We start from the raw sequence: 108,709 nt of genomic DNA, 5'->3' as shown, positions 1-108,709 counted from the left end.
GTAACTATAGTGACATGTAGTGACCCAAAATGAACTATAGAACCGTACTTTAAACAAAGAGGGTGGCAAGACGGTAAGAAATAAATTCATACACAGCCTGGATGGATGGATGGATGGATCCATCATGTTAGAGAAAGACAGACAGAAACAATCAGATGGACAAAACCATAAGAAAAACATGAAGAGCAGTGAAACTTGGACAGTCACTTTCCATAGATAGTCCACAGACACAGTAGGTGAGGGACAGAGGTGAGAGGGGTGAGGAGGAGCAGATGTAAGTTTTAGTTTTGCCCCTGCTTCATTTTGGTATTCCATCCTGACCACATCAGGCCTTTTATGACCGTTGAGACTAGGCTGACCAACCGGCTGTGGCAGAGCAGGTCACATGGAGCAGTGGCCTTAACAGGGAGGTTATAAAGTGAGGTGATACTCTGTCGGCTCACTTCTGCTCTTCTACCCTTCCTCACAAACTACGCTGCACCAACAAAACTAAAGCCGCCAACAGCTGCAGACCAGACCAGCCTTGCACAGTGAGTACACAGCCCTGGGGATGCAGAGTTTCTATGTGGTTCAGAAAATTCTGTAAATTATAAATTTAAATCTCGCTAAAGACTTCATTACCCAGGAATCTCAGTAAGCTTTGCTAGGGAGAAAACTCCATCCAGAGATGTGAACTTTAGAGCAAAAAAACTGCATCACAGCTACTTTGATGATTCAAAAGTCATTCAGAGTCCAAAGCTACATATTACATACTAAAGTACTTTTAGTACTGGTATAATGTACTATTGTAGCATAACATACTAAAGTACATTGAGCATTCATGACTAAAAATAATTGGTTAAGTTAAAATTGTGAAGTGATTTAGTCAACCTTTTATGAAGGGTTCACCCAGAGAGAGTGGAAAACTGGAAAACTCATCTGCTTCATCAGTCAACACTGGAAAAAACAACTCCCACATCTGAGCTCATCAGATTTAATTTAATCCTAATTAGTGCTCAGAAGTATGTGAGAGCCAGTCACCTTCAACCTGTAAGAAAAGCTACAGAAAGACAAATACTGAAATCTCAATTAACCAAAACACGGATGTTTATTTATTTTTTTATTTTATTTATGTTTATTGTTCTGATGTAGGGTTAATTAAGAAGATGATTGACAAGCAGGTGGAAATGGCATTTTTGCATCTTTTTGTATTATTGTATGCAAATGGTCAATTGTCCTAATAACAAAAGTAAATAATGTGACTGACCCAAGAGACTAATATCCTGAATTCGCTCTAGGATTTTAGCAGACTAATGTCTTTGTTGTGGTGCTCTGTCAGACTACTGTGATTTGTTTCTCCACTCTATTAAATTATTATTTTTTGGATGTTTTGTCTGAACCTGAAAATGAAAGGTCTTTTTTCCCAAGTGAGTCATGAAGAGCAAGATCTGTGGTCTGACAATAGCTGAGAGACAACTGTTATATTTACAGTCAGGATTTGTCCTGGCAGCGTCTTTGTGGCTGCAGCAGAGTATCAGCTCAGGCATGGAAAGACAATAATACAGGGAGAGGCCTGAGCATTGCAGATGAATCCTCTTGAGCTGATGTGGCAGCTGTTAGCCCTCTATGAAATCCTGAGCAATGTGAAGTACTGTAGGCCAAGCACAGTGTAAAAACGGCTGCCATGCATCATAGTTTAGGTAAGGACGGTCTTTGGGTTTGATTTACACGGCTAAATAAAGATTTACAGTGTGGTAAAGGAGATAAAAGATTGTTGTGCGTGTGGAGAAAAAAATGTGGATTCATCCGCTGCTGAAAATAGTCCCCGGACATAGAGTTGAGAGCCACATACAGAAAGTACACTACTGTCAGCTGATAATCAGACTGATTCACTGTTCACAATTTAACATTTTCATGTTTTTTGTTGAGGTTATTTTAATCTAATCAGTCAGTAGTGACTGACACGTCCATCTCAGACATATTTTCAGTAGACAGAGGTTGTTTCAGACATTGACAGGAGGAATGAGTTTAACATTTGATAATTCAATAATAGGATGATTTTAATGTTATTTTCTTAACCGAACAAGGGAGAATGGACATTTCTTTAGATGAACAAAATAATCAACAGAGCAAATGATGATGAAAATAATCACTAAGGACATTAGGAAACTGACCTTGAATGCACAATGCTGTACAATACACTCTAATTGAACATCTGTCTCTATGTGTGCAGATGTCTCGGTTCCTGGATTTGGCAGAGTTTGGAGAAGCTGCTCGTTTCCTTCGCCTCACCAACCTGGAGCACCTGGCCGCAAAGGCTCAGGCCTTTGATGGTACAGTCATTCATTTATCAACAATCAGTGTCTATACAGCACATACTGCTGCAATCTGTATTAGTGTTGTTTAAATGAACATTAGGATTGTCTGCTATACCTGTATCTATTTATGTGTACACTAATATATAAAAAAGTTTGTTTGTCCTCAGGAACGAAGCGTGTTTGGATGCCTGATGAAGTTGAGGCGTACATTGAGGTGGAGGTCAGAGAGCTGAATGGAGACAAAACCACTGTTGAGACCAAGGACGGACGGGTGGGTTGGTTAGTTCATTTGTGGTTTAATTACTCAGACTGTTTGTGATATTATTTATTATTTAGCCAGTCAGTATTTTGGTTGCTACGTACAATAGGCAAATAGGTTTAATTTGGGTGTAACAACATATCTACCATCGCCGACTTGTCATGTAGACGCCAAAATCCTTATTTGCAGAAATTTATGCCTTTTATATACAGTTCTGACCATACTGGAATTTGGAGTAACAGTAAGTTTCCTCTGTATGACTTTCATCAAGAAGTCATTGGAGTTAAACAGAGCCACAGTGGAAGCGACACTGGGATAATAAGCTGAAATGAGCAAATATATTGAACAGTAGTCCATGTTTCATTTATACCACATGCATTATAAGGGGGAACCCTCCATGTTTTATGTGTCTCAGTTTCTGATAGTAAAAGAAGATGAGCTCCAGCCCATGAACCCCCCTAAGTTTGACATGCTAGAGGACATGGCCATGTTGACTCACCTCAATGAGGCTTCTGTCCTCTTCAATCTGAAGAGGAGGTACAGCATGTGGATGATCTATGTTAGTATCTAACACACACAGACTGAATTTATCATGTTTCTTTTCTGACTGTAAAAACAATGAAATCTTTGTGCAAAATAAGAATGGAAACCTTCCTTACAGATTCCAAACAGCTCTTTTTCACTCTGTTCACAAATGTTTATCCATTTTTTTGTCTTTCCCACCTTTTTCCTCCTTCCCTGTGTTTAACGTCTAATGCTGTGTCTCTGAGGCAGACCTACTCGGGTCTCTTCTGCGTGACAGTAAACCCGTACAAATGGCTGCCAGTCTACTCTGCTCGGGTGGTAACAGCCTATAAAGGGAGGCGACGTACAGAAACGCCGCCCCACATCTACGCCATCGCTGACAACGCCTACACTGACCTCCTGCAGAGTGAGTCACCTTTAACCTCTGAACTCTGACTTTAGCCCTGTAGGTCATTCTGACCTCAGTGGGTCAGATAAGCTGTAGATATAATTATACAGACTTTTGTTAGCTCTGGACCAACATGAGAGATGTAGAAATACTCTCTTCTAGATCTTTGCAAGAAAACAACAAAAAAAAGTCAAACTAGCCCTTTAAATAGTCACTTTTTTGTTCTTACAAAGCACTAATGGGATAAACTGCCCAAATCTAGGTGTGCAGGGACTGTAGACTCATAAAGACCTTAATTGTAACATCTGCCGAGGAAGCTTCTACAGGCTCTCAGTAGTTTTATAAATGAGAGATTTTAGTTTCTAAGTTTCTGGTTATTTTGTCCTTATGGGTGTAGACTGGAAAAATGGAAATTTGATCCATTCAAATAAGATCTACAACACATACGTACACAGAGTGAAGGCCTGAAGATTTTCTGAATTCACTGTTTGATCATGCTCATCATAACTTCATTTTCCACCACAGATCGCGAGAACCAGTCAATGCTCATCACGTGAGTCAGAACCTCAGCTGCTTTGACATTACAGGCTGTGCATTGTACATAATCAAAACTACTAATGCAAATATGAATCTAAATAGCAAGAAATGTCCTTCCCACTGAAAATCCTTCTGTGTGTGTTAATTCGCCCTGTCAGTGGAGAGTCCGGTGCTGGCAAAACAGTCAACACCAAGAGGGTGATACAGTACTTCGCCACCATCACTGCTCTGGGAGACAATGTGAAAAAAGGGGTAAGGACTCTCAGCATCTCATTTCTCTTCAGTCCAATCAGTTGATACAACTATAAGCTTCACTGTACTGTGGGAATATTGGGACTGTATTGAGCAGCTGAGTGCAGTCTGTGACCTGCCTGTCTGTCTGTGTATTCAGGGATCACTAGAGGATCAGATTATTGAAGCTAATCCAGCCATGGAGGCATTCGGCAATGCCAAAACTATCCGCAACGACAACTCCTCCCGCTTTGTGAGTTCAATAAAGGTGGTGCCAAGGAGAAAAGAATTTATATTATGGTACGTGTAGTAATGAGCACTGGTTTGTACATTATAGGGAAAGTTCATCAGAATTCACTTTGGACCAACAGGGAAGCTGGCGTCTGCCGACATCAACATCTGTGAGTTCATTACAATTTTTTTCATTTCTAGTTTTACTTGAAGAATATTTAAGATGATTTTTATGTCAAAGAAGCACACTTCAAGATACATGTAACGCTATTAACTGGTACTGAAAATAGATTTTTTTTTTTTTATTTTCGGAAAATTAATTATATTTTACTGATTTTTATCAGATCTCCTTGAAAAATCCAGAGTTGTGTTCCAGCAGCCAGGAGAGAGAAGCTACCACATCTACTACCAGATCCTGTCCAATTATAAACCAGAACTACAAGGTAACGTCTCCCACACCACACACACACACACACACACACACACACACACAAGGATGAAAAAACTGCAAGACCTGAGGCACAGACCACACAATCAGAGTTGACCTGGACTGGTCTGAGATGGTCTAGATATGGAGAAAAAAAACTCACAGATTGAAGCGGTCTTTTAAAGAATCTAGACCAAGAATCAGAAGCCAACTTCAGCGTTGTAAACTACACACCCAAACTACAATAAAAGCAAACTGAGGGAAATTCAAAATGCCCTCAAAACCTCAACAGACTGTCTCTGCTGACAGGATCTGTGTGGACAACAGCAACAACACTTCATTTTCATTTAGCAAACAAACAATGCCAACTATAACTGGCCAGCCACGAGCCATAAGTGGCTCTTACTACTCAGTAAGTTAGGTAGCTGAATAAACCCAGAAAGCCAGAGCAGGAGATTTAATCACAGAATCACAGAAACTGCAGGAAAAGGGATGGACTCACGTTTTTTTTTTTTTTTCTGGTGAGCTAAGGGTATCCCCTTGCCTTCCAGCCAAAGAGAACTGGGATATGGTCCCTATGACCCTAAATAGGAATAAGCAGGTATAGATAATGGATGGATGGAAAAAGGAGAATAAAAAAAATTATTGTACAATAAATATGAGGTTATTATTATAATGAATCAATGTTGTAGCAGAATTTTGAGGTTGTAGCTAGTTGTGTGAAACCATTTTAAAGTTTTGTATGTACGGCTGTTATTACCATAATGGGTTCATTTTCTCAATTCATTAAAAAAAAAAAGATCAGGTGTGTCCAGCCAATCAGACACTGGATTGGCAGGGATAGTTGGAAAACAAGCAGGGCAGGGGCTTTCGTGGACCAGGATTGGTTACCCATGACAAATGCTGTCACAATTACCCAGAGACCACTTTATATAAATGTCACAATGCTTATATTGTCCAGCTAACAATCCAAACCTCTAAATAATAAAATATGAATTCATATTTTATTATTTTTTGTATTTTTGTATTGTATATTGTATTGTATTTTTTGTATTGTATTATAGTTTGTATCGTAAACACATCAAAATATCTGCCAATTGACTGATTTATATAGTATACTATATATATATATATATAGAACAATAAAGAAATGCACTTTTATGCTGTTAAATCTTTGACTGCTGTCCCGTGTTACAGACATGCTGTTAGTGACCACCAACCCCTACGACTACCACTTCTGCTGTCAGGGTGTGACAACAGTGGATGGCGTCAATGATGGAGAGGAGCTGAAGCTCACTGATGTAAGAAACACACTTTCATCCCCAAAAACCACACTCACTCAAATAACCACACTCAAATAACCTGTGACATCTGTTTGGATGTAGCATGCCATGGACACACTGGGCTTCACTCCAGAGGAGAAGTACGGCTGCTATAAGATTGTCGGTGCCGTTATGCACTTTGGTAACATGAAGTTCAAGAAGAAACAGAGAGAGGAGCAGGCCGAGGCCGATGGCACCGAGAGTGAGGCACACTCATATACAACGTCACTTATTACCACATTTTTGCATTGCCTGCATGCATCTAAAAAACTGCTGAATGGATGGCATCAGTAAAACATATTAAGCCTATATTGTGTTCATGTCGATGTATATATTGTGTGTTGAGGTGTGGACAAAGCCGCCTACCTGATGGGCATCAGTGCTGCTGATCTTCTGAAAGGCCTGCTGAACCCCCGTGTCAAAGTTGGAAATGAGTTCATAGTTAAAGGGCAGACTGTAGAGCAGGTAACTTGTCAATCAAGATCCCCATTATATCTATGCCCATTTTTTTTTTTTTTTTGCTTCCATCAAACTGTCATTTAGTTCGACCATTTACCAGCCATTTGTGCGTTTGTGTGTGTAGGTTTACTTTGCAGCAGCAGCTCTGGCTAAAGCCACCTACGACCGCATGTTTAAGTGGTTGGTGAGTCGCATCAACTTATCCTTATACACTGCCCTGCCTCGGCAGCACTTCATCGGAGTCCTCGACATCGCCGGTTTCGAGATCTTTGAGGTAAACAAGACAGAAAGCCAGAGACATCTAGTAATGATCCAAAGCTTCCACTCTGTCCTAAACTCCACCATCTACTAAACCCACTACACTACATGTAAATCGGACTGGAAGTTTCCATCTGCTTCATGAATATGGAAGATTTCTCCAGAACTAAGTTGGTAGTTAGCTGTTGTGACCACCCCAGCAATGATTACCCTTGCCCAGCAGTTTTGTAAATATTGGTTAGCATTGAACTTATGTGACCATTCCAGGGATTAACATTATCTTGGGTTAGTTAGCTCTGAGTTTGTCTTGGTAAGCAATTGTGAGCCTGCAGGGAGGTGTGGTTGCTTGGATTTATGACCCCCTATTTCAGAAGTTTTGGCGACTACATAGATGTCGTTTGTTTCCCTCTTTCTACAGTTCAATAACTTTGAGCAGCTGTGTATCAATTTCACCAACGAGAAGCTGCAGCAGTATTTCAACCACCACATGTTCATCCTGGAACAGGAGGAATACAAGACAGAGGGGATAGAGTGGACCTTCATAGACTTCGGATTGGATTTACAGGCCTGCATAGACCTCATAGAGAAGGTGTTTTACTAATGGATGTATGGACAAATATCTGTTTGGACAAAGATTGACCACAGATCATGTTTAAGTATGGCCTTGCTCTCCAGGAAAAATGCATTAGAAATACAACAACTAAATCAATGTTTGTGTGTGCAGCCGATGGGTATTCTGTCCATCATGGAGGAGGAGTGTATGTTTCCTAAGGCCACGGACCACAGCTTTAAAACCAAACTTTACGACAACCATCTGGGGAAGTCGCCCAACTTCCAGCGGCCACGGCTTGACAAGAAGCGCAAATATGAGACGCACTTTGAGCTGGTTCACTATGCTGGAGTGGTGGGTATCAGCTCTTATTGCTTCTTTTCAAACAGTTGGAGCACCCACTGGCAATGGCTGATTTCTATTACAGTCTGTGTAAAGTTCAACCTGAAGCTGGTGTGTCCAAAATGATGTACAATGATCACTGTGTTTGCTGGTCTTTAGGTGCCCTACAACATCACGGGCTGGCTGGATAAGAACAGAGACCCTCTGAATGAGACGGTGGTGGCTCTGTTCCAGAAATCCTCCAACAAACTGATGGCTGGACTGTTTGAGAACTACATCAGCTCTGAGATGGGTAACGAGACAAAGTGTAAAAAAGACTCAAAGCTGGAGCACGTGGGAACTATAAGGATGGAATGTATTGACAGTGTGTCTGTGATGAACTGTGTGTTTCAGCCAGTGACCCAAAGGCTGAAACCAAACACAGGAAGAAGAAAGCAGCTTCTTTCCAGACAGTTTCACAGTTACACAAGGTGAGTCCATCTGTTGTTGTGCAGCCATCAGCTCATAAATCACAACCTGACAGTGACTGTAGATTTTCAACGAAGCCCAGTAACTGAATCATCCAGGAAACCAAAGTCTAGTTCACAGTTTGGTTTAACTTCACACTGCCATCGCTGTTCAGGGCAGGGCACAGGTTGATCTGGGGAGCAACAACCATGTCGGCTGTCTGTGATAAGCTGAGACATTTTGTGCTTGAGACATCATCACATTAAATCTTATAGAATGTCTTCATCCCTGGTTTGTTTTTGTATTTTACATGTAGGAGAATCTGAACAAACTGATGGCTAACCTCCGCAGCACTCAGCCTCACTTCGTCCGCTGCATCATCCCCAACGAGACCAAGAGTCCAGGTAAACCATGAAACATCAGTGTTTACTGAGTAACTGGATCTGGAGCTGCAGTGGTGCCTCTGAGAGGTAGTAGGCAGTTATCAAGTTGTCAGTTATTCATTGTAGCACAAATAATCAATTCATCCATTCATGGTTATATCAGTAACTTTAGTCACCTGGCATCCACAGAGTCACACCTCTAACTGATCATCAGATTGAGTTAATGGATTTGTTTATATCAACTAAAGATGTCTGTAGGTTGAATCTGAAAATATTCTTCATTCATTTGAAGATGTTTCGTGTGATTTCCAGGTGTGATGGATCCCTTCCTGGTCCTCCACCAGCTGAGGTGCAACGGAGTCCTTGAGGGAATCAGGATTTGCAGGAAGGGCTTCCCAAACCGCATCCTGTATGCTGAGTTCAAACAGCGGTGAGTTCTGAACCTAACACAAAACGCAGACTTGTGCTTTTTCAAGGTTCTGGTCTGGGTGAGATTCCAAATCCCTGATGTTCTGACCTTCTGCAGCTCTTCAGCTATTCACATGTGTTTATCTTTCTCAGCTATCGCATCTTAAATCCTTCTGCGATTCCAGAAGACTCGTTTGTGGACAGCAGGAAGGCTGTGGAGAAACTGCTGAGCTCCCTGGACATAGACCACACCCAGTACAAGTTTGGGCACACCAAGGTATGGTACACTGTGACAACACTACTATGCCGATTGAGTTACGTTCCAAAGGATGACGCGATGGTTGTCCTCTCCTCTCAGGTGTTCTTTAAAGCGGGTCTGTTGGGTCAGTTGGAGGACATGAGGGACGACCGCCTGTCTCAGATCCTCACCACAGTCCAGGCCATGTGCAGAGGGAAGCTGATGAGGGTGGAACGACAGAAGCGCACGATAGAGAGGTCAAAATTAGAATGACCTGATGAATGAATAACAGCTGCAATAAAAACAGCAACTGGAGGGATAACCTCCACTTTATTTGCTTAGTGGCACTGACCTGAATTGTGTTTTTTTTTTAAAAAAATAATCTCAAATTTTCTTCTAACAGGGATGCTGCACTAGTGATGCAGTTCAACATCAGAGCGTTCTTCTCTGTGAGGACTTGGCCGTGGATGATGCTGTTCTATAAGCTTCGTCCTCTGCTCAGGAGTGCCCAGGTCGAGAAAGAACTGGCTGCTCTGAAAGAAGATTTCGCCAAATTAAAAGAGGCCTTTGACAGGTCTATTCCACTGCTGCTCTGTGTTCATTTAAAATATGAACGAAGCTTTTAGATCACAGTTGAATGAAATGAACATGACTGACATGCAGACAAATTTGTCGTATTGTTTCATGCTTTGTTGTTGTTTTTTTGGGGTCAGGTCAGAGGTAAAGCGCCAGGACGCAGAGAAGCGACAGGTGGTTTTGGTTCAGGAGAAAAACGACCTGGCGCTGCAGCTCCAAGCTGTAAGTTGCTCTAAAAGTTAAAGGGACAATGCCACATTTTGGGAAAGCTTCAAAACCTTTTTCTGCATAAATATTTTAGAGATATTACTTACAAATACAAATCTCCACAGTAGCAAATGTAATTTTGTTTCCTTATTTCTTGTTCTGACATGCAGTGTTTGATGACTGGCTGAGTTTGACAGAATTTATTTTGTACAATTCCAAAAATGGTAGAAAATGTTGTGCCCTATATTTAGCAATGCTTGTATACTGAGAACTCAATCTTTCTCTTCTAAACCAACTTTCCTCCTATTGTATCATTGTGATCTAAAGAATGGGGTCATACAGTTTTTGTACTTACAAACCAGGAGCAGGACAACCTGACAGATGCTGAGGATCGCTGCAACCAGCTGATTCAGTCCAAGATCTCTCTGGAGTCAAAGCTGAAGGAGACGCAGGAGCGTCTGGAGGATGAGGAGGAGGTGAGCGCCTCACTGTCATCCAAGAAACGTCAACTTGAGGACGAGGTGGTGTCGCTGAAGAGAGACGTGGATGACCTGGAGATAACCCTAGCTAAAGTGGAGAAAGAAAGACATGGAGTGGAGAACAAGGTGTGTGAATAAACAACTGTAAGCCTCTGCTGGGCTCCTTTGCTGTTGAAGGACATAATTTTGGGTTTTTATTTCTCTTTGTGTCCAGGTGAAGAACTTGTCCCAGGAGATGTGTGTTCTGGACGAATCCATAGTGTCTCTGGGCAGAGAGAAAGCAGCCCTGCAGGAAGCTCACCAGCAGGTTCTGAATGACCTTCAGGCTCAGGAGGACAAGGTCAACATGCTGGCCAAGGCAAAGGCTCGACTCGAACAGCAAGTGGACAGTGTAAGGAAAGACGTCTGTTTGCCTTCTCTTTCTACTTCTTCTGACCGTCTGTTTCCCACAGACTCCAATAGGAGAAGCTGCTCTAAAATCCTCTAAAATATTCATAGAACACCTTAGAATCCCCTATGAAACATCTAAAGACCCCTAGAAACCCCTAAATGAACCATCGAGAGGACGTCCAGAACGTCATTAATGACCACTAGAACCTCCTAAGGTAAAATTACATAAACGACACAAGAACCTCCTCATTCCACGCAAGAACGAAGTAAACAACTCCTAGAAATGAACCCCAACCACATAAAGTACCCCATGATCCCCATGACGATTTGAGTGAATACAAGAACTAACTATATGATTCCTAAAATGTCCTAGAACCAGGACACTAAAAATTCCCCTAGAGCCTTTAGAATTTTCCCAAATCACTGGAAGAACTTTGTAAGATTGACAGAACCAGCTTTATAGTATTCAAATCGTATATATAAAAATAAAACCAGAATGTGTTCCACATGTCTCCAATACAGCTTCCGTGCTCTTTAGGATAGATTTGTAGAAACTCTCCTGGTTTCGACCACCATTCCTCAAAATGACATTTCCTTATTTAGTATATTAATGATCACAAGAACTGACCTCTCTCGTCAGTGATACCTTAGACATTGGAGCAGCAGCAGAAGACCACCTACAAGCTCAATTAGAACATCTCTAGGATCGATAAGCAGGCTGGCAGGTCAGGAAAGGTTGAGGTATTCCTTGGTGAGTTGGCTCTAACAGTCCACCACCCACCTCCTGCAGGTGGAAGGTTCTCTAGAGCAAGAGAAGAAGGTGCGGATGGAGCTGGAACGAACCAAACGGAAGCTGGAGGGGGATCTAAAACTGTCCATGGACTCTGTGAGGGACCTGGAAGGTCAGAAGGAAGACCTGGAGGACAGACTGAAAAAGTAGGAAATCATCTGGGGCTGTGGTTTTAAATTCTATTAAATAAGGAGGAACAAGCTAAGGTGTTTAATTAAGTATCATTTCTCCTGCTCTGTTTTGATTGTATTTCTCTCCACACGCCCCTAAAGAAAAGACTTTGAGTTGGGTCAGTTTCAGTCTAAAATGGAGGATGAGCAGAATTTGGTTGCTCATCTTCAGAAGAAGATCAAGGAGCTTCAGGTTAGTCAGAGTAGAACGTCTTTAGCTACCTGATCTCTGCAACTGCTGCTGCTGCCACAGAAGCATGTTGTGATTGTTCCCTCAGACTCGTATTGAGGAGCTGGAGGAGACACTGGAGGCGGAGCGGGTGTGGCGCTCCAAAGCTGAACGTCAGAGAAACGACATCGCCAGAGAGCTGGAGGACCTGGGAGAGAAACTGGAGGAGGCCGGAGGAGCCTCAGCTGCTCAGATCGCTCTCAACAGGTCATCATTACAGCCGCTCTTCTTCATACATCTGTTTTAACAAAAAAAACTGTTCACTCAGCTTTGAGCAGCTACGGAAGCAGGTATTGGTCTAAGGGGCTGGTGGAGACCAAACCAGGGCTTCTTGTCACCAGGTCCGCACAAACACCACAAACACCACTACAGTCAAATAATCATGTTGCTGTCTCTGCTGGTTACTACCACAACGACAGGTACAGTTTCATATGACGATCAAACATATGTTTCATTTTGATCCAAGTACCCGAAACAAGCAATGCTGCATTCTCTGACCTTTAAGACTTTCAGAAATGGTTTTGATTGAGTTACCATTGGTTAACAAGTTGGCCAAGAATTTATTGAAAGGGTGAGTTTGTGAAATTTACTTATATGGGAAACCACTAAGTGTGTTGGACCAGTGGGTCAACTTCTCTCTGATTGACTAAGGCCAGTTAAGGTCCTGTATGCTGATAATGAGATTCACCTCACATGCACAAGGTTCTGGGACTGAAGATTTCCTTTCTGCAAGAATCATTTCTGCAGTTACATGAGCTGTGCACCATGTGACCACTAACTTCATGTCCAACAGGAAGCGGGAGGCAGACTTCCTGAAGCTACGGCGGGAGCTGGAGGAGGCGGGGCTTCACCACGAGGCAACAGCCGCCACTCTGAGGAAGAAGCACTCAGACACGGTGGCGGAGCTCAGTGAGCAGATGGACACCCTGCAGAGAACCAAACAGAAACTGGAGAAGGAGAAGGCTGAGTTCAGGCTGGAGGCCGACGACCTGGCTGCTAATGTGGAGCAGCTGTCCAGGGCCAAGGTGAAAGTCAAACACCTATAAGTTGAGTTGGATGTGGAGGAACAGTGGAGCAGTGATGTCACACTGTCTTCTCCCAGCAGCAGGTTGTGGGTATGAACCCCAGTGAACCCTGGTCCTTTTTGTGTGGAATCTGCATGTTGTCCCTGTATCTATGTGGGTTTTCTCCTCCCACAGTCCAAACACATGCAGGTTAGGTTGGTTGGTGACTCTAAATTGCCCGTAGGTGCCCTTTTTCCAGGATAACTAAAGAGACTAAGTCACTGAATGTTGATTGCATCAGGTAGTGTTACTGTATGTGTTTGTGTGTGTGTGTGTGTGTGTGTGTGTGCACAGGGAGCTGTGGAGAAGATGTGCAGGGTTTATGAAGACCAGCTGAATGAGACCAGGAGCAGAGCAGACGAGCTGCAGAGACAATTGAACGAAGCCTCTGCTCAGAAAGCACGAGCACTCTCAGAGTCCGGTACCACCCCCCCACACACACACACGCACACAAACTTTACAATTTGTCAGGACTCAGGGAATTATTATAAAGTTTGGACCAAAAAAATGCACCCACTCTGGTACTTAGGTTCAACTCAAAACTTTATTTACTGGGTTAGGAGAAACAGAAACCAAAACATAGGACTAAGAGGGGAAAGGTCTAGGCAGGGAAACTCAAGGACAAGAAACATGAACAGGACGCAAGGAAACAAGGTCTACGTAAAAACATGAACAAGGACACGAGAGCACAAGGCCGGAGGAATCTGGGTCACACACACCTGGGGAGACGCACCAGATCACACAGACACTTGAACAAGAAAACGAGGAGTCAGGGCATGAAGGTCTGGGCCACACACACCTTGGGAGACGCACCAGACCACACAGACACTTAAACATGAGAACGAGGAGTTGGGGCATGAAGGTCTGGGTCACACACACACCTTGGGAGACGCACCAGACCACACAGACACTTAAACATGAGAACGAGGAGTTGGGGCATGAAGGTCTGGGTCACACACACACCTTGGGAGACGCACCAGACCACAAGAGAACAAAACACGACTAGGGAGTTATAACATGAGGTAGTCTGGGTCACACACCACTGGGGAGACGCACCAGACTACAAGGAAACATGAACGAGGGGACAGGGAGTCAGGGCATGAGGTAGACTGGGTCACACACACGTACAAAGAGGGAGACGCACCAGCCTACACAGAGAACAGAAACATAGACAAGGACAACAGGGCAAGAGAACACAGAACAAGAGACAAGACAGTGACACAAGAACAGGAAACATGGGGGAGAGGACAGGGAACAAAATAAAGAAGGCAGAATACTTAACTTAAAGCTGAGGGTACCAAAGTAACCCGGAATCCAAAACTCCAAAAGAAAACAAGTGAATCAAATAGGGTCAATAGATACCTTGACAGGGACTCTAGACAAAGCGTAACAGAACAGACAACCCGGCAACTAAACAAAGAGCAACCAGGGTATAAAAGGACCGGGCAAAAAAACAAGAAACAGGTGAAAACAATCAACCAAATTAGATTAACATAAAGGAAACAGAAATAATCAAAAACCAGTTCCTGTCAGGATCCTTCAAAATAAAATAACAGGAAGTCCAGAGAAACGGATCCTGACACAATTCATGTAAACTTTGTTGATAAATAGTATTAACTGACAGGAAAAAGTCCAGAACCTTGAGTAACACCTCCTAGCCTTCATTAGAATGTGGAGTATGGCCACAACATCACAAGTTTAATAGGGACATATTATTATATTATGAGAAAAAATACAGGAGGCTCAGCTTACCCTCTGGGATCCTCACTTCATCTGTGTCATTCTTCTAGCTGAGTACAGCCGCCGTTTGGAGGAACGAGACACCATGATTGGTCAGCTGCAGCGTACCAAGGCAGGAGTTTTCCAGAACGCTGAGGACCTAAAAAAGCAGCTGGAGGAGGAGAGCAAAGTAACAGTGACCCCACCTGTCAATGCACCACTCCCTGAATGGAGAGCATCACATATAGGGAATAAAGAGACTGGTTGTCTATGTGTCTGTTGTTTCAGGCTCGTGTGGCACTGGCTCACGCCGTGCAGGCGTCCCGTCACGACTGCAGTCTGCTTAGGGTACAGCTGGAGGAGGAGCAGGAGGCCAAGGCTGAACTGCAGAGGGCATTGTCAAAAGCCAACACCCAGGTGGTCGAGTGGAGAGCAAAGTATGAAACAGACGCTGTGATGAGAATAGAAGAGCTGGAGGAGGCCAAGTAAGAAAATAATGCTGTCAGCAATAGTACTGCAGTCATACTGAAGCTCTTTACACACTAGGATCCAAAATGCCAAAAATGACACACAAACCTGGAACTTCTTGTTAAAAATGCCAATGTAAAAATTTTCAACCTCTCTCGTGTCTGTTTGTAGGAAGAAGTTAGTGGTTAAACTGCAGACAACCGAAGAAGCTGCAGAGGTGTCTCAGTCCAAATGTTCCTCACTGGAGAAAACTAAACAGCGTCTGGAGACAGAGATCGAAGACCTGGTAGTTGAACTGGAGAGATCCAACGCTGCTGTTCTGGCTCTGGACAAGAGGCAACGCAACTTCGACAAGGTCAGTGAACAACACCAGCTAAGACCCTTCATAGTCCTGAGGAACAGTGCTGGTTTGTGAACATCTCTGAATTCCTTCTCCATGTGTGACGCAGTTATTAAGTGACTGGAAGCTGAAGTTTGAGGAGAGTCAGATGGAGCTGGAGGCGTCGCAGAAAGAGTCTCGCAGTCTGAGCACTGAGCTCTTTAAACTGAAGAACTGCTACGAAGAAGCTCTGAATCATCTGGAGACAATTAAACGAGAAAACGGGAACCTGCAAGGTGCGTGCAGTTTGATGCAGTTTAAATTAAATTAATCAAGAATTTTGCTAATTTGCTGCAGACATTAGTGTGCCTGTCTAACTGGATGAATCGCTACAGTAGTAAACTAGCTGTAGTTGCAGGTTCAGTACAGACTGACTGGTCCTATATCACAGTTGGGGCTAACATTAGCAGTTCTGTCCTGCATTGTACTGGATTTGGGAAAGTCTGTATTTGGGTTGAAGAATAAAGTGGCTGTGTTTGACCCTAGACGAGATCTTGGACCTGACAGATCAGATCGGTCAGGGAGGGAAAACCATCTATGAGCTGGAGAGAATGAAGAAGATCCTCGATGTGGAGAAGAGTGATATCAGAGCAGCGCTGGAGGAAGCAGAGGTAACTGATTTATCTCTAGTAGATATCTATTTAGTCTCTACCAAAAAAAAAAAAACTATTTATAAGCTGAGTCAACACTCTGTCACCAGGGCACTCTGGAGCACGAGGAGAGTAAGACGTTGAGATTTCAGATGGAACTGCAGCAGATAAGGACTGAGATAGACCGCAAGATTGCAGAAAAGGAAGAAGAGATCGATAACCTCAGGTACCGAATATATGAAATATTAGAGTAAGGAGTGAAAAACATTCAATCTATAGTAGCTGAAGGATGCCAACCAATCACAGGCACATGCATAACGCATGTATTCAAGTAGTAAGACCAGTGTTGTGCACTAGGCGGAACCACCAGCGCTCCCTGGAGACCATGCAGACCAATTTAGAGGCAGAGGTTCGTAGTCGCAGTGAGGCAGTTCGTCTGAAGAAGAAGATGGAGTGTGACCTAAACGAGATGGAGATTCAGCTGGGACACGCCAACAAACAGGCAGCCGAGAGCCAGAGGATCATCAGACACCTGCAGACACAGGTAAGCCCGTCAGCCCCAAACCAAAGTGTCGGTCAACAGGTCATGATAATTTCGGGACCTAAAGTTTATAAAATACCTTTGATTTCATCCCAAAGCCAATGATGGAGGAATAGCATAATGGATCAACTTCTCACAGATACTTGATAAAGAAATTGATAGATTTCATGACTTTGTTCCTTGTATTCGGTGCGCACAGGTGTGTGTCCCAGCCTCCACAACAACAAATCATAAAGGTGTGCGAGGTTCAGATGTTGTTAGTTGTGCAGTGTTGAAAACAGATCCCACTCTGTGTCTCAGGTTAAAGAGCTGCAGGTGGAGCTGGATGATAAACTGCAGTTGACCAATCAGCTTAAAGAACAGGTCGTGTTGCTGGAGCGCCGCTGTTCTCTGATGACGGCTGAGGAGGAGGAGCTGCGTGGGATCCTGGAACAGACCGACCGCACCCGCAAAATGGCCGAACACGAGCTGGTGGAGGTCATGGAGAGAGTGAACCTGCTCACAACACAGGTACAGTGATCAGACAGGAGGACGAAAAGTCACTTCCAAAAAAAATGTTTTCACCCTCTAACCTCTATCAGCATCACAATCACACGCTGAGTGATTCATTGATTTATTGACAGACAGATCAGGTTATTAACATACTGGTGGTTGATCAGTTGATCGAGTGATTGATAGACTCAATAACTACCTATCTGAATAATCCACTGATTTACCTATTTGCATTTGGAAGGGTTGATGGAGTGATGAATGAATAAACTGATTGTTTTTGATCGATTTAATACCTGACTGATTTCCTGTCTGTAGAATGCAGGTCTCATGAACCAGAAGAAGAAGCTGGAGGCCGATCTGTCTCTGCTGACAGGAGAAGTGGACGAGGCGATTCAGGAGAGCCGCAGTGCTGAGGAGAAAGCCAAGAAGGCGATCACAGACGTGAGTCCTGACCTCTGAGCCTGTCCAGATCAAAACTAACCCTGAGCTCCAGTTGCTGTTGTATCACTGTATGACTCCATCTCTGTTCAGACCACTAAGCTGCTGTAATGTTCACTGAAACCTGCGGATGTGTGTGTTTGTCCAGGCGGCTCTGATGGCGGAGGAGCTGAAGAAGGAGCAGGACAGCAGCAGCATGTTGGAACGAATCAAGAAGAACATGGAGTCTACGGTGAAAGGTACGAACACAATACAAGCTGATGCCCCCATTAAACACATGCTGATGAAAGAGTTCACCTGCTCATCCTGGAGGTTTGCGGGTTGATGTTAACAGTGTCGGTGTGTCTCTGACAGACCTGCAGGTCAAACTGGATGAGACGGAGCAGATGGCGCTGAAGGGAGGAAAGAAACAGCTGCACAAACTGGAGACAAGAGTGAGTGAAAAGTCCTCCACAGTGTCCCTGTTTTTCTGTTTCTCGATGTGCTTTAGTCAAGATTGTCTTAGGGGTAAAATGGGCCTATTAGTGCTTTTCCATAAACCCGAGTTGATACGACAGGTGTGTGTGTGCAGGTGAGGGAACTGCAGATGGAGCTGGTAGAGGAACAGAAGAAGAGCGAGGATTATCAGAAAGGGCTCCGACGCTACGAGAAAAGAGTCAAGGAACTGACGCACCAGGTTTGCTCAGTTCAAATCATCCAGCTACTGCTTCTTTTCCGTGTTGTGGTTCCACTGGTTTTGTATTGTGTACTCTCTCTTCCTGCAGTCAGAAGAGGACAGGAAGACTCTGCTAAGGATGCAAGAGCTGATCGATAAGCTTCAGGCCAAAGTAAAGAGCTACAAGAGACAAGCTGAGAATGCGGTGAGACGGTTATATAATCACATTAAAGGTGCATGAACTACAATTTTCCACCCAGTGTGGTACCTGCAGGTAACCAGGGCCAGGTCGTGGTGTCTCTCAGCTATACTACCCCCCTCCATCACTCTGCTACCTACAACCCTTCTGTTATTCCAGCTTCTCTACCCTGTGTTGGAAAAGTCCGCTCCGTAAATGAGCCCCGCCTCCCACCTAGCAAAGGTTAGAAGAAACGTTTTTCCAAAGGCCAGTAGTCATTTCCAACAGCCAGCCATGGAGGAGCTCTCTGCAGCTAAAAGTGGCCAAGAGGTGGCGTTCTTTAGCACAGAGAGAGGGGGACAAAGAAAGAGCAAAAACCAGGGTTAACATGGTTTTGGCTTTTTCACATGGAGAGTGTTCAAAGCAGCCAAAGGACTCACATTGGATTCACGTGACCTTCTTCCTTCTGGATGTGTCGGCATCTAAAGCTAACCTGTTGGTTTTGGTAGCATTTGCCACCTAGCCTGGTCATGATAGGACCTTTGGATTGAATGAATCTGACTTGGTCACAGTTTGAATTTGTTGTTGAAATGCAGCTGTTGTTTCTCTGTTGGGCCATCAGGAGGAGCAGGTGAGCTGTAGTACGGTGCGTTTCAGAAAAATCCAACATGAGCTGGATGACGCAGAGGAGAGAGCAGATATTGCTGAGACAACTGTTAACAAGATGCGGATTCGAACCCGTGAACAGATGAGCAAGGTCACCATGGTGAGTCACACAGGATTTCTGTTTTATATTTATCCACAAATAGTAAACATTTAATCTAATCGGCTGTTTATGTTTTCCTGCAGATCACTGAATGAAGGTTTGTTGCCTCTTTAAACACCAATGTGTGTTTCTGATGTTTGTGTGACCTTTCTGATGTTTGGCTGCTGTGTGCTTTTATTCGATGTGTTTGTGCTGTATAGTCCAGGATCAGGGGACGATACATGAATCTGCATTGTCTGTACGTTGTGAACTAATTTGTACAGGAAGTGTCAAGGGCAAGTATGTGGGAGAGCTGGAGTCTTATAGGTTTGTTGCACTGAGCGGCCTAAGCAACCACAGTAAATGTGTCACAAACATGTCGGTCTCCACGTGCACCCTTTAAAGCAAGGGTGTCAAACAGTCCTCAAGGGCCACCATCCTGCTTATTTTCCAATGCTCCCTGCCCTAAGCAGCTTCTGATTGGCTGAACCCATGTGACCTGGGCAATCAGCAGTGGAGAGTTAGAAAACAAGCAGGACAGTGGCCCCTGAGGACTAGAGTTTGACACCTGTGTCTTAAAGTCAAATTTTGCCACAGCACAGGTTTTAACACTTTTACAGACACAATTAGCAGCAAGCTGGTGAAGAAAGTAAAACATCTAGAGCAGGGGTCACCAACCCCGGTCCTAGGGGGCACCTTTTCTGCTGGTTTTCCAACTATCCCTGCCCTACCCACTACTGATTACCTGGATTAGGTGTGTTCAGCCAATCAGAAACTGGAACGGCAGGGATAGTCAGAAAACCAGCAGGACAGGTGCCCTCGAAGACCTCTAGGATCAGGTGACCCCTGATCTAGAGGCTAAAGTGATAGATATTTCTTATCAGAAGTTGGTGGATATGCGGAAATTGGACTTAGGTTCAGGTTCACAATCAGGGGGACACAAACAATACTCAAGTGTCATGCTGCTCTATGTCTCTCTAATGTTGAAATAAGCAGCTGATTGCTAAAAGTTTGGACATCAATACATCAAGACAGTTTCCTTTTCTGCTCCCTCCTTGTTCAAATCATGTTCACCTTCAGTTTATATTCAGACTAATTTTGAGCTGAATATTGATCTGTGGATTTTACTGTAGTATCATTTTGATTGAAATTTTCAGTGTAGTAAAAAAAAAAAAACCTAAAATACTGAAGTCAATTGTTTCTTTAGTGCCATCGTCTACAGCACAAAACACCTCAGCTTGTGACACAAACTTAAAGGGTACGTGTATTTCCAATTTAGCTGGGATGCAGAGATTTAACATCTCCCTGAAGTTGTACAAAAAGGCAACATCAGCACTCATCCACAACATTAACACATTCACAGTGTTTTAAATCACGTTTGTTCACTACAATACTTTTTTTTTTTTATGGTTACTGCCTCAGATCATTGGTGAATAGAGATCTGTCCTAATTAGCTAGTGGCTAACAGTTAATAATACTGGTCGCAGGATCTAGCGAGACGTAATGTCTATTTAAAATATTAGTCTGTACCTTAAACCAATATGGTAAAAGCTCAAGTGTTGAACAATAACAATAACAGATTTACAGGAAAAAGCTGAATTTCGGCATTCAACACTTTATTCACAAGCTAAACCAATCACTGTATCCACATGTCAGTGGGTGACTGTACAGGTGTGTTAGATCAGTATCACATGTCACGTCGCACCATGAACCCTCCACTGGTCCATTCGTCCCTCAATCAAAGTGCTCAGCAGTTCAGTCCTTCAGTGTGTGTGCATTTGTGTGTGTGTGTGTGTCTGAGTCCGTCCAGTCTCAGCTGGTCCACAACGGTCCGATTTTTGAAAACACTCCTAAACATTTACAAATACATTCAAACACAACCAAGAGGGTTTTCCTAAATAGTTGTTAGACAGCAAATAGCACCGCAGGGCAAATACACTTGGGGTTAAAAACTATAAACAGCAGATGATTGTTCGTCTGAAGAAATGACCCTCAAACACTTTTACAGTGTTAGAAAAAAACAAGTATTTGCGTTGCAGGTTTTAAAATGTGGTGTGTTTTTCCTGGTTTAGCTTATTGGTTCCTGCCGTAGACCTCCATTTTTTTTTATCCACAGTCACACGGTTCTCACCACTTTTCAGACACAGATCAATAAGCTAAACCAGATTCCCACACTCAACTGAGTAAATCACATTCATTGTCTCTGGATGGGATTTGTGGAAATTTAAAAAAGAAAATAGAAAATCATTGATCATATTCTTTAACCAAAGTCTAACAACAGGCGTGTCAAGTCAGAAAACCTTCATCTGAATGACTTTTTACACTATTGGGAAATGTCAGACCAGAAAATGCTCCCACACAATTCAGAACAGAAGCCGTACAAAAACCAACAAAACATGGTCAGAACAAAGTACACACACAGTAAGAAACTAACCACTGCCTGTGTAGATGTGATGAGGAACAGGAGGTGTCAGGGGGACAACCAAACATATTGGTTTCGTCCCTTTTTGTTTCATAATTTCTGCCCAGCAATGACTTAATTCCCTCAGAAGACTACTGTCTTTAAATCCTACATAATGCTCTCCTTAATTCACTATGAACCCCTTTGGTTTTGATATACTTCAGGTTTACATGTTGTTATTTTCAAGTCTAGGGAGGAAAAAGGTGAAAGGAAGTCATGTGTAAACACAGTGAAAGTGTGTTTAGCAGTGTAGGAGTATCTATGGGACAGTAACACCAACAGGTAGTAGTTCTTTTTCTTTCTTTTTTCTTTTTTTTTTAAAACGTCCTGCTCAGAGTCAGCCTAAATATTGTACCACCAAATTCAACATTGAATCCAATACAACAGGGTTGTGTTTTTCTACAGCTGTAGTTGACATTTTTATATGTTACATCTTCTAATTTTCAACTCTGGACATTTCTCAGCTTTTGATTTGGGTGAAGATTAAAATGGATGACAGGGCTGAACTCATAGAAAATAACAAAAACAGCTGAGAGGAGGAAACAGCTGAGAAGAAGGTGATTGGTCAGTTATGGCTGATGGCTAACACAATTTTAAAAAATGTTTAAAGAATGTGATGATAGAAGTTCTGAACCTGATGGTTTTGTTCTGGGTGATAATTTTATGTGAAAACATTTCTTTTTTTAATGGCTGAGATTACATCATGTAGTCCTCTTTTCATTGGCTCACATTAAATGACTTCAAACTTCCATGTTCGTGCATCTTTTGTTTTTTTTTTTTTCATGTTTGTTCTCTTGGATTTTTACTCCCAAATGTTCTTGTCGTTCTCTTAAGGGCTACCGTATTGCATTATGGCTGTAGTCAGTCAACAGGTTAGTACAACTGCAGCTCAGTTGTAAGTCAGTCACCGCGGTAACAATGCTCAAGTTAGTGGAAGAAAAAAAAAAAGACATCACATTTACATCAGCAGTGATGTCACAGTGTTTGCTTTTGCCTCAGTCTGAGTTTAGTAACAACAAAAATGTGGAACTGGTCCTTTACTTTCAACACATGTTTACTTGAACATGGAAAAGAGATATGGCTGCTGGGAGGTCACCTGAGGAGGAGGACAGAGAAGAGAGGAGACAGTTTGGAGTTTTTGTTCTATATTTGGTCTTTTCCTCCCCATTTACAGATGCATGTCTTGGATATGGATATAAAAATAAACCTAAGAAACATTTTTCAGCTTTGTAGAAAAAATAATGAAACAAACAGAGACAAAAAAACTGGTCTGGTTCTCTGCAAATGTTTGTCCTAAGGGAACACAGCTGATTCATCAATGGATCTGTGAAATGCTGGTACATGATGCATCTCATCAGTTACAGATAAACAAGAATCCCGACTGCAAAGGAGCATAACTCCAAAACTTCGGTTTAAATAAATTAATACACTATTCTGTTAGATTTCACCAGAGACAAAAATACAGTGATGGGCGATGACATCATCCTGTTGTCTACAGTTGTTTTCAATCTTGGACCTTTTTGCCCTCAGTAAAGCCTGTCAGGCTGATGGACAGAGCCGTGCTCAAAAGATACTCTCATACTGTCACTTGTAACATCGGCTGATTAACAGACGGAAAGCAGATTGTTAATAATACATCTCTGCTGACAGGACAAGGCCAGACATGCAGAGATAAAGGTGGTAGTCGCAGTGAACTGAACCCATGAACTTACGCATCGCTGACGTCTGAATGATTAAAACATTTTTAATGTGTGTATGATGGTCTGACTCCTTGTCATTAAGAGCTTTGCCAAAATTGTTACTTGATGTTTTTCATAATCTTTCTCTAGAATTCACAGCTTCATTCAAAAACAAGCGCAGTTTTTACACAGCGAAAAACAATAATAAAATGTTAGTGGAGAAAATCAGACATTGTATTTATACTGCACATCCTAAAAATATGAAGTTGTAGCTTTGTTGTAGGAAGTCTAAGGAAGTCAGATAACAAGTCGGTTCTGACTGTAATTTACAGCATCATTACATTTTTGGCATCACTCAGATTCAGTTGTGGGCCAGACAACAAGCCTGGAAGGCTGAACTTAGGGCAAAATTATCCACAAATGTGTTTCTGTTGTGGATTCAATGAGGTCACAACAATCAGTTTCCCTGTCTACCTCTGTGTCCTCCTCCTCCTCCTCATCACCTTCATCCTTCTCCTCACTTCTCCTCTGAGGAGGAGAACTCAGGAGGAGGAGTAGCTGATGATGAGGCGTGTTGAGTGTTGTGTCCCAGCATCTCCCTGAGCAGCAGGGTAGGCGGGCTTAGAGATGTCGCAGAGATGGCAGAAGCTGACTGGCTGACCAGCAAGATGGGGGCGTGGTTGCCAATTGATGCCGCCATGTTGACGACCACGTCCCATTCCTTCAGACTGCTGTGGGGGAGGGGGGGGTCAGGTGCCCACTCCAAACAATCAGGAGTCTTAGCCCTTCCAGCCATCCCAGATCGGACCCCTGACACACAAACACACAATGAAAGAATAAAACTTTATTTGCATCAGTGTAAATTCCCAACAAAAACTAAACTAAAACTACAAAAACAATCTTTGAAAATGAGAACTATGACGAAACAGACAACAGAAGAATGGACATGAAGTACCAACTGTCTTAACACAAAGTCTTATGTTCTCATGTTCTCCTGCTCTCATACTGGACCCAGTCACCAGGGTCTCAGTCTGAATGGGACTGAGCCTGCAACAATAGCAACTGTACACAACAAAGATGGAGACGGCTGTAACCATGGCAACTGTACACAGAAAAGATGGAGACGGCTGTAACCATGGCAACTGTACACATCAAAGATGGAGACGGCAGTAACCATGGCAACTGTACACAGCAAAGATGGAGACGGCTGTAACCATGGCAACTGTACATAGCAAAGATGGAGACGGCTGTAACCATGGCAACTGTACACAGCAAAGATGGAGATAGCTGTAACCATGGTTACTGTGCACAATAAAGACTGTCAGCTGGAGCCTCACAATGCTTAGAATATATATATAAATATTAAAAATGCAAAACACTAACAGGACTAAAATGTCAACCTAATAAATATCTTTAAATATATTTTGCTGACAAAATTAACTGGATTAAAACTAACAAAAATAACTAAAGCAGAAAAAAAAATCTATATAAGACCAATGAATATGAAATGTAATATATATATAAAATGATATAAACTGCAGTCTGAATAGTAACAGACCAATTAACAATGTTTCTATGTTGCTGTTCACCTGATGTTGAGGAGATACTGGCTGAATTTGAGGGTGAACTGATCCTTTAATATTTTTCATTATTTAAACCCAGACAGGCCCTGTGATGGACTGGTGACCTGTCCAGGGTTTACCCCTGCCTTTCACGCAAAGACAGCTGGGATAGGCTCCAGCAGATCCCTGTGACCCTAATTAGGAATAAGTGGGTACAGATAATGGATGGATGGATGGATGAATAAATCCAAACATAACACAATTCTAATTCTACTGTATGTTAGACACAGACAGACACTAAAGCAGCAAGCGGCATGCAGGGCACATGTTCACAAAGGAGGATGAGGAGGAGCACTCACAGGGTTCGAGATGATGAAGGTTTCTTGACTCTCGGCCACTTCCTCCTCTCAAACATCCTGATGCAACAAATACACACCGCGTTACACACACGTGCTCTGAGCTCCATCACCAGCAGCCCTCAGCTCCTTCAGGAAATCATGCAGCAGCATCCAGAGCAGGAAAAACCAAGTGTGCATGTGTAGGTGTATGGCTTTGTTTCTGAGGACCAGCTTTATAACATGGTAGTGAGGCCATTTTGACCATTGCTCACACATTCAAAGGCACTGCTGTACTCGCTGTTTACCAATGAAACCACGACACCACTAGAGGACCTTACAATATGGTTGATGTTGATCACAGCAGAGAAAACAGCAACAGTGACTTTGAAGATCAAGGACCAGTGTTGTGGTGTAAGAAAAGACATTGAAATTATGTTTAATTTGCAGGTGCGAATGTGTATGTTATGCATACAGATGTGACTTTGATGCATTAAGCACAGGCTATAAAAGATAAACTGGATGTGCAGCATTTTAATACTGACGGTCTGTAAGTATATCTGCGGCTTTAGGGTTCAGGTTAAAACCAGGTTTAGGTTAGGGTCAGGGTCAAAAAGTTAGTTGTGCCACTGAAGGTTAAGGGAAGAGGCTGGGGATGCATTATGTTAACAGGCAGCATGTATATATGTATATGATAGCTGTGTATGTGTGTATGTGAGCGTTTATACCTGTAGTCATCGAAGCTGTCATGTTCCCGCCCTCCTGTTGAAGAGACAGTCTGATTGGTTAGCAAGCAGAGGCCACATGTGATAAGTCCTTTGAAATTCATTGGTCCACCTCATCTGACAGATTTACCATCAACTAGTGACTCCTGGAAAATACCTGTTCAATTTTACAGCTTTACAAATTGACGAGGGTCACCTGAACGCATCATTAAACAAGATCCCATTGTTCAAGAGATTTGAAGACAGTATGGCTGAGGACTGAGATGTCCTTGTTGAGTAAACTGTCCAGCCCAAAGCTAGCGTTAGCTGACTAAGAAGTAAATGTGTCAGTCCAGTAGAACACACCTGCTAATGTGACACAAACCACTCCAATTCCTCCCAAATTCAAATCAGATTAATTCCAAAGGTCCAATCATGACCAAGCTAGGTGGCTAATGCTACCAAAACCAGCAGGTTAGCTCTAGATGCTAACATAGTTAGCTGCTGTTCAGAATGACCACCAATCTGAAATTCTCAAAATGACAAAAAGAACACGTGTTTTTCAAATCAGACATTAACATGCTGACCTATGGAAGCCCGTTTCCGCCACTTGGATGAAAAATAAACCGAACAAAAATACTAAAAATACTTTCTCAATATAGTAACTCAAAATAATGAAAACTCGCGGGATCAAACGTGACTTCGTTACGCACGCCTTTTCATTGTAGTAACGTTATCTCATCCACTCGTGTTATTGGCACGATTCAACAAGCATGTCCGCAATGCGCCTTTTGGCGCTAGTTTTGATTTGATATGCTACCATGTCTGTGAGGCTTAAAGGTACACGACATCCGGTTGGTGACGTTTTCCGGGATGCTCGCTCTCACTGGCTACTGAGGGCAACCAGGCATGATTGATATTTATGATAGAGGCTCAGAACCGATCAGGACGATCAGGAGCAGTAAATATTGAGAATGTATCTTGTTATTAAGTTACTAAGTCAGTATATTGAGAAAGTATGTTGTTATTGAGATACTAAATCAGAATATTGAGAAAATACCTCATTATTTTGAGTTAGGGGGTCGTTTTATTTTTCATCCCAGTGGCAGAAACGTGCTTCCATACTATGGCTGACTTGTGCAGGAAATGAAGGTGTCTGAATATTTGTTGAAACAGCTGTAAAATTGCAAATCAATAAGTTTTCTCTGGAAAAGCAGAGGCTAAACCGGTTTTAGGTGTTCAGACTGCCACTGTGCGTCTGTGTGTGTGCGTCATACCCAGCTCCACTGAGCGTGTGCGAGGATTACACTGCTTATGTCCCCTGCAGCCTCTGAGCTCCATCAGCTGAACGTGAAGCTGGTTGAGAACCGTCCGATCTAAAGAGCTGACGGCATTTATCAGCTGGAGACAGAAAGTTTGTTTTGTATTCAGCTGTATTCGGTTTTATCTACAGTCTGCAGAGCTAACACCATGTCTACAACAGATACAGGAAAGATCTAATGTAAAACACATCTGTGTCTGAACTGTTCAGTTGTGTTGTTGAAAGTCTTCAGGAAACAAATGGAAGTCAATGTAATGTACCCTGAGGTGATGGAAACCAGACTCTGTGTGTCAATGTGTACCTGGTATGGGTCTGTGTTGAGGTCAAAGTACTCCAGGAAGCCGGTGGCAAACTCACAAAACAGGAAGTTGTGAGTCTCGTTGATCGTTCTCATACACCAATATGTGTTGTTGTTGGCACTGGTGCAGGCGCAAAATGGACCCACTGCAAAACACACGCACACACACACACACACACACACACACACTAAATATTTATCTTTCACAGCATGTTAAATATAAATATGAAGTTTTGCCATGTAGATCAGTGTGTGTGAGTGTGTGTGTGTCGTACATGTCCAGTAGGGTGCACTCTGCCAATGCTGGTTGTCGTGTGTGAAGCAGGTGAGACCGGGCATCGAACATGTGTCGTTGTTCTTGATCCTCTTGATCATCTTCCTCATCTTCTTCCTCCTCTTCTGCTCCTTCAGAAGCCACGCCTTTTTGTCCCGAGCCCCAACTTTCCTGTAAACACACACACAAATATAAAACAATTCCAATGGAAATAAATCTGCAAAGACCTGTTTTTTTTTTTTTTTTTTAAGTAGTTAGATCAGGATACACGTGTGTAGAGTGGAGTGTGACCCAGAGCTTGCCTTGTTAATAAATCTTAAAGTTTTGCCTTCCCTACTGTGTTTTTAATAGTTTTTGGACAACAATGGAGGCCTATGGCACAGACCAATAAGCTAAACCAGGTTCTGACTTCACACACATTATGCTGAGTACACCACATTCATTGGTGCTAAGTAACACAAACACACACAATCACAGGGATTATCCTTTACACACAGTATTTAAGTAAGTAAATAGTTATTGTCATACATCACTACCTGTGTCACAGTCTCACCTGAATGGGTGCAGGCTGCCTCCTCTGTACCTCAGTTTATTCTTCAGTTTAGACTTAAACCTAAAGAAAACACAGAAAACCAGATGTCAGACCAACCATGAAAATCCTTCTGCTTTCAGGTGCCACACCGTCTTACTTACAGGTATTTGTTACAGTCGCACTCAAGGGGGCGGGCCTTCTTCAGGTGACCTCTGACCTCTCTCAGGTTCTTTATCTTCGTCTGCAGTGTCTCAATCTGAGAAGAAGAGAAAAAGTTCAGCCACAGGTAAAGCAGAGGAGCTCAGCTGGTCACTCTGTGGTACCTCATGGTCTATGTGCAGCTTGTGGTCCTTCCAAGCCTGCAGAGACTGATACACCCCAGTGTCACACTTCACCGTGGCATTGGACAGAATGGAGCATCTGCAGGAAGACAGTTCAGTTACACTTAAGCTTCACTTTCACTTACACAGACACGACTTTTAGTTTCAAATGATGGGGCAGAATTGTCTCCTTTTCTTGAATGACAAGATTTTCTAAGGTTTATGTTTAGTCACACAGCTGGTGGTTTCAGCAAATTGAGTAGTCACAGCCTCTTTCCATCTGTACTGTCCTTTAGACGTGATTCAGCTGCTGTTGTGGACAAGATTAAACTCCAACAAACTGGAGTTGTCAACTGCTGCAAATATTTAGGTGCATGGCTAGGTGTTTAGGTGTCATGGTAGAAAACCTGTGAGCACCTAGCCTGAGACTCAGTTCTCCTTCCTAAGGTTTGTACGTAAATGTAGAGTCAATCACCACTAAGCTTGGTTTTTATTGATCTGAGATATGAGGATTTTTTTAGCCAGTGGAATGGACTGAAAACTTCTGAAAAAAAAAAAGAAGCAAACCAAAAAAAAAATCTGAGCAGTGTGGCTGATTTATGTAATCTGGGTAGATTTGTATTGGTGAATGATATTAGACCAGTGTGAATGTCTCATCGTTATTAGAAAAATAAAACAGAGACGTCTTCAGTCAGAAACCTTTATATTTTTATATTTATACAGTCTGGGAGGCAGAATCATTTTGTAAGCATTGTTTAACTATGGAAACAGGCAGATGGAGGGACACACCTGGGCTGGAAGTAATATTAAAACATTTTGAGCTATAGTTCAGTTTTATATCAGGATTTGCACCAGGAAAAAAAATAAACAGATTTTAAGGTTCATCTTAAATATAAAATCATACTAGTATTGTTGTCAATATTTACAAAAGATGAGGTGTTTTAGTTTGAAAATCCACTTTTTTATTAAGCCTCCTGTATCGTAAATATGTTTTTGTCATTGCTAACAAATCCAACAACTGGAAAATCAGTTGTAAACTGACCATGCATCAGGGGGCTTCCCTGTAGCAACATGGCGGCTGGATCATGTGTTTATATCTGTGCACACCAACATGACTCACCTGTGTGTGACCTTGATGGAGTTGGGCGGGGCCACGGCATTTGAAACACCTCCCATCCCGCTGAATTCGTCTTCAGACTGGTCGGTTACCCTGGTAACCACCAGGCTGTGGTTACCGAGGTAACTGTCCTCCATGGATACAGAGCGGCTAAAGCGGTTTCTGGAGTAACTCTTCAGAGCTTTGAAGTCTAAAACACACACAGGAAGAAAAAAACATTTTTTTTAATTAATTTTGATGATTTTTTTCATCATTTAAAGTTTCTCATGTTGTTCATGCGAAACTTTATCCTGAACATGGAACATGGAAACCTGCGTGTCAAAATATTTACACTGTCCTCATCATGCAGGTGATGCAGTTCTGACCTCAGACGCTGGAGGTCAGCATCACACAGAAAGCCAGGGGAGCCAAGCGAGGGCTCCTGCAGAAAAACAGCTTTGCACCATGGATTTAGTTTTCAAACAGGGCTGATACTGCATGTGCACAACCTTCAGACTGGTCGTGAACTTTGATTAACTAATCTAAAAAATTCTTGTTGTTGTGTGTGTGTGTTGATGAAATTACATAAATACATATAAATGTATGTAAACCATTTGCACTGATAACCATCCTGTTTTTTTTTTGGCCTTTCTGAATCAGAAGATCTGGGATCAATCTACAAATGACACATGTCTATTGAAGGTCTGTACTATACATTTTATGAGTCAGGTGGAATCTACAGCTCCTGGAAATCCCTGCATTCAAAAATGCTGCACTCAAGAGCACCCTGGAGTGTTTATAGAGATACTAAACGTAAACGGGTCTACAGAGCAACAAAGTACTGCCCTTCAAACATAAACTGAATCCAGACACCAGTGATCAAAACACTCTGAAGACTGTTGGATATATTTTAACTTTCTCCTTTTAATATCTCCCTTGGACCTCCTGGAAAACAGTATTTAATGAAATAAGACGTGGTTAGCCTGGCTGATAGGACACTAAGGTTTTTTTTTTTTTTTAATGTACCCATTTCAATTCTCTGTGTGTGTTCTACTGTGATGGTCTGGTCATCCACTGTGTACCCCTGCCTTTTTGTGAGCAACGTCAACCTGGATCCACCGAACCAAGCTTGTGAAATCCACTCACTCTTCTTGGAGAAGAAAGGTTTCTTGTTGAATGGCTTCATCACGGAGGGCTGCAGGTTCACAGGCTGGAGGTCGTGTAGGTCGCAGTCACAGGCGTCTGAGCTGCGATGATACAGTTGGGACTTGATGCTGATTGGACGCTGACGACCAACCGCGCCCCTCTGGAAATTCTTAGCTCCTCCCCCTTCATTCTTGCATTTGTAGAGTCGTAGTTTCCCTGTGGCGTCCTCCACACACTGCCACTTCTACACACACACACACACACACACACACACACACAGGGTGTAAAGATGAACAGACATTTTTAAACAACTGTGACATTTTTATCGAACTGTCCATTCAGTAAAATATGCAGATGCTGTACTTGCTTTTTGACATATGTAATGGTCTTGTTTTGCTTTTTTTTGACTGAATTTGTGAAGGAAAGTAAAAGCAGACACCCGAGCTGCAGATTGACACGACTGCAGTCAAGTTCAGCCTGTGTTCACATGGCTGATCTTGATTGTGTGTGAATAGGCACACATACATTTTTGATTTTGACTTTCTGATGGTTTTTTTAATGTTTTTTTTTTCCTTTTTCAAAAAGGAAAGTTAAACCTTTGGCAAAAATCTGATGGATTTCTGTCATCCATCCATGAGCAATACAGCATATCCTATAGATAAACTGGTCTGAAAGGGTTTTGATAATCAAATGCCTTCACTCCACATTGTGCTGTCCGATCAGGAAAAAACTGTTATTCAAGTCTGAGTCACATACATCATTAAACTGGGTTATGAAATATGATGTATTCTGCGGCTTGAGGGGAACGATCAGGGGATTCTGCTGATCCCCCAAACGGAAACATCCAATAAAAGAACAGTAAATCTTAGTATGGTACTAAAATCTTATTACATGAGGAGGAAGTTGTGGTGGAAAGTGCTGAGGCAGCAAATTGTGCTGATACAAGCAGAGCATCAGTCAGTGTGAGCAGTGTTAACATCTGTTCTGTTCAGGTAGATCAATATTTTATTGACGTATAAATGTGTCAATAGTATACATTTCAATAGTAATCAATGTAAATCAGGACCCGGTCTAGAACCTGCAGGAGTCCAAAGACTTTAGCTGAAGCTTTTCTGCTGCTGTTACCAGGAGAATAATATTGTTCAGCACAACCTGCTGTGCTGCATTTACTTTTTAATGGACGATAACAACAACAACACCATTGCACCTCCGGGCCACTGTACAAACAAGCATAAAAACCATCAATATTTCCTGAATAAACAAGTGATTCTGCCCGCCCCTCTCAAACTGGCTGCATGACGGACAGCCTCAGTCACAGTTAAGGTCATCAACAGGAAGTGAATGGGATACATCTGAGAGCAGCATCCACAGGAATGAGCATTTACTTATCAGCCCCTCACCCATTAAAAAAAAAACAAAACAAAACTACAGATCCCCTGATGGTCAGCTTTCTGTTTTTCTGCTCATCACGTGTACGTTAAATCAAACACACACAAACCCTCTTTGCCCTGAGCACTGGCTGCTTTGTCACCGTGCAGCTGTGCTGGAACTGAGCGTGCTTCTCCCGCTGCACTTAGTTCCCTGGAAGTTATTAAAGAATGACAAATGCCTGAATTGTTAATTACACACACACACACGGTTTCCAACGGGCTGTTTATCAGAGCAACCCAGCAGCCGCACACTGTTGCTAAGAGACTAATCAGCTGGCTGAAGGGATTTTCGACAAGTGTAATTAACCTCAAACAAGCACGGACACACAAGCACGCAGCTCTCCAAATGTTTTAGAGAAGTTTCTGTTGTGCGGCTTCATCTTGATTCCCTTCACGTCTGCTGTCTTTGTGTCTGCGGCGCTCAGTCCATTGTGTTCTCTTCTTTCTAGTCATTATGCTATTGTTGTATCTGCCTGCTTTGTGCAGATCACATCTGGTTTTCATCGCTTTGACAAAAGTCTCTTACTGTTCTGCCCTGTTTCTTTCAAGTCTCTGTTTGTTTATTATAGTAGCCATCGCAGTTTTCCTGCATTCGTTCCAGAAAACAAAAGTCTGGGAGGGAACATCTCTGCTACACTTAGTCATTTTTAACATGTGAAAACACTGGGAGGCTTCATGTTTTAATGTTTTTTATTAAAAAATATAGCAGAGCAGACAGGATAAGGGGTAAAATATGGGGCTGGGAGTAAAGTAATGCACTTGAGAGGAGTAAGATGAGGAGGTTATGGGTCTGGGCATAATGGAATCAGGGTAAAGTTTCAGGACCAGGAGAAATGTGATAAAATCAGGACTAAATAAAAGGTTCAGGAGCAAAGTAACAGCACTGGTAATGAAGTATTGGAATTAAGAGCAATGGGGCAGAGAGTACTAAAGTACTAAAATCAGGAGTAAAGTAATGGGACTTGGAATAAAGTGATGGGATCATGAGTGAAGTTAATAGAATCAGGAGGAGCAGGACTGGGAATAAAGTGACTGAGATTGAGTAACTGGATCGAGAGTAAACTAGTGACACTGGTACTAAAACAGTAGGAGTAGTAAAGTAATACATTCAGGAGTAATGTGATATGACCAGGACTGAGAGTACAGGATCGGGGGCTCTTTAATGAAACTGTCATCACATTAGGAGTAAACTATTAGGTCTGGGACATTGACTGTTTGTGTTTCTGTACCTGTCCAGTCTGCTGACAGGGCGTCTGGTACTCGGTTCTCTGACAGAGGTCTCTCACTCGTTGGTGTTTGGGCAGGAAGTTCTCCTCCTGTGACACTTCTTTGCCCTCGACACGCTGGTGCAGCAGCTTCCTGTACACAGACCAAACAGTAATCGTAAATGTGGATCTGATCTGATTGAAAGCTGAACTGGAGAACGTGACCCCTGAAACTAACATGACGAGATCCTCCAGAGACACGACATCTCATCTCACACTGCTGGAACTACAGAAACACCCAGTCCACTCTGGTCATGTCACAGAGTGGAGCATTTTTCCTCACAGATGATCTTTGGCTGAGTACAGACACGGGTAGCAGAAAAGCTTTAGCCTTATAAGAGCTGCAGCTTTAGTTTGGCTGAAATTGATCCATTCAAAGATGGAAACACAGCAGAGATCAGTCGACTCTTTCATCTTTCCCGGCCTCTAAAAGTTGGTGTCCAGGTTAGCAACTATTGAACTAACACTATTTCACATAATAATCATTTTGATGTATTTATCCTTGTCATATTAACTTTAACAGAGTTACAGTAGATGATAGCAGATGGCAGTTATATTACACGCTCATTTTACATTTTGTTAAACCTAATGAGTCTAATATGATCATCGGATTCATGAAGTTGGATTAGGCTGCATTAGTTTTAGCTACCTAATAAGCTGACAACTAGGACACTATAATATTACAAATTGTGCCATTATAGACGGTTGTAATATGTGTTGCACTACAGCAGCAGCACTCAGTAAGAAGTGATTTGATGTATTTACCCTCTCTCCACCAGAAATGAGTCTCTCCACACCTTCGGCTTCTTGTTGACTTGAAACCTGAAGAAGAAGAAAACAGCAGCTATTTATTATTTTTCCACAACAAAACACCTCCCTCACCTCCACCCAGCATCCTGCCCCCCTCTTTATTATTACTTTTTTTACCTCTCTCTTCTTAACACCAATCTCAGGATTGCAACAGGAAAAGGAGCAGCTGAGCGAACTGACTCCATCTGGTTCCTATTGTGGGATGTCTGGAACTTTAACTTTCAGGGATAATATTTAGATTTTCCCGCCGCAGCTAAAAGAACAACAGTCACCACAGCCGAAACAACTGCAGGCATTTTTTTCCAATCATGCCTATTGTTTATTTTTTCATTGATCTGCAGAAAAAATGAGCGCACCCACGCTTTACACAACAAGGGTCGGAACAAAGCAGTGACAGATGGTTGCCAGCAGTTGGCTAATTCACTTACTTATACTTAAATAAACAGTTTTTTTCTTTAGTCATACAAAATGATTCATAATGATTACTCTGCCATGATTAGATACATAGATAGATTCATTACTTGGACTTGGGAAACTTTGGAAAATGCTGGTCACAATTTTGTAGAGCCCAAACTCTAATTTCTTATTCAAAAGGCCAGAGATATTGAGTTGATGTCTATTTTCTCCAGAACAAAGGCATCACTCTACGTAATAGAGGTTGTTATAAATATCAGTATGGAATCCATTATGAGGACACTTCAGTCAACAATCCATCCTCCTGTGTTTCTGAATGGAGACTACAGAACCAGTTCTGGGTTTTACACTTTTAATGACGAGTGAGTGGCTGTTTTACAAAAAAAGCTTTAATTTGCAGCTGAAACCCATTTTGAAGTTTAAGTTATTTAAAGCTGCGGTCCAGGGTGAAAAGTCATTCATCAGAGTTTTGGAGTGTTGTTTATTCTCTTCTGACCTCTTGTCCTTCACCTGTGGCTTTATTGAAACTCTGATCGTTATAAATATTAATAGGAAATTTGCATCCATTCAGGCGGAGCAGATGGTTTTTTGTGTTTAATGAGGTGGTCACAGCTGAGAGATGCCTCTCTGCAGAGGAAACACTCACATCTTTTACTGGAGTAAAACCACAAAAACACTCCAGCACAAGCACCTTTAATGAGTCCGTTTCATACGGACCTGCTCAGAATGAAACCAGGGTTCCTGCAGAGTTCACCAATATACTATTTACTGTTTGGTTCATGTTTATATTTGTTTTTAGAATGGAAGCGTATTCTTATTACCTGTTGGCAGGTTTATCAGTGTCCAGTAGAGTCAGTATTGACTTTCCATCCATGTCTGGTGGTGTGTCGAGGCCGGCGATGTCCAGGATGGTCGGAGCGAGATCGATGTTTAGGACCATGTGAGGGTTTCTAGAAAACACATGAAAGAAAAAAAAACAAAAAACTGTATGACTACAGTTCTGCTGGCTGTTTGTCTCTAACCCTTGAAACTAAAAATACCAGCGCACATATGAAGAAAAACATATGTGATAATTATTAATCAGTGACGTGCTGAAAATCAAATGAACCAACAGTAACAGCAGTAAATGTCTGGTTATGAAAACACATTCTGAGAGCAGCAGTTTTGCAAGAGATTTATATTGATATTTAATGTGAAAACCATTGTGCTGAATATTTAAGAACTCCTGATCACCCCGTGGAACAGCTCTGACTGTGTTAATCTACTTTAACACACAGTCACACTCTCTGACAAAAAGTGTGCCAGAGTTTTCTGAGATTTGATTTAGTTTTAAAGCTGCTTTAAACCGACATTTGGCCACTAGGGGGCAGAAAACGCTGACGCAGGCCTGACACATTCCAGGCCTGAGTGTCCTGCTCTTTCCATTACATTTTGCTGTGTATTTTCCTTCCCATTCACTGCCCTCTGTCCTCCATGTTGGTTTGTCCCACACGGAATGATGACAACAGGCAATAGGTACAGAGGAGGGAGACGTTAAAACAACCACATGGATTCTGAGAACACCTGGTTTGGTCTGTTCACACTGTGGGAACATTAGCTGTGATGTGGATGCAGCCATGTTTTCAGCTTACAAAGCAGTAAAATCAAACAATCACTGTTTGTGTCTAAATATCTTTTGTCGGTCAGCTGCTCTCTGATTGTGTCTCTAAATGAAGCAAGGTGGATTACAGCTGTAACTGAGGGGATTTAACTTTGTGCGTACATGCTGCCTTGCTCCACATTGGGTCCTCTGATGTAGAACGGGACTCTGATGTCAAACTCGTACGGCATGGATTTACCTGCAGACACACACACACACACATGCAAACATGAATCTTCATTTTTTTTTATTTTTATCTAAAACTGCCTAGAAGAAAATGACTTTATTTACAGGCTGTTAACTCTTTACAATCAGACTTAGGTTTAGAAGCTGATGCCAGTTTGCTTTCTGTTAGTGAGTCTGATGTAAATGAAATGAAACTAAATACTGATCGATCAGCATTTTGGCTCACGCTTCCTTCTGACAGCCAAGATGAAATCTTACACCCTCGGTTAACACCCATAAATTCTCATCACGTTTGGGAGGATTTTAATTAAAACATCAATTTGATCTTTATCTGCCAGGATCAGAAACATTGAGGTCATTTAAGATTCTTTATCACACAGTGACAGAGATTTGTCTTCAACCCAAACATCACAAACACAAAAAGACAACAACAAACCTATAAACATGTTATAGTAAAACAATCAGGTAAATATATAAAAAAAAACAATTCTTTTGGTTTGTGATTAGTTCAGTGCAGTAATTTATGTAGTAGTTTATGTTGCGGACATCATGTTTCTGAGGGCGTAGGTATTATGGTACATTTACTCAAGTGTTGTTCTTAAGTACAAATCTGAGTATTTGCATTTATGACACTTTATACTTCTACTCCAATATATTCCAGAGGCAGATATTGCACTTTTTACTGCACTCAATGTGTCCGGTCTTATTAGTTCACTTTTAGTTTCAACGTTTCTCACCTTTAACGAGGCCGAACTGTCCGATGTGGTAGCCGTGATCAGACGTGTAGATGATGTAGGTGTTTTCCAGCTCGCCCGTCTCCACCAGCATGTTGTAGAGCTGAGACGCACAGGTGGATAGAACAAACCTCACTGCTTAAGTTAACTTCCACACTTTTATCATGTGCTTCTAAGTGTGTGTGTGTGTGTTTGTGTGTGTGTGTGTGTTTTCTACCTTCTCCATGCTGTCATCCACAGACAGAAGCGTCTGCAGCCGTTTCCTCTGCAGCATGTTGGTGAACTCCATGTGGATGGGCCTCATGGGGCCGGTGTAACGCATGATCCAGTGCTTGTCTGGGTTGGGAGCGTAGTTGTAACTGGGAGTACTGGGGAGATAAAGACACAGAGAGAAGGTGTTAATGTGGAGAGAAGGAAGTGGAATATGTTTAAAAATGTCATCTGCATTTTCAGTCCGAACTGTGCAGCTTGGCATCGCTGTGTGAGGAGTTCAGGAAGAAAAGCTTCAGCACAAACATGTAAAAAGCACCAAGTAAAGGACGAGAGGAAAAGTAGCTGCTGTGAGTCCTGATCTGAACCCAGATGAACGTCTCCATCAAACCCAAGAGGAGTGAGCAGGTCTCATTAAAGGAAGGAGACGGTTATTTATTTATTTATTTTTTGTCCTTCCCTGTTGCTGTTAGTTTCTGGATGGAATTTGTGTTAAATAACAAACACACAGAATCACCCGCCTTATCTTTTAATGCTCCCAGTATTTTTCTCTCTGCCAATTTCATCTGTTTTATTATTTAAAATAATAAGTTCCATAAAAAAATCCAAAGTGTCTGATCTATTAAATATAAAGCAGAAAACAGTGGATGTGATGAGTTTCAACTTATTTCAGAGAAAAACATAATTTTTTTCTCTTTCAGTGGAAGGTACCAACACTTGGACGTGTGCGGCTCAGTACAACAGCATGTATGTGGAGTAATGGCAGCAGATGCTCCTGTTCATTAATTACACACACACTCGTCAGACACACTCTCCTCCCGCTGTGTTAGCAGCTGAGGCTGTTCCTACAGCGGGCTGCGTGGATAATGAATGATTCCCATCAGCCACCTCATCTAGCCCTCTCCCCTCCTCTCCGCTCAGCAGCTGCATAATTAAATTTCTGCGTTGGGACAGAAATAACCATAAACATCGCTCTGAGCTCGACTCCACAGCTCTGCTTCCTCCTGACTGGGCAGCTGGAAACGTCTGCTTCTCTCAGAGCAAACATCAGACGGGAAAGCTTTAGTCGGAGTGACAGCTAAACAGCCGACACGTGGAGCTCCTGCTCCGCCCTGTCGCAGAGAAAACATGTAAACAGGCCGCACATGGGGGAGAGCTGGGCGGGACGGTGCTGCAGTGGTGGAAACACTTCACAGGACACGAGGGGTCACCGGCCGGTTTGATGAGAATGATGTGAATTGGATTTTGTGGCCTTCACGGTCTCCACCCAGGTGAACACCTGTGGCAGACCTTGGAGCAAAGTGTCAGACGGAATATTTGTTCTACAAGCTGCACAGCTGCTTCCGAATGCAAAGCTGTGAGTTTGAATCTTAGGTTTCCAGTTGAGACTACCACGTTTTTTTTAACTTCCGCATGAATAAAAACCAGCGCTGTGCTGAATCAACTTGAAGTGTCAAACACTGATCATGCCGGTGCGTCAGTTTTCAGCAGACACTGACACCAGGACTGTGTGTTGTTATTCTTCTCCGAGGAAAAGGATTACTGTCAGTTCTGAGTGTTTCCAGCAGCGTTTTTGTTACCGAAATAGAAAATCCTTCATAAAAAAAACCTGCTGAGCTTTAAATGGGATTTAAATGATCTCCTGACAGAGGCGGTCCAGCCTCTTCAGGCATCTGTTCAAATCTGCTGGATGACAAAGGTTTGACTGGGAGGTAAATAGCATCCGTCACCATTGCGGTGTCTGTTTGTCTGTCTGGCTTGTCTGTCTCTCACCAACAATCAAACTACGCCTCTGATGCAGAATTCAGGAGTGGACTGCAGCTCCCAGCTGTCACGTTTTCAAAAGGAAATCAAGTTCCAAAGAGAAATAACAAACAACTGCACAACACACACACACACACACAGATATTAAGGAGGATTGTGCTGTTTTAGTCGTGTTGCTTCAGGATTTATCCTGCAGTGCAGAACAGAGTTGCTCCATTGTTCAGATGGATTACAGCAGCTTAGGCTTATTGTGTGTGTGTGCGTGTGTGTGTGTGTGTGTGTGTGTGTGTGGGCCTACATGTGCTGCGATGCATTGGGGAAGGCGGTGCTGTACTGTGGTGCTGAGTCTTCAGGCCCATGTGGCGCGGCGTGGCTCAGGACCATCAGAACCGGCCGGTGAGGATAAACCCGCTTAGAGGAGCGGAAGTACCTGATGGCCTCGGCCGTGATCAGGTCAGTCAGGTAGTCCTGTAACACACACAGAAACACACACGCAGAACTGTCACGGGACAAAAACTAAATGAAGTAGGTACCTGTGCAGGTGCAGACTGGCTGTTGGTTGTTAGACCTTTACTAAAGGTCTGGGCTCATTTTGTGGCACTAAATGGTGAAATTGTGGGTTCTTGGGGGTTTTGCAGCAGAGGAAGTTGTATGTTTGGTCTCATGCATTATGTATGTGAAGACTGGAATGGTAATTTGTATAAATCCACCCCCAGCAGCTGGTGTCCCGGTGGTGCTGGTATTTAGCGTCAGGAGAAAATGTGCAGCTCTGCCTTCATCTAAGCTGTGGTCATTAAGATCATGTGAGGAAGGAGAAGCTGTTTCTACATCACATCTCTGGGTTTGGGACACCAGAGGAGACTTGGATAGGCGTTTTCAGGCTGTCAGGTCAAACTGACCTTCTAAACTAAACCAAAGGAAAGATGGTTCGGCTGCAGGAGACGATGCGATGCAGCCGCTTCCTTCCGCAGAAGGAAACTTCCACTTTCTGCCACATGAACATGAACATTGCTGCAGCTGTGCTCATTCACATAATCAGCGTGGGAAAATATGCCGCTAAATCTGAAAATATTTTGCTCACATGACAGTTAGTTTGCAACAGGATCAGTAATAACTCCATTATCTCCCCCTGCTGCTGCAGCCTGCGTTAGCCTTTCCATCAGGACTGGAAAGGACTCAGGCAGTTTGTTGTGTTGTTGTGCTGTGGAGAGAAAGGAAACCTGAGGCCAGCGGTGTAGCTGGGCTGCTCCTGCAAAATGTGCTCTAAAAAAAAAAAATAGACTTGTTTAAGAAGCTGCTGCTCACAATGCAGAGGCATAAGTGAGGCAGGAGTGGCTGGAGCTCATTGTGACATTAGATCAATACATACATAAAATTCATTGAAAGTGGATATTTTTGTAGAAAATACTATAGATTGGTTTAAAATGGAGTAGAATTCTAACTTTAGTTCTGTGTGAAATGTCTGGGGAAAAAAAATATGCTTTAATGACCTTTGACCTTTTTCTTGGCTTTTGGATGAATGCAAACGTCTAAATCTTGGTAGACATTATTATGAGATGGATGTGAGTAGAATTATTTTAGATTTATTATGAATTGAGGTGTGACTGCTCTGTAGTAACTGGAATAATCTCCGGGTTTTAGTTTCTCTCTGTCTGTTTTCCTGTCGTGACTATGTGACAGTGAGCTGGACGCATGATGCCTGTGTGGTGGAAAAACAGCCGATGCTTTAATAAGCAGGTGCTAATGAAAGAAGGAAAGAAAAGTCTGCTGTGTTTGGCTTTTGTTTACGTGTGTATACTTATTCGTATATTTCCTGCATTAATGGACTTTTTGCTGCTTGTTGTCTCTGTTGCTGTGTCTTTAATGGCTGTGGAGATGTGAGTTTCCTTTGAAGCGACAACAAAGTGAAGTGAGATGCAGCTTTAATGACGACGTGAAGCTGCTCCACAAACCACACAGGGATAAATCACCTTCCCCTGCCTCTGTATGCGTATGCGTGTGTGTGTGTGTGTGTGTCCTTGCCTGTGGGTACTGCGCTCCGTGTTTCTCTCGGACTCCGTTGCGACTCAGTGTGTAGTTGTAAAAACGACTGTTCTTCACCAAACCGAGCCACTCTCTCCAACCAGCGGGGATGTATGTGCCGTTATACTCATTCAGATACTTCCCAAAGAAAGCTGCACACATGCACACACACACACACACACACACACACACACACACACACACACACACACACACACACACAGTCAGGGACATCAAGTTGACCGAATCACAGAGCAATAATAAAAGCCTCAGCCTGAATGTATGATTGTGTGTGTGTGCGTGTGCGTGTGTGTGTGTGTGTGTGTGTGTGTGTGCTGCTCTACCTGTCCTGTATCCAGTGTTGTTCAGGTAGACCCCAAAGGTCCGTGGCTCGTGCTGCCGTTGCCATGACAACGAGGAGCAGTTCTCATTGTTGGTGTAGGTGTTGTGGTTGTGGACATACCTGGAGAAAAGAGGAGTTGACCCAGTGTCAGCGGTGGGACATTTGTTCTTTGTTGCCAGTTTTGAATTATAGCTGGACATTGTCAGTTGAATTCAATGCCGCTGTTTCTTCAGAATTAAGCAGTTTGAGTGAAAGCAGCAGATGTTCCAATCAGTGGATTTTCCAGAGTAAGAGTCTGTTTCTGCAAAAAGCTGCTCAATTGTCTAAATGTCTTGTTTAAATGCTGTACAACAAACTCAGATCTAATTAACTCATGTTTTGTTGAAATCTCAGACAGAGTGAATCTATTTAAATGGACTACAGCAATGGACTGACTACTACTAAATGAGTGCATATATGAAGCAAAACCTCCTGTAACAACCAACATGACACAACCGACTGTTGCTGCAAATTTGCTGAAAGTGTTTTATTTAAGGAGTCGACCGTGAATACAGACAACAAACAATCAGTGAGGGGCCTGCAGCTTTGCCATGTGTGTAAATGAGTCTCTCTGTGTATTGATCCTGCTGCTGTGTGACGACAGGAGTTACGCTCTGCCTTTGTTTGCAGACAGTATCTGGGAGAAACCGGGCTGAGCCCCAACAGACGGTCTACAGGCACTTACTTCCCGGTGAGCATGCTGGAACGTGACGGGCAGCACATGGGTGTGGTCACGAAGGCGTTGGAGAAAGAAGTCCCACCTTCCTCCATGATGCGGCGAGTCTTGTTCATGGCCTGCATCGAACCTACAGAGACACATTCAGGTTCACGACAGCCTCAGATACTGACCAATCAAAGTTTGGCAGCTGGAATTAGGGATGTTGCCATTTTAGCTTTAGGTTTGGTTACAACCACATTCTTTTTTTCAAAAGAGCACCAGCCACAAATCCAGAGCTGAGCCAAACTCCTCTATCCTGTGGGCTGACTAATGATAGGTTAACAGCTGTATTTCACTCACCCAGCTCCAGGTCCTGGTCGTCGGTCAGGATCAGGATGACGTTCGGCCTGATGTTGCGTCGGTCTCTCTGGAGGCGGGGCTTCAGACGCTGGGCGGACTGGAAGTGAGCATGTCCGAGTGTCACAGAGACGAACAGGAAGAGGAGGAGTCGGCCTGCCATGGCCATCGACCCCCGACCTCTGTAGAAGGCCAACCAATCAGCTGCTTCCCCTGTGGAGTCTCACCCTCTGGAAGATAAACAAACAAACACACAAACATCAGTTTAGCTGCTGTGGGGCCCAAACCTGTGAGCTCCTGTTTTACCTTATTAATCCTAAACATTTATTTGATCACCTGCACCTGAACATTTCATGACTGCACTGTATGGAAACAAAAGTAGCAGGAACCATGACTATCTGCTGTCTTGCTTTAAGCAAACACATCATTACTATTACACGTGTGTTTGGGTGAAATGTCACTGCAGTTTATTTTCTGTGTGAGGCTATTGATGAACACACCCAAGCTGCTTTCACTGGAAAAAAAAACAAAAAAACAAAATAACAAAAACACTGCAGGATTTTTGGTCCCGGTAATTCCAGGAGGACGTGACGGGAGGCTGAACTCAACGTGTCACAACGCGCACACACACACAGCAGTTATTAGCTGCAGCCTTTTGTTTCTCTGACAATAAAACAGCTGCCTCACTGACATAAAACACAGCAGTGTGTGTGTGTGTGTGTGTGTGTGTGTGTGTGTTACTGTGTGGTTGGTGGGGCAGCTCTCATGTTAAAGTGATCTGGTGGCTCCAACTGTGAACCTGCTGAGAGTGAGACACACATGAGCCTTCTTCATTGTGTCTCTCTCTCTCTCGGTTTCTGAGAGGAACACGAACTCATTAGTCCTCCCCACAAAATCTTAACCAGCAGAGATGCTTCAGGTCTGCTTCATATTAAAAAATGAGGTTGGTGATAGTCAGTGTGTCCAAATCCCATCCAGAGACTGACAGCAACAATGAATGTGTGTGAATCCAGAACCTGACAGACTATTAAAGACACACCGCTGGACCGGCTCACATGGTTCTTCCTCACGCCTATTAGTGTTAATATTAAAAGCATGTGCATTTCCTAAATTATTGGACTATTAAACTGGTGATACATGTCATTTTAAAGCAGAGACATGTTTTGCTGTCGGACTGTGAAGTGCAAAGATCACGTTTTATGGGTTTTATCAAAGACCTCACATTTCCCTGTGTGGACTAAATCCTGCTAATGTCCATGTTAGCAGGATTTAAAAACAAAGTTCGGGGGGGTGTAGCTCAGCGATTAGCAACGAATGAACTCTTTTAATCCGTTTTCACTGAATATTTCTCAGCTTTTCTATTAAACCTGAAGCAAGTTCACACTTCATACATGTGCATATATATAATGTCAACTACACATGCTGAGACACAACTGTGACTCCTATTTAGATTCGGGAACTGAATCTGTGGGGAACCTTTTCTGGAATATCAGGTTAAAAGAAGTAACGTGATGTTAGTTAGAACAACCTGATGGCTAAACACAGCAGCAACGTTTTAACCCAGTTTATGAATCAGTGGATTAACCCTGCAGTCCAGATGTTTCAGCAGTTTCCCATCAGTCATAATCCACTTTACTGTCTCATTATGAAACTGACCTTAAAACTGACCTGAGACCAGACTAACATCCAACTCAACCTGCAAGATTCTTTTCCTGTCTTAGTCTGGGACAGAGTCACCTTGACTCCATGGTTGTCAAAGAGCACACCAGCTCAGGGACGAGGATTTTAAAGATTTAAAGCTCCACAACCCGACTGATGGATGGATACATGTTTATTAGACTACAGCACCTGTCTCTGTTACAGTGGCTGTGAATTGACAGTGAAGGGCATCAGACTTTTTCTCCATCTCACAATTTTATGCAGCAGATTCACACAAGAAAAATCTAAAATGGAGCCAAACTGGAAGGAACATATGGGAACAAGCAGCTTTGGAGGAAATTGTGCACAAATGACGTTCTTCTTCTTTTCGCACCTGGCTCACATTTTTGTTCAGTCTGTGCATGGTGGCAGTTTAGGAGCTCAACAGTGTTCACACCGGAGCTGGATACATGTCCCTGACAGACATGGATGGGAAGGAACAAACACAAAAAACACCAGATCTGATGGAAACAGCAGGACACTCAGGCCTGGGATGTGGACGTGCCCATAAACAAGGCCTGAAATTAATGAATTATTGAACAACATCCAGCTTGGACGTTTTAAAATTTAGACGACTTAATGTAGATGCATCACAACCTCCTGCTAACTCAGGTTTGAGTTAAACTGACAGATTTTGGTTCCCTGGTTGGGACTAGAAGATTTTTCCCCCAATACTCTGATGTTGAGCTGCCGTAAATAAAGCAGCTGGTTTTAATCCTGATACTTTTTTTTATTTGATTTTCAGCCTGAAACTCAAGCTGCTGCTCGCACTTTGTTTTTTTTATCTGAGGTTTCTTCTGAAAGCAGCGAAATGTTATCGCTTCACCTCGGTCTGAGGCTGCTCCACATAAACATAAATACATGCAGGACGAGGAAGGAGTTTAACAGGTCAACATATAACAGAGTGTTCAGTGCTGATTTACACCATATGGGGGTATTTACACTGAGGTGCTGTTAGGGCACAGCTGGGGCCTTTTAAGCATTTTGATGCTGAAAATAAAAACTATAAGGCAGAAGAAAAAGATCATGAATATTAAAGTCTGTGCACTACATGGCCAAAAGTATGTGGGATCCTGAACTTCAGTGTGTCACTGTGCAGGAAGTATTTTGTCACTGCACTTCTGTACTTTAGACTAAACCATTTGGACTACACTGTATGTGACTTGTGCTATAAATCTGAAAGCTGCGGTCACGTTATTATGTGTTGTGGACCCCCCCAGTGGTTGTAGTGCCAAACTGAATGTTGGATTGTTCGCTGTGAGAAAGCTGAGTTAGCAGGCGACTGTTGTTAGCTGAGGCACTTCCTGCACACACAGACGCACTGACTGTAAGGATCCCACAGTTTCTCGCCAACTACAAAATTGCACTCCTGGTTCTGTGCCTTGTTGCTGGTGCATCCTAACACACAGCAGCTATTGGGCATTTTTCAGTTTCTTGTTAAATGTTAATAGTTGACCCCCACAGTTTTTTAGCATATGTCACTGTCTGTATACTTCTGGCCATGTAGTGTATCATACTATATTATGCATTTGGATACGTGCAGTCACGCTCTCCTGAACCATGAACAGGAGCTCCAAACGCCCCCTGGGAGCAGAAATCCTGTCGTCTGTCATCCTGATGCTCCATCTATCTGCTCATTAATATTCATGAGCAGTGGGCGGGCCTCGGCCCTGATGCAGGTGGTGTCGACTGAGTCAATATGAACTGTGGTTAATGTCAGTAAAGACATGCAGCAGTAATGCCGACCTGCTGTTCCATATTCATCAGTGTGTTTACATGCAGACAGCAGCACAGAGATGAAATGTCCCCCAGTGATGGGCTGAAGGGTCAGAGGTCAGCTCATTGCTTCTCCTGACTCCTGGCTGCTAACAGATTAGCTTCGGATTCCTTGAGCTGCGGTCTGAGCACTATATCACCCGTGTCGCAAACAGAACGATCAATGTATATATATGTATATATATATATATATATATAATAATATCAGCTGACACACTGATCAAGGAGTAATGTATATATATACATATATATATATATACATTACTCCTTGATCAGTGTGTCAGCTGATATTTCCAGATTCATATCAGCTGGTGTGGGATTTAGCTTGAATTGCAGCAGCATCGGCACTGACAACAAACCAATAAACAAAACAAAAAAAAAAAAAAAAAGAATTAAAGTGAAATCATCACAACAATGGCAACAGCTGAACACACAGACACGCCTCACAGATTTTTAGATTTAGTGGCAGTTGCATTGTCTCTGATGTCCACTGTGGAAATAGATCTGCACAGACCTCAGGGAGAAAAGATGCCGCTTCTAACTGCAGAACTTGCCAATTGTATGGAAACAGCAGCTGCCAGTGTTTGGCTCAGCTGTTTGACGCAGCCAGCTTTTCAATATGTAAACTAATATAGGCTAAATACCAAGTGCTGGCAAAGTTACTGCCCAAAGCAAAACTCACTCAGTCCACAGGAACATTATGCATCTTCTTTACACTAACACAACGCATAAACTGCGTTCATTACCAGTCTGATTGTGACCCTGACACATAGGGATGAAACTAAAATCAGTGGCCTCTTCTGACTGGAGGAGACAGAGAACAAGTCTCTTCCAAAAATATGAATCTGTTCACTTCTGTTTTGTGCAGAATTCAGTTATATCATGTTACAGACTGATTTGGAGAAGGAGGAAATTGAATCCCATCTTCTGTTTGTTTTCCTCGCGTCTCAGCCAGCACTGCAGCCAAATGCTGATTCACGACACATGGGATGTTCAGTAGTTTTAGGACAAAACTAGTGGTTTTTCTGTAGTTTTCTTCAACAAATCCCATGAACACAGTGTTGTTCTCTGCTCTGTCTGCAGCTCTCAGCTCCAAGCACATTGGTTCTTTAATAATTATATCTGAACATATAATTACATTTTTTTAATGACCTAAAACTACAGCTCACTGTGGTTTTTAATAAACACAGAGGGAAAAGTCTGTTTGTTGGGGACTATTTTCACTGGCGGATTAATCCACATTGTTGTGTTCTCATAGTTTTTGGACACAGTGAATCTTGATGGCACAGAGGAATTAGACAAAGCAGGCTTTAATTGACATGAAGGGAAATCACCAAACATTTCCTTTAACTCAGACAAGAGTCAAATATCCTCAGGGGGAAAAAAAAGTGACTTTGAATGAAATGCAACCTTAAATAACAACAAACAACATAAATCTATGTTTTCCAGTCAATGATATCTACTTCCATTCTCAGCTGAGTGGAACATCAAGCTGGGAAATATGATTAATACAGAAAAAAAGAACTTTTTTCATTACAGCTCCACGGATGAGTTGATTAGTTGTCAATGGTTTTGGTAACTGGTCAAAAAAAGATTCCACCATGTGAATAAATGATGTTATATATACATATATATATATATATATAATATATTTTTCATCATCAGGAATCATTGTGCGGCAGCAGAGAAGTCAGAAATAGCTGAGAACATGTTGGTTTGAGTGAAAACAGTAATAAAAACCCAGAAAAACAACCTGACCGTCTGCTGCTGCCAAATGTCTCACTGCTTCACATGAATCACATCAAGCAAACGTAAAAAGCAGGAATCAGCTGTCAGAGACTCACTTACAGTAACCGAGTGAACGTTCTTCTGAGTGAACACATAAAGCAGAATTCAGAGAACGACAGAAATATCCTGAAACTGCAGAACAACCAGATGCTCCCACTTCTCTCTTTCTGTTCCTCTTTGGCTTGTTTTTCCTCTTTCGCTTCCTCACTGATGTTCTACACTCAACTCTTTATGCCTTCTCTCTTTTTCTTTCCATTCTTTGTCTTCCCATTCAGCTCTCTCTGCTTCCTACCTCGTGCTCATGACCCCGCTGCCTTGCTCCTAGGCTTTCCCGGTGCCCGACCCACAACCGTCCTGTTGGCCGTCGCCGTGGAGGCAGACGTGGTGATAATCCCCGTGGCAACAGCTCTCTCCCCTCGACGACCGCAGCCTCTCACTGTTGTAACAACAGCTGAGCTGCTGCTCGCCCTCCTCCGTCCTCCTCCCTCTCTCTCTCTTTTTCTCTCTCTCTCTCTCTCTCTCTCTGTCACCCCGTGTCTCTTTATCGCTTTCTCTCTTTTTACACCTCCTGCTTTCCTCTGCCTATCTCTCTGCTCTCTCCATCACTCCCCTCCTCTTCTCTCTCTCTGGCTCTGACTCTCTCTATTGTCTCTCTATCACTTCATCACTTTCTCATCTCGCTCTATTTCTGTCTGTTCCTCCACTTATTTCTCTTCAGGTTACAGACAACATCACAACTATCTCCCACTTTCCTTTTACAGACAACTACATTGCAAAGAAAAAACAGCAACATGATTTGCATTTGTTTGTACGATTTAGTGCAATAATTGTACATTTGTCCATATTGTATATATAACAACATGTGCCTGGAAGCCCCTCTGCAAAATACATATATTTTTATTTGTATTACTATTTACATTTATTAGTTATGTGTTGTAAATTAATTTCTTGTTGACTACAAAGCACAGTGACAGCCACTGTACAGTACTGAGTCAAACTCCTAGTGTGTCCATACTTGGCCAAAAAAGCTGATTCTTGTTCTAATGTAGTCAAAATCCCATCCAGAGACCGACAGCAACAATGAATGTGATGAATCCAGAACCTGGTTTAGCTTACTGGTCTGTGCCGTAGACCTCCACTGTTGTCCAAAAACTATTAAAAACAGTGTCATCAACAACATGCGCACACACCGCAGAGCGATTGAAAACAAAGCAGAATGATTTAAGACTCTGACTCTGTGGAAAGTAATTGGACAAGGACTCACCGTGCTCAAACTGCTTCAAAGACGGCTGCAAAATGTCCGACATCCCAAAGGGAAAACATTTCTCCCGACACAGAAGGAGAAAATTGTGTCCTCTAACAATAAAAAGAGTCTGACAGGGACTGGCTCACTGCTCTACCTGCACGTACACTTCACTCAGCCAGCTGTGCATGTGCAGTCAGCAGTAAGGAGGGATTTGATGATCATACACCCAAGCATCATATAGTTGTGACAGACAGGACACCAGCCCTCCAAGCACTGGACTCGTATCGTAACAGCTGATGTCCTGCACATGAGCACAGAGAACTGAGCTCTGTGCAACCAGGGACCTTCTCTCTGCTGCAGACCCTAGGCCTCTGGATCAGATACCTGCTTATATTAGAACACCTGAACTCACCTCAGACATGGTGGGGGACATTGCAGGGATCAGCTCATTTTTCACCGTCTGACTAAACTAACGTGGTGCTGCTATCTGCATTTTCTTACTGGAATGAAACTCTAGCGAGCTGCTAAATATTCCTCCACTGTGAGTGTCGTAAAATCTGTAAAATATCTTATGTGCTCAAACAAAAGGTGAAAACTGAGAGAACAGCACTTCAGTGAAAAAACAAACATGCCCTTTTATTATAGGCAGGTAATCACTAGCTTGGATCAACTAATCACTGCTACAAAATGATGAAAATCTCCAGAAAATAAGTGAAAATAAAAGTGCAGCAAGGCACAACCCAGAAAGGAAACTCATTTATAAACCACAAAACTGCAAAGAAAAGCAGATGGTTAATGATCCATTTGGCTTTCCATAGTTGTTTCCATAATTGTTCTATTTGTGAGAGGTCAGAGTGAATGTGCAGAACTAAACAGCGGAACTAAAATGAGACCCCGTTAACTGTCCTCCACCTGTAAAACTGGCCTCAGAGGATCCATCCAGTCCTCGGTCTTGACCAGTGTGGTTTATTTCAGTGTGTCTGTGGTAGAAACACTGCAGTCATCTCCTGAGACACGTGGGATACAAACAATCAGCAGACTGAAAGTGCAGAGACGATGTGCATTTACGTCTGATGCTCCCGTGGAGCCGCTGACATCGTCCTAGTCCATAAAGCAGCGTCAAAGTGAGGAGAGCCATCGCTCTGCTGCACCTTCACATCCACTCTGCAGATGAATGATTCAGACGTGGGCACTGAGTGAATGTTTGAAGAACACAGCTCAGTGTTTACACATTACACTCATTTCTGCTGTTTAAGCACCAGAGTCTAACCACACAGGTCTCCATAGTCTATAGCAGGATAACAACCTACTGAACCTCCCTATGGTGGGAGCAGGGACCTCCTTAGACACAACCATGCTGCAGTCCGCTTGTTAAATGTGACAATGTTACATCCCCCAGACCTGAATGTCGGAGCTGGTCACAATGAGATATTAGTTTAGGAAGGCATCGCTGAGACAGAAAACAGGACTAAATTAGTGGATGCAGACGTTCAGCCTGGTGGTTTAATTAACAGTGTTGGGGAAATCCAAAGTCTTCCTGTCGTTCCAGACAAAGATAGATGGCCCAGCTGCCAACTACACATCCTGCTGCTTTAGTTTTCACACCTGTACAATATGAAAATGGTTCCTATGACCGTGGTTATTGAACCTGACAATCCAGATGGTTTGTTACACAGAACCATCTGGGGGGGACCGCTCGGAAGTGGAATGTGCTCTCAAACAATTACTTGGCTGGTGATTCGGTGAACCATTTGTCAGTCACCGGATAACACTAATTTCAACCAATCAGAGCAACGAGTAACATGGTGACAATTAGACACAACAAATTGCTGAGGAGCCATGGACGCTAACGAGCTAGAGTTGCTGCCGACTATAATCAAAGTACATGTCGGTTTGTGTCTATTTTGGGAGGTAAACGTGCATAAAAGACATCATTAAACAGAAAACATTGTTTGAAACAGTTACTATCGGCTGTGTTTCCAGCACTGCAGCCAACTGAGCTGAGGAGAAACCAAACTTTGAACCCAGAGGACGCTGTTATCTCTGGGGTGATACGTCATTTATTGGATCCATCTTACACAGAGTGACATGCAAGCTCACTGTTAGTGCTGAGGAGACGAAACTGTAAAGCCTGTTTTGAAGTGTTGCTGGAGGAAAGGTCAGTGCATGTGTAACTGCTGATATACTGACTGAGACATGATTTCCAAACTGAAAATGCAAACAGGGAAAACCACAGAGTTTACAGCTGATTTACAAATCACCGCAATACTGCCAAATTTAAGCTGCAGCTCGAACGTCTCAAACAGAGCAGACGACTTTCTTTCTTCAGAGACAAAAAAAACATCTTTTAATGTCCTGAGAGTGAGAACAGGACATATGCATCATAGTGGAGAAGAGTCATGTGATGGGTTTTAATTTAGATTTAGATAGACCTACACTGGCCTGCACCTGAACAGAAAGAAAACAGGTGTGACTGAGAGACGGGAGCACGTCTGAGGCAAAACAAAATGGTAAAGAAAGAAGAAGAAGGAGAAGAGGCAAAGCATGACAGACAAAAACAAACACACAGCCAGAAGCAAGGTGAGCAGCAGAGACAGAAAAAGCCTTTGGTTGAAAAGGAAGGAAGATGAGTGGCAGGAATGAGAGAAGAAGTGACGAGTGCGAGATGAGTTATCTGACTAATGAACTCCTCTTATCTCGCGGCCCTGCTGAATAACGAGCACGGACGCAGACGGAGGGAGTGTCAGATCGACCGATAGACTCTTTTGTCCTCGAGTGAGAAGCTGCTCTGCACTCACGCTGAAGGTGGCTGATGAAATAACATGCACATGAAACAACAGTCACACTTCTGACAGACCAAACATCGGCCCCATGTCTGCGGAGAAAAACAAATGGAACCATGAATAACAAACAAACACACAGCTGATCACTAACTAAGACCACTAAATGACTCATAACATCATTTGTATTCATATTTACCCACATGGATTTTACTGTTTTACACTTTTAGTATTTGGAAAAATCAATGTGAAGGTTGATGTTCTGACCTTAGTGGAGGTTACATTTTAATTCTCCTGGCAAAATGGAAGAAAATAAAGTGAAAAAACACATTTATAAGAAAATGTATGTGTGTGTGTGTGTGTGTGTATTTTAGTTTGGAACCGTCATTGTGAGGACACAGTCACACAACTGGTCTGGTTCTGGTCCTCACAACTGTGTCTGGTCCTCACACCTGGTTGATTGTTCAGACCTGGTTTCGTGGTCCAGGCTAGAGCCAGGTGTAGGCTGGAACTGTGTTTAGGTCAGATTTAGGATTAGGACTCGTGGAAGATTTATGTCAGCGAGTGTCCCCACAAAGATATGAGTACAGACTTGTGTGTGTGTGTGCAGGTGAGTAGTGTTGGCAGGTTGCCAGGAGGTAATTACTGCCTCCATTAGAAAGCTGTGATCATGTTAAACACTTACCTCTGACATACACACACACACATACACTTTGATTGCTGTGAGCTTTTCACTGGTGTGTGTGTGTGTGTGTGTGTGTGTGTGTGTGTGTGACAGCTGAGGAACTAAAATTTGTCATTTTGTTTTATTCGGTCAACACCTTGAAACCTGCACTGACCTTGTACCACTCAACATCTGTCATTCCATACAACATTAATAATAATATACTGTAGAAGAAGAAGAAGAAAGACCCCAGTAGTAGTAGTAGTAGTAGTAATAGATGAAAAAGAAGAAAGAACTAGAAGAAAAACAAGCAGTCAAATAAAAACAAGAAGTAGAGGAAGACGTAAAAGAGGAACCAATACCTAACAGAACAAACAGAGGAGAATGTATAGAAGAAGAAGAATTATTAGCAGTAGTAGAAGTAATAGTAAAGGAAGTGCAGCAGTAGAAGTATAAATCTTTTTTTGGTGTCAGCCTCAGATATCTAACATCAACCAGACAAGAATGAATGAAGCAAAACCCGAAGAATACATAATAATAATACAATAATACAACAACAACATGTAGAATAAATCAAAATAAATCAGGGAAGAACCTGATGTTGAAGATGAAAATGCAAAATGTGAAGAAGTGGATCATTCACACGATCATTCGTGCATGTTCACAGCGTTAAGAGCTTCAGCTGCTGTGCATCAAACTGTCTGTACGCTGCTCTATGTTAAAACCCCATCCATCACAAATTGTATGCCTTACAAAGAACACAAAGTAATACTTGGGATATTTGAGTATAGAAATGAATGTGCAGTGAACAGTCTGCAGCTCCATCAGTCATGTTAGTGGGCGGGCGTCAGCTTAAGAAAAGAAACTTTGACTGATTTAGCTGCTGGAGGCAGATGTTCCTCATACACTTAGTGTAAATGTGTCATTTCATCTGAAAGAGCAGGAAACAATAGAGGAAGTATAAAGTATAAAGACAAAAACAAACAAAACAATAAAAACTTAAGGGAGCATCTGCTGATTCTGAGTGTGTATGTGTGTGTGTGTGTGTGTGTGTGGTGTGTGTGTGTGTTATTGAGGCAGAAAATCATGGACGTTCTCCCTTAAAAAAAACACGTTTATGTTTCTTCCTGCAGGCTCTGGATTCATAATCCGCCTCATGTTAATTTACGTCATTTCTAGCAGTGTCTCCAGTTTCAATGCTTCCAGGAAACATCTCTGGAGCACTAAGTTGAACTTAAAGTCATTATATATATATGGTTCATATATGTTTTTGGAAACTGAGTCAGATTTATCTGGTATTGTACAATAAATGTTTTTGTCAGTGACATATGAATTTTGATGTAGACACTGTCAGAAACATTGATTAGACTGTGAAATCAGTTTTTTTTTTTTTTATAATACTGTTTGGATTATATCGTATGTGAATTTGTGGCGTCTTGTGTGCTCCATGTGAGTGTGTATAATTCCTCATTGCAAATGGGGGTGGGGGCAGCTAAAACATTTTCCTGAGAGGCTGCTGAGGAGCAGTGTTAACCATAACTAGTTTATAATGTGCTAATCTATCAGAGCGATGTGTGTGCCGGCTTGTTTTTTCCTGCATCACAACTGTGGCACTTTGTCTAAATTAAGTCTTTTTCAAAGCAGTGCAGTCAATTTCGAAATTAATTTGTTGTGCGGAGGAAAATCGGCCTCGGCACTCTGTATTCCTCATGGTTCCTGCTGCACAGACTGATCGAGCCCCCGCTCAGTGTGTGTGCCTGTGTGTGTGTGTGTGTTTGTGTGTGTGCGAACTCCTTTCAGACAAACAACAAAAGAGCTTTCAGATTCAAATCCAGTCCTGTGACACAGATGATGGAGAGAGTTTAGAGAAAGCTTCAAATAGAGAAAGAGAGAGAGGAGAGAGTCCAACTGGCTAAAAGAACATCTCTTTCACCGGTGGCTCTTTTCTGACTGCCGTCGCCATGGCAACCATGCATGATGCTGATTATTATGGGCTACTCCGAGATGTGGACTAATGGAGGCAAAAGAGCAGCTGCACACACGGAGAGATCCATCTCTCAGTCTCGTCATGCATCCATTCATCCATTTATCTTTTCTGTTTGACAGCTGATCTGCGCTGCCTCTGCTTCAGCTAAACAAAAGAAGCAAATAAAGGCAGCTCTTCACTGCAGGAGTGTTTCTGTTCAGCATGCTCTGGTCCTCAGTAAGACCCGGGGCCAACTACACAAAACACACAGGTACAGACGCACATCCAGCTGGTTCTGTTTCATAAACCTCAAGTCATTGTGCAAGTGGGTCCACGTGCACGAGCTTCGTGTCCAGAAGAAGAAAAAGTCCACAATTGCAGTGACCGTGTCGTGTTGGTGAGCATCAGAACACAACGACCGTTCCACATGTCGTGGTTGTTTAAAGCCCTAATTCATCAGACGTCAGCCATCATTATCAAACATTTCACTGACACAGGCTTTACACTGCGGTCAGGGTAGGAAGAAAAGACCATAAGAGGAAATAATGGTTAAATGAACCCTTCGTTTGTCCCAACAATTGTGCTGTTTCGTCTCGTTTCATAAAAAGCACAGTAAGCAGCTTTGGTTTAAGGAAACTATTGAGAATTTAAAGACATTACTGTTTTTTTTTTGGCGGGGGGGCGGCTACATCCTCAGGAGGAACCAGAGAGTTTGAAGCCGAGAGCTACAGACAGAGCAGGGCTGGAGATGTGTGAAAGACCAATCGGTGAACACACATTAATATTAATACATTAGAGACCGTAGCCACAAAACGAAGCATAGACACTGTTGCCCTGTGGACCCGATGGATAATGTGACATGTCTGAGGAAATCCAAGCAAACGGCTGATTCCCTGATCACTGTTGGTGCAGAAGGAACCAGATGCAAGAAGCTTCGACTTTTCATTGTTTAATTCACGGCTTCAGATCTGAAACCAACAGAAGAGCTTTGTGCTGTTTTTACAAATTGTAGATGTTAGGTGTGCGAACACTCATCCACCCACCACGGTTTGCCGTCAGCTCGAGACGTGAAGCTGTCGGCTTGTTTGCTTTTAGTGGAGAGGAAACTGAAGAAGGATGAGAGTAAATGATAGTTCTGTTTGTCAGTCATCAACAGCCAGGAGGATGTTTGGTTTTTCCCCTCACTATGACCGTCAGGACTCTGTCCACCACACACCAAGGGACAAAACCAACTAACAAATGTCGCTTGTTATTTGTGGACTGTTAGCAGCAGTTAATTCCATAACTCAGCCACTCAGTCACCTTTGACTTGGATGTCAACATAGATGTCAACTCACTGCCGCAATGAGCCGCACAAAAACCAGATCATTATTGCATGATGAAGGGAAGAGGATCAGAGACCAATGAGGACTGACTCGTTACTGAACGGCTGTACATTTTGGTTTGTACAACTTGTGAAATGTGTGAAACTGATTTTCACCTGGATTAATGCTTCCTCAGGAAGATCGTTAACCAAGATGCTAAGTGTAAGACCACCAGGCTCAAGGACTTTCCCCCAAAGTCAGACATTGGTGATCAGCTTCACTGCACAGACAAGCTATAAATTTCTGCAGCACAACTTCTTCTCCCAAGCTGTGCACCTCTCGGTTGTGTTTACCACGGCGAGACCACATCGATCACCTGCTTTTCAGGCTGAACAAGCAGCTGAGTTTTTTACACAGAATGATCGCAGGTGCAGGTTTAACTACTCTGCAGGTATTGATATCTGAGCTGTGGCCAGTTCAGATAAAACAGCATGAAGACAGCACTCAGATTTCAGCGTGTGGTAACTTAAAGCAGAAGAAAGAAGAGGAAGAATGGGAGCGTTTCCAACTTGTGCAGGAGTCACTGAGGCGCCTCAGAAACAAGATCCACTGAGACAGAGAGAGAAATGGCTGCTAGAGCCTACTGGGCCTCTGGCATCATGTGGCAGTGTGTGTGTGTGTGTGTGTGTGTGTGTGTGCGCCTCCTGCAGTCAGACTCGCTGCCAGCAGCAGGCTGAACTAATCAGTTAACGGGTTAGCTGCAGCGCCGCTTGACCTTTTGACCTCTGGTTGCTCTCACAACATATAAAACATAGACACAGCAGAACCTGCAGAGCAGTCACATGGAAACATCCAGAGACCCCCCACACACGCACCCACATCGACACACACACACACGCACACGCACACGCACACACACACACACACACACACACACACACACACAGACTAATTACTAATCAGCCTTGTGTGTGTGGGTGTGTGCCTGGTATTACTCACATTGTGGGGAAGTTATTCACTGAATTTTAGGGGGAAGACTTGGTCTAAGAAAGGGGGGGTCACTGTGACATGTCCTGGTCAGAGAATAATGGAGAGCAACAGTGAATCACAGGGCACCTGTGCCATAGAGGTGGAGGACTTTCTGACTGGTAATGGCTCTGCAGTAGGTTTCCCTTACAGACAGCGTGTTGTAAACTAAGGTCTTACCATAGTTTGTCTAAAACACATAATGTGCCCATGAGGAATGAAAACAAACGTGTGCACTTGTATGGTCAGCAGTCTGGACCAGGTTGAGTGTTATCTTACGGGTGTGAGGACATATTTCAGCGTTAGAGATTAGAAGGCTTAGGTGGGGTTGATGCATTCATCAGAGACAGCTGCACATATGTGTGTTTGTCTTACCTGTTGTGGAGTGTGCCCAGTGTTTGACAACGTTCAGCTCAGCAGGACCCTGAAACCAAGACAACATCAGTAAACAACTCTAACAAAGTGCTCACAGCGCCCCCTTGAGGCTGCAATGCGCTCACTTTCATGCAGCTGTAAATGTTCAACACTGAACACTGAAAGGTGGTAAGAAAAAACATCTCACGTCGAGTCAGAAGTGCAGTCAAAGCAGCAGATTAGCACCTTCGCATTTACTTTACTGTTGTGACTGATGCGTTCAGGGACAGTACTGAGAGCAGATCACCCAGATTTTGGCGGCGTTGGCGGCGCTCAGAGAAAGAAAACAGACAGCACTGGGCTGTGAGGCATTTATGCTCCAGTGGCCAAACAGCGTTACTACAACTTCTGCATTCATCATGTGACCCACACTGGCACAAAAGCATTGTCCCTGGAATCACTGGAAAAGGCTGTGAATTTAAAACTCCATGAAATGACTCGTTTTATTATCAGAATGATCATTTTCAGCTTATATTCATATGATTTGGTGGCTAAATTACCTAAAATAATGTATTTATACTGATTTCAATATAAATATTGAAGTAGTCAGACAGGTAATAAGACTATAAGCTATGGACTGCCAATAATGGTCAAACTACAATTTCTTTTCAATGGTTTGTTGGCAAATCCTGCAGAATGTTATGCAAAGACAGAATCTGTATCTCCATCCTTGGGCCTCGATACATAGGTAGAGTTTCTGAAGTTAGTGTCTTTTCCTTTTGACAGACAGAGCAGGTTTCAGGCTCTTTCGGTTCTTTCATGTGGTTTCAGGTCGTTTATCTGCAGGAGACACATCTGATTGTTCGATCACGTTTCACCTGAAGACAATAAATCTCTGTCGACACAAAACACTTGTGGTGTTTGTGTTAGCGCTTGTTTAAAATCTGTGATCAGTCTGCAGCCCGAGGCTTCCGAGTCTTGTTGTGTCACCCAAACCACAACATATTAGAGTCTCATTAGAGCCGGGAAATAAACCTGTCTGTGATCCGCAGCAGCCCTGAGGGTTTTTAAAGCACCTGCAAATGATTTGGTGTAAAATAACACAGACTGTGGATTACCCACCTGCAGACAGAAGACCATGTCCTTTAAAACCTAGTTTAATTAATGCTGTTGTATTATGCTAATGGGTTTTACTTTTACAGATCTATTTTATTGTGTATTTAGATTTTTAATGATTGTACTAATTTTTAACTGAGACACCTGAGCTACTCAATTGTAGGAATTGTGCCAGAACAATAAATCATTGATTGATGTAATGTCACGAAAAACAACCACTACACAGGTATTAGTAGTGCTAGTGTTTTTAAACTCGTCCAGGTAAGTCAGTGAGCTCTTCTCTGTGAGTCTTGTTTATTTTTAAAGTTCAAAAAAGCTGCGTCAATATTATTTCCCTTAAAGAATGAAGTAACAGATGTTTCACCTGTGCACATAGCCCTAACAATGAATATCAGACACACACAGCTCCACAGGTGGAGTAATGGAACAGTAAATCAACATGGTGACAGGAAGTTGGCGAAGCTGACAGGAAATGAAGAATCTCTCCAGGCGATTCTTCTTCTTTGCTGCAGAGAGCTAGTGTATGCACTCTGCACAAAAAGTATATGTTTTTCTGTTTTTTTTTTCCAAACTGGTTTCATTTGAGAAAGCAGGGAATAAACCCACTCCCACCTCTCCCATATCCCATGATCCTTTGTGTCAGAGGATAAAGGAACTTTACTAGATCAATAAATAATGGAAAGGCTGTTTTATTTCCTCACTCACTTGTGGTTTGGTTCAGAAACAAATAAACAGCAGTGGTCTGAACACTGCAGAACACGTCCACGCCAACAGTGCATTTATAAAACTGGCAGTAAACCAGAATGGAAAGATAAAGAGATGTATAATGAGATGTACGGCTTTTGATAAATACCTTTTGTGTCCAATGCTCAGTCGTGAATCTGTACGAACTGCAGACACACCTCAGGCTGTGAAGTCTTGGATAAACTCAGCGCATCCACATGCTTCTGTTCACTGACTTCATGCAGTTGCCCCACACCTCTAAAACTGGCTTAGCATTTGTGTGAACACACTTTGAGTCTGGTTTGATATGCAAATCAGTAAATCCCTGCCGGCCTCAGCTCTTTGAAACACCCACCGCGTGAGTACGACCTCAGTCCAGTGTTTCCCAGGATTGATTTCCTGGTGTTCTGCTGCTGCCGGGTGTAAACTCCCTCTCTGGTTTAGAGTTTCTGAGACAGCAGCAGAGGAGAGCCAGAGGCAAGATTTAGTTTGTCCTCCACACAGGAGGGGACATTTGTCCTGTTTATTTATTTATCTGTTTTTTGTTACAAATAGCCAAAGGCTGCAAGGAACAGCAGTCATCAGTTACACCTCCTCCTCCTCCTCGTCATCTCCCTCTGCTCCTCCTCTCCTCACCCGTCCTCCACCTCCACCTGGTAGCCCGCTGACCTGTCGGCACACAGGAGAACTGAGTGTGTGTGTGCGTCACTGTGAGTCCCTGAGGTGATATTCTCCACTAGAGAGGCAGCTGTTTCCCCCCAGAGCAGGAGGAGAAGCAGCTGCCGCCCCCCTCAGCCTCAACGTGGATACACTCTGAGCCACCAGCCAGCGGCATCTGACCGCAGTCACGTCACAAATCTGCTCTTTCACTCCTCCAAGACTCAAATTGTGTTTCTGCAGAAATGCTCCTACATGCCTCCTCTACGCAACACAACAACACGTCCAGTGTGTTGTTGTTTGAACAGGTTGTTTAGCTGATGCAACACGATGTGTGGATGTCTCCAAACAACACCTGTGCATTCAGCTGCAGCTCTTACAACCATGGTCAGGCCATAAATGCACAAACACAGTGCGAATCTCAGCAGTTTACGACTTCAGATTATAAATTCACTTCATAGCACTTTGGTGGGCTGGAAAAATCTCCAAATTTTTTTTTTTTTTGTTAACTAGACTCACATATGAAGATGATTCTTGACGAACACATCTGGTCTTTTTCCATCAACCGCAACTCCCACTCCGTGTTTAAACCAACCTGAGTTCCTGTCTGCGTTGCAACATACTTCTGTTTAACCTTGTGTGGGTTTTTTTTTCTGATATCTGCGTGAGTAGACAGACCGACAGATGAACTTTATTACTCAGGGTTCCTGACCATGGGGAGTTAACCCTGAATGCACCAGTGTGTGCAGGAGAGACAAGAACCACTTCCCCTACTGTCTGTTCACTACAGAAGACCTTAAGCTGAGTGTAGCCTGAAAGATGATCAACAGCAAGTACGTGGATTAAAAGCAGAAGCACATTTGTGAGTCGGGATTAAGTGACTTGTGGGAAATCAGGCCGTGGCCCTGCTCACATGTCAGACAACCAACTAAAATTTCTAATAAGCCAGGGATTCAGCTGATCCTCAAGGTCTTTGGTGGTTCAGGTGATCGCTTAACAACAACGACCAATTAAAATTCAGCCTGAAACCTACATTTCACTCATGTCAAGAGCCGGAAATCATAAAACTGATAGTTGTCTCCTCTGCCTTCCTCTTCCCCTCCCTCCATCCATAGCTTATTTACTTCTTTTATAGTCCTCCCCTCCCTCTCTCCCTCCTTCCTGGAGAAGAAAGCGCCAATTCATTTATTACGAACAGAACAGATCCGACACAAAAAGCTGCACTGAATGACACAGGTCAATCAAAACAACAGGAGGAAAATATATCACACACTGTGCACTTCTCCTCCTGTCGCCCCCCACCACCGCCCCCTCCCCCTCCCCCTCCTCCATCCCTTCAGGCAGTTCATCCATCCTGCCCACTCGGAGACAGAAATAGACTGATGGAGAGCAGGAGAGCTCTGCTGGGAGATGACCACTGGACACACATAAATATATATATAGTGATATATGCTCGTACAGACACGTTTATACTGGATATAAACTGCTGCTGTGCTTTCTCTTGTCCTGTGCTTCAGTCTGACTGATTTATAACTTGACTTAATATTTAAATGCTGTTGTTTCATTACATTCACAGCTTCCAGTTTACTAAAAATACAATACAAAGCTTCTAACTGATGAAGGCGGGTTTAATGCAGGGCTCTTATATCACACTGCATTAGTTTTAGCCAGGTGTCACTGACGGTACAGTGTCACACACTGGTCAGGTCACAGAGTGAGGTATCTGACTCATTTAATTTATTGGTGTGTATAGAACCTAGTGAAAAATACCACATGCCGATCGACTAAATGTATTAGAATAACCAACCAGGAAAACATTTCTACAAGTAATGCCAAAAGAATGAATTGATAATGGATAAAAAATTGTTGCAGTTAATTTTCCACCTTTTAAATAATCAACCAAATGTTTAATCTCGGCTGTAAATGATTCATTGCTGCCTGCGATTCACGCTGGATGTGATTCACACTGGATGCATCAGACAGACAGAGGCAGCTGGGATGTGAAGAGAAAATGTGGTAAAAGCTGCTGCCATTCTGGAAGGATGCCTCGCTGCTGAGAAACAGGACGATGGCATTTCCAGAGCCAAGAGGTAGCGTTCTTTAGCACGAGAGAGGGTTGACATGACTTTGGCGTTTTCACATGGAGAGTGTTCAAAGCACCCAAAGGACTCACATTGGATTCACATGTGGCCTTCTTCCTTCTGAATGTGTTAGCATCTAAAGCTAAGCTGCTGGTTTTGGTAGCATTAGGCACCTAGCATGGTCCTGATTAGACCTTTGGATTGAATGAATCTGATCTGAATTTGGGAGGCACTGGAGATTTGTGTAACATTAGTGTTTTGTGTCACATTAGCAGGAACCAGAGCGTTTTACTGGACTGACACATTTACTCCTTAGTCAGCTAACGCTAGCTTTGGACTGGACAGTTTGTCCCAACCAGGCATCTGTAGTTCATGTCGCAGCTTCAGGAAACAGGATGGGATGGGAGGGGCAAAAGAGCAGGAAGGAGGGGCTTATAGTGGAAGTTAGTTTGGACTCATTAGACCCTCTAGAGGCCGAGGAGACATTAGGGGGAGCAGCTTTAAACATCCGATGTGGACGTTTTGGTGCTGACCAAAGTGACCACACAACATGAATCCAGTCAACCAGTCAGCTGACAGATCAGTGCTGAAAACCAGAGAGAACATTTGAATTTTGCAAATAGCTTTCTCTGAGTCATCTCTCACTGCGACAGGACAGTGACATAACACAATACCTGGTCCTTGACAGCACGCACACACACACACACACACACACACATATACATTGCTGCCCTGTTTCAGTCCCAGGAGACACAGCGTCAACATGGCTGATTAACAACATGCTGCAGGGCTTCAGAGTCTGTGAAAGATGGAGTAGCTGCAGCTCTGCCACGGACAGAAAGATAGAATCCCTCATGTTGTTCTGAACTGAAAGCACTTTGCACCTTTGACTCAGCAAAATCTCCTGCAAACATTCAGGCTGTTTTTTTTATTTTTTTTTTATTTCTGTTTTTTGGCTTTAATATGAGACAGTAGGGAGCTTCCAGGAAATGAAGCAGGGAGGAGGTGCAGCGAATGCCTCCAAACAGTTTTACAGAGACAATGCTCTGAACTGATTTTAATTTCAGCAGCACATGAACAACACGAAACTGATACTTAAATTTGGGCCAAAGCTGAAACCACAAAGACTAAACAAACCACACGTAAAACTTGTTTTGAACTTTTCACTGTTTTTTTTTTTATAAACCTTTTTAAAAACCACACAGACTGTGTCTATTAAACCATCTACATCTGAAAATTGTAAAAACAATGTGCACCCAAATGAGTGTCTGGTGGATTTTAGCAGAGACGTCTGTCCACAGTAAAACACTGCAGCAGCGTGAAAACAGCTAAATCGCTTTTTCTTCCTTAGAGCCGGGAAAAACAACAAAACTGCAGCTCAGCTAACCAGATCAGCACAAACACAGAATATAAAATCATTAATTTCATCACCAGGACGTCGTCCGACAAACTCAGCCTAGTTCATCATTGTGTAAAAGCTCTGTTTAAACCGTGTGCATGGATGTCCTCTGCAGCACTGCTCAGGATCCAGTGGAGCTGTGCTGACCCTGCAGATCCTGCAGGAACACCAGCTGTCAAACCTGTCAAACATAGACAGCAACCAGCAGCTTCTACGTTTTATACGCAGTGACATCTGTGGCTAAAGGCCAGAAACGGGGAAACGCTCTGGCTGAGGAGAAGTGTGTTAGACTGTAGAGACTACAAGTAACAGGGCAACAACATCTATTTCCTTCCCGGGAGTAGTCACGACAATAACAGCTAGGAGGAAAAAAAAAGAAAAAAGGTCAAAGGTTTAACATCTAAATAAAAAATGTGACATTCTGTGTTTACACTGACTTGCACCGACCACACTGAAATCAATCACAGTAGCTCAGTTAATCAATAAAGCGCTCAATCATCGGGCTGCTCGTAGGATGGAAACTGGAAAAGAAGTCGTAACGCCTGCTGAATTTTCTGTCTCATCTCTTCCACCTCGCTCCGTCTCCGTGATCAGAACCACATGTGGGAAAACACACTCACACTCGCAGGAATGTGGAGGAGTGCAGGTCATCTGGAGCTGAACCCGGATCATCTGCGGGGAAACAAATGATGTTTTCTGTCCACGCTGCCGAGTTCACACTCGCACACAAACTTGCTTCATCATCCTTCACCTTCGCTCGCCTTCCTCTGTTCACGCTCGTGTCTTAACAGCAACTAAACTCTGGCTGGGTCATTTTCAGAGGCTGTTCAGCTCATTTGCAAAACACACATTAGGAAGAAAGAACTCCTAACTATATTTTGTTTAATTCAGTCCACAGCAGCAATGTGCCAGGTTACATTTGTGGGCCAGTTTATCTGCAGATTTCAAGACATTGTGGTGCCAAAATTCAGCCCCAGTCTAAGGAACCAATAATTACTTTTTACTGCAGATAGCGATCTGATAGCACCCACTTTATGTTGCAGACTAATAACTGTGAGCATTAGAGAGCTCTGCTGCCCCAACATGCCTCAGTCTGATGCTTTGGCTCTAATAAATGCAGCTGCCTACACGGGTCATTTAGTGGAGTCTCAGACCAAAAAACAGTCCTGCATTAAAAACAGTGCAGGTGGCTGCGCTGGCTGGAACGCGGTATTTAAGACAGCACTGCACCACGTGATGCTCAGCATGTCCACCGCCCCATGCTGCGTCAACAGACTAAAGACTTCATCTGTGAATTCTGCATAACTGCCAGAATCTGTCTATGCCTGTTTTTATATTTACTGGTGGGGCTGGAGTCAGTTGGAGGAGTATTTGAAGCGCAGACAGTAAAGCAGGGCCATCACATGACTTTGTTGAACGAAACAGGTCCAGAACCTGAAAATCCGTGTTAGCTGATTTCTATTTAAGAGTGTTGTTTGTTTCAGTTTTGCACAGACATGGTGATGTAGGATTTCTGAGGCCCCTGTGTCTGACCTATGACCTATGAGTAGAAAACTGAAGTCCCCGTTTTTACACGGACTCTAAAAGCTTTTGTTTCACCAGCCAGCACCAAACTAACCAAACTATGTCAACCACAAATCCAAAATGGGGTCAATGACTGCACAGCACTGCAGACAGACACAGCGAGAGAGAGCTGCTGCTACAATCAACAGGAGAATGGACTGATGGCAGGTGACTGTACAAAAGGTTGTTGCACACTGCCTTAACCTTTACACATGTACAATATGAACCTAACCTAGCTGACATGCAGATGTCTACCTCAGTCCATCCTGAAAAAAAAAAAGATCCAGCTCCAGGTGGAACATATATTAGTCTGACTCACTTGATATTTTACAGGTTTTGGGGTCCAAAATCCTGATTAGATGGTTGCTAACACTGTGCACATTTGTTTATCCTCAGTGCTGGCTTATGGACCGAAGAACGAACGTCCTCACATGCACCGCTTTATTCTTCATGTTGCATGCTTGGAGGCGATGACTTCATATGCGTGAGCGCGTTGTACGTTGATGAGTTGAACCAAAGGTTCAAATGTATCAGGCTGCAAATGTGTTTGTGTGTTTTCATTGTCCGGGTCCAACCTGCATCATTAAGCAGGAATGTGAGAATGTGAGGCTCATGTTACTGGGTCACAACAAGGGAACAGTGTGTGCATCTGCAACAGACACACTGCAGTCCTCCTGCAAGCCAACCACACCTCCAACCAAAATCACAACTTCATGGCCTCATTATCTTGAGATAAAGAAAAAAAAAACTCTTGTGATTACAACTCGCTATCTTAGTTTCTTAAGATTACACATAAGGCTGTGTCTTATCTCCCATTATTCCAAGATAAAGTCATGGATTTAATGGGACGACATTGCAAACTGAGATCAACAGATTTGATGTTTAGTATACTACTAGTATGGTTTTATGGCCAGTTTAGTCAGAAGATAAGTGGCTTATGTAGGTTACAGAAATAAAAGCATGCTTTTTTTTTATCTTGAGGAAATGAGATAATTTAGTTTTAAGTGCAGCATAGTGAGTGAAATAACTAAGTAAGACTTGGCAGCACAAACACATGATAAACCTATAAAACAGAGTTAACACGCAGCTGTACCCCAACTGATGAAAAAGAGGAGATTGACCTGCAGTGTGTGGTGTGTCCTGATGTGTTCAGTCCTGCAGAGACAGAGACATACAGGCGGTTAATGGAGGTCCATGGGCTCTGTGATGGTGTTTCAGTTTGTTCTCAGCTCTGACTGACATCCACCCAGACTCAGGGAGGACAGGAGAACATCTGGCATCCTCTCCTTTCCAACATCCACTCACACGTCACTCACCCCGAGGCCACATCTCAAGCTACAGTGTGTTGTTAGTCTGCAGTCCAGTCATTCATTGGCTGCATTTCTTTACGCGATGAAACAGCTACCTGTAACACAAACATGAGCTAATGATCTGTAACTAAAACTCTGGTTGATTCTACTATTTAGCCTGTGAGTGCGACTGTGTTTTGTGATATCCATTTGGGCTGACATCCAGCTTGGATACATCTCCAAATGTCTGCCATCTTAATGGACACTTTAGAAACGTGGAAGCTACTGGAAATACAACACCCGACTACTGGTAAACACTCAATGTGTAGGTATCAGAGTGAAACAGTGGGATACAGTGCCGCCGCTCAGCCTTGCTGGCAATTTCTCCCAGTGGCCATTAATGATAAAAAGTTTGCTATTGCTGAAATTCAGTCAGAAATTATTTGGGTGCACTGACGACTTATGACAAAGATCATCAGCAAGATGAAAAAAAAAAAGTCTGCTCTGTGTTACGATAATTCCAGCAGAGTGAGACGTCTTCTCTGTCTCGTCTCGTCTCGTCCGTTTCAGGAGTCACGCTCTCCAATTAAACCTTCACTGTATTGGATCAATATTAAACTACCTTTAATATTTGAATCAAGTAGCTGACAAAAGATAAGGTGCATCAAACTACTTAGTGTCCACTTTCTTTATTTAATGAGATTCAAAGAAAAGGCCTGGACAGCTGTATTTTTTCTTTTTTCATTTGGAACCAATCGTGCTTTAAGGAGAAAACCTGCATCATCTCCTGCCTAAAAGCATCTCCGTCCACAACTTCAGCTTCGGATCATGTGAAGGTGAGACTGAACTGTGAGTTTGGATGAATAAATGACAGAACACAATGAAACTACAGCAACTTTAGCTTCAAGACAGAATTTCCGGCTTCTAACACCTTACAGGCGAACTCTGTGACCCCATGTCACTGCCACACGCTGCACTGAAATAAAAACACTACTGCTCACTCACAAGATACTGTAGAACACGCGGGCCCAGCCCCAGCCATTCCTCTCACGTCCACCTCAAATCCCTCGAGTGAGAAGGAGCGAGGAGATGAGGAGGCAGAAGAGGAGGAGGAGTAGGAGGAGGTGACTGAAGGCACATTTACCATCTGTAATCAAAAGAACTCCATGTTGGACTGTCGCCTCCCCCCTCCTCTTATTCTCTCAATCGTCTTTTTCTCCCTCTCTTCAATTTCCTTCCTTCTGTCACAAGGCATGACCGGCATACTGATGGCGGGATTACACACATACACACATACACACACACACACACACACACACACAAACACACACACAGAATCCAGTGAGAGAAGTAATGACTTTCTGCCTTCTCTCTCAATTCGCTCCAAGCTGCCAATTCCCACTGGGTCGCTGTGTTTGTGTGTGTGTGTGTGTGAGAAACAGAAAGAGCAAGAGACACGAGGGAGGTAATGCAACATCTCCAATTAGCTGGGCCGGTGGTCTGTTGTGTGCTGGCTGGATAATAAGACCACACAGTAAAGGTCTCCAGCAGGTCCACTGAATCTGAACCTGACCCCTAGACTTCACTTCAGACTGGTGCAGTTTAATTTGACTGATGATGAATTTTTCCCCAAACATCTTTCTTAGACGTTACACATTAAATCCTACACGCCACCAGTTATTGACCACTGCAATCTGTAACTGCAGTATCCAAGGAGTGAGGTGGATATGTAGGAACGTGTGGAAATATGTAGGCAGGTGTAGACACGTGTGGACAGGTGTGGACAGGTGTAGACAGGTGTAGACAGGTGCGGACAGGTGTAGACAGGTGCAGGCAGGTGCAAGCAGGTGTAGACAGGTGCAGGCAGGTGTAGGCAGGTGCAGGTGCAGACAGGTGTAGGCAGGTGCAGACAGGTGTGGACAGGTATAGGCAGGTGCAGGCATGTAAAGACAGGTGTAGGCAGGTGCAGGAATGTAAAGACAGGTGTAGGCAGGTGCAGGCATGTAAAGACAGGTGTAGGCAGGTGTAAACTGGTGTAGGCGGGTGCAGACAGGTGTGGACAGGTGCAGGCAGGTATAGACAGATGTAGACAGGTGCAGGCAGGTGTAGGTAGGTGCAGACAGATGTAGACAGGTGTGGACAGGTATAGACAGATGTAGACAGGTGCAGGCAGGTGTAGGTAGGTGCAGATAGGTGTAGACAGGTGTGGACAGGTGTAGACAGGTGTGTGTTGTTGTGTGTTTATAAAACTGCTCCAGTTCTCAATTCATCTTCTTCCTAAGCCATTTCTCATTCAGGCTTCAGTGAAAAGCTTCTCCACGAGCCTTTTCTTCTCCCCATCCTCACCTCCACCGTTCTCACCTTGACTCCTTTATCCTCATTTCCTTTTCTATTCTCAATATTCCCTGTTTCCTCTCCTCATTTGTTCTCTCCTAGTCTCCTTTTTCCTCCTCTCCTTTGTTTCTTGTCTGTTTTCTCTCCTCAACTCCTCTACTTATGTCTTTGTTTCCTTTCCTTGTGTCCTCTCATGGTCTCTTATCCACTCCTTCTGTCCTCTCCTTTATCTCCTCCTCACTTCCTCTCCTCCACCCCTTTTCTAACTTCTCCTTGTCTCCTCATCCTCACTGTTGAAGGTACAGCAGTGGGAGTAGGTGGAGCATTTTTGGGAGAATGTCAGTCTGAACCAGCAGCAGGTTCCCCACGGGACATGGGAATCATCTGTGACCTTCACTTCACTTCCTGCTGCTGTCGGTCTGAAGCAGTCTGCTTGCACACTGCCCAGCATGTCACAGCTAATGGAGCCCTGCGGACACAGACACCGACCCGATCAGCGCCTGTCCTGGAGACGGCGCCGCACGCTTTAATTTTCTTTCTCACTCTTTGTGTGCATTTCCGTCCGGTGGGGCATCAGGAGGTCACGTCTGACTGCTGCTGCTTCAATCAGCTTCTGCTTTTGATCTCACCATCTGCAGCAACATAAATGACTAAAACCTGCAAAGGTTATGAGCTCCACACTGTATAACCGGTTTCCACTCACACACACTGATTATTTTTTAGTCTCAGCATCTGTGAAAGGGAAAATCAAATATCCCACACTGTGCAAAGCAGGAGAAATTCCACAAGAACACAAGGTGTTTCAATTTCTCATCAAAACTTTCATCAAAAAGTTTCTTTTTCTTGTTTAAACTACGAACGCAGTAAAAAAAAAAGGGGGTGGGGGGTAAACAGGAGGAGATGTTCTGATGTTGTCACATCACACTGTTTTGTTCGGTACGTCATTATCATGACACAGACCTTCATTGTCACAAAGTGCGAACACACAGCTATGTCATTAAAGGTGAGGATTATTAATCCTCCACAGTTGAGATGGAGCTCACACGTCAACAACGCACTGCACCACTGTCTACAACAACTGGAACATCTGGCAGAGCCTACAAATCCCATGACAAGTCTCATATGTGCCTAAAAAACATGAACGCCACCCAGCTACATGCATGGAGTACAGATAACAGCTGGCAGTACCTGGCTCTGCAGACTGAAGGATCTGAATCTTTACATATCTGACACTACATGATTTGATCTGCTGAATGTGAACATAAATTGACCCAGACAATAAACACTAAATGTTTTTTTTTGCTTGCAAAGGTACGCTGTAACCTCGACACAGACTCTGTGTATGAAACTACCCAACACAACATTTCACTCTGACCCCCATCCACCACATTTTAGTCCATATACGTCGCCCCTTTTCCTTCTTTACTTACTGTGGCCAGAGGATGTCCCCTTTTTTACAACAAGCACCTACTACTGCCTGTACAACAGAGCCATGTGGGCTGCTAGTTTAACCCACCACTTCCTGTTTTTGTGCACCAGCTCCAAAATAATGTCTCCAAAATAAAAGCTGCTCCTGTTCTTCTGATTCCACCATCGCCCTCGTCTCTGCTGAAACCTAACTTTACTTTTTAGAATCAAAAAGTCCAAATGAGCAGCAGTGAAACTGAACCAGGGTCACAGAGACACAAACATTGTCCAGATGGAAGGTTGGTTATTTTTGTCAGATTACAAAGAAAATGAGGCCTGTGGTAGAAACTTTGGTTTGGAAAAAACTTTGGAGCCACAGGTCTGAACCTGTTCTGGATCAGGGTTGTTCACGATGGCGTTAACACTGAGCTGCTGCTGGCGATAGTTCATTTTGATACTTAATCTGAAAAGACAATGTCACAGTTTTTTCTCTGGATAAAAGAGGAAGAAATATTGTGACAGACATGTTCGAGCAGAATTAGAAACAGTTGATAGTCTGTACATATCTACCCACACAGAAATATGTGCTAAGACTCTCTTTAATAAGTAATAAGCAATAAGTAAGTGGATGTACTGTGTACGTGTGACAGTGAAATAAGTGCAGTTAGTTTGGCTCCAGTGCTGCTGCACACTGTCACTGTTTAAATCTGCTCTATAAAGAATTTAGATTCATTAAAGTCAGAACCGCTCCCTCTCATTCTCCTTCCCTCTGCCTCCCTCCATCCTCCTCTCCGAGTCTCTCTGAAGGTCAGCTGCTCCGAAGTGGCGGTCTGTAACGATTACCAATTTCATCAATTCTGCCACAGTGTGGGAGCACGGTGGGAGAGGGTGGGAGGGCAGGGCTTTATCGTAGAACAGCACAAGGAGAGTGAACGCCAATCAGGACTGCTCCCAGATAAACAGAAAAACCGCTAGGTGACCTTCTGTCTAACGAAAACTGGGAGAAGGACAATTAAAGCGCAGGAGATTTATGAGGTAATTTATGCAGCACTGGTGTAAAATCACAAACAATCCTGGAGACAACACTGCAGAAACATGTGCAGTCCACAGTGCTGCTTGCGCCACCTGCAGGCTGCACGGGGCATTACGACCACCTACCTCTAGTGGCAATAGGAAGTATTACACAAGTAAAGCTGCTGACACACTTGACTTTTACCAACGTATAAACAACAGCTGGCACTGCTCACATACTTTCTCTTGATCTGAAGGATTAAAGAGAAGATTCATTAGGGGGCAGAGTACGATCGCTGTCAGAACTATCGAGTATGTCACATTATCGTTGATGTATCTAAATGTGCTAAACTGCATCTTTCAGACATGCAGTGTTAACTTCTTAATGCAACCAAAAAACACCAGATATGTGAGGGAGTCATGATGTAAACATGAACACGTAGCCACCCACAGAAAGCATTAAAACACAACAGGATGGAAGGGTCCAGCACAGGACTGTCCCGTCCTGTCAGCTCATGTCCCATCCACTAATAAGGAGGGGGTGAAGTTTATGACCTGTACTGCAACCAGCCACCAAGGGGCGATTGTCATGTCGGCCATTTTTGTTTACAGTCTGGTATTAAATGATTATTAAATGAGGCTGTGACAAACATTTTCTCCACAGCAGCTGCACTCTGACCTGACAACCTGTAAACTGTAGTCAGTTTTGTTGTATACTGTACATGGAGCCCAACACACACACACACACACACACACACACACACACACACACACACACACACACACACGCCTCACATGCTTCACACCACTACACACTGTAACAAATTCAAAGGTCATTAAGCTGCGTTGCCATGGTTTTGACCTCGGGCCGAGTTGTATCAGCTGACACTTGATGATTACATCACTGGGTGTTCAGGGTTCAGTGTTTTGCGACACACAGCTCAGGACTCAGGACCTGGGGGGATCTGAACCAAAGTGGCCTCAGCTTCCAGTTACATTCATTCACAATTAGGTCTCAGTTACAGTTTTATTCAGACAATATTATATAATATTGCCTATGGCATTAAATCTAAGTGTTATTTACTATTATATTTATTATTATTATTGTTATGTATAAACTGCACTTCATGGTTGTAGTTGACTGAGGACTAACTAATTATTAACCATCTAAAAGAGTCAAGGCAACCAGACTTCTTGTTGTTGAGTCAGCTTCAGATAACTTCACAGAGAATCTTCACAGACCAATGATTATTAATAATATGGATTAATCCAAGTTGAGTCCTTTGGCTGCTGAAGGTACCACACTTTGTGGACCACCTGAGTTCATGCAGATTTAATCTCTCTGTTGCTGCAGCCTTTACACCAACTTACAGGTTTTGGTTCAGACTTGTTCTGTGTTCATCATCTATCAGGACTCATATGTAGAACCACTATAACCTTATTGAGCGCTGCGCAACATAAAAAATGAATCTGTGCGGGGGGAGAAATGAAAAGGCGAGGTCATCTGGGCTGCGTCCGGGCTGAGGACGTTTCTGATGAAACACGAAGTGACAGTGTGACAACACTGGAAGTACAGTCAGAAGCGCAGAGGGAACAAAAGGTCGAGAGGTCAAAGGACAAAGAGCTTTAGGCAACAGTGTCATCACCGCACAGAGACCCAGGCTGTGTCGCGTGACGGCAGACTGTCCTGAGGCTGCTCTGCTTTCTGTTCTTTGTTGATCCAACTGAGGACAGAAGGAGCAGGCACATTCTTCAGGCCTGCAGCAGTTCTCTGAACAGCGGAGGGGAAACCCCCATCAGCATTTTCCACTCACTGTTAATCCCGTGCCCTCCTCCGCTGCTTGGAGCTGCCGCACCAACACACCAGTCGGACCACACACACACGCGTCAACAGGTAACTGTCACTGAACAAAGCATCAATAATTACCGTGGTGCACTTATTACAGAAAGATGACGCAGAGAAGCTGAGGATGCTGGGAAGTGATTTCAGAAGTTTTCAGGGATCTTGTATGAGAACTGGTTTCCAGTTTGGAACCAGCAGAGCTGTAGCTGCATGATATTGGAAAAACCTGTTCTTCACTCATTTTTACATACGTGCTTTGGGACCACACGAAGAACGGATCCGAGAACTACAAACCATACAAGCCTTTTTTCTGTTTGCATTCACACCGCCCAATAGGAAAGTTTGAAGTAACGTAAGTCATCTGATGGTTGCTGCAGCGATGTCACTTCTGCACGACCTTCAAGAACAACACTGGAAAAAATGTTCACGTTCTGTTTTGATCCTTCTGGATCTATCTGAAAATTCTCATGCAAGTAGAAAATCCAGACTCCCACGTCTGTCAAATTGTGTTTTTTCTGTATTCTGACAAAAACGTCACTTATGGTTGCTATTGTATTGGAAAAGCACCTACTCTGGAGTAGGAGCTAAAAAACGTTTGCTGCATTCTTCACTGCGTCAAGTGAAAGACGAAAGAGTGAACAAGAAACAACCAGTGAAGTGGCTGATGTCGCCCCCCATGGACTGAGCTGATCACCTGCACTGGTCTGTAGTAGCGCATGTTGACCAGGGAGGCGCCTTGGGCCTGAGTTGTCACGTGTGTCTCTGTACCGTGCATGTGTTACGTCTGTTACAGGCTGAAATCTGCACGGCCATGTGACTATGACAGATGAGCACATTGCAGTGACGATGTTCGCACACTCACAGATCGGATAGGAATCAGATCTTGGACCACATATGCAAGTGGTCCAGATCTGATCCGAGAACATCTGGTTTGGTTTGTTCATACTGTGGAAATATTGGATTTGGAAACTTCAGCTGTGACGTGGATGACACAGGGTCTTTTCCACTGCACCTCGGGGGTTGTCTTTAGGGACTAGAACTAGACGACCATGGGTATCTGAGCTAAACTTTCTGGCGATCATGATGCATCAGTGACTGAACCATTCCTTAAGTCTAACTGGTTAAAAATCTCACACATAGTTTAACATATTCACTCATCCTTGTACACAAAACACTTTCATGCCCACAGCAGGAAAACCCCTTTTGATCCAAAGACAGTACTGACACCTCCCTCCAGACCAACCGTGGGCCTCGACTTTCATTCGCCTCACAAGTTGGTTTCTTTCCAGTCAGCTTTACAGCCTCAGTCTTGTTTTCATGGTTTCTATTTGTCTATTTTCTTTTTATGGCCTGTTTGGTATCTTTATATTCCCAGTGAAGCCCTTTGTTACTCAGGAAAAGTGGAAAATAAAAAATTATTATTATAATAAAACAGAGCTGGGTGGAACAGCTCCCCTCCCTCCCTCCCTCCCTTCCTTCCTTTCTTCCCTTCCTTCCTCCATTCATCACTCCTTCTTTTACTTTATTTCTGTCCTCCCTCCTGGCTGAGCTCAGTTCTGCCCAGCTGAAACACACACACACACACACACACACACACACACACACACACACACACACACGTGTTCTGCGAGCATGAAGCAACAAACCCACATTCATTTGAAGCAGCACATTAAAACACAAAAACTAGTGTGACAAGTACAACATGGCCTGAAAACCCATGCGGGGAGTAAAGCAGCGCACGCAGCAATGAAGCTGCTGGGAATCACAGCTCCGGCCACAGAAAGTGACACAGGGAAGTAGAGCAGAACTCAGCACAGCAGCACAGAAACTGACCAAACTAAAGCAGAACAGAGTAGAAAGAGTCGTGTACCTCCTGCTCCTCCCTCAGGACCTCCTCGATGTCAGCAGGTGTTCTCCTCTCTGGAAGGAGGAGGAAGAGGAAGAGGAGGATGAAGGCTCAGCTCACACACTCATCCCCTCCATAAAACTCTTGCTGTTGCTCCTTTTACGCAAATCCACAAAACTTGAGCTCACTCTGGCATGTCTTCCTGGGAGTGTGTGTGTGTGTGTGTGTGTGGTGAGAAGGACGAAGGGGAGGAAGTCTCACTCGGTCTCTTTTTTGTGCTCTGTTACAGCGCTGACTTTCTTACACCCCTCCCTGCCTGCCTCTGCCTCTGTCTAACGGCGTCCCAGAGTTCCTCGGTAAAGCCATCTGTTGCAACACGTCTGCCTGCCTGCCTCTCCACTTTCACTCTCCTCCCTCCCTTTCTACTCAGGCTGACAAGGCAGCCGGAGAGGGGGGGGGGGGGGGGGGGGCTGTGAGCCAATGAGGAGACTCAGAAATCCCTCTCCCTGACTGGAACAGGAGGAGCCAGCAGCACAGAGGATAAAATGAAATAAATACAAGAGGGAGAGAGAAACACAAATGTCCACACACACAGACACACACAGGGAGTGGCCAGAAGTATGTGGACAGTCCAGTCCTGTCTCATCGACAGCATGGGAGACCTGAAAGTCTGAATAGAACAGAACCAACCAGTTTGATCTTATCCTGGAAAAAACAGAAAACTTGGAAAGCTTGGTACTCGATCTGACTTGTTCATAGAAGTTCCATAATCTGACACATACACTTAGCTCTGCAGTCACTCAGTACAGGACTTAACCAGGCGGCCTGGGAAAAATCTGCTCTGGAGCTGTTATTACTCAAATTCAGAAGTGAAAACAGTCAGTGAGCTCCCACCTACTGTTGATGTAAAGCTAAAGTTACAGAAAGAAAACAGGTGTTGCTGAGACCATCCGTCCTGATGAGCTGGAATATCCCTGAGCTGAGGGCCGAGAGATTGTTGTCAGTCACAATAAAATCAACTGATAATGATAATAATAATAAAATAATAATAGTAAAAATGACGGAGGCTGGTTTGGTTTGAGAATTCTTTGTTCAAATGTTTAAAATGATCATTGGCATCTTAAATCCTTTTCTCTTTTTTCCACATTCGCTAGAGTGCTGGATTACACTTCAGTTTAATGCCATGTTCCTAATAAACCGGCCATGCAGACTGACCCGGGGTCAGCTGAAACCAGAGCTTCGAGAGCAGAACTTTAATGAGCCTGGAGTCACGGCCGCACAGCTGCAGCGTCAGACGTCTGCGAACGTCTGGCAATGAAGTCTGTGTTTGAGAGAGTCAGAGCAGGAGAAGATGAGCAGGAGGAATGAGTGAAGAGATGAGAGAAAACAGAGGTGGGGTGCAGACTGTAATGGAGCTGTTGGCAGAGCTCCTGGCTCTTTTCAAGTAGCTGGTGGCTTCAGTTAAATGGAGCAAACAGAGAGAGCTAGGGAGAGGAAGAGGTAGACAGTGCTGAGTTTCATCTGAACAAGAAGTCTACTTATGCCCTTTCCAACGAACTAACTACTACACAAACTCATAAGACCGCTTAGACGGTGGACTTGAATCCATTTCAATGAAATTAGACTGTGAACGTGTCACAGAGGTTCAACATGTTGTCCGGGTCTATGGGTTCAGCAGGTAAAAGTTACAGACACCACAAAGCATGGCGCGTTTTTACTGAGCGCAACAAAGAGCAGCTTTAAAATCCTCCCAAAGTGGGAGAAAACGCCTCAGCACACGTTCAAAGAACTACAGCTCTGCAGAACAGAGTTCAAGTCCAGTCCCTGTGTTAACCAGCCCTCGTCCATTTACTGCATTCAGTCTGCCAAGGAGTTCTCCAGCCTGCTCTGCTTTAATTCTGAGACGACCGATTTATTTATATTGGAAATCCTGCTTGTTAAAATTCCCCAAATTCAAAATAAAGTTCTATGTGATAATGTTCCACGTGTTCCAATGTTCGTGACCATTTGTTTAGAGTGGGGCTGAACTGAGGTGACTCCAGTTTGAAACTGGCTCAGATTTAAAGTGGAGGGAGACACACTGCGATCGTTTAAATCATCTTACTTCTGATCCAACTCGTCTTTCTTCTTCCCAAACATATAGTGGATGAGTCTAATGTGAAAACATGTATTAAACAAACCAGTTTGCCTCAGGGAGTCCTGAGTGTCGCTGCAGGCGTCATGGGCCCTGACACCGAATCCTCCGCCGCCTCCTGCTCTGTAAACCAGCTGCTGTTTTCATGTTGCTGACGGAGCTGAGAGCCCGGCATGTTGTCACAGCTCGGATTGCTGCAAATCAAAAATATTTCAGCTTTTAGCATCTTGCTCTAAATAGATTTAACAGCAGAAGCTGTTTACTGTGAGCAGACAGAAGCAGGGAAGGTAAATTTTACCTGTCACTTCAGGTGTGGGGTAGGTGTTAGCCTCCAGAGACATGTGACTCCTGCTTTTCCAAAGTTCTTTTTTTTTTTTTTTTTTTTTCCACTGGTTGATGTGGCAGACGTCAGCCACAGGTATGCAAACATTCATCAGGGTGTGTAACCGCGTTTGGAGAGCTCAGGGCTCGTGGAGAGCCGGGTGCCGTCAGCTGTCACTGAGGCTGCTGCACGCCAGCCTGCACGTTAAAGGTGTTGCATGCATTAGTTTGACTGAAGAGCTAGTAGAGTTAGTAAAGACGCACGTGAGCCATTCATTCCATTCATTATTCGTTGTGTCAGAGTGTGGTGTGACCAGGCTCAAGGTAGAAGGATTCACGTTTACTGAAAAGTGGAGATTTAAAGGAATAATTCAACTCGGCCTTTATGTGGTCGAACAGCTAAAAAAACCAAAAACAAAGAAAAAACCTGTTGGATGGGAAAAGGGCCGCAAAGATTCACAGTTGCACATAATCTTCAGGAAATCAGCACACTCCTGTATATTTCTTCTGGATAAACTCTGTATTCAGTGTGTCTGCTGAAGTTTGGAATTAGTTTGGCTTTCAGCCATCCAGCAACACAGTTTTCCAGCAGGGCAACACGACAGATAAATACAGGACCCGACACCACCAGCTTAAACAGAATAAATCACACAGCAGGTCCCAATCTGATAGTTCAGCTTTTCAGTTTAGTTAGAAAACACAATTTGGACATAAATCCTGATTACTGTGGAGTGTTGATTTTCTCTTTAGGCTCCCAGCAGGCCCTGAAGCTGTCAATACCATCGGCAGAGAGACAAATGGCCCTGTGCTCTGGACTCTAACGGCACTGCAGTGTCTGTTAAAACCACTGCTGTCGGCTTCAGTCCACAGAGCTCCTCAATCAGCTTTATCGGCAGAGCTGTGTGTTGTTTATACTGCTGCCAGGTACAGCGCTCGCTCTGGAAACTGCAGAGACGCCCTGACAGGAAGCATGGACATAAGCACTGACCGTCTGTCTAAATAAAGCCTAATGGACCTGCAGGGTACAGGGTTTAAATCCTGATGGTTATGGGAGTTTGGCTGCCAGTTAGGGAAGCTTGGGAGAGTCCTAGCTTCAAGCTCAGCCTGATCCTGCCGTGTAGAGCGTTTGCGGTGACAGGATGCTCTTATTAATCATGTGTGAGCTCTGATAAACTTCTAAATGCCTGTTTTCTCAACAGGCACTTAAAAACACCTGACTACCTGCTAGAGGCAGAAGCAGATTTTACAGCTCAGTGTCTCATTAAGTGTGAAGATCTGAAGACAAATATTAGCATCCAGCTCAGGTAAAGGTTAACTACACCCTCAAATGCCCAGTGCAGCGTGGGCAGTCAGAGCTGTGAGGTGCTGCCGCCAACACAGGAGCTTTGTTGTTTCTGCCTGTTTCTGTCTGTTTGTGTTTCAGTCTGTTTCTGCCAGTTTCAGTCTGTTTCTGCCTGTTTCTGTGTGTTTCAGCCCGTTTTAACCTGTTTTTGCCCATTTCAACCTGTTTCTGTCTGCTTCTGCCTGTTTCACTCTGTTTCTGATTCTGTTTCTCTTTCTGCCTGTTTCTGTCTGTTTCAGCCTGTTTTTCTGTTTCTGTTTCTGCCTGGGACCGTCTGAGTGGAGGCCTGTGCAGGGAGCCGAGGGAGCAGATGTGACACCGGAGGAGACTCCCTACTGTTCATCACAGTTAATGTCATCAGCCTCAAATATCCCGTGAAGCTCTGACTTGAGCAGAGACATCAGCTCTGTTCGGTGGTTTGAAACACTTTTTCAGCTCGTTTGCTAAAGCTGCTGCACATTGCAGAGCTGCCGCTTGCTGCTAAACTCATCCCAACAAAGCTCTGGGAAAGCTGGTTCGGCCGGAGTTAGTCTTGAATCTAAAATGTGAGAGAGTGTTTTTATATGTTCCCTGAGGTCGAGAACCAGTGGTGCTGAGAATAAGATGCACGCTGCCAAGCTTCATCGTCTGTCACAGGTTGTCAAGTGATAAAAGTGAAGTTCCAACATGAGGATGATTCATCCAGCAGGTTTTATGCTCAGGATGGAAAGTGCTGGTTAGCAGTGGCCTTACTGCAGAGCTGCTGCTACACAATGACAGGAAAATACTGCAGATAGACATCTAAACACTGTGTGTTTCTGTGTGTGTGTGTGTGTGTGTATGTGAGATGGTGATGAATGAGTGCGCTACCCACGCTGCAGGGTAATTCATTTCTCATCCTGAACAACACTTACTGTCAAACTGAACTGGATTAATAGGGAAGCACAGCCTGCACACACGCACACACACACACACACACACGCACACACACACACACACACACACACACACAGGCACTGCAGCCTGGTCAGAGTGGGCTGAGTTCATTAGCTTCAGTAACTTAAAGCCTTAAAGTCACGATCGTCTGGGTTTTTACAAATTTGCATAATCGTCACCACCACAGCTCTGACCTGTTGACTTGTTAAAATCACAGACGTTTCAACATTTAACAAAGTTAAAAGTGTGTTAAAAGTTCAAATCTGTTTTTATCCTCATGCTTTTGGACTTTTATTGCAGCAATATTTTGAATGCAGGACTTTTACTTGGAGCAGACGATTTTTACTCTGTGGTATTTCTACTGTTACTGCAGTAAAGGATCCGAGGATTCAGGTTTCAATCGAGATCCTGAACTCACTTTTCGGAACATGCGGTTTTATTGTGGAGGTAGAACTTACTGACAGTTTTCTGCTCAAACTACCTGCGGTTCACTGCTCGATCCTCAGACTCTGAAACACTCTGAACAATGTATCGGCTGCATGTTCAGTGGATAAAGACATGTTTTCTTCTTTCTTTTCTTCCTCCTGACAAACAGCTCTTGGACTGACACATCGTGGTTGATCACACTTCCCTCTGCTCTATTTTTTTCTCATGTGTCCAAATGCTTGTATTCTAGTCTCAGTGGATAATGAGTCATTAGAAGGAACAAGATATGATGCTTCTGTTTGTCTTACAGGCAAGTGTTTCTCTGGGCTTTGTCATTTCAGCTTATTTATGCACATAAATATCATCATCACTGTGATATATTTAGTACATTTAACATATAAACCTGTTTTTTTCTTTTGCACTGAGCAAACAGTCGGCGTTCACCTGCTAAAGGAGTCAGATCCCTGAAAGAAATTCTGCCTCTGCACAATCGGATTTTTATTGAAGGTCATTAGGAAACGAAACGAGCTCCCTGATGCTTTAAAGACGTAGATTTACATATTTTGCCTGAAGATATCAAAAAATGGATTTTTTTTAACAAATGAGATAAATAGATCCATATAGCACAGTGCTCAGTTTAATGACTGGAAATTGCATTTGTTGATTTTAGATTTTTTTTTTGTTAATAAACGTAATGAACTAAACTCGACAGTGAGCTGAACTATACAGTAAAGCTGCAGTTTGCACTAATGACTCCACCTCCGATCTCTGTATCTGATGTGTTGCTGCAGAGCCTGCAGAAGCAAAGTCTTATATGGATGTTTCATGTCACCCAAAGTTCATCATTCCAGAATTTCCAGTCCAGATTTATTGGATTTTAAAGCTCGTCTGACATTTTTGAAATGTAATAACGGCACAGAAGACAAGCAAATACTTCTGACAGTTCTCTCTTAAATTAAAGAATGTGAATGTCCTCACACGGGGGGGGGGGGCATGTAAAACTGAACACAGACTGAGAGGAGTGGTTGTGGAACAGGTTTGTGCACAGATTCCTGAACGCTGCTGCTGTTCAAGCCTTTTTGCCATATAACTGCAATGGCAGCTGTTCTGGACTCTGAACATGGCTCTGCGTGCTGTTTAACTGAGAGCTGCTGTTATTATGAACATCTGCAAATATGAGTGTGGACTGATTCTTACTGTTAGTGCATCAATAACACATTTTAACCTTCTGTTAAAAAGGCTGATGTGTTTTAATTTTATTTCTCTTATTACATTTTAATACACAGTGTTTTTTTTTTTCTGAACGCCTGCCTGGGGCTGTAACCATTCACACTATGGGGGAGTGTAAAAAAAAAAAAAAGCAGGCGTTAAAACCCCTGAATTTTAACACCTGCACGTCCCCTCTGCGCTAACATTAAAATAACTTCAGCAGAGGGTTATCCACATAATTATGGCCCACTGCTGCTGAGCAGACACACACCGACACGCTGCCGACCCCCCAACCCGTCCGTCACAGGGAGCTTGTTTCTATTCAGTGAGCTGCAAATTAGACTGACCCCTTCAACAACCCTGCAATCCACACACACAGCAACACACACACACACACACACACACACACACACACACCGTCCTGCCGAGCTCTCTGCCCTCTCCCTCTATCCATCTTGGCTCGGTCTCTCTCTTTTCACTTCGCCTCCTCTGTTTGGCGGCGCCGTCATGCCCTGACACACAGAGCGGCCATCAGTCAGACCACACACACAGCCAGCAGACTGACATGGGAAATGAGGGGGAGAGGGTCATTAACTCTCCAAAAGGGGCAGAAAAGGCATCAGATCGGTTAAACTAGCAGCTGATGGATGAAGACCGCGATAAGGATGCAGGCATGCCTGGATCGATGGGCAGACAGACAGGAGTCCAGGTGGAGGAAAAGGAAGGAAGGATAATGTCTGGATGTATATGTGTAAGGATGGAGTATTGGAAGCGTGGATGTGTTCCTTTCTTTTAGTAACACTGTGCTGCCGCACCTGTTGCATCATGATCCTCATGTAGAATTCACATTTTTCCAAATGGATTTTCTTGCCAGACTCATTGCTGCTGTCACATAGCAACCACTGCTGATAGGACTGTTCCAGCATGAAGCACAGAAGCATTAAAACACAATGACACACAGGCCTGTGCTACCTGAAGCTCCATGAAATTCCTGCCATGTTGCCAGGAAAAACATACTAAATATTATCTGGCATCAGTGAATATAAATAAAGTCTAACTCTGAAGAAGCTGAACTAAAGAAAATAAGAAAATTTTTACTCATCGGCCACAGGGGAAAAAGCAAACTGGGCTCAAAAACAAACACCAGTGACTTGACTCATCAGAGAATAAAGTGAGAACGAACTCAAATGCTGCATTTTCTATTCAAAGCCAGATCGGCACCGTGCACCAAGCCCAACCTGAACCATGGCTAACTGGTATCTGCTGAGCACCTCACTGAAAATCTCTGATCTGGGCCACCTGCATAAGTGGTCCTAGGTCAAATTCCTATCTGATGTGTGAGTGTGTGAGCGCTGTCAGAACGGTCGGATCCGAATCCGTGTGGTTGTTTCAACGTCTCCCTCCTCTGCACATATCACCTGTTGTCATTATTCAGTGTGGGAAAAACCAACATGGAGAAGGGGGGGCAATGGAGAGACCAGGACGCTTCACATTTTTTTGGACATTTATGGAGAAAGTTCTGATGGAGCCAAACTGGAAGGAACATATGGGAACAATCAGCTTTGGAGGAAATTGTGCACAAATGACTTTGTTCTTCTTCTTGTAGCACATGGCTCACATTTCAGTTCAATCTGTGCATGGTGCCAGTTTAGGAGCTCAACAGTGTTCACACCGGAGCTGGATACATGTCCCTGACAGACATGGGTTCCATCAGACAAATCTGATAGAAACAGCAGGACACTAAGGCCTGGGATGTGGACTCAGCCCGTCTGTGTTTAGCAGTGTGAGAACAGACAGTCATGCTGTAAAGAGCCTGTTGGACCACTAACTAACCCCTTGCTATGCATTTATCAAAACACCCATTGGACCCCTCTGTTGCTATGGTTACCCACATACATCCCTGCTCCCCCCTGCTCTCTGTGTGCTGCTGTTGGCCGCCAGAGAGCAAACATCTCTGACCACACGCACGCGCGCACACACACACACACAATCAGAGTCAGAGGTTCCTGTTTTAGCTATAGTAGCTGTACAGTCCGGAGCCAGTTGCTTAGTAACAGCTGATCTGGATCCAGCTGATGCCAGCAGTGTTGCTCCTGTTGTTTTTCAAGCTAAAGCTGCTGTAGACAACTTTGGAGAGTAAAGTTTCAAAGTAAACACACACACACACACACACACACACGAGGTCTTTACACTTTCAGTATAATTTTTGCTGCAGAGACACAAACAAATCCCTGAAGAACTGATGAAAATGTGAATAATATTTATGTACAGGGTCCATGGCTAGTGCTGCAGCAGAAGCGACGACACAGCCCACAGAGGTGATTAAAATCCACCACACCTGGTTGCAGCAATTTGCCTTAAAAAATTCTGACACCTTTAGATTCACTTACTGGGGATGTAATTACTATAATATCTACTGCAAATATGTGTCTCCGCTCAGAAATCATAGAAAATGACACTCCTTCAAGCCCAGAACCTGCCTGAGAAGCCTCAGGTTTCTCAAGTTTTCTTCAGTGTGACAGGAATCCAGTGGTTGTATGTAGATTCATGAGTTCAAACAAGAATTACTGCCTGCAATCTATGCCAAAATGTAATCAGAAACAGGCTAAAAAAGGAAATAACAGAAACAAATGGGGTTCACCCTGCCTTCCACCCGAGAGAGAGCTGGGATAGGCTCCAGCGGATCCCCGTGACCCTGAACAGGAAAAGCGGGTATAGAAGATGGATGGATGGAAATGGGGTTCAAGCAGGGGCGTACAGGGTAACTCACTGAACCAGTAGGACTCCTCTTGGACTCAGTCACTCAGTCTTTGATGGAGCTTCAGAAGTTTCTCTGCAGAGACGGAGAAGCTGCACCAGGCCCTGCTCATCACCTCCTACCAACACCCCTAATGCTGAAGCATGGTGGGGGCAGCATCATGCTGTAGGGGGCCTTCTCAGCACCACGGACAGGGACACTGGTGAGAAGTGAGGGGCGATGATGGTCTTTAAAGAAAACCTTCTTCAGAGGAGCAGTGTCTGATAAGAAGCCACCCATATGACAACCAGTCCTTGTGTCCTCATCAATATTCAAGTCTCGACTTAAACTTCACTTTTCTGCCTGAAACTAAACCGATGTGATCATCCAAACAAGGATGACCAAAATACCTGTGTCCTCAGGTCATGACACAGGGGAGATAACAGGAGCTGAATCCAGCTGCTCCCATGTCAACACTCTCTCAGTTCACCCCACAGTTACAACACGCTCAGACATCCAGGCTCTGCAGGTTTTACACAACACAAATCCACAGTGAAGACCAGTAAAGACGGTTTCCAAGAGGTCAACATGAAGCCAAACTCATGAGTGCTGAATGTAAAGAGCTCCTGATTCATCTGAAACACATTTCATCCCTCAGCAGATTCTGTTTTGAATCATTTCTGCACTAATTCAGTCTGGATCACTGCAGTACGAAGGCCACAATCCTGTTTTTCCTCCTCCACCTATCATTTAGTAAGAATATTGGAAATGTTTTTATTAAATAACCTAATTCCCCTAATTGTTACTGTTTCCAATTAGACCAAACATGATTTTATATTTACTGGTGCAACAGACTTACTAACCCTTCAACCAAGTAGTTCCTGGAAAAGTTTTGTTTCCACAATATGAACTTTTCCAGAAACTCTTTTAAAAAGTCAAGAGCTTCATCTGTGTTTTGAAAATAGGAGCCTGCCAAAAGTCCCTGCTGCTCCGATAGTCCAAGAACAACCGAGCGTCTGCACGGACGCATCAGTCACGCAATATTAAATCACAAAGAATCAGCAAGGGACGAAGTACTCAGGTCCTTTACTACAGTAACAGTAGAAGTACCACACTCCACTATAAGTCCTGCATTCAAACTGAAGTAAGTGGTGTCTGTAGTAAAAGGGTCTAAGTATTATCAGCAAAATTTACTTAAAGCATCAAAGTAAAAGTACTCATTGTGTAGTAAACTGGTCCCTGTCGGTGTTTTACTGTTGTATCTGATGAATAGTCCTGCTGCATTAATGTACATGTTGTTGTACAACTTTACTGCAGTAGTTGTTTAAGATTGGAGCAGTTTGAAGTACTTTATAAACTGTGGGTAACTTCATCTGCAGCAGTGCTTCATATTCTACAAGATCTCAGATGTTTGAAGTTTTCACTGGACAGGAAGGGGATGATAAAACTGTCATTAGAAAAGTAACCACAGCTGTCAGACACATGGAGTGCAGTAAAAAGTACAATATTTGTCTCTGGACACATGGAGTGAAGGAAAAAGTACAATGTGTACTCTGGACGAATCAAATGCAGTAAAAAGTTTAAAGTTACATTAAATTCAAATATTCCAATAATCTTCCTGCTGAAGTACAGTATTTGAGCAAGTGTTAGGTTCCACTACTGCAAAGTAGTTTGTTATAGAGATGGATATTCAGGGGACACAGACAAGAGAAACACAAAAGGTTGTGAAAATGTACCCCCATATTCTCCAGGTAGTACTAAAATCAACCAAAACATTAAAATCCTCACACTTCCAGAAATTAAGAATCCACCTGTTTTTTAAATGTCCTAAAAACTTCCTAAAAACATTTTTATGACATTTTGTTTTCCACTGTAATACAGACGGATACACAGGTTTGCATGTCTACAAAGCCTGACACTCCTATGACTCTGTTTTTGTGAAAATAAAATGAAATAATGAAATAAAATCCTGGTTTTCTTTCAGTTTTCCCAAGCTCACTTAATGAGACAACATATTGACAAGTCAGCCAGTCCTGGTTAGTTAAAACTGACATCCAATCACGGTGCGGGCACAACCAAGTGATGCTGAGTGGAAAACATTCCATGTACAAGGCTGTAATGAGGAGTCCTTGGCTGCTGCTCGGTGTCTTTGCTGCAAACCATCAATAACAGAAATTAATGTCAAAGATAAATCTATCAGGAAACAACGACGACGCAGCTGAACACACACGGGCAGAGATGAGCGGGACTTCAACAGTTCGTCTGTGTAAACATGCAACGCAGCCAAACCACAAATCTATTCTGCCTAATTAGCTTCAGCTGTGTGTGTGTGTGTGTGAGAGAGATATATAAAGGAGGTGCTCACACACGTCAGGCTAAACCACAAATCCATCCCTTAACAGTATCTAATTATGTTTTGTCTGTGTTTTTTCTTCCCATGATGCCACTGCTCATTGTGTGTGTGTGTGTATGTCACATGCTTATTACACACAAACTCTCACCGGCAGACGTGGAATAAACTAGCCCAAGTGTGTGTGTGTGTGTGTGAGTGTGTATGTGTGTGTATATGTGAGATGGGGAATAATTAGCAGCTGTGATTTGAAGCCAGCAGGTTTCAGAGTCAGAAATGACTCCTGAGAAATACCAACAGTGCTAATGAAGAGACAGAGCAGCGTGTTTTTTTTTTTTTTTCTTCTTACACACACTCTCCATGTCGCAGCAGCATCTCTGCTCAAAATCCTGCACAGGACCAGCTTTGAAAACCCATACCCCCCCAGCACCCACAGAATTCAGTAACCAGGAGCCACAACCACACCCTGAGCTGTAAAGTACAGTACAGTATTTACTGAAGGGGGGGTGCTCTAAGGTGGGTTGTTGCAGTGAGGGTAAGCTAGAGCTGGTGATGCTCTACTCTAACTCTTCTCATCTCTTCACACATTCACAGTTGGCCCTGTCTGTTTAGATTCAGCCTCAACAAGCCACATATGTTTACATTAGTCAGTACGTCCATGATGCTCTAGCTACACATGCTGCTTGTTCACCTGCTCCAAGAACACCTGCACATCACGGCTGCAAGGTGAGAGAATAATCTACTGCAGGTCAGCAAAACTTGGTTTTCAGAAGATGTTAAGCTACTCTTTAATTATTTAAATCTTCTGGCACAACACCGAATCACCGAAAAAGCTGATCCTAAGGACTCCACCTCTCCATAGACCAGAGGACGATCTACTCTGACTGCTGCTGCTACAGTCACACTGAGGAACAGAGATTAAAAGCAACCAGTGGAAGAGGTCTCCACGCATTGTCGGACTGAAATGCCATTACCTGAATGATTACAGTATGTTTGTTTTCTGTTTAGCAGGAGACTAGCTGCTGGACAGGACTTGATCTTGTCCAGAGGAGAGACAGCAGAGGACTGAATGAAAACAACATGTCCTGTGCAGCACTCCAAACACACACACACACACACACACACACACACACACACAGTGTCCTGTGTGTCCTGTGTGTGTGTCCAGACAGCCTCCTATCAGATCTCTATCAGGTTATTGATGGCTGGGATGCTCTGATCAATATACAGAGGTCACCTCTCTCCTCTGTCACCTCCAGCTCTCCATTTTCTCACTCTCTCCTCACTCGTTTGCTGATATCGTCTCCATCTCCACCCACTGTATCTCCTTCCTCCATCCATCTGTTGCTTTGTCTCCACTCCATCTCCTACGTCTCCCGTTTGCTCTGTCTGGAATTTGAAAATTTTTATTTCAGTCATGTGCCTTTTATTAACCCTAATTCCTATTAGTTTACACACACACAGTGTCAGTGCAGACAGTGTCCCACTGTGGGTCTTGCGTTGAGCAGATTCCTGCGTGATGACATGCTGGAAGACACACAATAAACGTCTTCACCGGCTCTTCTCTTCCTTTTCTGTGTTTGGCATCAGGACAGATTAGACTCGTGCTCCCCAAGTCAAGAAACTAGCAAAGGTGAAGTGGGTGATGAACATTTGTTTGTCTCGTGTGACAAGGAGAAAATAAAAAATACAGAAACTCAATCTCAACCATGTCTGGAGGGGGATTATACTGTGAGATTTATCACTTCAACCAAGAGGCAGGAGAAATGCGTCATCGATTTACAGCATTTATCTTCTTCATGAATCAGTAGTTTGCAGTAAGGGTTTGGATTTCCCTAAAGGTTACCAGTCTTAAAAAAAAAAAGGGATCATTCTTCTTATGGGAGTTGAGGCGCTCAGCCTCAAGAGACACGTCTCTATAAAAAACTAAAATGGACTAAAACCACCAGTATGATCCTTTCAGTGTCATTCTTTGCTGTGAAACAGAGCAGACAGCCTCCCCTGTTCCTCCTCTCAGACACACAATCTATCCTTCATAACATCCTCCTCCTCCTCCTCCTCTCCACTCTTTTGTTGCTCTGAGAGAAAGAGGATCATTGTCTTCTGAAGTGTCATGACAGAAACCAGACGCAGTCTCAGTCACACAGGCTGGGTCAGCCTGTCCTCGGCACTGAACTGTACTTTCGCTGGATTACGCTGCATCTGTTGCAGGTTTTGTTATAAATAGTATCTGATGTTCCGGACATCATGACTATTCCCTGACCGTTCTAATCCCAGTTCGCAGTTCTACCCAGAACAGCTGACAGAAAACATCTGGAGTTCGGTGAGTGCATCAATGTTTCCCGTCTCATCAGAACAGGTAGAATGGTTCCACCCATCTGTTCGCCGTCTGGAGGGGGACTCAGTGTTTGTCTAATTATCCATACATTACTCAGGGTCCCATTAAATTGTAGTCTGATGTTAATCTAAACTGCAGTGAACAGCTGCAGCTTTTTACTGGTGACAATAAGCAGTTGAAATGTTTAGGTGCAGATTTAGCCCCCACATCTGTCCAGCTGCAGCACAACCTAACAACCCTCCACTGAACACACACAGCTCTCCAACTACAGGGACCGTCACACCTCATCTGAGAGCGGCTGTGTCAACAGTCCTGTTTTCGACAATTTCAGTTTACAAACCGATCTACATTCCCAGCCTCGCCAATATTTAGAGAGTCAGTGAGGAGGTTGGTGTGGGGGACGTCATGTATCAGAGATGTTGGCAGGTGTGCATGAGCTGTTTGCAGGTAAGTCAAATAATCAGTTACTGGGAGGGTGAGCATGACATGCAGTTATTAGACAAATGACAAATGGCTCTGAAGTGTAGCGAAGCCCAAGGGTGAAGTAGCACAAGAGGGAAATGTTATGTGGTACTGAACTGGCTCAGCAGCGAACGCATGCAGGTCCAGGTACACACCGCCCAAAACTAAACGTTGTCCTGAGCGAGTTAGTGTCTAAAAGAATAACTATGATTTCAAAGGACTTTAAACACAACATAAAATGCCACAGTAACAGTTTCTATGTTTCATAAGAGACCAGCACCGGATGGGCGGCGGGTGATGGAGACGAGTGTTCTGTGGGTGGGTGATAATGTGGTTGGGGAGCTGTTACACAGACGTGTTAACACCACCTGTCAGTTTACAGTGTGGCTGGTATGCAGCAGTGTTTGTTCATGTGCTCGGGGTTGTATAAGAGACTCCGGGGTCCGGAAACATGACCCGGGCGATCCAGCGGGAGGATTGAAACCACAGCAGCTCTGTGCATTCAGGATTATGGATTATCCATCTGTCAGAAACGCTGCAGGGACGTTCCTCAGCAGCCAACAACACGGAGACAATGACATCAACAGGAGCCGGAGAGCAGCAGTTAAGAGACCAAAGGCAATTTACACAAACATGTATGATTGACTGCACAGTTTAAAAATCCATTAGCACCCAGAACATTTGTCTCTGTACTCTGCCAGCAAAGTTCCATATTTCGGTTGAGGAACGTTCTTTACAGAACAAAAACCAAGACCCAAACAAATAGGTATCCATTCCTAAAACACAAACCAGACTGACTGTGGGGACATGAGCCTGTATTTCTACACCTTCTCACAACATAAAACACTAAGACACTAAGGTCACTATTAGAGTTTGGACTGGATAAATGCACACTTGGAGTCCAAACTCCCAAGAAGGTGTGGACGCAGGATATTCGAGGTGTCCTGGATCGCCAACATCAGGAGTTACACCCTGCTCTGCTTGCAGGTGCTCATATCTGTGACCACAGATTCTAAATCTAAAAGGTGTTTTCTGCTAAAAAAAAAAAAGCAATAAAATTGAATCAAACCAGTCCTTGGAGGGAAATTATAACAAACTTTGAGCCTGGCTCTAAATCTCTGCCCTCACTGCTAGTCGGTGTGCAGTGCATTCTGAGATACTTGGTAGTGCCAAGTTCACAAAGGTCAGCTCCCAAAGCGTCCTCGATAATACAGACGGAGCGAGAAGACTTCCTGTTGCTGGCTCTGTGCTCGGCTGGATCACCACCAGACTCTGTTCTTGACAAACCCTCAATTTAAACTATGAGCACAGTGACGAAGCGGGGGGTCAACATCTAGAGGAGGAAAGGGTTTGTGTGTGTATGTCTGTGTGTGAGAGAGAGAGAAAGTGTGATCTGATCTGTTATAACATGGTGGTCAGTCCTACTTTAATAGTGGAGTCTGAGTGTAACAAGTCTTTCCCAACCTGCCAACCGATATCTGACCTTTTAATTGGCAGTTCAGTCTGTGTGTATATGTGTGTGTGTGTGTGTGTGTGTGTGTGTGTGTGTGTGTGCGTGAGTGCAATGAGGCTTTGGGAAAAGTGTGCACTGTGTGACTCAGTCTGAACATTACAGTGGTGCTAATCTACCAGTTCAGACATGCATGAAGGGCTAACATCCCTCCCTGACACCGCCTGTCTCTCCCTGCAGATTTTTCGACGTGCTGACCTCAGATTTTAACCTTTTCCACTCCAGCCGTCCTGCTACTGGGTCCAGACCATTCAGAGATGCCATTGGGCGTGTTAGCCACCAAATAGCTAAAATGTATAGCATGGCCTTGTTGATCTTCATTTAAACTGCGTCCCAGCTTCAACAGTGACTCTTTACTATAAGGCTGTTTTTTTATTTAGTATTGCTTTTCTTTTTTCTTTATCTCTCTCTCACTCTGTGGCCATTAAATGTGGAGAGTTCGGTGACCACAGACACTAACGACATAATGACCAACACATGGTATCCAGAGGAGGAGGCAAATGACAGTGAGCAGATGGAGGGAGATAGTGGAGACCAGACCAGCCTTGCAAAGACGGTGCCACAGTAATGATCAAACCCTCCATCACATGTTTTAAACACAATCTTCTATTTGACAAATTACAAGGCAGTTCAGTAGCTTTGGTCATTTTTTCATCTTACAACAACATTTTATTGTGACGACACTGCTCCGAGACACTCCAACAAGCACAATCAGACAGTTAAAGCCTCATTTATCTGCAAATAAACATCCTAAACTCCAGTTGGAAGCTGTTTTTTTAATAAAAACTCTGTCTATACAAGCTAAAGTAAGGATGGGTAACATTGCACACTATCTATCCTCTGTAATAATTAGTAACTGGAGAGTTGTATTCTATATTAATCAAATGTGAGTTCAATTTACCTAAATGTTAAATCAGAATAAACTTTATTCAGCTTTATTCTTAAATATGAGTCTGAGACCACTTTCTGTGGTGTGTTTCCTGCTGCAGGTATAGATGCTAATTCAGGAAACACTACAGGTTTGTCTGAGAGGGGAGAAAAAAAAAAATCTATCTGCTCATTGAGGATGAAACATTTGTTGCCTGAGACGTATTTGATGCAATCAGACATATCCCTCTGCAGGAACTAGAACAACACTCCACTCACACTTAGATAGCAGTAGAGTGACGCCTCTTGTCTCACAAACAATCTTTGGCTGAGTACAAACAAACAAAGTATACAGACAAACAGACACTTTTTACATTATAGGTTATGAGCAAAAATGATCTATTCAAAAGACAATAAAACATGGAACATCTGGCAGCAAACCTGCAAATCCCGTGAGATCACAGTAGTTCTCACATGTCCCTGTACTAAAACAAACATGGATGCCAATCGGAGTCTATAATCTGCAGAGGGAACTGGAATTTATCAGACCTGACGTTCATTCTCCTTCCGCACTTCAGTCAGTTTTTCTTCCATGCTGCCTGTCATGACCGAATCTTCCTCTTATTTACTGAACCTTTGGGACACACACGCTGCAACCCTCACTGATTCACCTTGCATATATCAAACATGTTAAAAAAAATTCAATTAAAAGACAGCTGGCAGTAACTGGAACTGAAGATTAAATATTTATGACAATATTAAAAACATGGAAAATAATTTAAAGATTTTTTATGGTTCTCAGGTAAGTGGATATTCTCTGAGCAGCAGATTAACTCTAATGCCTATATGCACATATCTGATCAGCTCTGTGGCTCTGATGCAACCTCTGATGGTGCAAACCAGCCTGGGACAAAATCACTGATCAGTATTTCAGGCCCCCACGGATTTGACTGCCTGTCTGCGACAGGCCTACACAGGTAACAGGGTGTGTGCGTGTGTGTGTGTGTGTGTGTGTGTGTGTGTGTGTGTGTGCTGACATTACTGACACTGTGGGGACATAAAGTCCTGTTTAGATATTATGGGGACTCATTTTCCATTTGGGGTTAAGAAGCAAAATGTAAATTATTCAACTTCAGGGTGAAGCGATGCATGAAGGTTAGGGGGAGGTTAGGCTTAGCTTAGGTTTAGGTTGATTGTGGCTCCAGGAAATTGATGTAAATTGATGCTATGTCTTGTGAAGTGACGGAAACATGAGTGTGGTGGGCGGTTAAGTCGAGGTTCACGACACTCCCTGAAACACAAATTAAGCGTCTGCTGACTCACACACACCCTGCTCAGCAACACTGTGTGTGTGTATGTGTGCGAATCAAAGCACACCTGTCAAGACCCGACGCTACAGGAGACTCTCTGGCTTTGCCAAAAACATCTTAAATAATCTCCCATCCCACACACAGACATTTCTTTATATATTAGTCGGGACACTCACAGGACTTGCCCTAACCACTTTCCTGGTCCTAATCTAAACCTGGATCTAACCTAAACTCTAAAACCCTCAGTCAGCCCTTTGAAGTTTGTGTCAATCATGCTTACCTTTGACCCTTTGGGGTCAGAGAGCTATGAAATGACTAGGCCCACACTGCTGCACACATTAGAAAATTATCAACTTCAAGCTGTATATATAAATATGAAAGAAAAAGTTAATTACTACACCCACTACACGTCAAAAAACTGTGTATTCCAAAGTCTATAAAAGCACAACTCATTAGATCAGTGTCCATGTAAACAGTTAAGGTGGAATCTCTAATCACTTGAACAGAAGAAATATTATCCATGTATTTGCATCTAGTGTTACTGAAAGTCATAGCACTGCAGGAACCATTACAACATAAAACACTCCCCGACAGTCTGTCAGTCTACCTGTGTGATGCAGTTCGCTCCATTCAATAATAGATAAAGGTCTTTTCCTTTAAAGCCAGAACCAGAAAAGGAGCGCAGCAGGAGAGAGGATAACAGAGTCCTGAGAGTCAGCAGTAATGGCTCCCACAGGGAACAGCCTTATCAATATCCCAGTGGATGGAGGAGAGCAGGAGAAAAAGATCAAAGGTTGAACAATTAAAACTGCGATCCGAACTCCAGACGGAAACAAAAGGCTTGAGAATAATGCAACTCATTCTGAGGAGTGCAGACTCAGATTTTGAATTCACATGAGTGTTCGTGGTCTATGCGATGTGAAACTGTGCAAGGATGGAAACCCCAAGGAAACATGAGCAGCTCCGTTTGTTTCTCCTTTTCAAAGCACAAGTCCAGAGTAAAGTGTGCCTGCAGATTTCGACCCTTCCTGTCACGTCATCCAACTGTGGTTGGACACGTTAGTGAACATGTTATCCACATACACCAGTCCTCTCTGAACACAGCAGTAAGGGTCTGCTACACCTGCTAGGAGGCTGAGGACACAGTTCATCTCAGCCGAGTTTAAAAAAGTTTGAGCAAAAGTTAGAACTTTATTATTTATTATGGATTCGTGTCACACGATGTGACTTAATATGAACCTGCAAGAACACTGTGCATGTCAAACTACTGCTCTTCTGCAGAACATTGAACATAATCCTCCCATCCAAGGATGCCTTAACTGTGCGAATTCAAATCTCAGCCGTCACTTTCTGCATTCTCACAGCTCCAGTACCTCCAGAGCAGAAAACAGTCCACTTAGATACCCAAATTGATCTCACGTCCCCTGGAAACAGCATATAGTTGGTGGCATGTTTTTATTTACCACCCAGATGTGTCTAAATTTGAATATATTTGGGTAAAAATGTCAGACTGGTGCTTTTAAGTGTTTCTGGTCCTGACTGAGCTTCAGCTATATGTCGGTGCACTTCAAACCTTGCAGCTTCAAAGGCCTCCATTAGAAGTCGGCTTCAAATATTCATAACTGCAGCCAGCCAGCAAGCTTGCGCTTTAATCAATACCTCTGACTCACACACAGCAACACACCAACAGCAGCTACACACACGACTGTTGTCTCGCCTCCTAGAACCAAACACGCACCTCAAAACAGACACTGCACTACATTTACCTGGCAAATTCTCATATGCTTGATATCCCCTCACTAATCTCATCTTTCCAAATTTCTATAACCTCCCTGTCCGTCTGTATTGGTCCCCCTTTGGATATTTAAGTCAATCATAGGTACGGCCTAGGATTTATGGGAAATGGGGTTTGCAAAAACCAAACATAAAAATAATGTTATTACACAGCTTTAAAAACGTTATCTCTGAGTCTACAGAATGCACGACACAGACATACTAACATTGCATGAGGTTTCTCAAGTGAGTTACACAAAAGGTGAGAAACAATGGGAGCACAAAGACTTAAAGTGTGTGGTAGTGAACTCTACAACCCTGCCAGTCAAAACTCATCAGTTCATTCTGTCCTCCAGTTGTTCCACATAGATTCTCAAAGTTCTGGCCAACTATCAGCTCACAGACCTGATGTCTGTTCTGAGGACGTTTAATGTCCATCACAGTGTGGACACGATCCTGACACCGACCTGTATCATGTGAGACACTTTGACTTGTTACAGCAGGAAAGACTCAGACATGACATGAGAAACCAACAGGCTGGAAACTGACTGGAAACGCCAACCTCTTGGCTCGGCTCGACTTTAGTTGGCCAATAAATTCCTTTGCTGAATTTTTTTTTTATTTATTTATTTATTTTTGCCAAACTAAACCAACTCTGGAAATTCAAATACAGGTGAGTGCAGGTCAATGAGTACATGATGATAAAATGAATGTGCTGCCTATTAAAGCTGGATTCGGAACCAGCACAGACGGCAGTCCAAAAACAACCGGTTCTATCCATTTGTTACATGTTCCCATCAAGAACTCAGCCCCAGCTGAAACTCTTCTCCTTCAAACAGTTTTAACTTACACAAAGCTCTGACCATATTTTAAGACAAATACCTATAGTACCTATAATTAATTGATTTATTTAAATATACACACTTCCAGACACTGAGAACAGCTGTACCTCCATACAGATGATTAGATGATTATAATCCTGTAGAATCATACAGGATCATCACAAAGAGAATGCTATTAAAATCAAACAGTCCCAATAAGGACACTAGTGCACATGTCAGACTACATGTCCCGAATTACTACACAGGCCAAAATCCAACTGGGACACATACTGTGCAGATTTTAAAAAGCTGAAAAGGTGTTAACACTTTGTCTGTGCAGGAACAATATGTGCAGAATCCTTCTAATTCTGTGGAAACAGAGTCTTTCTCTTCAGGGTCTTTTCCTGGGACAGAGGCAGTGGAAGTTACCCAGAAATTAACACTCTCCCTGTCACTGAAAACAGGAAAATGCTGTCAGAGCCTCATTCTGGTAACTGATCGGGTTAATCACACCAGCTAAACTATTAACTTTACACCTAAACTGCTCAAAATTCAGGTGCATTATCACCTTTTTCTGTGTACGGAGGGAGCTGCCAAACCCAATTTACAGGCATCCTGGAAGATCAACACAGATTATACTGAGCCTGATGTGCAGTCTGACCAAAACAGATATCTGACTGAGTGTAAATAAAAGCATCTAAAACCTCATCTGGATTTAATCTTGATGCAAGACACTAAAAACGACGAGTGCAACGACGAGTCATCTCAAGTCTCATAACTTTAGTCTTATCCTTGTGTCTTATGCTGCATTCCATTGAGTCAGAGGTTTGAACTTGCCTGACCACTTTCCAGTAATCTATGGTCTAGACAGTTCATCTACCATTAGCAACTCCTGTTTATAACAATGCATCTTTGCACATCCAAAGACCACAGCAACACATCCACAGACAGAAGTCTAGATAGAAGAGGCAGATAAGACAGAAGAGCTAATAAACAGTACATTACTTATGAGGTCCGAGTGGTAAGATTTTGCCACTTGCCATAAAAGACCACTGTAAAGCGTGGTCTCTAGCGTCATTGCCTGCGTCAACTCCAAGCAGCTTCCTTAACCCTCTGAACAGCAATCAGGGAAGTCAGATGTCCTTGTGTGGTTAAGTGATGATCAGTTAAGGAATTGAAATGTACCCCATGTGTCCACTACCTAGAACTGACACAGGTGTTTGGAATCAAACTTGTTCAGCTGTGTCAATGACTCTTTAGTCACAATATAGCTAATTCAGGTTTAAATGCGTTTGACGAAAATGTTTGTTAAGTCTGGATTTTACTATTCGAGCTTCCATCCTGGTTTAATTCACACTCTGTTAGAAAAAAAATCAACTAATTAGACACTTCCCTGCAGTACTACTCATTTGCATACTTGATTAAGATGGAAAGGGACTGCTGGCATGTTTTGTCTGACCCCACAAAGCAAATAATAAAGCCCACCTACTGAATGGTCTGACCACATTAATATATCGCCCTGTGCTAATAAGCTTTAGCCCTGTAGTCTCCAACAGCAGCAGCTAATAACTAAAGTGAAGCAACACATAGCAGTCAGCACAAATCACAACCAAACAGCAGCAGACAGGTGTGAAATTATAAAACTGGAAGCCAACCAATTAATCTATTTTATCTGTGTGGATATAAAAAGCTGCTGCACAGGTAACAACAACACATGAGGGGAAATAAATTAAGAGTATGACTCACTGTCAGATGAAATGCATTCAATGACTGTGGGTAATTATCATACTGAGGATAGTGTCTTCCCCCTGAGCCGGGCTTCTCTGAGAGGCTGCAGTTGGAAAGGTTTGATGTCAGAGGGAATGTGCGTGGGAGCGGTGGGGCAGTGTTTTCATGAATGTTAATGGGCCTTAAATTCTGCCTCTCTCAGTCCTGGTAGCACTGGATCTGCATAAAGTCAGCAGCTCCGTGGGCGTTCTCAGACTCAGGTAGTCTGGTTGAAAGCAGGGTGCAGCTGTTCCCGGTTCATAAAGTGTAGAAGAAGGTGCAACGCCAAACTCAACTTATGATTTGAAACAGAATTTATGCTCGTGTGTTTGTAGAAATCATCGCTTGGAAAGAAGAAAATATGTATCTCTGTTTTGCCCACAGTAAAGAGATATGCAGTCTGAACCTAAAGTGTTCATGTAGCATGACAACACAGCTCTGGGTGTAAAACACAGTCAAATACATGTAAACAGTCCATTTCCACGTGAACTAGCATCGTGTTTACACACATGGAAACATCTTATCCTGGTTCTGAGACACCTAGTTATAATCTGGAGTATTGTGTTGTTGTTGACACCTGATCCAGGTAATAATAACAGAACAGCGTGAGTGAAATGGTGAGAAATCTCAGACGCAGCTGATCAGAAACCGGGATACAGAAGACTTAAAACTGGAATGTGCATGTGTACATTTACATAATTAACATTAGCATAAATGCTAATAGCTTAGTTCTATGCATAGGGCAAACTGCTCTAAATGCAAGTGTGTATACAAAGAGTTAGCAAGTTTTGTTCAGCCTGACATATAATGATGGCTATGCATGATGAGCACCCTGCAGTTGTTAATGCACCACAAATATTCATACATAAACAGGTACAATGGTTTTCATAGCGCTGCTCATCAAATGCTAGCTTGCTAAATTAGTCCTCATCTGTTTTCCTTTATAACAAATCCATCCATCCATTTTCTATACCCGCTTATTCCTTAACCAGGGTCACAAGGATCTGCTGGAGCCTATCCCAGCTCGCTTTCGGGTGGAAGGCAGGGGTACACCCTGGACAGGTCACCAGGCCATCACAGGGCCACATGCAGACAAACAACCTCACACACTCACACTCACTCCTATGGGCAATTTAGAGTCACCAATCAACCTGACATACATGTTTGGACTGTGGGAGGAAACCGGAGTACCTGGAGAAAACCCACACAAGCACAGGGAGAACATGTAAACTCCACACAGAAAGGCTGGGTTGCAAACCCATGACCTTCTTGCTGTGAGTGTGTGAACCACTCAGCCATCATGCTGCCCACTTTATAACAAATCAGTTAAATAAATAAAACATCGTGAAAATATTAACCACAACTTTTGTTGTTTTAACTCACTCAGTCGATTTGTGTTAGGCTGCTCATCTTCCTTTAGATCTCGTAAAATCTCAGATTCACTTTATCATTGACTGCAGTGGTTTTTTTCCCTCGTGCTACATATTTATCTATATTCTAGTCTGGATATTAGTCCAAAACTAACCTGACTGTCAGCGCATATGAAGCGTCCACTGCGCTCGCTGCTTGACCGATAATCCTGAGATTAATACAGAGGGAACCCTCAACTGATAACAGCTTCATGGTAATAAAGACACACACACACACACACACACACAAATCTCCAATTACGTCTCTATTGGATGGGCGACAGGAGGCTTTTTCCGCACGAGAGGCTGTGAGGAGAGAAATCAATATTTATCCAAATCTGTCTGGTGTGTTTTGTACTGGGACAGTTTGACCCTGAACGCATCACTATTGACACACTGCAGATGGACAAAAATCAATCTGGATAATACAACAGGGAACAAATCTATTAAAGACATGCCTTCTGCTGTGCTTCTTCAAGTATCCACAGTTGTCTCTGTACCCTCGCAGTCTGGGAAATAACAACAGCTTTGCCAGATAACAGTGAAAAATCCCAGGGTGCAGGCAGAACTCTGAACTGCTCATTCTGTCCAACCAGCATGCAAAAACCAAGAGATTTTCAGTTTACAATCAGAGAAAAATAGTAAAGCTGCACATCTCAACAGTGCTGGAACTTGCTTTATTCACTGAACTGAAGTCGGTTGTGCAGCAGCTAATTAGGAGCACCAGTCACATGCTATAGTTAGGAGACCTCTAGCAATTGCATTAATTAATCATCTAAGCAAATGAGGATATAAAACACTGGACTTCCCAACATGTTTTTTTTTTATCTTTAGTGTGACAGTGAAGGACACCTCCGGCATCTGTTTTCAATAGAGAACAGAGCCACGCCACAAAAAAACAAAACAAAAAACAATATGAAATACAAGTGATTGAGCTTTTCATTTAGAATTTCAATCAATATAATTCAATTGAAAAATTGAAATTGAAAACATAGTGTGTCCCTTGAAGAGTAGTGAAAGGTCCAGTTTTTTATTAATACAAGTTAATTAGAAGGTGCGACTGAGCACATCCAGAATGACGTTATATATGTGATGTCATAGCAGGGGGTTGGGACAAATACCTGTGGGTCAAATGAGCCGCTGATAAAACTGGTGGAATGCTCCTTTAAGCCCAGCCAGTTTGTGGAATATATGGCTGGATATTGCTGGTCAGTCAGCTGTTTTCTGTAATGGAACGACCTGAAAATGACAACTTGTAGATTTTACAGATTACAGTGGAGTTAATGGGCATGAGAACATGTAGAATCGTGTGTCAACTGCCTGCTGAGGACAGAATAGCACTTTGTGTTCCTGGTCACAAGTCAAAAGGGCCGAACACAAAACCCTGCATGTATTTAAAAAAAACACAATACCACCAAGCACGCCCCCCTCCACCAAAATACATCATCCCAGCTCTGACAACCTGTTGCCACGAGTTACCGTCACATCCCGTCAGTCACTGTGGGGGAAACAATAATGTGACTGGTGGGATGACAGACAGCGTTACTATGACGACACAAAGACCCACTGATGGCTCAATGGCGAGCGAGAGAGAGAGGTGCAGTCTCCTGCAGACCGCCACCGAGGCCCTCGCTGCCTTTATGTGTTGGAGTTTAGTTCTAAGAGGATTATCGGCTCTTTTCAGCAGCTGCTAATAAGACTAATTGCACCGGGAACGTTCAGAGGGAAAACCAGGAGGCATTCTGTTTTTTTTTTTTAAAGTTTAACTTATTATTGATGTTTTTCTCTGTTTTATTACTGCGTGTGAAGCAAAATGCACTATAGATGAAGAATCAATGAACTAGCTGATAAGTGATGAATCACTTTTAAAGCAAAATGTCAAACACTTTCTGATGTTTGTTTGGTTTTCTGCTTTTCAAACAAGACATTTAAAGATGCAAATTCCGGCTGCTGGAATTTTAAAAAAGGCATTTTTCACTATGGTCTGACGTTTTTAATGGACAAACAAGAACACCATTTGTCCTGCTGGGCTGTTGGGTGGGGGGGCGTCTGGAGCGAGAGGCGGGTCCACCCTGGACAGATCAGCAGTCTATCACAGAAAGGCCCCGGGTCCACGAGGGTTCAGACCCACAATCTGCTACTGAGAGAAGACAAACTAACAGACTGGAAAATATCGAATCTTCCACCCTCGTTGCGCTGACTGTCAGACACGTACTGATCTGTATGCCAGCAGGCCATGATCAGCTGCGTGGCGGTCGTATTAAACACAGCAGACTCACATGGAATAGATAAGGAAACCAGCATTTCCTCGTGATTAGCTCTAGTGAACAAGTGTACACCTGATTATTTAATAGCTTCCTCTAAAGTGCAAGTTAATTACAACCCGTTGGACGAGGTTTTATTACACTGGGAAATATTGTGGCTGGAGCCAGCGACTCCTGGTGCTGCTTTATAAACACTTACTGAACATTTAAAGAATCAATAACCAAGATATCCTCAGCTGGAGGCCGTTAATATTCATACTATCACCTCAGCACAGACCTGTCAAACTGATCTTTTCTTCGTTGGTTTGGTTCACGTTCTCTCTCTCCTTTTTGGTCCTTCTCCTCCACACTTATTATATTATTTCAGACACCGCCACCTCCAGTTTTATCTTACAGACCGAAAACGTGCTCCATCCCTGTGCTCCTCCACATTCAGCACACTCAGCTCTCCCAGTGTCCGCTTATGTTCCCAGTACAGCAGCACCATTAAAACAGAACCGCGTAACTGTGTTTATGTGACTGTATTTCAGTTTGAAGCAGATGATAATTCAAAGTCATTCACATGCTGATGAAATAATCATAAGCAAGCAACCAAATTTAGGCCTGTTGTCACCTGGACGTCTCTGCAAATCACCAAATTAAATCTGTGACACACTGATCCACCAAAATAAGAGAATTCTTCATAGTTCATAGCGTTTCAAATTAAATCTTATTCGTCTGTAATCTCTTTTCTGTTCTAACAGGAGCGCAGGTCTGAAGTACAGTACAGTGGACTGAATCGGGCGAGGCCGAGGGGACGACGTCTCATCAGCAAACTCAATTACAACACAAACTAATCAGAGAGAGTTCGGCAAATCCAATTTACTGTGAAGTGACTCAGTGTGTGACGGACGGAGCCAGAGGAGGAAACACTTCAGAGCAGAGTCAGAGAACAAAGACACAACTCAGGCACAGCGAGGGGATCATAAACATGCATCACGCCGCCCGTGTGACCTTTGCAAATGATCAATATGTTCAAAATAGCAGGATTTATGTGTTTCTCTGAAAACTTCTGACAACTACAGAGCTGATAAACAACTGATGAAGAGGAGAGGGAGGAAGGTTTGCAGAGGGAGCAGGAGGCTTGTTCTGAATAATGAATGGGTTGTTTACTGTGTAAAAGGTCTCGGGTCCACACACACACACACACACACACAGCTGGCTTATTTGCTCTGACACCAATGGTCATCGATGCGGTTCAGGATTATACAAAGATTTGTCGAGTTTGTCTCGTCTACTGGCTGGTGACAAAAAGATGGAGGCCCCCACTGTGTGTGTGTGTGTGTGTGTGTGTGTGTGCTTGTGTATTTATTAGTCCTGGCCCAGTTAGTCTCACAGAGACACATGAATGTTCAGTCAGCTGTGACAGGTGTTAACCAGGGAACTACTGAGGTTGTTTTTACTGCTGCCCAGCAGTATGGAAAGTACTTCAAATTAGAAGTATATAAAGTAGTTAACATTAGCTCCACCTTTACCAGCTGCAACATTAAAGTGATGAACACAATAATGCATCAATAATCAGACCACTTATAAATAAATAATGCCACACACACATGGATGTACATGAGCAGAACCGCAGCAGTGTTTATCTGAGTAAACAGAAATCTCTTCGTGTTTTGTATCAATAGTTCACTAGTTATCTGTTGGTTTAAAAGCAGCTAATGACTCCTGAAGCTGAAGCCTGAGGCAGGCTCTGTTATCGGTGCCTCTGAAGTCGACTCAGGTCCAGACACCGGGGCACATTTATGGAGGTTTTGAGCCTCTTTCTTAGAGACCTAACAGTGTGTGTGTGTGTTATGATTTTTACTATAGAGTCACCATGGGGGCTTTGCATTTCAGTAAGTTGGGTCTTTGGTCTCTGCATTTGTCAGCACATGAGGAGAAAGAGGCTGTTTCTATACCACATCTCTGGGTTTGGGACCAGAGGAGACTGGGAGAGTCTGTTCCAGGCTGACAGCTGAAACTCTAAAGCGTTAAAGCATAAACGCAGGAAACTTACACTCTTCTCTACGCTGCACCTCAATCCACATGGGGGCGCAATATTTTGCAGCCTGACTGTTTGGAAACAGGTTTGGCAACTACCCCCCGGGATGTTTTATCACTGAAGAATTCTATATATTTATATGCTCCTACACTGAACAGTGGTTTCCTTTTGCTACATCTGAGATTCAGCTTCAATTAAAGAAATCTGACATAACATTTTCAAGTGTTATTTAAAATGACACCTTTCAAAACCTTCTCTGAGACGCCCAGCAATCAGCTGCTGACGCTCCCGACTTCTGAGACAATAAATAGCTTAAGAAAATTTGGAGAAGAGCTCAGCAGAAGTTCAGCGTTAAACTGCAGCAGATTGAGTCCTCATCTTGTGAAGCTGATCTGCTCATTTGCATCTCCGCTAACACACACACACACACAGACACAGTATGCATGTACACAAACACACATCAGCTGTATGACTCATTACTGTGTTAACTAGAGCGCATGCACGCACGTACACACACACACACACACACACACAAGCACACAAGATCGTCTTTGCAATCATCACATGCTACACAACAGGAGGCCTGGGACCCCGAGTGTGTGTGTGTGTGAGCCTGAGGTTTGATTAAAAAGCTCTTTTGTGGTTTTGAGATGCTAATCTTTCTATTATCAGCAGGATAAAAGAGAGTTTAGCTGCTTAAAGACAAACAAATGACTTCTGGCAGACACACACCATACATGGCTAATGAGGGCTTTGTGTGAGAGCCTGAGTGTGAGTGTGAGTGTGAGTGTGAGCGAGTGTGTGTGTGTGTGGACTCACAGACAAATGTCTAAATCTGTCTCAGCTCTAAGGCTTCACAGCAAGAGAGACACAACCCCCCGAAGAAGAAATCCCATCATGTCAGCGACAGGAAGCATTCATGACATCACTTCACATGTCAGCTTACACGTTGCGGCCAACCGTGATGTCAGCCTGCACGCTGGCGCCGAGTCCAGGGTCCCCACAGAAACCAGCTTCCAGGAAGATCAGGCTTTGAGCAGTGAGTGACAGCAAACAAACAGAGCTGACCCTCAGCTGATGCTCAGACTGGAGGGACGTGTCAGCGTGGTCGAATGAAACCGCTACTGCTTTGAGAAAACTTATATTATCTGGCATAAACAACAACGGCAGGTCAGGAGGCCTTGGAAAGTGAGAACTCTGCTGTGAAAAATGAGGTGGTTTTCCACCAGAAAGGTGTAATAAACATCTGAACCCCTGAAAACACATCTGGTCTTTGTCCTTATTACAAGGTTCATAAATATTCAAATCTATGCAAATGAGCACAGGTACCACAGGCCGCCCACCACTGCTGCTCCCCCAAGTATGGTCCTACCAATCATGACTGCAGAGAGTGACGCTTTAATTCATCTGATTTAATTGCAGACAATATTTAGAAGCTGCTGGTGTGACCTGCTTTGTTGTAAAGACAAAGATCTCAGGCCCAAGTCCCTTTTCAGATTCATGGTGTGTTTGATGCAGAGTCTTGATGTGTGGCTGAATGTTCAGTCACCTTGTATAGCCGTAGCCGTTGGCTGGGCTCCATGACAGAATCTAGTTCTGAGCCCCCTGTTAGTCCTGGGATACTGGAATCCCTTTACAGTGTCCAGGACTGGAGCTGGAGCAGCACAGGACAACACAAGTTTTTATGTTACCTACATTCTACAGATGAAGCTCAAAGTCCAGTCAGGATGATCTCAGCCTTCGCACCATGCCCAGGTTCCTCCTGACTTGTTTCTGTCCTTCACTGTCCACCTTCAGTCCTGATGTCACCAGATCTTTCAGCCTGTGTTTCCTCAAACCCACCAGCTGCTGCCGTTAGTTAAACGTCACTACAATTGTGCACACTTGTCCTGTCTAAGGTTGCCATCACCCACCTGCTGGCTCCACCAGCAGCACCTGTCGTCATAGAGGCCTGGAGTCTAACCACCGAATGTCGTCTTTACTGAAATAGACACAGCCAAGTTCCCTTCTTCAAACTCAAGTTTCCTGTAGTCAGTATATTTACACATTTATAGTTATAGTCAACAACTCAAATTCTCTTAGAGTCACTTCTCCAGAAACCACTGCTTAGATTCTTGTTTTTGTTTTTTATGATGATGTCAGGGGTCATAGGTCACCCTGTCCATCATCTCCCTGCAGTGGGCTGTAAACAGGAGCTGGAGGGTCATGGAGTTGCTCAAGGGTGTCCTGACTGGAACACGAACTCCTAAGTAAGTCTGCTGACATCACCTGAGGACGCCTGAGGAGAATATTTTATGAATTCTCTCTCAGGTTCTCCCTCCAGCTCTTCTTTTCATCTCCCCTCACTTTTCGTCTTTGCTTTAATTTTTTTCTCCAGGTTCAGTTCAGTTCCCATCTGTTACAGTCTGACTGGTTGGGAAAGACTCAGGTCCACTTCAAAGACAACACGCGAGGAGAAAGGCTACAGGAATGGAGGGAGGATGAAAGGAACAAGGTGTTTGGAGGATGTTTCAGAGAAAATGCAAGAACAAACCTCGTCCTGCAGGAAAACGCTGCAGCGTTGCAACGCAACTGTTTCAACAGACTGGATCGGACTGACACCAACGCAACTGTTTCAACAGACTGGATCGGACTGACACAGGAGCATCTGTGGATAATATTTTTGATTCCTGTTGACCATGAAGGGACCTGCTGTTTGTAGTTTTTACACCTTTAGCGCCTGATATCGTTAATTGTTTCGCATTCCAACTTAAATAGGGACGGGTTACTGAACAGGCCTACTGCGGACAGGCCCAGGGACCTGAGGGGTCTCTGGAGCTCACCTACGAAATATAGAAGAGACACAAACTGCCATGACAAAGATATTGCTGATGAATTGATACTAAGATATTGATGATGGTAGGAATATCCAGATCTTGGTTCATGAACAAGACCTGAACTGGATCTCTGGTGGTTTAAAAGCAGCTAAACCTGAAGCGAATTCCGGTCTTAACCTCTAATGAGATGAGTTTAAACTGTTGAGGTGCCCACCAACCAACGTCTGACCAGCAGGACATAGTGTGAATACACCCACTTACTTGTTTACATAATCCAGCATGAATAAACATGAGATGATTTATGAATAAACATGGCCGGTGCTGGGAACTCGCAGCAGCTCATGAATATTCTGCAGCAGTTCTGTCCTTCGCTCTGTTCTCCTCGTTCTCTCCTCCTCCACTTTTCTTTTTCCTCTTTTCTCCACCAGGAAACAGGACTCCTGCCTTCCCTCCATAGCTCCTCATATCCTTTCATATCTCCTTTGTTCCTCATCAGGCCCTTCTTTCCGTTTACTTCCTCATTCTTTCCTTTCCGACCTTCTTTTCTCCTACTTTCATTTTTCTTTCTTTGCTTATCTGCAAACTCAGTATTCTCCCTTTCCTTCCTATTTTTCCTTATCTCATCATCTACTTTCCAGTCTCCTCCTTCCTTCTCTCATTTCCTTGTTCCTAATTTCACTTTCCCCTCACTCTTCCTTTAATCTGCCTTCTTTCTTCCTTCATGCGCTTCCTTGTTTCCTATGTTCTTTCCTAGCGCTCACATTTTCTAAGTTTCAGATTTCCTGATTTTCTGTTATATTCCAGACAAAACCTAACTTAAACTTAATAACAACCAGACCTTTTAGAGTCATAGCAACAACACAACTAATGAAAAATATTGACTTTGTCATGTCGGCGTGGACGCATGAGCTGACACGACACATGCACAGCAGCAGAAACCCAGGAAGCAAACAACCACAGACCCGTCACTTCCACAAGACTAAGATTTGGTGCAGCAAAGACTCTGCAGCAGAGCTCATCATGGAACCTGCTGGATTTACTGGAAGTGCCAGGACTGTGTTCTTCTGTGAAGTTGGAATTTTAAAACATCATAAAATACAGTACAAAGTGTAGCTATAAATTGGTCCAGCCAACACTGGCTAACACCAGCTGACCTGGGTGTCATTCCCAGCTCTGACTTCCAACATGAATGGAAAACATAGAAAAAGACGTGGAGGCTGGATGTCCGGCTGCAGCTTCTGGTCTCACCTGGAGCTGATACACCTGAAGAAAACCCAGATGAGACTCAGAAACGAGCCTGACACAACCAGGACTCTGCCCTCAGACCTAATCTGATTTTACAGCTCACGTTTTCTACTGCTGGCCTGCAGACAGCAGCTTTCCAAACTCCAGTTTATGCTCAATTAAACCTTTTGTCTGGGATTCTTCCACATATTGACCTGTGCTACCTGATGCTGAAGCTCTTTGTCCTTTTTTCTTCATGGAGTTTAAATAATCAATAACCAGTGTCAGTTTTTGTTTGTCTGGTCCATTCAAACCACAGACAGCAGCCCTGGGCCTTTCAGGAGTGAGAACAGACCTTAGATCTCTTTGAGTTTGTAGGAGAATAACGTTTTCTTTTGTTGTCTCCTCCTCCTCATCATCATCATCAGCTGTAGTAGTAGTAATTGTAGTATTTGGAAGTTTTATTCTATGAGGACATTTTCTGTTTCTTTTAAAGTAAGAGGGTGCTTACAGTAAACTAATACACATATTGATGTGCTGTGTAAAACAACAACCACATAACAATGAATTAATATTAGTGACTAAATTTGACTTACTCAGGTCACTGAGTGCAGGTTTGTGCTCGTCACCATCAGAGACAGTTCAGGAATCAAACTCATGACAAACACTAGTTTGCAGCTGCAGGTACACAGGCAAGCAGGTACACAGGAGCACAGGTCGGCACACTGATGACCAAAGTCAAGAGGCAAAGTGCGATTAAAATGGTCATTATGACAGAAACCAACACCTGCAGCAGCAGCAGACAGGTGAGTAGCAGACAGGTTGGTAGCAGACAGACATGTGAACAGCAAAAAGGGTAGTAGCAGACAGACAGGTGAACAGCAGACAGGTGAACAGCAGACAGACAAGTGAACAGCAGACAGGTGAGTAGCAGACAGGTGAACAGCAGACAGACAAGTGAACAGCAGACAGATGAACAGCAGACAGACAAGTGAACAGCAGACAGGTGAGTAGCAGACAGGTGAACAGCAGACAGACAGGTGAATAGCAGACAGGTGAACAGCAGACAGACAGGTGAATAGCAGACAGGTGAATAGCAGACAGACAAGTGAACAGCAGACAGGTGAATAGCAGACAGGTAGGTAGCAGACTGACACATGAATAGCAGACAGACAAGTGAACAGCAGACAGGTGAACAGCAGACAGACAGGTGAATAGCAGACAGGTGAACAGCAGACAGACAGGTGAATAGCAGACAGGTGAACAGCAGACAGGTGAACAGCAGACAGACAAGTGAACAGCAGACAGGTGAATAGCAGACAGGTAGGTAGCAGACTGACACGTGAATAGCAGACAGACAAGTGAACAGCAGACAGGTGAATAGCAGACAGGTTAGTAGCAGACAAGTGTGACTTACTCATGTGAAGCTGAAGCTTTGTTTTCTGTCCTGGTCGTGAACTGCCCCCATTTTGCTTCCACCACAGCAAATACAAACCACGTGTGTCATCAGTTGTTTCCACCTTTCCCCGGGGGGTAGGGGGCAGGGGGCAGGGCACACCTAGCAGAATCAGATTCACCTGGAGCCGCACAGAAGTGGCTTTGTCGACTCATTCATCAGATTCTGAAAAGGAACTAAAGCTATCAGATAAATGTAGTGAATTTCTTTCATTAATGACACTTTTCAAAATTGCCTATTTCCTTCTTTCATTTGATTCTAATTTCAGTTTTTGAAACATTTCTTCATGTGTTGGGAACAAAAACAGTTTTAAAGAAACTTTTTGTGGACTCCAGCGTTGTGAACTGAATATA

At 43.4% G+C, this 108,709-nt stretch overlaps 2 protein-coding genes across 9 annotated transcripts; one reads left to right on the top strand and one right to left on the bottom strand.

The window, feature by feature from the left end:
* Positions 1 to 462: 462 nt before the first annotated feature.
* Positions 463 to 22,622, top strand: LOC113145266 (myosin-7B-like). Its single transcript, XM_026331765.2, has 46 exons — positions 463 to 530; positions 2,213 to 2,312; positions 2,465 to 2,568; positions 2,972 to 3,115; positions 3,331 to 3,487; positions 3,995 to 4,022; positions 4,165 to 4,258; positions 4,398 to 4,490; positions 4,575 to 4,638; positions 4,813 to 4,911; positions 6,093 to 6,196; positions 6,281 to 6,419; positions 6,564 to 6,682; positions 6,801 to 6,950; positions 7,353 to 7,523; positions 7,659 to 7,838; positions 7,986 to 8,118; positions 8,220 to 8,296; positions 8,590 to 8,677; positions 8,969 to 9,086; positions 9,218 to 9,341; positions 9,423 to 9,559; positions 9,706 to 9,876; positions 10,016 to 10,100; positions 10,448 to 10,690; positions 10,779 to 10,955; positions 11,745 to 11,890; positions 12,017 to 12,107; positions 12,193 to 12,350; positions 12,937 to 13,168; positions 13,502 to 13,628; positions 14,998 to 15,116; positions 15,215 to 15,411; positions 15,566 to 15,749; positions 15,844 to 16,009; positions 16,260 to 16,384; positions 16,474 to 16,589; positions 16,721 to 16,907; positions 17,205 to 17,414; positions 17,712 to 17,837; positions 17,983 to 18,073; positions 18,189 to 18,268; positions 18,406 to 18,510; positions 18,599 to 18,694; positions 19,290 to 19,433; positions 19,517 to 22,622. The coding sequence occupies exons 2-46, from the start codon at positions 2,213 to 2,215 to the stop codon at positions 19,526 to 19,528; spliced, it is 5,811 nt and encodes a 1,936-aa protein (XP_026187550.1). The 5' UTR covers positions 463 to 530; the 3' UTR covers positions 19,529 to 22,622.
* sulf2b (sulfatase 2b) lies at positions 22,594 to 75,278 on the bottom strand. 8 transcript variants are annotated; one of them, XM_026331769.2, is made up of 25 exons: positions 74,907 to 75,278; positions 66,274 to 66,307; positions 57,635 to 57,683; positions 43,015 to 43,241; positions 42,682 to 42,802; positions 41,959 to 42,077; positions 41,615 to 41,766; positions 39,891 to 40,060; positions 37,836 to 37,986; positions 37,622 to 37,721; positions 36,822 to 36,897; positions 35,881 to 36,009; positions 34,601 to 34,657; positions 33,800 to 33,929; positions 31,141 to 31,384; positions 30,019 to 30,205; positions 28,902 to 28,998; positions 28,740 to 28,834; positions 28,600 to 28,659; positions 28,048 to 28,217; positions 27,776 to 27,918; positions 27,431 to 27,554; positions 26,178 to 26,211; positions 25,474 to 25,530; positions 22,594 to 24,362 (listed from the first exon to the last, which is right to left on the bottom strand). In XM_026331769.2, exons 4-25 carry the CDS (start codon positions 43,178 to 43,180, stop codon positions 24,332 to 24,334), a joined length of 2,613 nt encoding a protein of 870 aa, XP_026187554.1. In that variant the 5' UTR covers positions 43,181 to 43,241; positions 57,635 to 57,683; positions 66,274 to 66,307; positions 74,907 to 75,278; the 3' UTR covers positions 22,594 to 24,331. The 8 variants fall into 8 exon arrangements, with proteins under 8 accessions (XP_026187554.1, XP_026187553.1, XP_026187555.1 ...); XM_026331768.2 differs by lacking the exon at positions 66,274 to 66,307; XM_026331770.2 differs by lacking the exons at positions 66,274 to 66,307; positions 74,907 to 75,278 and adding an exon at positions 59,583 to 60,099.
* Positions 75,279 to 108,709: the final 33,431 nt, after the last annotated feature.

The sequence above is a fragment of the Mastacembelus armatus genome, chromosome 7 (assembly GCF_900324485.2).
Source record: "Mastacembelus armatus chromosome 7, fMasArm1.2, whole genome shotgun sequence".
NCBI classification, from domain to species: Eukaryota; Metazoa; Chordata; class Actinopteri; order Synbranchiformes; family Mastacembelidae; genus Mastacembelus; species Mastacembelus armatus.
The sequence above is the reverse complement of the archived record's forward strand: the minus strand, read 5'-3'. Positions and strand labels throughout refer to the sequence as shown.

What these genes read in the sequence shown, in the direction of transcription:
- LOC113145266 (XM_026331765.2), top strand. Translation starts at nt 2,213, where the DNA reads ATGTCTCGGTTCCTGGATTTGGCAGAGTTTGGAGAAGCTGCTCGTTTC. An exon ending in CTACACTGACCTCCTGCAGA is followed by an intron (nt 3,488 to 3,994) that starts GTGAGTCACCTT and finishes TTTCCACCACAG; the next exon opens with ATCGCGAGAACCAGTCAATG. An exon ending in CAGTTTCACAGTTACACAAG is followed by an intron (nt 8,297 to 8,589) that starts GTGAGTCCATCT and finishes TTTTACATGTAG; the next exon opens with GAGAATCTGAACAAACTGAT.
- sulf2b (XM_026331769.2), bottom strand. Translation starts at nt 43,180, where the DNA reads ATGGCCATGGCAGGCCGACTCCTCCTCTTCCTGTTCGTCTCTGTGACA. An exon ending in CCCAATGCATCGCAGCACAT is followed by an intron (nt 37,987 to 39,890) that starts GTAGGCCCACAC and finishes TTATCTCCCCAG; the next exon opens with TACTCCCAGTTACAACTACG. An exon ending in GAGTGCACCCTACTGGACAT is followed by an intron (nt 27,919 to 28,047) that starts GTACGACACACA and finishes TGTGTTTTGCAG; the next exon opens with TGGGTCCATTTTGCGCCTGC.